Source organism: Micropterus salmoides, unplaced genomic scaffold, assembly GCF_014851395.1.
Source record: "Micropterus salmoides isolate LMB-PRFRI ecotype aquatic unplaced genomic scaffold, ASM1485139v1 Ms_hic_scaffold_9, whole genome shotgun sequence".
NCBI lineage: Eukaryota > Metazoa > Chordata > Actinopteri > Centrarchiformes > Centrarchidae > Micropterus > Micropterus salmoides.
The window spans coordinates 6,683,115-6,805,010 of NW_024044681.1; the positions used below are offsets into that span (position 1 = coordinate 6,683,115).

Here is a 121,896-nt window from a genome sequence, read left to right on the forward strand (position 1 = left end):
CAAACCTGTCCTCCTTAGCCCTCTGTTGCCACCACCGACGATAATCCGACGGGGCGCCGGCCTTCACTGTACACAGGATTTTGGACTCTCAACGTCGTGGCCGGGGCTTGGGCCTGGACCCAACTCTGTTGAGGGAGTTCCATCGGAGGTACCCAGGGAAGCCTAGTGAGTCGCCAGGTGGCGGCCGTCGGGGGAGGGGTACTGTCACGAGGCCCCAGCTGTGAGCCTGTTCTGGGAGCTGGGGGCATGCCTGCTGCGGGCTCTGCACTCACCTGAAACCCATCCGCAATCAGCACACCTGCTCTGTTTCCCACCATCAGCTACCGCCTAAATAGGAGGCTCAGACATCCAGTCCTCGCCGGATCGTTGAATCTCCACGCGTATGTCGTGTCTCTGCCTGAAAACCCTGACAGGTATCAGCCATCTAGAGAATGTCTATGTTGATTTTGGTAGCGTGACTGAGTGACTGAGTTCTGAATTGACCATAGGTCGCAGTGAGGCAAATGTTGTCAGTTATGTTTGGAATGAGCATCTGAACAGATGCGTCAAGTTTGGTCACAATAGTTTAAGCCAATTTTGATTTACAAGCATTTCTGTAAAATTGTACATAAAGATACAAAAGTAGTGGTGGTGATGACGCAGTGGATGAGCCACATGCCTTTTGTGTGAGAGACCCGGGTTTGCATCCACTGTAAGACACCAATGTGTCCCTGAGCAAGAGACTTAACCTCTCGTTGCTCCAGAGGCGCGACCTCTGACAAATATAGCAATTGTAAGTCGGTTTGTATGAGAGCGTCAGCTAAATCTAAATATAAGTAAAAATTTCTGAAAAAAAACAAAAAAAAACAGATTGACGTATCAAAATTCTTTTGATAACTTTTGATCAACGACGTCTCTAGATGATGCTGACGAAGTTTCAGGTCAATTGGCAAAACCGATTTTGCAAAAATAGGTAGTAGAGAAAAGTGATAAAAATGTCCCGTCTTGGGTAAGACAACGGAGCCTCCTTGTTGTTATATTATAACCTATATACAGACTGTTGATGCAGTTTGTAAAACTTTGAGCTAGTTAGCGCATGTTAGCCACTGCTAAAATGTGCGTAGCTTAACTTTGTACAGTGTTCGGCTAGCACTAGTCGGGGATTTCTTTGTGCGGTTGTAGTCAGTGAGGGTAGATAAGAATTAAATGCTTGGAGATAAAAACACACGGCAAGATGTGGAAGTACGACAAGGACCCCCTGGACTGCAGGGAGCAACGCAGGGAAAGGCCATTTGCAAGCAACTTGATGAGGGAACTGCCGCCACCCTTCGTGGGAGAGGAGAAACAAAGCTTTCCCTGCTGGGCCAGGCAATATAAGGTCACTGTAAAGGTGCTGGTCGGTGGCGTTGGAGGCAACTGTGATTATGAATTGGCAAGGATTTTGCTGACACGACTGACCAAGGCTGCTTTTCTGTGGTGGGATAACCTGCCAGCGGCTGTTCAAGCTGACTATTCTGCAGTGAAGGAGAGATTGCAGGATGCATTTGGACAAAGACACTTTCTGGACTGTTTCTGGGCTAACCTCTCTGCTCGTCCCCGTGCTCCAGGTGAGCGTTGAAGGATATGCAGCAGAAATAAGCAAGCTAGTTCAAGAAGCATTACCTGGCTATGGTTATATAGCTCAGAAAGAGGAAAAATGTCGTAGGTTTTATGGCTGAACTTGATCCGACTTTGAGAGCTAAATGTCACTAACAGGAAGAGGCCCTGGTCATTGCTGGCCATTGTGAAGTGGCCAGAGAGACTTTAAAGATGTCAACACACAATTACAACAGCCTCCTGCTAGGGGTGGTGCAACTGCCATGATTAATTCCATATTGGATGGAGTTGGTTTGTACAGAGCTATGGACAGACTTCATGAAGAAATTAGTAGATGAGGATGGAAATGAGACATCTGGCAGAAGAAAATAACCGTCTGAAATCCAGTGACTGGAGAGACAGACTGAGAACCTCTTCACTAGGATGGGGATGTAAGTGTCTGTGTGCTTGTGGGGAACAGGGCTGCCAATTACATCGGCCAAGAGATGATCGGAGAGGGCATTCACCTGACCACGGGTGGCGTGAACGGAGAGCTTAGTGGAGGTGGGATGGCCAGGTGCCCTACAATAACCGAGCTGGCTTTCCAAATAGGCAGAGCCCCCAATCTGTTGGGGTCCTTTTAATGAGGAACCACAGAGGAGACGTGGAGTGCGTCCCAGCCAACCAGTCGGGAAAAGAGATATAGCTGTGGCCCAAACACCAGCTACTGTATCTACAGGCCCAACGGTGAGTGAATGTTTATCCCCTCTACAAATAATGAACAGATTCAGGGCACGGCAGAGCAGCAGCACACCTCCTACGTGAGGGGAAGCATTGAAGGCATTGAAATCAACATATTGGTGGTCCACCAATTGCAGGATCAACCGAGTCATTCATCAGTGCAGAGTTCCGCATGGCTGTTCCAGCACTGCGTAAGCAACCCCTGAATGCTGACTTTATTGCTGCTTGTGCTGTAAATGGCCAGATGCTCGACAAATTGGGCACCATAACTGCTGCTCTGCATCTGGGATGTGAATCTTGGCGGCATGTGTTCTATGTGCTTAGGGGGTCCACACAAGCAGGACTATTAGGCCTGGACTTTCTCGCCTCAAACCACGCCCTTTTTTTTTGCTCGAGGCAGACTGCTATTGAAAGACACTGTTATTCCTCTTCTGAGTGGCAAAGATTTCATCCTTGAGTGTTGTAATGTATCTATTGCAACTCATACGACATTGCCTCCCCTCAGCGAGAAGCTGGTATCCATGAGTGTATCCCCGCCTGTGGGCCTGTGGACCAGCTCCCTGACTTTGAGGGCTACTTGGGCCCAAAATGGCGGAACCTCTTCCTGACTGGAGTTGGACATCAGCTGCACTACAGATGTGTCTCTCTGCAGATGTTCATGTAGAGTGTGAGCATGTATATGTGGAGGTTGGTATAGGAGAGGAGAGAGGAAACGGAACAGGAGGAACATAAATCAGGGGCTGTGCTGAGCTGAGTTGCTTTTGAGGTGTATGGGGGCCTGGGGTTCAGGCGGTTTCTTTGGGTCTCTGGGGCTGGTTGTGTCTCACCACATACACCCTTAGGACTAATAGGAAGGAATAATAATAATAATAATAATAATTGTAGGCAAACTGCAGGGGGTCCAGGACTGGGTCTGTGATGGATTTTAGGTGGGACAACACAAGGCGTTCAAAAGACTTCATAACCACAGAGGTCAGGGCGACGGGTCTGTAGTCGTTTAGTCCCATGATCCTTGGTTTTTTGGAGACAGGGATGATGGTGGAGGCTTTGAAGCAGGCTGGCACATGGCATGTCTCCAGTGAGGTGTTAAAAATGTCTGTGAACACCGGAGACAGCTGATCAGTACAGTGCTTCAGGGTGGATAGGGAGACAGAGTCCGGCCCAGCTGCTTTGCAAAGTTTCTGAGATGGAGGAGTGTGGCCGATCAGTGGTGTGACAGGGGATGGTGTCAGGTCTGTCCCATTGTCTTTCAAAGTAAAACTGGTTCAACTCGTTGGCAAGGCATGAGTCGTTCATGGAGCGGGGGGATTTAGGAGTGAATGAAGCAAACTCACGGGGGGAGTAAAATGGTTTACAGTTTATGATAAAAATATTCCTGGTTATGAGAACAGTGCTGCTGAATCACTGTCACGTCAGTGCACCGGCTACTGTTAAAAAAACCCACACCTCCACCTTTTATTTTGCCGGAGAGCTCTGTGTCGCGTGTGGAGGCTGCCTGTGTAATCCAGACTCTCATCTCATCCAGGCAGATGAGTGTAGGAGGATTATAACCAGCAGTTTGTATGTCTAACTAAATACTAATCCATTTTGTGCAATTCAATCAACCCACTTTGACAGGCCGCTCACTGGTAAATGATGACACAATGTGCAGTAAAAATTCATATGACATAGCTTAGCAAATTGAATAGACATAAAATGGAAAGAAAACATGTGGTGTATTTGAGTGTTATGACCTGGCTCAAAAGGCCACAACAAAAGGGAGACACACCATGGTGAACAGTTAGCGTATGTTTATTTAATGAAAATAAGCCAAATCAATAGTTACTTCAAATTAACATAATTAATGTTTGAGGTATGTAGTCTGTGGTTTCAGTAGTGGCTGTGCAGGATGATGGTTGCATGGGTATATGTGTGAAGGTGTTGTAGCATGCAAACAAAACAAATACCACAACGCAACAATCCAACCAAAGAAAACCAAACTAAATGGAAGACCAGGGAGCTGGCCGCAGGGAGGTCTGATCTGGTCTTGATAGCAGCTCCCTTGCCGAATGAGAAAACAGTCCCAAATACTCTACAGGGCAATTAGCCCAGGTGCCCAGAGCCACTGCAATCAGCCCCTCCTCCTCCTCCTCCGAGAGAGAGAGAGCGAGAGACCACACTCATGACCCCACAGGGCGTCACATGAGGAACATAAACAAATCAATAAGTTATGCACATGATATTGTTATATTTTTATTTATATCAGTGAATTTTAAGAAATACTGAAACTACAGATGAGAATTGTTATTACAACATTTGTCATATTCTGGAAAATTAGCTTTATAATTTGTTTCTTGTTCTGTCATGAATGCTAATTTATGAAGGCCAGTCAGATGACAGCATGAGTTTAACAAACATACAGACAGGTTAATTCATTTCATGTATCTTAGGGTGGGGATTCAGCCTCAGCTGGGACGAGAGTCTCCGTCGACAACATAGATGGGACACAAGGACGGGTCTGATGGTCTGGTCTCTGAGGCCATAGATGAGGGCACTCAGACACCTGGGGAGGAGGACAATACTAATGTATAGGCAAATCTGTATACGCACAAATATTACTCCTGTTAAAAACTTTGAGAGAACTACAATAAATGAGTTTTGCACAGTTGAGGAGAGACAGAGGCCCAGTTGCACCAGATGCAGCAGCAGTGTGTTACGAGCCTTACGGGCTGAAGCTTTGTCTGTGGAGGCCGACCTGGCTGCTGTCATCACACCAATATAGGAGGAAATGATTGCCACACAAGCTGATACAAACAGAAAACAAGTGTAGGCTTTGTCATAATCAGCAGATATTCTCCCAAGAAACATGACAAGTGTATTACAAAGGTCTTTCATTTGCAGGCTCTCTGGAAATGGAAAATCTAACAGTAAAACAACTCGAATGAAAATATTTAGTGAACAAAAGGTCCAAACCACAACGACGGCCACCCATGTGTTTCTGACAGTGATGACGGCAGCGTGCCTCAGTGGGTAGCACACAGCAACATATCTCTCCACAGACATCACTACCAGTGTGAGAGGAGAGATTTCATTTGTTAGATTGGCAAACATCACAAGAAGACCACAGACAGGATAAGTCAGGATTATTCTACAAATAGACAGTATGTACAGTAATTGGCTCATTGCCATCTGCACAGTGTCTGCAAAAAGGAGGTTATACAGAAGAATGTAACGAGAGGTCTCACAAAACACTGGTTTACTTCTCAAGGTGAATAACATGATGACATTAATGAACAAGAATATACAGCATGGTACTGTAGTCAGAGTGGAAAGCATCACTCTTTCCAGTAACCCCAATGCAACAGTTATGTTGGCCTGAGATGCATCGGACATCTCAGAAAAGCATTTACAACAATTAATATCTTGCTGTTAGTAACAATGAAAAAAGATTATAAAGTCTTTAAATAATAAATGCCTGTTGAGTCACATCCGAAACCCCAAATCATCAAAATCCATTTACCCTCTGCAGATAATTGGTAAGTTAGAGTCTGTGCTAATTCCTATGTAGGCAGAAATGTTCTGCAGGCTTCGCCTGCCTTCAGATATTATATATAATCTTTTTCTTTCACTGTTCACATGACACCATCACATGTCAGCATGGTAAGCAGCTAAGTAATAGGTGATGTAATCTCTCTGCTATTATTTCCCAAACACTCCATGTGATCATGTCTTACACAGTTTAAAGTAAGTAAAGTTTATTTTTACAGTGCCTCTCAAAACCAGAATTAAAAGGTGCTTCACAAATTTATTATTTTTCCAAACTTAGAAGATATGAGTAAAGCATAGAATTAGCACTATCCAACCTGATGAAATTATGAGGAATGTGGTTTAATCTTTATTTATTTATAGTTTTGTTTTGATTGTATTACACATGACCATTAAAATGGCCTGGCTGTGTTCAGACACCTTTGTGTCTGCTTCAACTGACTCTGACAAAGAAAGTGCTTGTTTCGTCCTTGCTGTATTTTTTTTTACTTCTTTAAGCCTCGAATATACTCGGGAGCGGACACGGACAGCTCTGGACCCCACAGATGCGGACTACTTCTGTTTATACTACTTTCTGCAGTCAGCTTGGCGGACATGTTCCACACATGCTCAGTAGATCGGTTGGTGCCCTGGTAGCGCTAGTGGCACCAGGTCCGTGCGGTCACAAAAAACGTGAGGTACACGGACGTCCGCACAGACCCTACGCGTACCCCTCTGATGACAATTCTTTCGTCAAGCAGACCCTAGTGGAACCTCATGTACTCGTGGACACGGAAAGTATAATCCTTGCTTTAGTCCACAGTATTTGATACCAACGGAAGCAGAAGTCGTGAAAGAAAAATCATGGGGCAAGACGAGCAGCAGTTCAGAACAGGCTGAGAGCCCTGGCCCACCATCAAACCCTGCCAAGTATCCTACCAGCAAACATCCAGTCTTTGGACCTTCCCACTTTGGTCATCATCTCCACTGTGCACATAAATCCAATACCAATGAAGCATCATTGGTGCTACATGACATGCAATGTCAGCACCACAGCAAGCAAAGACGCTGCCCTCGCCGTAACAGGAAAAACTTCAAAAACTTCTGCCAAACGTCCATCAACACATAACATCCTACAAGAGTGGGTTGAAGTACTAGTTGCGTGGAGTGGAGAAATAAAAGGCCAGCTGTATCACATCTCTCTCATCCTACCCAATCTCACATTCACAGAGATTGTTCAACCTCATTGAAATGGCTCTTTGAGCCAGACACATAGGGAGATGGATAGGAAAGGCACAATGGAGAATTGAAGCCCAATGGAGGAGGAAAGCACAATATCGCCCCATTGCAGAGCAGCAGAAAGGAGCATAAAGCTGGGCTCTGCCCTGATCATGGCCTTATCCATTAGGATAAGTTACCTCAAGGAGTTCTCCTCCTGTTTCACCGGCTTTGTGGTTAAACTCCTTGGCTTCTTCCCTATGCAGCATCTCTTGCCGATGAATCTGTTGAATCCCCATAAAGGATAGTGGGCCCTGGCCCTGGCACCAGCCAACCATCTGCATTCCTGGGCCACCAACCCTTTCATACTAACCAACGCTGGAGGCTTCCAAGAAACAACACTCAGACCACACACGACGGGAACAGATGTACACTGCACCATCATGCGCACAGACAGGATCTGGACACATCCCTACCAAGTCTATTTGGTCAGAGTGTCCGGAGAGTCACCACACTTCTCAAGCCTCATCATGTGCCTCAGTGAGCTCAGTGAGAAATCAGGAGCTTCCCAGGTAGCTCTGAGTGTTTACCCAACAGCCATGTTTCAACAGCAGCGTAAGCATCTGTAACTGGTGGAAGTCCATAAAATCACGGAGGAGCTACAGGCTGATGGGACAATTCAGTAGTCGCTGGACATTGGTAGGGATATGACCTTACGGTGTGTCTCATCTCCACATTCAGCCACATGGACAAGTGCCTCCAAATCCCAAGCAAGCCGTAAACTCATGGTTTGACAGTATGGGTTCCGTGTGACATCATTTTTAGTGGGAAGTGGATGGAGGAATGACCATGATGGAATTGCTGATCACCCCCTCCCGCAGAATCCCTAAATCAAAATTGCCTTACTTTGAGTCAGGGAAGGAAAGCAACTTCATCTTATTGAAGATGTCTTTGGAAAGCCTCTTGGGCAGGCAGATCCACCTCTCCAAGCTCTACAAATAACAGGTGCTCTTAGATCATCTAAAACTCCACAGCGCTCATAAGCTGGCCATGGCCTACACAGCTGTGCTTCTCGCCTTGCCAGCTAAAATACAGAGAGCTGTTGAAAGGAAACCCCTATCTCCATTATCTGACTGGTGAACTTGACACAGCTCCTCCGCAGACTGCTGCTACTGTTATACCCCCCTATTTTGAAGGCCAGATGGATGCCCCCACCTCTATGTATCTCATTAGCGAGCATCTTTCAATCAACTCAAGCTCTGATGAATGAAAGGCTCCAGGAAAATACTACAGTAATGTACAGTATTGTAATACAATTCTACTGCAGTACTGTGATAAAAGAGAGCACTTGAAAGCACAGAATTCAAGACGCTGTCAACCATGGCAGGGGTCTGATTCCTGCACACTAAGGAAGCCATGCAACACTTGCAAAGAGCTCCACCTCAATTCAATTCAAATTTATATATATTTTATTTTATATAGCGCCAAATCACAACAACAGTTATCTCAGAGCGCTTTTCATAAAAGAGCAGGTCTACACCATACTCTATGATGCTATTTACAGAAGCCCAACAGTTCCCACCAAGAGCAGCACTAAGTGACAGAGGCAAGGAAAAACTTCCTTTAAGAGGCAGAAACCTCGAGCAGAACCATGACTCAGGGTGGGCGGACATCTGCCTCGACCGGTTGGGGGTGAAGGAGAGAGAGAGAGAAGGGAGGCAGCCTACACAATATCCACACAGAGGTACAGACAGTAAAGGTGATGCTATTGAATGAATTAAAAATGGTACAGATATTTATAGTAGTGTTAATGATAAGAATCGTAATGTTAATGATTATAATAAAAATAATAACAATAGGACTAGCAACAATAGTTGTAGCAGAGCCAGAAACACCTGCAGGAAGTGATAGGAGGAGAGAGAAGAGGGACGAGAAAGCACAAGACTACTGGAAAGGGGAGAAGTTGTGTTAGTAACATGCAATAATGGGTTGAGGTTGCATACAGAGGGAGAGGAGGTAGAGGAGAGAGGAGCTCAGTGCATCATGGGAAATCCCCCGGCAGTCTAGGCCTATAGCAGCATAACTAAGGGATGGTTCAGGACTCACCTGAACCAGCCCTAACTATAAGCTTTATCAAAGAGGAAAGTCTTAAGCCTAACCTTAATCCCTTAATGCCTGAATTTTTTTACGATAAAAAAAAAAAAAAAATCATTCATCATTTGCTTTCAAGCTGATGTTAAATTAACTGAAGATTGTTAATTTGTCTTTAGAACATAGAAAAGATATAAATTCAGGGATGTGTAGTTATGATGATCAGAAACCAGGGCTTGCAAAAGGTTCCTAGGTTCGTATCAAATATGCACCAACAGACATTGGGGGAATCCATGTGTCAGCTTCTTCCCCCTGCCGCCGAAGCCTCCGCGAGTCCCACTTCTCTTCCTGCCACAACCACCGCCTCCCACCAAACTGACCGGGAGCCCTGGGTCCCCGCACCTGAAAGGTACAATGGGAATATGGGCCAGTTGGGCCATCACCTAGCCACCTGCTCCAGAAGGCCGTCAAACAGTCAGGCTCGCTAGAGCTTGGGAGCGCCCGAGTGAGCCGAACAACCGCTCCATCTTCTCGCCGTCGCACTTACCTCCAAGCCACCATCTCTCACGAAGGTCAGTCCAATGTCTTGCTAGCCTTTAGATAAGAGCTTCTTGGATAACAATATAGCCAAACAGTTGTGTCTGACCGCCATTCCCCTCCAAGAACCTCTTGTGGTGAATGCCCTAGACGGCAGACTTTTGGCCCGGGTAACCTCCAGAACTCCTCCCCTGCAGCTCCGACTCTCTGGTAATCATCATGAGCAGATTAGTCTGTTCATCATTGACTCTCCTCACACTCCACTAATTCTCGGGCACCCCTGGTTAGTCTAACACAACCCCAGTATGGATTGGTCCTCAGCCAAAGTCACTAGTTTGAGCCCCACCTGTCACTCGGAGTGTCTTCGATCAGCCTCACCTCAGTCTGTCCCGGTACCCAGCTCCTCAGCTGTTACACCTGACTTGGCTTACGTTCCCCCGGTTTACCACGAACTCTGTGAAGTGTTCAGTAAACCACGAGCCCTGACCTTGCCCCCCCAACCGCCCCTATGACTGCGCCATAGACCTGTTGCCAGGCGCCCCCTTGCCTGGCAGTAAGCTTTACAATATATCCAGACCTGAGTGTGAAGCCATGGAAAAGTACATCAAAGACTTTTTGGATGCCGGAATCATTAGACCTTCCTCCTCCCCCCTAGGGGCAGGCTTTTTCTTCGTAGAAAAGAAGGATAAGAGCCTGCGCCCGTGCATTGATTACCTTGGTCTCAACAATATCACCATTAAGAATAAGTACCCGTTACCCCTCATGTCTGAAGCCTTTGATTCCCTGCAGGGGGCGACCATCTTCACCATCCTTCACCTTCATAATGCCTTCGTAATGGAAAACGGCGTTTAACACCTCCTTGGGCCATTTCGAATACTTAGTTATGCCCTTCGATCTGACTAACGCCCCGCCTGTGTTTCAGTGCCTCATTAATGACATTTTAAGGGATATTGGGACTAATAAGGGACTCTTTGTTTTTGTCTACCATGATGACATCTTGATTTTTTCAAAGGATGACACTGAACATGTCCAGCATGTCCGCCAGGTCCTGAAGAGGTTACTGGAGAACCGTCTGTTCGCAAAGCCAAGTGTGAGTTTCACGTTTCCACGGTCACCTTCATGGGCTACGTTGTCTCCAAGGGGTGGGTCATGATGGACTCGTCCAAGGTAAAAGCGGTACAAGAGTGGCCAAGCCCTACAACCAGAAAACAACTCCAAAGGTTCCTTGGGTTTGCTAACTTTTACTGGAGGTTTATCCGGAACTACAGTCATGTAGCTGCTCCTCTTACCTCTCTCACTTCTCCCAACAGACTCTTCTCCTGGACCTTGGAGGCTGAGAATGCCTTCCGGGAGCTCAAGTCTCGTTTCTCCTCAGCCCCCATCCTCATTCAGCCTGACCTATCTCGGCAGTTCGTCGTGGAAGTGGACGCATCAGAAATTGGGATGGGAGCGGTTCTCTCCCAGCGTTCTGCCGAGGATGGCAAACTTCACCCCTGCACCTTCCTTTCCCGCCGCTTCTCCACCCCGGAGCGCAACTACGATGTTGGCAACAGGAAATGCTGGCAGTGATGCCCTGGAGGAGTGGCGCCACTGGCTGGAGAGGGCCGAGCATCTGTTCGTCGTCTGGACCGATCGCAAGAATCTGGAGTACATCAGATCTGCCAGACGACTGAACTCTCGTCAGGCCAGGTGGGCTCTGTTTTTTGGGCAATTTAACTTCTCCCTGACTTAAAGACCCGGCTCTCGAATCATCAAACCCGACGCCCTATCGAGAGCCTTCAACGAGGAGGAAAACGTGACCCCGGTTCCAGACCATCCTGCCCGACTCTTGCATCATCGGAGCAGTCACTTGGGACTTCGAAAACAAGGTGAGAGAGGCTCTCCGTAATGACCCTAGATTTTATCCCGGTAATACTCCACCCGGCACCTTATTTGTTCCACCTTCTTTCAGATCAGCAGTTTTAACATGGGCGCATTCCTCCAAACTAACCTGCCAATACGGAGTTTCTCGCACCCTAGCCTTTCTACGCAGGCGTTTCTGGTGGCCCACTATGGAGACAGACATAATCGTTTGTTTCTGCATCTTCCATCTGCGCCCAGAATAAGGGGTCGAACTTTCATTGTTATAAACTTTCATTGTTATGCAGATGCTACTCAGTTATATCTATCGATCAAACCAGATGAAACTCATCAGTTAGCTAAACTTCAAATGTGCCTTCAGGATGTTAAAACCTGGATGACCTGTAATTTTAAACTCAGATAAAACTGAAGTTATTGCTCTGGGGCCTAAGCACCTCCGTGACGCATTATCTAAAGATATAGTTTACCTGGATGGCATCGCCCTGGTCTCCAGCACCACTGTGAGGAATCTTGGAGTTATCTTTGATCAGGACATGTCATTTAAGTCTCACATTAAGCAAATTTCAAGGACCGCCTTTTTTCACCTGCGTAATAAAATCCGAAAATCAGGAACATCCTGTCTAAAAATGATGCAGAAAAACTAGTCCATGCATTTGTTACTTCTAGGCTGGATTAATGCAATTCCTTATTATCAGACTGCTTGAAAAAGTCCATTAAGACTCTTCAGCTGATCCAGAATGCTGCAGCACGTGTTCTGACAGGAACCAGGTAAAGAGATCATATTTCTCCTGTCTTAGCTTCTCTGGATTGGCTTCCGGTAAAATCCAGAATAGAATTTCGTCTTACCTACAAAGCTCTTAATGGTCAGGCATCATCTTATCTTAAAGAGCTCATAGTACCTTACTACCCCACCAGAGCACTGCGCTCCCAGAATGCAGGGTTACTTGTGGTTCCTAGAGTCTCCAAAAGTAGACTGGGAGCCAGAGCGTTCAGCTATCAAGCTCCTCTCCTGTGGAACCAGGTTCCAGTTTGGGTTCAGGAGGCAGACACCATCTCCACATTTAAGAGTAGGCTTAAGACTTTCCTCTTTGATAAAGCTTATAGTTAGTTAGGGCTGGCTCAGGTAGTCCTGAACCATCCCTTAGTTATGCTGCTATAGGCCTAGACTACCGGGGGATTTCCCATGATGCACTGAGCTCCTCTCTCCTCTACCTCCTCTCCCTCTGTATGCAACCTCATCCCATTATTGCATGTTACTAACACAACTTCTCCCCTTTCTGGTAGTCTTGTGCTTTCTCGTCCCTCTCCTCTCTCCTCCTATCACTTCCTGCAGGTGTTTCTGGCTCTGTAGCTGTGGAGTCTGGATCTGTGGCTGCAGGTCACCTGCTGCCCCCGTGTTCCTGCTCGACACCCTCTGCAATAACACCTATTGTTACTAGTCCTATTGTTGTTATAATCATTAACATTACGATTGTTATCATTAACACTACTGTACATATCTATACCATTTTTCATTTAGTCTATAGCAACATCACCTTTACTGTCTGTACCTCTGTGTGTGTGTATATTGTGTAGGCTGCCTCCCTCCCCTCTCTCTCCTTCCATCCCTCTCTTGTTCTCTCTGTTCCTCTCCTGTGCTCTCTCTCTCTCTCCCTCCTTCACCCCCAACCGGTCGAGGCAGATGGCCGCCCACCCTGAGCCATGGTTCTGCTCGAGGTTTCTGCCTCTTAAAAGGAAGTTTTTCCTTGCCTCGGTCGCCTAGTGCTTGCTCTTGGTGGGAATTGTTGGGCTTCTGTAAATAGCATCATAGAGTACGGTCTAGACCTGGTCTTTTATGAAAAGCACTGAGAGATAACTGTTGTTGTGATTTGGCGCTATATAAATAAAATAAAATTGAATTGAACCAACCCAGCACCGGACTGCTCCTCCCCTTCCCAGTTCCTCGACGCCCCTGGTCTCACATCGCTCTGGATTTCGTCACTGGCCTACCTCCTTCTGATGGTAACACTGTCATTCTCACCGTGGATAATCGATTCACTAAATTTACTCGTTTTCTGCCCCTTACCTGGTCTTCCCTCTGCTAAAGTAACTGCCATGGTCCTGGCAAAAGAGATTTTCTGTGTCCATGGTTTACCGTGTGACATTGTCTCTGATCGTGGCCCTCAGTTCACCTCAGCTCTTTGGAAGTTCTTCTGCCTCGCCATCGGTGCCACGGTGAGCCGAGCGTGCCAACCAGGAGTTGGAAAAGACCCTTCACTGCCTGGTCTCCTCCAACCCCTCCTCCTGGGCCTCCCAACTCCACTGGGTTGAAATATGCCCACAACACCCTGCCCACCTCGGCCACAGGTCTGTCCCCCTTTCAGTGCCTATATGGTTTTCAACCTCCTCTGTTTCCCTCTCAGGAAAGGGAACGTCATGGTACCAACAGTCGGCGCACTCCGGCCCCGAAATACTCCGTGGGCGACACGGTATGGCTCTCCACTAAAAATCTGCCCCTTAAGACCGATTCTTGGAAACTGTCACCCCGGTTCCTCGGCCCCTTCCCTGTGGAGGGGATCATTAACCCAGCCTTAAGCTTCCCCACTCTCTCAGGGTCCATCCTTCATTCCATGTCTCCTGCATCAAACCTGTCCTCCTTAGCCCTCTGTTGCCACCGCCGACGATAATCCGACGGTGCGCCGGCCTTCACTGTACACAGTGGACTCTCGACGTCGTGGCCGGGGCTTCCAGTACCTTGTGGATTTGGAGGGGTACGGACCGGAGAAGAGGTGCTTTCTGGACCCTACTCTGTTGAGGGAGTTCCATCGGAGGTACCCAGGGAAGCCTAGTGAGTCGCCAGGTGGCGGCCATCCGCAATCAGCACACCTGCTCTGTTTCCCACCATCAGCTACCACCTAAATAGGAGGCTCAGACATCCAGTCCTCGCCGGATCGTTGAATCTCCACGCGTATGTCGTGTCTCTGCCTGAAAACAGGTATCAGCCATCTAGAGAATGTCTATGTTGATTTTGGTAGCGTGACTGAGTGACTGAGTTCTGAATTGACCATAGGTCGCTGTGAGGCAAATGTTGTCAGTTATGTTTGGAATGAGCATCTGAACAGATGCGTCAAGTTTGGTCACAATAGTTTAAGCCAATTTTGATTTACAAGCATTTCTGTAAAATTGTACGTAAAGATACAAAAGTAGTGGTGGTGATGACGCAGTGGATGAGCCACATGCCTTTTGTGTGAGAGACCCGGATTTGCATCCACTGTGAGACACCAATGTGTCCCTGAGCAAGACACTTAACCCCTCGTTGCTCCAGAGGCGCGACCTCTGACAAATATAGCAATTGTAAGTCGGTTTGTATGAGAGCGTCAGCTAAATCTAAATGTAAATAAAGTTTTCTGAAAAAAAAACAAAAAAAAACAGATTGACATATCAAAATTCTTTTGATAACTTTTGATCAACGACGTCTCTAGATGATGCTGACGTAGTTTCAGGTCAATTGGCAAAACCGATTTTGCAAAAATAGGTAGTAGAGAAAAGTGATAAAAATGTCCCGTCTTGGGTAAGAGCAAGCTAGGTCAAGAAGCATTACCTGGCTGTAGTTATATAGCTCAGAAAGAGGAAAAATGTCGTAGGTTTTATGGCTGGACTTGATCCGACTTTGAGAGCTAAACGTCACTAACAGGAAGAGGCCCTGGTCATTGGTGGCCATTGTGAAGTGGCCAGAGAGACTTTAAAGATGGACTATGTCAACACACAATTACAACAGCCTCCTGCTAGGGGTGGTGCAACTGCCATGATTAATTCCATATTGGATGGAGGTGGTTTGTACAGAGCTATGGACAGACTTCATGAAGAAATTAGGAGATGAGGATGGAAATGAGACATCTGGCAGAAGAAAATAACCAGCTGAAATCCAGTGACTGAAGAGACAGATTGAGAACCTCTTCACTAGGATGGGGATGTAAGTGTCTGTGTGCTTGTGGGGAACAGGGCTGCCAATTACATCGGCCAAGAGATGATCGGAGAGGGCATTCACCTGACCACGGGTGGCGTGAACGGAGAGCTTAGTGGAGGTGGGATGGCCAGGTGCCCTACAATAACCGAGCTGGCTTTCCAAATAGGCAGAGCCCCCAATCTGTTGGGAGTCCTTTTAATGAGGAACCACAGAGGAAACATGGAGTGCGTCCCAGCCAACCAGTTGGGAAAAGAGATATAGCTGATGTTGTGGCCCAAACACCAGCTACTTTATCTACAGGCCCAACGGTGAGTGAATGTTTATCCCCTCTACAAATAATGAACAGATTCAGGGCACGGCAGAGCAGCAGCACACCTCCTACGTGAGGGGAAGCATTGAAGGCATTGAAATCAACATATTGGTGGTCCACCAATTGCAGGATCAACCGAGTCATTCATCAGTGCAGAGTTCCGCACGGCTGTTCCAGCACTGCGTAAGCAACCCCTGAATGCTGACTTTATTGCTGCTTGAGCTGTAAATGGCCAGATGCTCGACAAATTGGGCACCATAACTGCTACTCTGCATCTGGGATGTGAATCTTGGCGGCATGTGTTCTATGTGCTTAGGGGGTCCACACAAGCAGGACTATTAGGCCTGGACTTTCTCACCTCAAACCACGCCCTTCTTTTTTGCTCGAGGCAGACTGCTATTGAAAGACACTGTTATTCCTCTTCTGAGTGGCAAAGATTTCATCCTTGAGTGTTGTAATGTATCTATTGCAACTGATACGACATTGCCTCCCCTCAGCGAGAAGCTGGTATCCATGAGTGTATCCCCGCCTGTGGGCCTGTGGACCAGCTCCCTGTCTTTGAGGGCTACTTGGGCCCAAAATGGCGGAACCTCTTCCTGACTGGAGTTAGACTACAGCTGTGGCTACAAATGTGTCTCTCTGCAGATGTTCATGTAGAGTGTGAGCATGTATATGTGGAGGTTGGTATAGGAGAGGAGAGAGGAAACGGAACAGGAGGAACATAAATCAGGGGCTGTGCTGAGCTGAGTTGCTTTTGAGGTGTATGGGGGCCTGGGGTTCAGGCGGTTTCTTTGGGTCTCTGGGGCTGGTTGTGTCTCACCACATACACCCTTAGGACTAATAGGAAGGAATAATAATAATAATAATAATTATTGTAGGCAAACTGCAGGGGGTCCAGGACTGGGTCTGTGATGGATTTTAGGTGGGACAACACAAGGCGTTCAAAAGACTTCATAACTACAGAGGTCAGGGCGACGGGTCTGTAGTCGTTTAGTCCCATGATCCTTGGTTTTTTGGAGACAGGGATGATGGTGGAGGCTTTGAAGCAGGCTGGCACATGGCATGTCTCCAGTGAGGTGTTAAAAATGTCTGTGAACACCGGAGACAGCTGATCAGTACAGTGCTTCAGGGTGGATAGGGAGACAGAGTCCGGCCCAGATGCTTTGCAAAGTTTCTGAGATGGAGGAGTGTGGCCGATCAGTGGTGTGACAGGGGATGGTGTCAGGTCTGTCCCATTGTCTTTCAAAGTAAAACTGGTTCAACTCGTTGGCAAGGCGTGAGTCGTTCATGGAGCGGGGGGATTTAGGAGTGAATGAAGCAAACTCACGGGGGGAGTAAAATGGTTTACAGTTTATGATAAAAATATTCCTGGTTATGAGAACAGTGCTGCTGAATCACTGTCACGTCAGTGCACCGGCTACTGTTAAAAAAACCCACACCTCCACCTTTTATTTTGCCGGAGAGCTCTGTGTCGCGTGTGGAGGCTGCCTGTGTAATCCAGACTCTCATCTCATCCAGGCAGATGAGTGTAGGAGGATTATAACCAGCAGTTTGTATGTCTAACTAAATACTAATCCATTTTGTGCAATTCAATCAACCCACTTTGACAGGCCGCTCACTGGTAAATGATGACACAATGTGCAGTAAAAATTCATATGACATAGCTTAGCAAATTGAATAGACATAAAATGGAAAGAAAACATGTGGTGTATTTGAGTGTTATGACCTGGCTCAAAAGGCCACAACAAAAGGGAGACACACCATGGTAAACAGTTAGCGTATGTTTATTTAATGAAAATAAGCCAAATCAATAGTTACTTCAAATTAACATAATTAATGTTTGAGGTATGTAGTCTGTGGTTTCAGTAGTGGCTGTGCAGGATGATGGTTGCATGGGTATATGTGTGAAGGTGTTGTAGCATGCAAACAAAACAAATACCACAACGCAACAATCCAACCAAAGAAAACCAAACTAAATGGAAGACCAGGGAGCTGGCCGCAGGGAGGTCTGATCTGGTCTTGATAGCAGCTCCCTTGCCGAATGAGAAAACAGTCCCAAATACTCTACAGGGCAATTAGCCCAGGTGCCCAGAGCCACTGCAATCAGCCCCTCCTCCTCCTCCTCCGAGAGAGAGAGAGCGAGAGACCACACTCATGACCCCACAGGGCGTCACATGAGGAACATAAACAAATCAATAAGTTATGCACATGATATTGTTATATTTTTATTTATATCAGTGAATTTTAAGAAATACTGAAACTACAGATGAGAATTGTTATTACAACATTTGTCATATTCTGGAAAATTAGCTTTATAATTTGTTTCTTGTTCTGTCATGAATGCTAATTTATGAAGGCCAGTCAGATGACAGCATGAGTTTAACAAACATACAGACAGGTTAATTCATTTCATGTATCTTAGGGCGGGGATTCAGCCTGAGCTGGGACGAGAGTCTCCGTCGACAACAAAGATGGTACACAAGGACGGGTCTGATGGTCTGGTCTCTGAGGCCATAGATGAGGGCACTCAGACACCTGGGGAGGAGGACAATACTAATGTATAGGCAAATCCGTATACGCACAAATATTACTCCTGTTAAAAACTTTGAGAGAACTACAATAAATGAGTTTTGCACAGTTGAGGAGAGACAGAGGCCCAGTTGCACCAGATGCAGCAGCAGTGTGTTACGAGCCTTACGGACTGAAGCTTTGTCTGTGGAGGCCGACCTGGCTGCTATCATCACACCAATATAGGAGGAAATAATTGCCACACCGGCTGATACAAACAGAAAACAAGTGTAGGCTTTGTCATAATCAGCAGATATTCTCCCAAGAAACATGACAAGTGTATTACAAAGGTCTTTCATTTGCAGGCTCTCTGGAAATGGAAAATCTAACAATAAAACAACTCGAATGAAAATATTTAGTGAACAAAAGGTCCAAACCACAACGACGGCCACCCATGTGTTTCTGACAGTGATGACGGCAGCGTGCCTCAGTGGGTAGCACACAGCAACATATCTCTCCACAGACATCACCACCAGTGTCAGAGGAGAGATTTCATTTGTTAGATTGGCAAACATCACAAGAAGACCACAGACAGGATAAGTCAGGATTATTCTACAAATAGACAGTATGTACAGTAATTGGCTCATTGCCATCTGCACAGTGTCTGCAAAAAGGAGGTTATACAGAAGAATGTAACGAGAGGTCTCACAAAACACTGGTTTACTTCTCAAGGTGAATAACATGATGACATTAATGAACAAGAATATACAGCATGGTACTGTAGTCAGAGTGGAAAGCATCACTCTTTCCATTAACCCCAATCCAACAGTTATGTTGGCCTGAGATTGAGCTGCGTTAGACATCTCAGAGAAGCCTTTAAGACATGAGAAATATTAACCTGTTGATGTCACAATTAATATCTTCCTGTTAGTAACAATGAAAAAATGTCTTTAAATAATAAAAGCCTGTTGAGTCACATCCGAAACCCCAAATGATCCAAATCCATTTACCCTCTGCAGTTAGAGTCTGTGTTAATTCCTATGTAGGCAGAAATGTTCTGCAGGCTTTGCCTGCCTTCAGATATTATATATAATCTTTTTGTTCACATGACATCATCCTATGTCAGCATGGTTAGCAGCTCAGTAATAGGTGATGTAATCTCTCTGCTATTATTAACACTCCATGTGATCATGTCTTACACAGTTTAAAGTACGTAAGTAAACTTTATTTCTATAGTGCCTCTAAAAATCAGAGTTACAAGGTGCTTCACAAGTTTTTATTTTTCCCAACATAGTAGTATCTCCTCGGCCGGGTTCAATAAACCATGCTATGTCAAGTCTTCATCAGTCTCCGAAAGTTCTTCATCACACCTGAACCTGGCTCACAATATGTCTTCAGCACTGTCTACTTCCAAACATGCAGTGGCTCCCCTCCGTGGCTCCCCTCTGAGAGGAGACTGGCAATGAACCCCAAGCTTGTTGGAATCCACACTCAGAAATTTGCAAGCCTGTGGACTCACCAAATTTAGCAGCAACATAAAAACCAACACACAGGAGTCATGGTATCTGCCAAGCCACACCATCCAACAGTATAGTGTAAAATTTCAACCGGTCTTTAACTAACTCTTTAACTAGGGATGCACCCATCAGATACATACACCCAGCAAAAACTTCAATTTATTGTACATTGTGACTGATTTTAAGACTGTGAAAGTGACTCTGGAGTTGGATTGAACGGGGGATATTATTTTTCAGGGTAGCGACATGACCACATGGGTGTCTTGTCATTCACTGATTCCAAATGGCGGATGGGCCTGCGATGATCAAGAGAGGGGTTGGAACCCAAAATGGCGGAGAACCTCTTCCTGATTGGAGTTAGACATCAGCTGCACTACAGATGTGTCTCTCTGCTCATGTAGAGTGTGAGCATGCATATGTGGAGGTTAGTATAGGAGAGGAGAAAGGAAAGGGAAATGGGGGAACTTAAAGCAGGGGCTGTGCTGAGCTGAACTGCCTTTGAGGTGTATGGGGACCTGGGGTTTGGGGCTTTGGGTACCTGGGGCTGGTTGTGTCTCACCACATACACCCTTAGGACTCTAGGGGGCCAGTATGCTGCTGGGCGTTTGGTGGGCAAGGGTGTTTTATTGTGGCCTGGCCCTCCTTCCTCCCAGCCCCACTTACTGCCCCTCGATTTTAATCACGCATTAGACATTGTGAGGTGCCCTGTAATGCACCAATGCCTGCCAGTTGTGGGTTGCTCGTGTCATGACTTCCCCCAACTTAAACTACACATTATCAAGGCTACTGGTGTGTCAACGCAAGAAACAGAGTTTTGGACCCAGATGCAAACACCAAAGGCTCCAATGTAGTTTGTGAGAATTATTGTAACTCCAACAGGGTATTATACACGGAGGCAACCAGGAATAATGAATAATGATGACACCATGATGACTGAACACAACTGAAGGAAATATATACTGGGAAACATGAAACAAAGCTAGACTAGAACAGGATGGAGGGAGGACAAGAGGAGGGCCAGCAGGCCGAGCAGGTCAGGAAGTCAGCTGGGGGGCAGAGAGTAAGTGCAGAAACCCTCCAGAGGCCGGGTAGGAAACTGGAGATGAGGACTGATAACCTCAGGAGGTCGGTGCAAGTTGAACCCTTCTTCATGTTAAGCAGAAATGACGGTGGAACCCATCTGTAGGCCCGGCAACAAAGATGAGACCGAGGAGGTTGATCAGGAGGCCAGCAGCAGTGCTTGAAGTGGGCCGGAACACCCTGGTACGCTGTACCGGCACCTTGACATTTTACTCTTTGGCGTACCAGGACATTTTCTCTCAAGCTGCCGGTACTCTCCTCTGCCCTCTCCATATCAGGTTCTCTGGGCGCTACGTGACGCTCACCTGTTCCCGTTCTCGCCTGCCTGCTAAACTCTGTCGGCGGAGAGAGACGAGGGAGAAGAGAAGCTCGGGGCCTTTCAAGCAGCCATGTGCTGAATGTAGCTTGTCAATATCACTTATCGTGAACCCACCAATCACAGCCTGGATGGGGCGGGACATTTAAAAGTGTTGACAGATAGGTGTCATTTACTCTGGGGACAGGTCAGAATCTGAATGTCTCCATCAGTTTTTGAATGCTTTTGTTAAAAATATTATGAAAAACTGCAACTAAAAATGTTAAATAACAAATGAAACAATGCACAAAAGGAAAACATGCAATGCAATTGAAATGTGGAAGAAACAAATTTGCATTGTCCAAAAGCTGATTACTAAATTATCTGAATTATATTCCATTGTATTTTGAATTGTCACCTGTCACTTTTTAACCTTTTAATTTACTTTCCCTTCATATAAATAAAGACATTTCCTCCATAACTTGGGCTTAGTTTCATCTGCAGGACTGGAGACCAGCAGTGAAGCAGCAAAACAGGGAACCAGAGACAGGGCTGCTGGTCTGAGGACCAGCAATGGGACATGATTATTCTACAAATAGACAGTATGTACAGTACTTGGCTCATTACCATCTGCACAGTGTCTGCAAAAAGGAGATTATACAGAAGAATGTAATGAGAGGTCTCATAAAACACTGGTTTACTCCTCAAGGTGAATAACATGATGACATTAATCAACAAGAATATACAGCATGGTACTGTAGTCAGAGTGGAAAGCATCACTCTTTCCAGTAACCCCAATCCAACAGTTATGTTGGACGTCGGTCATCTCAGAGAAGCATTTACAACATGAGAAATATTAACCTGTTGATGTCACAAGGACTGTCTGATCTGTTCTAAGAACAATGAAAAGAATGAATAAAGTCTTTAAATGCCTGTTGAGTCGCATCCAAAACCACAAATCAGATAATTAGCAAGTTAGATTCTGTGTTTATTCCCATGTAAGTGTTCTGCATTCTGATATTATATATATATATATACACACTGTTTAAGAAAAAGCGTATATAGATACAGTATATACAGTTTTCATGTGACAGCATCACATGTCATCATGGTTAGCAGCTCAGTAATAGGTGATATAATCGCTATCCTATTATTTCCTTTATGGTTTATTTTAGTAGGGAACGATACAGCTTGCATAGAGGACAGACAGCAATCCAATGTGTGAAATAAAACATTAAAACAGTGAGGCAAAAAGAAAAGTATACAATAGTTTACAGTAAAGTTTGTTGCTGAACCAACCAGGGCTTGACATCTCTCTTAAAGGTGGTGAAGTTTGCTGCAGTTTTTAGGTGGTTTTCACAGGTTTGGCCAGACACATGGACGACTGTATCGTCAGCGTACATCTGAAGACCTATATCAGGACATGTTCCTGGCAAGTCATTGATATACAAACTAAAAAGGATGGAGCCCAAAACAGTTCCTTGGGGGATTCCTTTTCTGATTATACAAAAAGCAGACGTGATTTAACATTGAGAGTTGTGGTTGACAGTTTCAAATTCCCTTTTCATATCCAGAAACACTGTGCCTAACACATTTCCTTTGTTAAGTGACTGTTTTATATTTTCTAACAATAAACAGATTGCTGATTCTGTGGAATGGTTATGCCTGAATCCAAACTGAAGGAGGTCCAGAGAATTGTTTCTCTCTAAGAAACCAGAACCAGAATGCTACTATATTTTTTTAGGAATACAGTATCTAAGTTACAGATATAATTAGAAAAAATAGTGCCTATATCATTAGCGTTCAAGACAACTGATTGGTAAACTTCCCTGATCTCAAATGACTTTTTCTTTATTAGGAGCCACAACATTAATTTTAGTGTTGATATGGGGAAAGTCTATGGCACGTACTTTAACAGATTGAACAAAGAAATCATTACATTTGTTAGCAACTTGTACATGATTAGAGAGGTCTTCCCCGAATTTAAGTTCGTATTTGAGGGTGACACTGACTTTCGGTTCAGCTCTCCTCTATCCGTAGCTCTATCTATCATTTCTAAAACACTTCATCAGTCATACTGGTTAAACTGCTGTCATGCGACCATGTTCCACAAAAAGCCAAGATTTAAAATGGTTAGCCAAGTTGATTTGCTGGAACCTTGCAGAAGAAATCCTGAGTGCCAGAGATCCAAGCATGATAGGAACAAGGAACAGCAGGTAAAAGAAGCGCAGGCAATGACTATTTTGTGCGGGCTGTCTGTCTTGGCTTCTTTCATTGTTCCGTGGTCCATTTCTGATGCTCACGTACCCATTGTAGGCGCTTTCAGCAGAGCACAGGGGTCAGCACGGGCACCCTGACAGCCCCATATGCAACAAACTGCAATGCACCGTGTGTTCTGACACCTTTCTATTAGAACCAGCAGTAACTTTTGATGTGACCTACAGTAACTCGTGTGTTGGATAGAACCAGACGGGCCAGCCTTCTCTACCTATGTGCATCAATGAGAACTGGCACCCCTGAACCCTGTCGCCGGTTCACTGATTTTCCTTCCTTGGACCAGCTGTGATAGGCACTGACCCCTGCAGGTTGGGAACCTACCTCAAGAGCTGCAGTTTTGGAGATGCCCTGACCCAGTCGTCTAGCCATCAAAATCTAGCCCTCCTCAAAGTCACTCAAATCCTTAACCAAGTTCATTTTTCTGTGATGGATGAACTATGATGATAATGGTAACAAGATAATCCGTGTTCTCATAAAATGGACGAGCTGGCGGCACTGACCTGACACCAGAGGGAATAGTCATGGCTGATGGAGCTCAATCAAGACACAAACATTACATTGGACGGTTTCCAGACGGCGTATATTTCCCCCACTGCTACGGTTGACTCAGCTTGTGATGTCCTCCACTCTGTTACAAACAGGCTGCAGAAACAACACCTCCAGGAGGAGGTTATGAGGACACAGGGTATAGGATGTGTCCATCACAGTTGTTTGCAGTTGGGTTCTTTGGATGCAGAGGGCTCTACCGAGGATTCTTTTTGACTCTGTGGTGGCATCAGCCATTTTCTATGGAGTGGTCTGCTGGGGCAGCGGCTAAATTATCCTACATGATGGAGGAACACATCCCACCCACATGCAGGATGCTCTGAAGATACTGAGCAGCTCCTTCAGTGACAGGCTGCTGCACCTGTGTTGCATCAAGGGGAGGTACTGCAGGTCTTTCCTTCCTGCTGTCAGACTTTACAATCAGCATTGCTCCCAGTAGACTGCATGGACAAAACACACCGGACTGATAAACCGTGTAATAATGTGACCCTGCAATACTGGTGATACAACTCTTAACTATTTATTATTTTTTCATATTATACAGTATCTCACAAAAGTGAGTCCACCCCTCTGTTGTGGTGGCAGACCGGCTGACGGTGAGTGTCCTGGTTTTCTCCTTTTTATCAGTTTTTCTGCTTTTTTCCTTGGTTTTCTGTTCCCTGCCTGCCTCCCTGTGTTTTCTCCCCTGTGTGCTCTCTCTCTCCCTCTGCTCCTGAGCCCAGCCAACTACCTGCACCTCGTCAGCCACCTCGTCAGCCTGCCACACCTGCCAGTAATCACCTCATGACTGTCTGTATTTCAACCCCGGTTCTCCACACCATCCTCGCCTTGTTTTTTCGCATTTTCCCTGTGCCGTGTCGCTGTCGTCCCTAACCCTGTCTCTCTGTCTGTTTCCCTCCCAGGTACACTCAACCTCATCCTCTGTTCAGTCGGCTGGGCTCTTCCACCGGCCCTCTCCTCCTCGGACTTCCCTCACGCCGTCCTCCCTGTTCCCCCACCTCTCCTTGCTTCCTCGGCTCCAGTGTTCCCCGGCTCCCTGGCCCCCCGTCTCCTTGGTTCCCCGTGCCTGTGCTTTCCCGACATCCACCTCTTCCTCCACTCCAGTCCCTTTCTCCCTCAATAAACCTCCTTCCCTCCAAACATTGCATTTGGGTCCTCTCTGTCCCCACACCTTGCAATCCCATAACAGAATGATCAAGCCAACCATGGACCCAGCAACCGCCCTTCAGGAGGCAGCTAGTCAGCTGTGCAAGGAGCTGTTGGAGTTGGAGGAAAAGTGGAGGGGTTTGACTCACACGGGCTACAAGCTGGCGCTTTTGACCTTTGGCCAGGTAAAGGTTTCTCAGACACCGTCCCAGAGTGGCTGGCCAGATTTTTCCATCTCCCCGCTAGCCCTCAGTGGTCTCCTACCCAACCCGCTAGTTGCAGGCTGGGAAGCATTTCCCTGTGTAGCCAGACCCCAGCCGCCAGCCCCCAGCCTGCCCCCATGCCTGCCAGCGCCTCTGGCCCCCAGCCTGTCCCTCGGCCTGCTAGCGCCTCTGGCCCCCAGCCTGTCCTTGATCCCCAGCCAGTCAGCCCCCAGCCTGGCCCTGATCCCCAGCCAGTTAGCCCCCAGCCTGGCCCTGATTCCCAACCTGCTAGCACCGCCAGCCTCCAGCCTGTCCCCCCCGATCCCTTGCCCCTTAGGGCCACTAGCCCCCATGCCCTGTTGGCGGATCGACCGGCTTCAGCACCGCTGGTGCCCGCAAGGCCCTCAGCCCAGCAGCCTCATCCCTGAATCCCCCCACTGCTGTCGCACTGACAGCCCCTAGCCCGGCTCCCCGGCCTCTGGAGAGGTCGCCACGCCTGGCTCCCCGGCCTCTGGAGAGGTCGTCTCGCCCCCTAGCCCGTCCCTCGGGCCGCCCGCCCGAACTCTCTGGCTTGTCTCGCCTTGCTCACCGGCCTCTGGAGAGGTCGTCTCGTCCCTTAGCCCAGCCCTCGGGCCGCCCACCGGACCCTCCTGGCTTCCCTGGTCCGCCCTCGGGCCGCCCGCCGGACCTCCCTGGCTTCCCTGGTCCGCCCTCGGGCCGCCCCTCTGGACTCCCTGATTTCCCTGGTCCGCCCTCGGGCCGCCCGCCGGACCTCCCTGGCTCCCCCGGTTCGCCCTTAGGCGGCACAGCTCAGTCCTTGGCCTGCCCGCCGGAACCCCAGTGTTCCCCGGCTCCCTGGCCCCCCGTCTCCTTGGTTCCCCGTGCCTGTGCTTTCCCGACATCCACCTCTTCCTCCACTCCAGTCCCTTTCTCCCTCAATAAACCTCCTTCCCTCCAAACATTGCATTTGGGTCCTCTCTGTCCCCACACCTTGCAATCCCATAACACCCTCACATTTATGTAAAGTTTTGATTCTATCTTTTCATGTGATAACACTGAAGAAATTACACTTTGCTACAATGAGTCTACAGCTTGTATAACAGTGTAAATCTGCTGTCCCGTCAAAATAACACATCACACAGCCGTTAATGTCTAAACCGCTGGTAACAAAAGTGAGGACACCCCTAAGTGGAAATTTCCAAATTAGGCCCAATTCGCCATTTTCCCTCCCCGGTGTCATGTGACTCATTAGTGTTAGGTGTCTCAGGTGTGAATGGGGAGCAGGTGTGTTAAATTTGGTGTTATCGCTCTTACACTCCCTCATACTGGTCACTGGATGTTCAACATGGCACCTCATGGCAAAGAACTCTGAGGATCTGAAAAAAAAGAATGGTTGCTCTACATAAACATGGCCGAGGCCATAAGACCCTGAAAGTGAGCTGCAGCACGTTGGCCAAGACCATACAGCGGTTCAATAGGACAGGTTCCACATGTTGTCACTAGAAAACAGCAGTGTGTTAAAAGCAAGAGAGTCAATTGACACTTTTCACACACCCTCACACCATACATCAATTTTCTCATGCATTGGAAAAAATAATTTAGCCTATAAGTGATGTCGTCGACTCGGCGTGATTACACTGCACCCAGCTGATGTGACACTGGAGGACGCTGTGACACGAATCAAGCGAACCCGCTCTCGTGCAGTTAGTGGCAGACAGTTTGTGATTGGGTAAAGTAGCTGGTATTGTTTTGCAAGATAGAAATATATAATCTGAAGCACAGCCTTGTTCTGTTGGGAAAGTGAGCTGCACAGAGCTGCTGAAGTTACCATGTGAGGATTTGTGGTACAACGTTTTCAGAGATGCTCACAAGTCTCTGAGCTAGAGTCCAAGTTAAGTCTCAAGTCTCTGAGCTAGAGTCCAAGTCAAGTCTCAAGTCTTTGAGCTAGAGTCCAAGTCAAGTCTCAAGTCTCTGAGCTAGAGTCCAAGTCAAGTCTCAAGTCTTTGAGCTAGAGTCCAAGTCAAGTCTCAAGTCTCTGAGCTAGAGTCCAAGTCAAGTCTCAAGTCTTTGAGCTAGAGTCCAAGTCAAGTCTCAAGTCTCTGAGCTAGAGTCCAAGTCAAGTCTCAAGTCTCTGAGCTAGAGTCCAAGTCAAGTCTCAAGTCTTTGAGCTAGAGTCCAAGTTAAGTCTCAAGTCTCTTGTGGTGATAATGAATGTTGTATCAGCTGCTGTGTTCAATCCAATTCTGTAACGGTAAGTGTTTTCACTTATAGAGCCAACCATGTAATGTGCAAAGCAAATTAATGACTTAACTACCATAAGTCAACACCAACCGCAGACTCTCAAACCCAGTGTGACGTTATAACTAAATAAAACTGTAGTCCCAAACGGGTTCTGTGTCTGTCTGTCTGGGTTTCTGTCATATCAGCAGAGCAAGTAATGAACAGCAGATTATAGGGCGTAGAGATTTTGAAAAATATTATGAATTGTGATTAAATGATGACGCTATTCTCAAGCCTTTCTGGAGATGTCAGATTACACAGATATGTGGGATAGATATGCAGAAAGTTTTGAACATTCAGCCGAGGAATTTCTAACTGAATTAAAATCAAGGGCGTCACTCTGTGTTGAAAAGTGGTGGAGACTTAGGGGCTCAGATTAGGAGTGTGAAGAGACACTTAGCTCGCGAGACATCACAATATGCAATATTAGGTTCACGAGAGAAGACGAATAGATCCTTAAACAGTGTTTTAAAGATATCATTAATGCCGAGATATAGGTGGGGGGTTTGGGGGGGGACCTCATTTTCATTTATTATTTAGATACAAGTTATATTTCAGAATGTTTTTGTTACAAAGTGTGCTTTAAAAAAGCATCCCCAGTGTAAACGACACCTATGATTCAAATTAATTCATTTATACTAGAGGTGAAAAGGTGACACATTTAAAGAGGAACTTCCCTAAACAAACACACAAATGGGAGGGAAGACTAATTCATGAAAGAAAAAGAAATACCAAATGCTTGAAAGCCATACATGGACTGAATTATATTCTGGTATATTTTATATTTTAAATTGTCACCTGCTGCCTGAGTTTTGTGTTTCCTTTGACATAGCCTAGATAAAAACATTTCCACCATAAATTGATGCAGAGAATGCAGAATTGGTGCAGAAATCTTCACAAGAATGCAGGAAATATAGTCTTTAATTCTCAAAACTTTCTGTTGGAAGACCCCTATGCGCCACACTCACTATTATTATTTATGGTTATTTATTTTGTTTTATTAGTATACCACAAACCTAGATTTAATTTTAACTAAATTAATGTGTATATTGTATATGCTGATTTATGAAGGCCAGTCAGATGACAGCATGAGTTTAACAAACAGGTTAATTCATTCCATATATGGAGGCTTCAGCATCGGATGGGACGAGAGTTTCCGTCGACAACATAGATGGGACACAAGGATGGGTCTGATGGTCTGGTCTCTGAGGCCATAGATGAGGGCACTCAGACATCTGGGGAGGAGGAAAACACACACATACAGAACAATTATTAAACTCCCAAACACTACCCCTGTGAAAAGTTTTGAGAGTAAAAAAATTATTGAGTTGTGCACAGTTGAGGAGAGACTGAGGCCCAGCTGCACCAGATGCAGCAGTAGTGTGTTACGAGCCTTACGGACTGAAGCTTTGTCTGTGGAGGCCGACCTGGCTGCTATCATCACACCAATATAGGAGGAAATGATTGCCACACCGGCTGATACAAACAGAAAACAAGTGTAGGCTTTGTCATAATCAGCAGATCTTTTCCCAAGAAACATGACAAGTGTATTACAAATGTCTTTCATCTGCAGGCTCTCTGGAAATGGAAAATCTAACAGTAAAACAACTCGAGTGAGAATATTTAGTGAACAAAAGGTCCAAACCACAGTGATGGCCACCCCTGTGTTTCTGACAGTGATGATGGCAGCGTGCCTCAGTGGGTAGCACACAGCAACATATCTCTCCACAGACATCACCACCAGTGTGAGAGGAGAGATTTCATTTGTTAGATTGGCAAACATCACAAGAAGACCACAGACAGGATAAGTCAGGATTATTCTACACACAGACAGTATGTACAGTAATTGGCTCATTGCCATCTGCACAGTGTCTGCAAAAAGGAGGTTATACAGAAGAATGTAACGAGAGGTCTCACAAAACACTGGTTTACTCCTCAAGATCAATAACATGATGACATTAATGAACAAGAATATACAGCATGACATTGTAGTCAGAGTGAAAGGCATCATTCTTTCCATTAACCCCAATCCAACAGTTATGTTGGATTGAGATTGAGTTGCATCAGACATCTCAGAGGAGAATGTACAACATGAGAAATATTAACTTATCAATGGAAAAGAAAGCACAATAAATCTCTTCCTGTTGTACTGTGAAACGAATAGAATTAAAACTCCTTTTAAGCACAAGTCCCTGTTGAGCCACATCCAAAATCATCCACATACACTGTCCCTGTGCAAATAATTAGCAAGTTACATTCTGTGCTTATTCCCATCTAAGTGTTCTGCAGGCTTTGCCTGCACTCTGATATTATATGTATATATATACGCTTTTTCTTAATAAATTTTCACGTGACACCATCACATGTCATCATGGTTAGCAGCTCAGTAATAGGTGATGTAATCTCTATCCTATTATTTCTTTATGGTTTATTTTAGTAGGGACCGATACAGCTTGCATAGACAGCAATCCAATGTGTGAAATAAAACATTAAAACACTGAGGCAAAAAGAAAAGTATACAAAAGTTTACAGTACAGTGCAAGATACTGCAGAAGACCAGACGTAAGTACAAGTTTGTTGCTTAATCAACCAGGGCTTGACATCTCTCTTAAAGTGGTAAAGACTGCAGCAATTTTTACAGGTTTGGCCAGACACATGGACGAATGTATCGTCAGCATACATCTTAAGACCTATATCAGGACATGTTCCTGGCAAGTCATTGATGTACAAACTAAAAAGGATGGAGCCCAAAATAGTTCCTTTGGGGATTCCTTGATTTATTAACTACAACAAACTGTTCCCGACCCTTTAAATATGAGTCAAACCATTACAATGACCGTTTTAACAAATTTAGATGTTATGGTATACAGTTTCACCCTGCGTCTAAGGTTCAAGTCAAGTGAGGGATGCTGTAACCAGCACACATGGTGTGGATCCACCATGACGGTCAGCAAGTCTGCTGTAAGAGGAGGGCTGCGAGCAGGATGAGACGGGGTACCACTTGAGGGGCATGTTAGGGTTTCATGGTCACTACCCCTTCACAGGGGTAGTGTTTGGGAGTTTAACAATTGTTCTGTATGTGTGTGTTTTCGTCCTCCCCAGATGTCTGAGTGCCCTCATCTATGGCCTCAGAGACCAGACCATCAGACCCATCCTTGTGTCCCATCTATGTTGTCGACGGAGACCCATCCGATGCTGAAGCCTCCACATGTGGAATGAATTAACCTTTTGTTAAACTCATGCAGTCAACCACCGGATCCTGCTATCCGCTCTCTCAGCAATGGGCATCTAGAGTAAAGCACTCCTGTGTTTCGAATCCTACCTCTCGGGGCGTTCCTACAACATTTTGTGACAAAGACAATTATCCTCCCACTGCCTCTCCACAGGGATGCCCCAAGGCTCAGTGCTAGGGCCCCTTCTCAGTCTACACCACCTCACTTGGGGCCAATCATTCGCTCGCACGGCTTCTCTTACCACTGCCATGCAGATGATACGCAACCCTACCTATCCTTCCTGCCAGACGATCCCACCATCTCGACGCGGATCACGGACTGTCTCTCGGACTCTCGGGGCGGCTGTGGCTCAGGAGGTAGAGCGGGTTAGCCGTTAATCGGAAGGTCGGCGGTTCAATCCTGGCTTCCCCTGGTTGCAAGTCGAAGTGTCCTTGGGCAAGATACTGAACCCCGAATTGCCCCTGGCGGCTATTCCGCCAGTGTATGAGTGAGTGTGAATGTTAGTTTCCGTTTGAGCACTTACGCTCAGTGTATGAATGTGTGTGACTGGTGAATGCAGATGTAGTGTAAAAGCGCTTTGAGTGGTCGAAAAGACTAGAAAGGCGCTATACAAGTACGGAGCATTTACATACCTGCATGGATGAAGGCTTGCCACCTTCAACTAAACCTCTCTAAGATTGAACTCTTGGTCATTCCAGCCAAGCAATCTACCCACCATAACATCAAACTACAAAATGACTCCTCAACCATCACTCCAACCAGGGTGGTGAGAAATTTGGATGTCATGATTGATGACCAGCTGTCCTTTTCAGACCATGTTGCTACTGTCTCTCGGTCATGCCGCTTTGCTCTATACAACATAAGGAAAATCAGGCCCTACCTCACTCAGTACGCCACCCAGCTTCTGGTACAGGCCCTGGTTATCTCTCGCATCTACTATTGCAATGCCCTCCTAGCAGGTGTTCCAGCTTGTGCGGTGAAACCTTTACAAATGGTTCAGACTGCAGCAGCGCATCTGGTTTTTGATCAGCCCAAAAGGATTCATGTCACTCCATTACTCAGTGACCTCCGCTGGCTCCCCGTGGCCTCCAGAATCAGATTCAAGTCACTAATGCTTGCATACAGAGTGACTACTGGGTCTGCACCCATCTACCTAAACTCTATAATACAAACTTACGTACCTTCTCGGCCGCTACGCTCCTCCAACGCCGCCTGGCTCTGCCATCCCTTCACAAAAGCAATCCCAGTCCAGGCTGTTCTCATCTGTGACACCACAATGGTGGAATGATGCTCTGTTGATGCTTGCATGTTGTTCCTCAAATGTAAGTCACTATGGATAAAAGCATCTGCCAAATGAGTAAATGTAAATCTAGAATAATTGCCATGTAATCATTACGTCGTTAGTGCATGGAGAAAGTGTAGGCAAACTCTTCAGGAGAAAGCTCTCGACAGGGTGGATGTTGTCCTTTTATGGTAGAGGTGCCCTTCGAGGAATCTTTTAGTAGGCGGTTAGTGAGGAAAAGGCATGATAAGAACAAGATTAGCTGAGGGTGGAGTAACGGGTTAAGAGGGAAGACCGAAATTAGAAATGGAAATAACTTGGTGCTGCTAGGGCTGTAGATGAAAGCTGGATGCCACTGCTGGAGGTTCTAGCTTTAATTTGCTGGAGTGGTAAGGATGAGACGCAGGAGATCTTGACATCCTGGGGCCAGAATCCCAGACTAAAATGACCTGCAGAGATTGATGGATGTGGGCTGCAAGTGGTTTTGGCAACCCGGTGCCTAATAAACCAACTAAAGCCTACCCGAAACAGTTTCCAACAAGGAATTTTTGATGTTTCTATGTAACGAACTGACTGACACGGTAAGGTTAGTGATGACTGGGACTGAGCAGCGGAGGACTCTGGCATCCTGGTGCTAACGCAACTGTACTATTGTGGCACGCGGACCAGGAAGGGGTGAATTGAATGAAAGCCAAACTACGGCACTTAGGGAATTGCACCCCAGGAAATACTATTTAAACCGTGATTATTTGGAGAATAAAGAGAAAAAGGCACACAGGAATTTTACTGATGAGGCAGAGACGTGATTCAAAATATTCCAAAATATATTTATTTTTAATAAACAAAAATACACAGTCTGGGACTGGAACTGCTGAAAGGGAAAGAAATGTGCAACAGCAATAAGCACTGATAAAATGCTAGATAAAACAACTTTTCTATTATAATTAGTTACAATGACTTAAATATAAATTCAAATAAAGAAAGTATATATATATATATATATATATATATATATATATATATATATAAATCCAGCGCCCCAAGATAACTAGCTCAAAACTACTGTTAGCTCCATGATATCTCAAAATGAATGTTAGCTGGAATGAATGTTAGCTCGAAACGAATGTTGGCTCAAAACTAGTTTTGCTCGAAAAGACTTAGCTGGGAAAGAACTGTTAGTTTTGACAACTTATAGAAACGACTGTTTGCTTGAAAACAAGTATAGCTCAAACTGAATTAGCTAGAAGACGATTGCTTGGAATGACTAAGCTAGGAAATGACTGTTGGCTCTAGATGGTTGTTAGCTCAAAGTTAGCTAGCAAGGGATGTTAGCTCAAAACGGCTATAGCACGAAATGACTTAGCAAGATGACTGCTGTTTGCTTTAACTTATATAGCTAGATGACGACAGTGGCTAGGTAATGACTCTTTACTTGAAACGAGAAAAGGACTTTTTGCTTAAAACAACTACAAAACAACAACTGTTGGCTCGAAACGGCTGTTGGCTCAAAACGACTGAGTTCGTAATAATTGTGTGTTTGAAACAACTGTACTTAAGCGTTTAGGTTGTATGTTGCTAGCATCAGTTATGTCAGAACTGGAGTTGATTATTATTGAAAGATAAGCAAAGAACAGCATGAAGTGCCTGTCCTTTGGAAAGGTTTCTGATGACTTTTCAGGTGGTTATGTGTAATGGACCATCTTGCATGCTTGTGTTAGTGGTTACTGGGAGTGGGCAGTGGGTGTAAGTGCAGAATGATGGACACACCGACACACAAGTATAAATGCATGGCTACGTGCGTAGCCTACGACGCACGTAGACCCTACCCAGGAGTATAAATGGGCCATAAGCCCCTACTGAAATCGGCTGCTGAGGTTGCTTGAGGTGGGGGGTATGACTGGGGGCACTAGCATCTCGGTGCTGGGGGGCCTTATGGAACTGGCTGCTGTAGTTCCTGGAAGAGTCCAGCGGTGGCGCTGGCGTCCTGGTGCTGAAGGCCCCTCATGAAGCTGCTGCTGTGGTTGGTAGATGTAGATGGCTGGGGTGCCTGAAGCTGCTGGAACTGGATGGTGGGGATGCTGACGACTCAATGTGGTTGTCCTGTATGATGTATGCTGGTGGTACGGTCCACCCCAATGAGAGGGGGAGGCCTTGAATTTCTGGTGTTGGTTGAAGTTGTTACGGTTGCTGGACAGAGAGGACCCAAAAGCAACGCTCAGGTGAAAGAGGATTTATTGAGGGAAAAAGGGGCTGAGGAAGTGGAGGTGAGGGAGAGGTGGATGCCGGGGGAATGCGGGCACAGGGGACCGAGGAGCAAGTAGGGCAGAGGGGGCTGAGGCAGAGGAGCCGAGGAGCACCGGGGGCCGAGATGTGGCAAAAGGCTTGAGGCAAGCAGTGGCACCAGGTCAGGAGCAACGATGATCAAGCCACGATTGTGTGGAGAACCGGGGTTGAAATACTGGCAGGGATGGAGTTGATTGCTGGCGGGTGTGGCAGAGGAGGAGGCTGATGAGGTGCAGGTGCGGATCGTCAGCTGGGCTCAGGAGCAGAGAGAGAGAGAGGGAGAACACAATCAAGGAGAGCAGAGGGGACACAGGCAGGCAGGCGAAAACACAAGGGAAAAACAGAATCACAAGAAAAAAGGAAAAATAAACAGGACACTCACCGCCAGCCGGGCTGCCACCACAACAGACGTTCTGTTTTGCTTTGGTACTGACTTTTCTGCTATCTTGAGCTGGAGGAAATATGTGAACAGTCCCTTTTAACAGTAGCGTTGACCCGGAAGGGAGCTGGTGTTGACAAAACAGAAGGCATGGCACGCTGACATTATAGCTTGAAAAGTTTGCTGTATTGTCTGTTCTCTAAATCAGAATTATTTCACCTTTAACTGTTTTCTGAAGAGTGGCTATGGTTACAATCAGATTGTTCATGCTGATTGTTTATGACTCGGGGCCTCGCGGGCATGGGGTTTGTTGTGAGGCGGAGGATTCGTCTGGTGCATTGTTCCCGATAGCTTATGTAACCCCTTGTTGACACCAGTAGAGCTGATCAAACAAGACCTAAGGTGGTCCTTACTATCACACTGGGCTACTATATCAAAAGTGTGTTAAACAGGATCCTGGGTTCTGCTGGCTAAATATTCCCTGTAAGTACAGACAACAAATAAACTGTGTATGTAAGAACAATAATAGTGCGGTGCCTCCACTGTGGAACTACTAAGCTCACCTTAAGAACTGTACTGAAGTTCCCCAGAATAATGGTAAGTATTTATAAGTAAGTCAAATATGAACAACAACAACATATAGTATGAAAAAAGGGAAAAAACATTTATTTTTACTTTCCTGGTACTTTCAAAACCAAGGGTTTTCTTTAAAACACCACATTTTTGTATCAAACCCAAATCACTAAAGTTTAAACCTTACAATGAACACAGCCAAAAGATGCTTTATCAAACCACTCTGGTACTCTTCAAAATAACACTTCACTGTTTTGTTTCTCTTAGGATGGAATAAAAAAAATATTAAACTGTGTGTGTGAACTGAATGAAAATAAATGTAACCTGTAGAGGTATCAATACCAAAAGATACCCCTTCAGTACAATAAAGTCCCAAGTACAGAAATCTGTACTACCACAGTTCCAACTTAAAGAAATGTTCAAATTATTACCAAGCGCTTGGATTTGTAAACATTAGGGGCCATACGGTGGCGCACATATGAAAGAGAAATCCTTTAACTCCCTGGTAGTACAGTTCAATGTTCAGAAAAGTCTCCCCTTACTCACGCACCTCCGTCACTCCGACAGTTCCAAAGAATCCACAGGTAGACGATGCAGCAGAATGGCGAGGTGCAGTAGGTAGATGTCCGGGCCGCAATGCAATTCCCGTGGGCGGGGTACCTCCTCACAGCGATGCTACTCAGCAGGCTAGCTCCCAAGTGATCTCTAATTGGCTTAGTTTACATCAGTCAAAACAAACTAAAATCACATTGGCTACGTTATCATGACACTGGAATTCACAAAGAGCAAAGCATCATGGAAGGTGTAGTTTTTCCCATTAAGATCCCACATACGAAGAAACAGTCTTTTCATTTAGCCATATTTAGTAGGCCCCTACATTTAGAAAAGTGGACCGTGGAAGAGATGACATTAAAGCTGGACTCACTTTGGCTTTAGGATTGTGGAAATCGGGGTCTCAAGCGTGGAGACGGAGAAGGGTTCCGCTTCTGTGCTGGGTCTGCTGACGTGGGTGTAGAAGATGTACACTTTCTCAAAAGAGGTAAGTGGATGGAAGTACCTTGTAATAATTTACAAGATTCACATATTTGACACACTGTTCCTTGGTCTCGGTTCAGGTGAGGAATGCGAGAGGGAAGAAGAGGACATGTGTTGTGTGGGTACTTATGTAAATGCCAGGAGTGACATCATTGATGTGTGGTCCCACTCCTGAAACTCTGCTGGTAGCACCACTAGAGAGTATACAGCTTCTGTAAATTTGCTGTCCCCTAAAAAACCCACCCTTTAATCCTCACTCGTCATTTTAGGAAGTGAAATGTCCTTTATGATGGCGCGCTGAGGTCGATTTCCAGGTCACAAGAAGGAGGACGGAGGATCTTGTGCATATACAAGATGGTGGTCAGATTGCTGTGGTTCATTAGTCACAGGGTTGGCAGTTCAATCCCCAGCTCCTTTCTAGATGTTAAAGTATACTGGGGCAAGGCCTCTGGTCTTTTCTATTGGCTGCATTCTAGTGTAGGCCAGCCATGTGATTGTATAGTGGTAACAGTATGTATGATTTTCTACAGAGCACCTGTTCTTTTACATTCACAAATAAAAATCCAAAAAAATTCTTAAGAAACATCCATCGACAATAAATGAAACCATTTTGTGTCATATATAGTGCAACATTATCAATAGCACCACTATAAGTTTGGCTATCACCTATCTGTGAGCCTAATTAGTAGATCATGTCACTGAACTGATCATCATCAGACCCAGTGGACTGTGAATGAGCTCCCATCACACCTCTACACCTCCCAAAAGAGAAGTAGAACTTGCCAAGTGTTACGTCCCAAGGTCTAGGGGTGTCCTGGAGGTAACATAAATGTGTGGCCTCCCACTCTTCCCATTCCCAAACAAGGCCAGTACACAACAAATACAATTTAGCAGTTTTTATTATACCTTGGAGATGAGCAGTGCCCAAAACAACAACCAAAACACTAAGAAAAAACCTAAATCTTTCCTAAACCCAAAACCAAAAGGTAAAGAAAAGACAAAGCTCTAAAACTAGGCTTCTAAGTCCAAAAACAGGAGAAAACGGTGCAAACAAAAGAAAGGGCTTCTCACTCCTACTCACTGCTAGTAGCTGACACAATATAGCTACAACAAAAGGAAATTGCTTCCTAGAAACAAAAATGGCAAAGCCAACAAAACCAGGTTGTCATAAGACAATCAGAAGGACTACTTTACTACTTACAATCTAAGTTGAATATAGTCACAACCGTTCACTATGTACAATAAACACAGACATAGCACACAGTCCTCAGGCAGGTTGGGAATGGCAGAGAGAGGGGCAGAGTTCCTGTCCGTAGGGCTTAAGATGGCTGCTGTCATCCAGATGCCCAATCAGGAGGCTCCAATCAGCTCAACCAGACCAATCCAGTGTGTCCACCTGTTCTCCAGTACCTGCATACACTCACACACACACTCTAATGGAGGATAACAGCTGACAGTGCCAGGAGAGATAAACAACAAAATATGACCCCAGGGTCATAACACCTCCCCACCCAAGATCAAACATTTTCCTCTTAAGAAAAAGGTTTGATTCAATGAGACCTAGAGAGAGCATCAGCCATAACATTTTCTAAACCCTTTTTGTAACGAACCTCAATATTAAAGTCCTGCAGTAATAGGGACCAGCGCATGAGACGCTGGTTGCTATTTTGCATTCGAGTCAAGAACACCAGGGGGTTGTGGTCAGAGAAGACGATGGCTGGCACATGGCTAGACCCAAGGTACACTTCAAAGTGTTGTAATGCTAACAGCAATGATAAGGCCTCCTTCTCAATGGTGCTGTAATGCAGCTGGTGTCTTTTGAACTTTTTGGAAAAGTAGCAAATGGGGTGATCAATGCCTCGCACATCCTCCTGCAGGAGCACTGCACCCGCACCAAGCGCACTGGCATCTACTTCCAGCTTAAATGGACGAGTGAAGTTTGGGGCGGCGAGCACAGGCTCACTGCAGAGGAGAACTTTGGCAGCCTCGAAAGCCATCTGACATTCTTCTGACCACTGGAAAAGAGTTTTGGGACTTGCCAAACTGGTTAAAGGAGCTACCACATCAGCAAAGTTTTTGCAGAACGCACGGTAGTACCCAGCCATCCCCAGAAAACGACGGAGCTCACGACGTGTCTGAGGAGCTGGGAAATCTAAGATTGCCTGTACTTTGGCAGTAACTGGGCAGACACGACCTTGACCTACTTGTTTACCTAAGTAGGTAACAACAGCCTTCCCGAACTCACATTTAGCCAGATTGAGTGTAAGGGAAGCAGCACACAAGCGTTCAAAAATCACTCTGAGGGTCCTCATGTGATCAGACCAAGTTGACGAATAGGCCACGATGTCATCCAAATAAACTTCACAATTTGCAACCCCACATAGGACTGTATTCATCAACCGCTGGAAAGTTGCAGGGGCATTTCTCAGACCGAATGGCATGACTGTATACTGGAGGAAATGATCCGGAGTGACGAAGGCACTTATGTCAGAGGCGCGTTGAGTAAGTGGGACCTGCCAGTATCCTTTTAGTAGGTCCAATTTGGTGACATATTTTGCTGACCCTACTCGATCCACACAGTCATCCATGCGTGGAAGTGGAAAAGAATCTGGTTTGGTAACAGCATTGACTTTTCGATAATCATTGCAAAAACGTGTGGTCTGGTCAGGTTTGGGGACCAGCAGTGAAGGGGAACTCCAGGAACTACTACTGGGACAGCAAAACCGTGGTCAAGGAGGTACTTTACCTCCTGCTGCATTAATGCACGTTTTGTTGGATTGACACGATATGCATGCTGTTTTATGGGTTGATGATCGCCTACATCAACATCATGACTTAGCACATTGGTCTGCATGGGAATGTCCCCGAAAAGAGTTGGATGAGCCTTAATGAGCTCACTAACATGAGTCCTAGCAGAATCAGACAGATGCACCAAATGTGTGTCTAAGTCTGTCAATATTTCAGAGTTTCTAAGGCGCACACTGGAAACAGAACTACGCCGGTCATCCAGCCCATCATCACTGGGACTGTATGTAACGACTGACACTAAGGCCATAGGTGCAACCACGAGGGGTGAACTAACAGAATTATTACGGTCAACATAGGTTTTAAGCATGTTGACATGACACACACGAGTTTTCCTTCTACGATCAGGGGTCCGGATTACATAATCCGTGTCACTAAGTTTACGATCGACCACATAAGGACCAGAAAACTTTGCTTGCAAACCAGAACCAACGACAGGTAACAGAACTAGTACGCGCTCACCGGACTGAAAGGTACGCACCACAGACTTTTTGTCATAAGTAACTTTCATTTTTGTCTGGGCACTTGAGAGTGTGTCACGGGCAACATCACACGCATGATGTAGCCTCTCCCTGAACGAACTAACGTAGTCCAGAATATTGTCACTAGGGCTAGTGGTACCTGAGAGCCACTTCTCTCTCAGTAGGCGTAATGGGCCTCGCACAGTGTGACCGAAAACTAGATCAGCCGGGCTAAAACCTAAGGATTCCTGTGACGTTTCTCTCACAGCAAACAACAACAGCGGCAACCCCTCATCCCACTCACTGTTTGACTCAGTGCAAAACTTGCGCAGCATGCCTTTTAGAGTTTGGTGAAATCTCTCTAATGCGCCCTGGCTTTCTGGATGGTAAGCGCTGGAGGTATTGTGTGCCACATGTAACTCTGCCATAACCTGGGCGAAGATTTTGGACATAAAGTTTGATCCCTGGTCACTTTGGATGCGTTTAGGAAGACCAAAAGTGGAGAAAAACTTAACAAGTGCTTTCACAATGACACGGGCCTTCAATGAGCGCAACGGAATGGCTTCAGGGTAACGAGTGGCAGAACACATAATGGTGAGGACATACTGGTTACCGGACTTTGTTTTAGGTAAAGGACCAACACAGTCAACAATAACGTGCTCAAAAGGTTCTCCGACGACAGGAATGGGCCTTAATGGAGCAGGAGGAATCACCTGATTCGGTTTACCTGAGACCTGACAGGTGTGGCACGATCGACAGAATTTTACCACATCTGATTTAAGTCCAGGCCAGAAGAAATAACGAAGCACACGATTGTACGTTTTCCTTATGCCTAAGTGGCCGGACATGCAATGGTCATGGGCCAAACTTAAGACCTGAGATCGGAATGCCTGTGGCACTACAATTTGGGACACTGACTCGTGCGTACTACCAGAGCTTGGAGACCAGTGCCGCAGAAGAACACCATCCTCAACCAGGTAGGACACAGACTTTTCACATGATTGGCTTTCTGCAAGAGAAAAGCAAGAGGTTAAGCTAGAGTCAGCTTTCTGTGCTCTGATCAGCTGCTCTTTATCTACAGCAAGGGTTAGGTTTTGATAATCAGGCTGAAGCTCCACACAGATAGGTGCATTTTCTCTACAATCGTGATGGGAGCTTGTTGGATCAGAGCCGCTCATGAAAGAGTCGCTAAGATCCACCAAGTCGCCAAGCTTTTGTGCTTGAGCACGGGTTACAACACAAACAGGAAACAACGGGGTCAAGTCAGGCACCCCAGTGTCGGGAACGCATTCATCCGCAATCGGATGTTCGATCACCTCGGGAGATGGGAAAACTTTACCGCCAGCCAAATCGTTACCGAGGATTAAGTCTATACCGGCTATTGGCAACTGAGGGCGCATAGCAATTCTAAATTTCCCGGACACAAATCTGGAGAACAACTGAATGAAGTGCAACGGCGCCCGCACTGCACACATTTTGACTCCCCATGCCAACACGTCTGCACCACAATAGGTCTCAGCTGAGAGAGGTAAAACACCATCACGGATCAGTGATTGCTTGGCTCCAGTATCCCGCAGGATAGTGATAGGGATTTGTTTTTCCTCACCCACCAGAGAAACAAAACCCTGTGACACAAATGGCCTAAAAGCCTCGTCAATGTGGTCTTTTTGAGCATTAACCAGATTCAACTTTTTGTGGGGTGAAGTGTGGATGAGCCCTATTGGTGAGGGTGTTTTGGCATTCATACTGTGCTCCTTCCTTTTAAGAGAAGGGCAGGCAGCGATGAGGTGTCCTTGCTCATGACAGTAAAAACACTCCCGACTTTCTGTGGTGGCAGTGGGGTTACGACGATAACTCATAGGAGAGTTACCCTTACGGTCAACTGAGGTCGGCTCCCGACGAACAAATTTATGAGTTAGGGTAAACTCATCCGCCAGTACAGCGGCAGCAGCAAGGGAAGTGACTTTTTGTTCATTTAAATACATGACAATTTTCTCTGGGAGCCGATTCTTAAATTCCTCCAACACCACAAGTTCCCGCAGATCCAATAACGTTGCTATCTTACTGGCCTGACACCATTTATCAAAAAGAGTACCTTTCTCTCTTGCAAACTCTACATACGTCTGGGTGGCAGTTTTTTCACAAGCTCTAAATTTTTGCCTATATGCTTCTGGCACTAACTCATAGGCACGAAGGACAGTGGTTTTAACAACATCATAATTCAAACTGTCTTCAATGGACAGAGAGGTACAGACTTCCTGAGCTTTGCCTATTAACTTACATTGGAGTAACAGAGGCCACACACTCTTTGGCCAATCCAGTGTAGCAGCAATACGTTCAAAAGCATTGAAAAAGCAGTCTACCTCAGACTCTCTAAATGGTGGAACTAATGCAATGTGCCTACTCACGTCAAAGCTGTCTTGGGGTCTTGGAGTGGGTGATGGTGAGGTAGGAGAACTGGCAGATGTAGCGGCTCCCCGCTCTATCTCCAGAACTCTTATCTTTAAATGCATGGCTTGCACCTCCAACTCCCGATTTCTCACCTCTGCCTCTTTTATCTGCAGCGTTAGCCTCAGCTCTTCTGCAGTCGGGCTCGTCTGAGCTGCAAGGCCTTGAGGTGGTATTATTTGGAGTGGGGTAACAATACCAGCACGATCACCCGGATCCCCCTCTGTAGGATTTAACTCCCCAAACAAACCCCTTTCAGTCAGCTTTAAGCATAGGAGCTCCTTTAACTCCTGCTTCTTAAGACTGAGTGGAAACTGCACATCAAAAAAGTTCCCCACTAAAATCAGGTCAGTCTTCTTACATTTATCCAACTTATCAATCGACGGACTAGTAGCAAAATCCTCTAATTTAAACTCCATTTTGCCACCACTACAAAAGAAAACTGCCAACCACACGGATAGAGACACAAGAAACAACTTACCTAACCTACCTAATTCGATGACAAAGAACACGAGCAATCCCGGACGAGCCCCCAATTTATGTTACGTCCCAAGGTCTAGGGGTGTCCTGGAGGTAACATAAATGTGTGGCCTCCCACTCTTCCCATTCCCAAACAAGGCCAGTACACAACAAATACAATTTAGCAGTTTTTATTATACCTCGGAGATGAGCAGTGCCCAAAACAACAACCAAAACACTAAGAAAAAACCTAAATCTTTCCTAAACCCAAAACCAAAAGGTAAAGAAAAGACAAAGCTCTAAAACTAGGCTTCTAAGTCCAAAAACAGGAGAAAACGGTGCAAACAAAAGAAAGGGCTTCTCACTCCTACTCACTGCTAGTAGCTGACACAATATAGCTACAACAAAAGGAAATTGCTTCCTAGAAACAAAAATGGCAAAGCCAACAAAACCAGGTTGTCATAAGACAATCAGAAGGACTACTTTACTACTTACAATCTAAGTTGAATATAGTCACAACCGTTCACTATGTACAATAAACACAGACATAGCACACAGTCCTCAGGCAGGTTGGGAATGGCAGAGAGAGGGGCAGAGTTCCTGTCCGTAGGGCTTAAGATGGCTGCTGTCATCCAGATGCCCAATCAGGAGGCTCCAATCAGCTCAACCAGACCAATCCAGTGTGTCCACCTGTTCTCCAGTACCTGCATACACTCACACACACACTCTAATGGAGGATAACAGCTGACAGTGCCAGGAGAGATAAACAACAAAATATGACCCCAGGGTCATAACACAAGCATTACTCCATAAGAAAAACACTGAAAAACAGAATAAATAGTAAAAAAAATAAAACTTCATACATACTTTGAGTTTTGTTAAGTTAAGAATCCTTCTTTGTATGTCTTCATGCATTTATGAGTTTCACCCGTGTCGTGTCTGACCCTCTCTCTGTGCATATACTGTACAGTCCATGTGCTTCCCTTGTCTTTTGTTTAAACATTTTTTATCTTTGTATTTTGTCAAGAGTCCCAGCCTCATCTCCAGTGTTTTCCTGTGTTTTGCCTGATTTTTAGACTTTTGTGGATTTTGCAGAAGTGAAGCAGAAAACTATCGCTTTGCTGATTAAAATGTCCAATGTCATAGGCAGCAAGTCTCATCAGCTGTCGCTAGTTAAAGTTTATTTCGTCTGTTGTCAGGTTTTTGTGCTCTCTACATGTCACCTCTCTTTAGCCACATCTCCACTTTCTCAGGTTCCTTGGCAAAGGGCAGTTGCAGTCTGTTCCCAAGGAGCAGAGCTCAAAGACAATCAGCTAACTCATAGTCCTGCTGAATGTTGAGGGGAAGAATTTCTTCTCAGTCATGGCGAGAAGGATGCCCACCGACACGATGAGGAATAGCTACATCGATTCCAGCTACCTGAATGCCGGGGTCCCAGGCTTCCGGAGCTGTGTTAAATATGCCACTGTGATTTGTGAACAGTCAGACCACTAAGAAGGAGAAGAAGGATGTGCACGTTGTATGGCTGGACCTAGCCAATGCATAGGGGTCAGTGCCACATCAGCTCATTGCCTGTGACTTTTTCTACTGACAGCATCAAGTCCATTGTGATGAGCTACTTCCAGGAGCTGCACATGCCCTCCCCCACGCCAGGTCACCACCAGACGGCAGCAGCTGGAAGTAGGAATTGCAATGGGATGTTCCATCTCCCCCACCCTCTTCATAGCAGCATTCAAAGTCAGCTTGATCGGAGCGAGGCAGGTGATGGGTGGAGTCTGGCTGCCTGGAAGGTGGAGGCTCCCCGAACTGAGGAGTTACTTGGATGACATCACACGCTTGCTTCAAACTGCACCGTGCACATTCAGACCCCTAAAGAGACGGGGCAGCCTTCATACAGGGCGAGCAGGCATCGGATGTGGTTCAGAGCCTTATTATCTTCGAAGGTATGAGGATGGAGCAGGAGGAGTGCAGGCTGAAGGCGATGGCACAGGGGGAGCAGGGTTGCTGGACAACGTGGAAGAAGGGTGATTTGCCAGGATAGCTGTGTCCTCCTGCTTCTAGTCCTTATGCTAAGCTAGGTTAACCAGGCCGGACTCCAGCTCCATACTAACCCACTACAGTGAACACACATTTGATTGATACCAATCCTCTCACCTCACTCTTAGAAAGAAAGAAAATAAGCCTATTTCCTAAAATGTCGAACTTTAGAGTAACTTAAAAGGTTACGTGTGGAGTACTATGGAGTAATACTTCTACTAGTGGGTCCCTGTTTTGTTTGTTCTCACACAGGTGATGCATTACAAATTACAGAAGAAAACTCCACATAGCCCCTTTAATACCCCCTTTTAACACAGCATAGCCCTACACACAATGAAAAATTATATTCAAATCTACCCAGACAACCCAGAGGGGAGTACGAGGCAATTAAACTTTAAGTTTGGAGTTTTACTTGGTTTCAAAGAGCCATACTGTATGATGCATATATTTTATACTTACAATTTGGACACTCAAATAAAATGGCAGATAACAGATGTAAATATAGTGCAATAGGTAGTGATACAGCCTTTGTTTCCATGAAAATAAGAATAATTTAATAGCATGTGACAATAATGATGAATTTCACTATTCATTGAACTATTTATGTTTTACTCTTGAATTAAATGATAATTTAGTTCATACATTCTTATTGATTTAATCAATTTTGAAACTTTAAGTTCCACACTTCTTTCTTTCCTTCGTTCTAAATAAGGGGGCTATCTGCATAATCTTTACCCCCATGTTCTGTGTTTTTAAGCACTGCGGGTGTTTGGGGAGGTCAGGACACTGTGAGGTTAGATAAAGGCTGATTTTGGATGCACTGAATGGTGTAAAATGCTGGTGTAGCAGTGATGAGGGCTGCCTGTGTTGGCCAGCGTCTTATCACCAGGGCAGATGAGCGTGACAGAGGATTAAGCTGCATTTTTCATGTCAAACCAGTTAATAACCCATCTTTATAAGTTATTACACATGCTTTGTTTTATTATTCTACAACAAGCCCTGCAATGTATTATCACAATGAACACATGTGCTGGGGCGCGTGAGGGCCTAGCTGTTAAGATGCCGTGTTTGCATCCGTCAGGGATTCTATGTCTCATTCTTGTGTCATCTCTATGAAGTCCATACTTATCCAACAAAGGAATAAAGCTCCCCCCTCCCCAAGCATTTGACACACAATAACACGTTAGAAGTTACAACTATGCTGAAAACACATTAGGATAAAGTGAGATAAAAACAACTTAAGACATCCGTTTAAAATCACCTGCTCTTGGACGTGAGAATTATGATATGATTATGAATTTCAAGCATTAGTGACATTTACAAAATTATAAACTGTGTTTTCAATTTCTTTCTTGTGCAGTCTCTACAGTCAGATATGGTGATTTATGAAGGCCTCCCTTAAAACTTGACTTCTCAGCCTGAGCTGGAACGTTTCAGTCGAAAGCATAGATGGTACATGAGAACGGGTCTGATGGTCTGGTCTCTGAGGCCATAGATGAGAGAACTCAGACATCTGGGGAATATAAAAACACACAGATAAAAAACATTCTGGATGCGCACAATTACTATCCTTGTTACAATTCTTGAAAGAGCAATGAGCAGAGGACTGTATATAGTCGAGGAGAGACTGAGGCCCAGCTGCACCAGATGCAGCAGCAGTGTGTTACGAGCTTTACGGACTGAAGCTTTGTCTGTGGAGGCCGACCTGGCTGCTATCATCACACCAATATAGGAGGAAGTTATTACCAAACCCGCTGATACAAACAGAAAACAAGTGTAGGCTTTGCCATAATCAGCAGATACTTGGCCAAGAAGCATGGCCATGTTAGAGCAAAAATCTTTCATCTGCAGGCTCTCCAGGTCTTTAAAAGGAAATTCTAAAAGCAAAAGAACTCGGGTGAGAACATTTAGTGAACTGAAGACCCAAATCACAATGATGGCCCCCCCTGTGTTTCTGACGGTGATGATGTTAGCGTGCCTCAGTGGGTAACACACAGCTACAAATCTCTCCAGAGACATCACCACCAGTGTGAGAGGAGAGATTTCATTTGTGAGATAACCAAGCATGTCAAGAACACCACACACAGGATACGTCAGCGTTATTCTACAAGCAGCGATTACATACAGTAACTGGCTCACTGCCATCTGAACAGTGTCTGCAAGAAGGAGGTTAAACAGCAGAATGTAACGAGAGGTCTCACAAAACACTGGTTTACTCCTCAATGTGAACAACATGGTCCCATTAATGAAGAGAAACACACAACATGGCACTGTATTCAGAGTGGAAAATAACAGTCTTTCCAGTAACCCCTGATACTGTGTTTCAGTTGTGACATTGGACAGAGATTGATTTACATACGACATTTTAGAGAAGCAATTAAGACATTAACCTGTTGTAGCACAGAGAATTTCTTCCAGTTTGCATTCCTATAAGAAATAAAGATCAGCAGAGATGATTGTTCACATGCAAAATCTAAAATCATGCAAATATATTTTCCCTTTGCAGACAGCAGGTTAGAGTCTGTGCTTGTTTCCAAGTGAGCAGACCTGGTCTGCAGGGTTTGCCTACCCACACCTGAATTTAAGCTCAGTCCTCACACCCATTTCCCCACATTACGCAATTACACGTCTGCGTGATTAACAGTTAAGATATAGATCTTCTCTATTCCATCATTTCCCCAAACCCTGGTCATGTGATGTCTTCCAAAGTGAACATAAAAAATAGAAGTGCTTTCTCAAACTTGGTGGAATTATTATTCATTCATTATTTATTGTTTTGCCTGTATTGCGCATGGCTGGCTTAATACAAGCTTAAGACCTTATAGAAAGATTTCCACAACCAATTACATGGACATCCAGTCCGTCCTGAAGGCCTATGTACAGCATTAAAACTACAGGAGCTGTCCAAATTGAGTGTGTTCTAAAAAGGTGTCAAACAGCAGTTGCACACAGCTCAGTGAGCCCATCTCATGGGTGGGCTGCAATCACAGAATTATTCTTTGCATCAGCTGCATGATTTTGAAAAGGTGACAATAATTGTGCCCAGTCCATTTTTGGAATTCTGTGTGGAATGTCTCAGATTTGTGTTGTTCCAATGCAAAGAAATGGGAATACCAAAGCATTTGTGATTGCAGTGAATTATGTGACTGACATGCAGGCGTGCCCATATTTTGTATGTGTTGAAAGAAGAGCTGATGTTTTGTGGTCTTCTAGAGAGCTCCATAATGCCTATGTCCTTTGTGATGGAAAGGCATGAGGGGTTTGCTGAAGAGCAAGTTTATACTGGTCTGCATTGAACATGTACAATGTTCAGTGTGCAGTACATTTCTTGTACCGATGACTTGTCTGTTTTTAATGCTGTTGCAGATAGTGAGCTCCCAAGTGGGAATTTAGTATTGTTCTTCTCTTGTTTGTTTGGAGTGGTTGTTATTTTTTGTTTTGTTTCTCACTTTTTGTATGGTGTTATTTATTTTGTAAGTGTAAGGTTTTGATTTAATACAAGAGATCTTTTATTAATGTAACCTGTGCATCACTTTAGGCCTCTGCCCCAGGGACTAAAGATGAAGATTAATTTTCAGTTATATCTGGTACAATACATATATTAGAGACAATAAAGAACAATAAAAAGTCAGTGCTCAGCTACAGTTGCTAACATTAGAAGTATTGCTGTAGAACTGGATCTGTAACAATCTGTTGCCCTTCCTCTTTCATGAATCAGATGTAGTTGACTTGTGTGTTTTCTCACCATTTTTATGAACAGTGAAGGGAAAATATTTGAAAACATTCGTGGCTGAGACAGATTCTAATGTGCTATAATAGATCTTCATACTTTCTGACTGCATGGTACATAGCATCTTGCATTGTGTGAGAGAATCATTAATGATTGATTCAGTAAAAAAGACGGAGGATGGAGGGATAGAGGGGAGAGATGGGGTTGAGGGGATTGGATGAAGGGGTCGAGAACGGAGGGATGATGGGGTTGTTTAGGGTTTGGTGGCTAGAGTGGCTAGGAACCCGGGGGTCGAGACTCAGGGGTTCATGTTGATAAGTGGCTTGTTGATCAACCCCCAAAATGAGTAACTACACTGAAGGGAGCTGGGTTCTTTGAACGGCGCTGAGGTTGTTGCGGATGTAGCTAAGGTAGGCATGGGAAGACCGACGGCTGACGATTTGATTGTGTGGTCTAGGAGCCCGATGCTGGAGTAATTGGAGTATAGTTTCGGAGAGATCCCGTATTTAGAAAGGATATGGCAGAGATGGTGATGGAACCAGAAGCATGTGGCAACTCTGCCTGATTCGTGTGGTGGTGTAGTCTGTGGTTCACGTAGGTCTGGATGGGTTCAAAGGGGCTCAGGTAAGAGTTTAAGCGGAAGAGGAAAATGGGGTGTGAGAAACCGAGCTGGTCCGTTTTACTTAGTTTGAGATTAAATCTGAGAGTGGACAGAAATGTCAGAGAGGCTTGCCAGCCAAGTAGGATCGTAGGTGCATGAGGCGGTGGTGTTATTTAGTGAACAAAAGGTCCAAACCACAGTGATGGCCACCCCTGTGTTTCTGACAGTGATGATGGCAGCGTGCCTCAGTGGGTAGCACACAGCAACATATCTCTCCACAGACATCACTACCAGTGTGAGAGGAGAGATTTCATTTGTTAGATTGGCAAACATCACAAGAAGACCACAGACAGGATAAGTCAGGATTATTCTACACACAGACAGTATGTACAGTAATTGGCTCATTGCCATCTGCACAGTGTCTGCAAAAAGGAGATTATACAGAAGAATGTAATGAGAAGTCTCACAAAACACTGGTTTACTCCTCAAGGTAAATAACATGATGACATTAATGAACAAGAATATACAGCATGGTACTGTAGTCAGAGTGGAAAGCATCACTCTTTCCAGTAACCCCAATCCAACAGTTATGTTGGACGTCGGTCATCTCAGAGAAGCATTTACAACATGAGAAATATTAACCTGTTGATGTCACAAGGACTTGATCTGTTCTAAGAACAATGAAAAGAATGAATAAAGTCTTTAAATGCCTGTTGAGTCACATTCAAAACCACAAATCAGATAATTAGCAAGTTAGATTCTGTGCTTATTCCCATGTAAGTGTTCTGCATTCTGATATTATATATATATATATATATATATATATATATATATATATATATATATATACACACACACACACACACACACACAATGTTTAAGAAAAAGCGTATATAGATATATATATATATATACAGTTTTCATGTGACAGCATCACATGTCATCATGGTTAGCAGCTCAGTAATAGGTGATATAATCGCTATCCTATTATTTCTTTATGGTTTATTTTAGTAGGGAACGATACAGCTTGCATAGAGGACAGACAGCAATCCAATGTGTGAAATAAAACATTAAAACAGTGAGGCAAAAAGAAAAGTATACAATAGTTTACAGTAAAGTTTGTTGCTGAACCAACCAGGGCTTGACATCTCTCTTAAAGGTGGTGAAGTTTGCTGCAGTTTTTAGGTGGTTTTCACAGGTTTGGCCAGACACATGGACGACTGTATCGTCAGCGTACATCTGAAGACCTATATCAGGACATGTTCCTGGCAAGTCATTGATATACAAACTAAAAAGGATGGAGCCCAAAACAGTTCCTTGGGGGATTCCTGTTCTGATTATACAAAAAGCAGACGTGATTTAACATTGAGAGTTGTGGTTGACAGTTTCAAATTCCCTTTTCAAATCCAGAAACACTGTGCCTAACACATTTCCTTTGTTAAGTGACTGTTTTATATTTTCTAACAATAAACAGATTGCTGATTCTGTGGAATGGTTATGCCTGAATCCAAACTGAAGGAGGTCCAGAGAATTGTTTCTCTCTAAGAAACCAGAACCAGAATGCTACTATATTTTTTTAGGAATACAGTATCTAAGTTACAGATATAATTAGAAAAAATAGTGCCTAAATCATTAGCTTTCAAGACAACGGATTGGTAAACTTCCCTGATCTCAAATGACTTGACATCATCTTCATTAGGAGCCACAACATTAATTTTAGTGTTGATATGGGGAAAGTCTATGGCACGTACTTTAACAGATTGAATAAAGAAATCATTACATTTGTTAACAACTTGTACATGATTAGAGAGGTCTTCCCCGAATTTAAGTTCGTATTTGAGGGTGACACTGACTTTCGGTTCAGCTCTCCTCTATCCACAGCTCTATCTATCATTTCTAAAACACTTCATCAGTCATACTGGTTAAACTGCTGTCATGCGACCATGTTCCACAAAAAGCCAAGATTTAAAATGGTTAGCCAAGTCCTGATCACGTTTTGGAGCGAGACCAATACCATTAGGTTTTACAGTTGGATCCCAAACTACAGATGTAAGGACCGCGGTGCTCCAGCAGGCTGCCATGGTGTCCACCTTTACTCCAAACACTGGTCCACAGCAAGGTCTGCAGTCCACACTGCAATCACACACCAGCCTGCCTTCCACCACCCCTTCCACACCGAGATGCGGCGTAGAAGTGAACAGTATATAATGAGATGGCCATGTCCAAAGAAATTTAGATGGAGTTTGTCTGTTTGTTGATTTGCTGGAACCTTGCAGAAGAAATCCTGAGTGCCAGAGATCCAAGCATGATAGGAACAAGGACCAGCAGGTAAAAGAAGCGCAGGCACTGACTGTTTTGTGCGTGCTGGCTGTCTTGGCTTCTTTCATTGTTCCGTGGTCCATTTCTGATGCTCACGTACCCATTGTAGGCACTTTCAGCAGAGCACAGGGGTCAGCACGGGCACCCTGACAGCCCCATATGCAACAAACTGCAATGCACCGTGTGTTCTGACACCTTTCTATTAGAACCAGCAGTAACTTTTGATGTGACCTACAGTAACTCGTGTATTGGATAGAACCAGACGGGCCAGCCTTCTCTACCTATGTGCATCAATGAGAACTGGCACCCCTGAACCCTGTCGCCGGTTCACTGATTTTCCTTCCTTGGACCAGCTGTGATAGGCACTGACCCCTGCAGGTTGGGAACCTACCTCAAGAGCTGCAGTTTTGGCACTGACCTGACACCAGAGGGAATAGTCATGGCTGATGGAGCTCAATCAAGACACAAACATTACAGTGGACGGTTTCCAGACGGCGTATATTTCCCCCACTGCTACGGTTGACTCAGCTTGTGATGTCCTCCACTCTGTTACAAACAGGCTGCAGAAACAACACCTCCAGGCCCTCTTATCTCTGGTGACATCAACCATGTCTCTCTATCCTCACTCTGTCCACATTCACCCAGTATGTCACATGACACACCAGAGACAATAAAACATTGAATTTATTCTTTGCCAACATCAAGGAGGCATAAGACTCATCTCCTCTCCCTCCTCTGGGAAGGTTGGACCACAACATGGTCCATATCCTGCCTGTGTACCTTTGTCAGCCAACTGTCCCACGTACGATGAAGAGATGGTCTGAAGAGGCCTGTGAAGCCTTAACCTCTGGGAAACAGACACCTATGTCCAGGAAAAAATTACTAAAAATGAATGAATCAGGAATAACTCCTCAACAATTAGGCCTTGCTGCATAATTCTGGTCTCTTTTGATAGGTCAGAAGCTAAGGAATATGAGTTAATTGAAATGAACCTTCTACTAAGGAGCAAATGGAGATGCAATAAAGGAAAATATATTTTCATCCTCGCCTGGTATAAAATCTATATTTTAATAGCAATATCACCATTAGAACAATCAGCCAACTCATTGTAATGCAACTGAAGATCTTCCAATACGCCTAAAATACAACTGTAACTGTAAATTTGTTGAAAAGAAACTAATATACAATAGTTATTACACAATTTTTCTAAGATATAATAGATGAATGTCCATGTTTTGGCCAGATTTACTGTTTATATCTTTTCTTTCTTCAAAACACTATTTTTGTCCATACAACCATGTTAATAACGCATTAACGTCCCCAGCCCTAATATTTATATGGCCAGTAGATGACGATAGAGGCCGCACTCTTTCTGTCCTTCATTTTGACAAGAGAAACAAAACGTAACAGCTCAGGGATAATTTCACACACAGAAAACAGCTGTTTTTCAACTGAAAACAGCAAAAGTAAGTGAGCGGTTGTAACTGTATATGTATATAGGTGCGTTAGTTGTTATTATTATCCTGCTAATAACTCTGAGCTTAGTGATTTAGTGATATGAGTTACACAGCTGATCAGAGCTGGAGATGAGCTTTATTTAGAGTGGTCGGACTGCGGTGTAGGATGAGATGAGAGATATCTAGAAGGCAATAACTGCAGCCATGGACAGTTATTACTGAGCGATTTCTGAAGTTCATTTAGATGCTCGGTGTTTGATGTGTGTTAGAATGGATGGATAGAAATGGTTGGTTTGATGTTCTGGCTGAGCCTCCTAGCTTCACGGAGGTGTGTGGCATGCTTAGGGTGACAAGAAACTAGGATCGTCCACGAAAATTGATCGCCCGGTAATGGGCAGGTCTGTGCTAAACAAGAGACTGCTTTGACACAACTATATGGATTCTGTGACGCTCATGGGGAGAACACTGACAGTCTCACACATTGTAAAATGGACTACATCAATTTCTGTGTGGAAAATGCAATACCAACCAGGAATGTAAGGTGTTTTCCTAACAATAAGCCCTAGATTACTCAGGAAAAAAGGAGCAACTTTAGACTGTATAGAGGGAATTGAGAAGGAGGATCAGGAAAAAATGCTACAGGAGGAAGATAGAGGATAAGTGCAGCAAAACAATATCAGGAAAGTCAAAAAGCGGGTGAATTGTCTGAATCTTTGATTTGAGTGGTCATATACTCTCTGCCCTTGTGCAGTCCTCCCAGCTGCAATGGATCGTCATGGCCTTAGATCCAGGCCTCTCAAATCCGCAGTGCAGGATGGTTGAACAAATGAGCCTGAGGCTGGGGAGGGTGCCACAGCTTTGAAAAACACCTGTGTGGTACCTGTACCAAAGGCCTCGCATCCCAAGAACTTCAACAGCTACAGGCCAGTGGCGCTGACATCCCAGCTGATGAAGACCCAGGAAAGCCTGGTCCTGGTCCATCTTCACCCCCAGGTAAGCTTAAGTTTGCCTGTAAACCTGGCAATGGGGTGGACGATGCCATCTTGTCTCTAGTGCTTTTAAAACCATCCAGACAGTACTCCTGAGGGACACGTTGGAACAGACGAGGCTGGACCTCCACCTCACAGCATGGATACTGGACTGCCTCATCAACCAACCTAAGTTTATGAGGACACAGGGTATAGGATGTGTCCATCACAGTTGTTTGCAGTTGGGTTCTTTGGATGCAGAGGGCTCTACCGAGGATTCTTTTTGACTCTGTGGTGGCATCAGCCATTTTCTATGGAGTGGTCTGCTGGGGCAGCGGCTAAATTATCCTACATGATGGAGGAACACATCCCACCCACATGCAGGATGCTCTGAAGATCCTGAGCAGCTCCTTCAGTGACAGGCTGCTGCACCTGTGTTGCATCAAGGGGAGGTACTGCAGGTCTTTCCTTCCTGCTGTCAGACTTTACAATCAGCATTGCTCCCAGTAGACTGCATGGACAAAACACACCGGACTGATAACCCGTGTAATAATGTGACCCTGCAATACTGGTGATACAACTCTTAACTATTTATTATTTTTTCATATTATATATAGTATCTCACAAAAGTGAGTCCACCCCTCACATTTATGTAAAGTTTTGATTCTATCTTTTCATGTGACAACACTGAAGAAATTACACTTTGCTACAATGAGTGTGCAGCTTGTATAACAGTGTAAATCTGCTGTCCCGTCAAAATAACACATCACACAGCCATTAATGTCTAAACCGCTGGCAACAAAAGTGAGGACACACCTAAGTGGAAATGTCCAAATTAGGCCCAATTAGCCATTTTCCCTCCCCGCTGTCATGTGACTCATTAGTGTTACAAGTCTCAGGTGTGAATGGGGAGCAGGTGTGTTAAATTTGGTGTTATCGCTCTTACACTCCCTCATACTGGTCACTGGATGTCCAACATGGCACCTCATGGCAAAGAACTCTGAGGATCTGAAAAAAAGAATGGTTGCTCTACATAAAGATGGCCGAGGCTATAAGAAGACTGCCAAGACCCTGAAACTGAGCTGCAGCACGGTGGCCAAGACCATACAGCGGTTCAATAGGACAGGTTCCACATGTTGTCACTAGAAAACAGCAGTGTGTTAAAAGCAAGAGAGTCAATTGACACTTTTCACACACCCTCACACCATACATCAATTTTCTCATGCATTGGAAAAAATAATTTAGCCTATAAGTGATGTCGTCGACTCGGCGTGATTACACAGTTAGTGGCAGACAGTTTGTGATTGGGTAAAGTAGCTGGTATTGTTTTGCAAGATAGAAATGTATAATCTGAAGCACAGCCTTGTTCTGTTGGGAAAGTGAGCTGCACAGAGCTGCTGAAGTTACCATGTGAGGATTTGTGGTACAACGTTTTCAGAGATGCTCACAAGTCTCTGAGCTAGAGTCCAAGTTAAGTCTCAAGTCTCTGTGCTAGAGTCCAAGTCAAGTCTCAAGTCTCTGTGCTAGAGTCCAAGTCAAGTCTCAAGTCTTTGAGCTCGAGTCCAAGTCAAGTCTCAAGTCTCTGTGCTAGAGTCCAAGTCAAGTAACAAGTCTCTGTGCTAAAGTCCAAGTCAAGTCTCTGTGCTAAAGTCCAAGTCAAGTCTCAAGTCGTTGTATCAGAATGTTGTATCAGCTGCTGTGTTCAATCCAATTCTGTAACTGTAAGTGTTTTCACTTATAGAGCCAACCATGTAATGTGCAAAGCAAATTAATGACAGCTTCTTAACTACCATAAGTCAACACCAACCGCAGACTCTCAAACCCAGTGTGACGTTATAACTAAATAAAACTGTAACGTCACATGAACAAAATAAACCTGTTTGTAGCTGACGTTAATAATTAACGTGATTGCAGCCAGCGGGACGTAAATGATAACGTTAGTAAGTAAACAAACGCTCATTCATCTTTTCATAACGAACGACAGTCGGAGTTAACCTCCTGTAGGTCGTAGCTAGAGCAAGAAGCAAGCTAACGTTAGATGGCCAATGCTGAACTAAATGTGTTTACTAACTGAATTTGCGTTCAGCGCTTCTTTGTTTGGGTCTTGTTGAATGAAGATTTAAAGCCAAAGTTTATGATGAATGGCTCAGCAGCTGCCGCTGTTTGTTGTCCTCTCTCACGTGTGGCGGCGCACAGCTGATACGTGTTACGTGTTACTTAGGCAGGTTATAGGTATTGCAAGGGAGTCTCAAACTCGAGTCCACATCTCTGTCATCTGTAAAGTCCCAAACGGGTTCTGTGTCTGTCTGTCTGGGATTCTGTCATATCAGCAGAGCAAGTAATGAACAGCAGATTATAGGGCGTAGAGATTTTGAAAAATATTATGAATTGTGATTAAATGATGACGCTATTCTCAAGCCTTTCTGGAGATGTCAGATTACACAGATATGTGGGATAGATATGCAGAAAGTTTTGAACATTCAGCCGAGGAATTTCTAACTGAATTAAAATCAAGGGCGTCACTCTGTGTTGAAAAGTGGTGGAGACTTAGGGGCTCAGATTAGGAGTGTGAAGAGACACTTAGCTCGCGAGACATCACAATATGCAATATTAGGTTCACGAGAGAAGACGAATAGATCCTTAAACAGTGTTTTAAAGATATCATTAATGCCGAGATATAGGTGGGGGGTTTGGGGGGGGACCTCATTTTCATTTATTATTTAGATACAAGTTATATTTCAGAATGTTTTTGTTACAAATTGTGCTTTAAAAAAGCATCCCCAGTGTAAACGACACCTATGATTCAAATTCATTCATTTATACTAGAGGTGAAAAGGTGACACATTTAAAGAGGAACTTCCCTAAACAAACACACAAATGGGAGGGAAGACTAATTCATGAAAGAAAAAGAAATACCAAATGCTTGAAAGCCATACATGGACTGAATTATATTCTGGTATATTTTATATTTTAAATTGTCACCTGCTGCCTGAGTTTTGTGTTTCCTTTGACATAGCCTAGATAAAAACATTTCCACCATAAATTGATGCAGAGAATGCAGAATTGGTTCAGAAATCTTCACAAGAATGCAGGAAATATAGTCTTTAATTCTCAAAACTTTCTGTTGGAAGACCCCTATGCGCCACACTCACTAAGATTATTTATGGTTATTTATTTTGTTTTATTAGTATACCACAAACCCAGATTTAATTTTAACTAAATTAATGTGTATATTGTATATGCTGATTTATGAAGGCCAGTCAGATGACAGCATGAGTTTAACAAACAGGTTAATTCATTCCATATATGGAGGCTTCAGCATCGGATGGGACGAGAGTTTCCGTCGACAACATAGATGGGACACAAGGATGGGTCTGATGGTCTGGTCTCTGAGGCCATAGATGAGGGCACTCAGACATCTGGGGAGGAGGAAAACACACACATACAGAACAATTGTTAAACTCCCAAACACTACCCCTGTGAAAAGTTTTGAGAGTAAAAAAATTATTGAGTTGTGCACAGTTGAGGAGAGACAGAGGCCCAGTTGCACCAGATGCAGCAGCAGTGTGTTACGAGCCTTACGGACTGAAGCTTTGTCTGTGGAGGCCGACCTGGCTGCTATCATCACACCAATATAGGAGGAAATGATTGCCACACCAGCTGATACAAACAGAAAACAAGTGTAGGCTTTGTCATAATCAGCAGATCTTTTCCCAAGAAACATGACAAGTGTATTACAAATGTCTTTCATCTGCAGGCTCTCTGGAAATGGAAAATCTAACAGTAAAACAACTCGAGTGAGAATATTTAGTGAACAAAAGGTCCAAACCACAGTGATGGCCACCCCTGTGTTTCTGACAGTGATGATGGCAGCGTGCCTCAGTGGGTAGCACACAGCAACATATCTCTCCACAGACATCACCACCAGTGTGAGAGGAGAGATTTCATTCGTTAGATTGGCAAACATCACAAGAAGACCACAGACAGGATAAGTCAGGATTATTCTACACACAGACAGTATGTACAGTAATTGGCTCATTGCCATCTGCACAGTGTCTGCAAAAAGGAGGTTATACAGAAGAATGTAACGGGAGGTCTCACAAAACACTGGTTTACTCCTCAAGATCAATAACATGATGACATTAATGAACAAGAATATACAGCATGACATTGTAGTCAGAGTGAAAGGCATCATTCTTTCCATTAACCCCAATCCAACAGTTATGTTGGATTGAGATTGAGTTGCATCAGACATCTCAGAGGAGAATGTACAACATGAGAAATATTAACTTATCAATGGAAAAGAAAGCACAATAAATCTCTTCCTGTTGTACTGTGAAACGAATAGAATTAAAACTCCTTTTAAGCACAAGTCCCTGTTGAGCCACATCCAAAATCATCCACATACACTGTCCCTGTGCAAATAATTAGCAAGTTACATTCTGTGCTTATTCCCATCTAAGTGTTCTGCAGGCTTTGCCTGCACTCTGATATTATATGTATATATATACGCTTTCTTAATAAATTTTCACGTGACACCATCACATGTCATCATGGTTAGCAGCTCAGTAATAGGTGATGTAATCTCTATCCTATTATTTCTTTATGGTTTATTTTAGTAGGGACCGATACAGCTTGCATAGACAGCAATCCAATGTGTGAAATAAAACATTAAAACACTGAGGCAAAAAGAAAAGTATACAAAAGTTTACAGTACAGTGCAAGATACTGCAGAAGACCAGACGTAAGTACAAGTTTGTTGCTTAATCAACCAGGGCTTGACATCTCTCTTAAAGTGGTAAAGACTGCAGCAATTTTTACAGGTTTGGCCAGACACATGGACGAATGTATCGTCAGCATACATCTTAAGACCTATATCAGGACATGTTCCTGGCAAGTCATTGATGTACAAACTAAAAAGGATGGAGCCCAAAACAGTTCCTTTGGGGATTCCTTGATTTATTAACTACAACAAACTGTTCCCGACCCTTTAAATATGAGTCAAACCATTACAATGACCGTTTTAACAAATTTAGATGTTATGGTATACAGTTTCACCCTGCGTCTAAGGTTCAAGTCAAGTGAGGGATGCTGTAACCAGCACACATGGTGTGGATCCACCATGACGGTCAGCAAGTCTGCTGTAAGAGGAGGGCTGCGAGCAGGATAAGACGGGGTACCACTTGAGGGGCATGTTAGGGTTTCATGGTCACTACCCCTTCACAGGGGTAGTGTTTGGGAGTTTAACAATTGTTCTGTATGTGTGTGTTTTCGTCCTCCCCAGATGTCTGAGTGCCCTCATCTATGGCCTCAGAGACCAGACCATCAGACCCATCCTTGTGTCCCATCTATGTTGTCGACGGAGACCCATCCGATGCTGAAGCCTCCACATGTGGAATGAATTAACCTGTTTGTTAAACTCATGCAGTTAACCACAGGATCCTGCTATCTGCTTTCTCAGCAATGGGCATCTAGAGTAAAGCACTCCTGTGTTTTGAATCCTACCTCTCGGGGCGTTCCTACAACATTTTGTGACAAAGACAATTATCCTCCCACTGCCTCTCCACAGGGGTGCCCCAAGGCTCAGTGCTTGGGCCCCTTCTCAGTCTACACCACCTCATTAGGGCTAATCATTCGCTCGCACGGCTTCTCTTACCACTGCCATGCAGATGATACGCAACCCTACCTATCCTTCCTGCCAGACGATCCCACCATCTCGACCCGGATCACGGACTGTCTCTCGGACATACCTGCATGGATGAAGGCTTGCCACCTTCAACTAAACCTCTCTAAGATTGAACTCTTGGTCATTCCAGCCAAGCAATCTACCCACCATAACATCAAACTACAAAATGACTCCTCAACCATCACTCCAACCAGGGTGGTGAGAAATTTGGATGTCATGATTGATGACCAGCTGTCCTTTTCAGACCATGTTGCTACTGTCTCTCGGTCATGCCGCTTTGCTCTATACAACATAAGGAAAATCAGGCCCTACCTCACTCAGTACGCCACCCAGCTTCTGGTACAGGCCCTGGTTATCTCTCGCATCTACTATTGCAATGCCCTCCTAGCAGGTGTTCCAGCTTGTGCGGTGAAACCTTTACAAATGGTTCAGACTGCAGCAGCGCATCTGGTTTTTGATCAGCCCAAAAGGATTCATGTCACTCCATTACTCAGTGACCTCCGCTGGCTCCCCGTGGCCTCCAGAATCAGATTCAAGTCACTAATGCTTGCATACAGAGTGACTACTGGGTCTGCACCCATCTACCTAAACTCTATAATACAAACTTACGTACCTTCTCGGCCGCTACGCTCCTCCAACGCCGCCTGGCTCTGCCATCCCTTCACAAAAGCAATCCCAGTCCAGGCTGTTCTCATCTGTGACACCACAATGGTGGAATGATGCTCTGTTGATGCTTGCATGTTGTTCCTCAAATGTAAGTCACTATGGATAAAAGCATCTGCCAAATGAGTAAATGTAAATCTAGAATAATGGCCATGTAATCATTACGTCGTTAGTGCATGGAGAAAGTGTAGGCAAACTCTTCAGGAGAAAGCTCTCGACAGGGTGGATGTTGTCCTTTTATGGTAGAGGTGCCCTTCGAGGAATCTTTTAGTAGGCGGTTAGTGAGGAAAAGGCATGATAAGAACAAGATTAGCTGAGGGTGGAGTAACGGGTTAAGAGGGAAGACCGAAATTAGAAATGGAAATAACTTGGTGCTGCTAGGGCTGTAGATGAAAGCTGGATGCCACTGCTGGAGGTTCTAGCTTTAATTTGCTGGAGTGGTAAGGATGAGACGCAGGAGATCTTGACATCCTGGGGCCAGAATCCCAGACTAAAATGACCTGCAGAGATTGATGGATGTGGGCTGCAAGTGGTTTTGGCAACCCGGTGCCTAATAAACCAACTAAAGCCTACCCGAAACAGTTTCCAACAAGGAATTTTTGATGTTTCTATGTAACGAACTGACTGACACGGTAAGGTTAGTGATGACTGGGACTGAGCAGCGGAGGACTCTGGCATCCTGGTGCTAACGCAACTGTACTATTGTGGCACGCGGACCAGGAAGGGGTGAATTGAATGAAAGCCAAACTACGGCACTTAGGGAATTGCACCCCAGGAAATACTATTTAAACCTTGATTATTTGGAGAATAAAGAGAAAAAGGCACACAGGAATTTTACTGATGAGGCAGAGACGTGATTCAAAATATTCCAAAATATATTTATTTTTAATAAACAAAAATACACAGTCTGGGACTGGAACTGCTGAAAGGGAAAGAAATGTGCAACAGCAATAAGCACTGATAAAATGCTAGATAAAACAACTTTTCTATTATAATTAGTTACAATGACTTAAATATAAATTCAAATAAAGAAAGTATATATATATATATATATATATATATATATATATATAAATCCAGCGCCCCAAGATAACTAGCTCAAAACTACTGTTAGCTCCATGATATCTCAAAATGAATGTTAGCTGGAATGAATGTTAGCTCGAAACGAATGTTGGCTCAAAACTAGTTTTGCTCGAAAAGACTTAGCTGGGAAAGAACTGTTAGTTTTGACAACTTATAGAAACGACTGTTTGCTTGAAAACAAGTATAGCTCAAACTGAATTAGCTAGAAGACGATTGCTTGGAATGACTAAGCTAGGAAATGACTGTTGGCTCTAGATGGTTGTTAGCTCAAAGTTAGCTAGCAAGGGATGTTAGCTCAAAACGGCTATAGCACGAAATGACTTAGCAAGATGACTGCTGTTTGCTTTAACTTATATAGCTAGATGACGACAGTGGCTAGGTAATGACTCTTTACTTGAAACGAGAAAAGGACTTTTTGCTTAAAACAACTACAAAACAACAACTGTTGGCTCGAAACGGCTGTTGGCTCAAAACGACTGAGTTCGTAATAATTGTGTGTTTGAAACAACTGTACTTAAGCGTTTAGGTTGTATGTTGCTAGCATCAGTTATGTCAGAACTGGAGTTGATTATTATTGAAAGATAAGCAAAGAACAGCATGAAGTGCCTGTCCTTTGGAAAGGTTTCTGATGACTTTTCAGGTGGTTATGTGTAATGGACCATCTTGCATGCTTGTGTTAGTGGTTACTGGGAGTGGGCAGTGGGTGTAAGTGCAGAATGATGGACACACCGACACACAAGTATAAATGCATGGCTACGTGCGTAGCCTACGACGCACGTAGACCCTACCCAGGAGTATAAATGGGCCATAAGCCCCTACTGAAATCGGCTGCTGAGGTTGCTTGAGGTGGGGGGTATGACTGGGGGCACTAGCATCTCGGTGCTGGGGGGCCTTATGGAACTGGCTGCTGTAGTTCCTGGAAGAGTCCAGCGGTGGCGCTGGCGTCCTGGTGCTGAAGGCCCCTCATGAAGCTGCTGCTGTGGTTGGTAGATGTAGATGGCTGGGGTGCCTGAAGCTGCTGGAACTGGATGGTGGGGATGCTGACGACTCAATGTGGTTGTCCTGTATGATGTATGCTGGTGGTACGGTCCACCCCAATGAGAGGGGGAGGCCTTGAATTTCTGGTGTTGGTTGAAGTTGTTACGGTTGCTGGACAGAGAGGACCCAAAAGCAACGCTCAGGTGAAAGAGGATTTATTGAGGGAAAAAGGGGCTGAGGAAGTGGAGGTGAGGGAGAGGTGGATGCCGGGGGAATGCGGGCACAGGGGACCGAGGAGCAAGTAGGGCAGAGGGGGCTGAGGCAGAGGAGCCGAGGAGCACCGGGGGCCGAGATGTGGCAAAAGGCTTGAGGCAAGCAGTGGCACCAGGTCAGGAGCAACGATGATCAAGCCACGATTGTGTGGAGAACCGGGGTTGAAATACTGGCAGGGATGGAGTTGATTGCTGGCAGGTGTGGCAGGCAGAGGAGGAGGCTGATGAGGTGCAGATCATCAGCTGGGCTCAGGAGCAGAGAGAGAGAGAGGGAGAACACAATCAAGGAGAGCAGAGGGGACACAGGCAGGCAGGCGAAAACACAAGGGAAAAACAGAATCACAAGAAAAAAGGAAAAATAAACAGGACACTCACCGCCAGCCGGGCTGCCACCACAACAGACGTTCTGTTTTGCTTTGGTACTGACTTTTCTGCTATCTTGAGCTGGAGGAAATATGTGAACAGTCCCTTTTAACAGTAGCGTTGACCCGGAAGGGAGCTGGTGTTGACAAAACAGAAGGCATGGCACGCTGACATTATAGCTTGAAAAGTTTGCTGTATTGTCTGTTCTCTAAATCAGAATTATTTCACCTTTAACTGTTTTCTGAAGAGTGGCTATGGTTACAATCAGATTGTTCATGCTGATTGTTTATGACTCGGGGCCTCGCGGGCATGGGGTTTGTTGTGAGGCGGAGGATTCGTCTGGTGCATTGTTCCCGATAGCTTATGTAACCCCTTGTTGACACCAGTAGAGCTGATCAAACAAGACCTAAGGTGGTCCTTACTATCACACTGGGCTACTATATCAAAAGTGTGTTAAACAGGATCCTGGGTTCTGCTGGCTAAATATTCCCTGTTTACTAATATTTGTTACAGTGACTTCAGGTAGGAGAAGTAAGTACAGACAACAAATAAACTGTGTATGTAAGAACAATAATAGTGCGGTGCCTCCACTGTGGAACTACTAAGCTCACCTTAAGAACTGTACTGAAGTTCCCCAGAATAATGGTAAGTATTTATAAGTAAGTCAAATATGAACAACAACAACATATAGTATGAAAAAAGGGAAAAAACATTTATTTTTACTTTCCTGGTACTTTCAAAACCAAGGGTTTTCTTTAAAACACCACATTTTTGTATCAAACCCAAATCACTAAAGTTTAAACCTTACAATGAACACAGCCAAAAGATGCTTTATCAAACCACTCTGGTACTCTTCAAAATAACACTTCACTGTTTTGTTTCTCTTAGGATGGAATAAAAAAAATATTAAACTGTGTGCGTGAACTGAATGAAAATAAATGTAACCTGTAGAGGTATCAATACCAAAAGATACCCCTTCAGTACAATAAAGTCCCAAGTACAGAAATCTGTACTACCACAGTTCCAACTGAAAGAAATGTTCAAATTATTACCAAGCGCTTGGATTTGTAAACATTAGGGGCCATACGGTGGCGCACATATGAAAGAGAAATCCTTTAACTCCCTGGTAGTACAGTTCAATGTTCAGAAAAGTCTACCCTTACTCACGCACCTCCGTCACTCCGACAGTTCTAAAGAATCCACAGGTAGACGATGCAGCAGAATGGCGAGGTGCAGTAGGTAGATGTCCGGGCCGCAATGCAATTCCCGTGGGCGGGGTCCCTCCTCACAGCGATGCTACTCAGCAGGCTAGCTCCCAAGTGATCTCTAATTGGCTCAGTTTACATCAGTCAAAACAAACTAAAATCACATTGGCTACGTTATCATGACACTGGAATTCACAAAGAGCAAAGCATCATGGAAGGTGTAGTTTTTCCCATTAAGATCCCACATACGAAGAAACAGTCTTTTCATTTAGCCATATTTAGTAGGCCCCTACATTTAGAAAAGTGGACCGTGGAAGAGATGACATTAAAGCTGGACTCACTTTGGCTTTAGGATTGTGGAAAGCGGGGTCTCAAGCGTGGAGACGTAGAAGGGTTCCGCTTCTGTGCTGGGTCTGCTGACGTGGGTGTAGAAAATGACTGTCGTGAGTCCGTCCAAATAATTCATCGTCTGATGGGGATAGCGATGTACACTTTCTCAAAAGAGGTAAGTGGATGGAAGTACCTCGGTTCAGGTGAGGAATGCGAGAGGGAAGAAGAGGACATGTGTTGTGTGGGTACTTATGTAAATGCCAGGAGTGACATCATTGATGTGTGGTCCCACTCCTGAAACTCTGCTGGTAGCACCACTAGAGAGTATACAGCTTCTGTAAATTTGCTGTCCCCTAAAAAACCCACCCTTTAATCCTCACTCGTCATTTTAGGAAGTGAAATGTCCTTTATGATGGCGCGCTGAGGTCGATTTCCAGGTCACAAGAAGGAGGACGGAGGATCTTGTGCATATACAAGATGGTGGTCAGATTGCTGTGGTTCATTAGTCACAGGGTTGGCAGTTCAATCCCCAGCTCCTTTCTAGATGTTAAAGTATACTGGGGCAAGGCCTCTGGTCTTTTCTATTGGCTGCATTCTAGTGTAGGCCAGCCATGTGATTGTATAGTGGTAACAGTATGTATGATTTTCTACAGAGCACCTGTTCTTTTACATTCACAAATAAAAATCCAAAAGAATTCTTAAGAAACATTTTGTCCATCGACAATAAATGAAACCATTTTGTGTCATATATAGTGCAACATTATCAATAGCACCATAAGTTTGGCTATCACCTATCTGTGAGCCTAATTAGTAGATCATGTCACTGAACTGATCATCATCAGACCCAGTGGACTGTGAATGAGCTCCCATCGCACCTCTACACCTCCCAAAAGAGAAGTAGAACTTGCCAAGTATTACTCCATAAGAAAAACACTGAAAAACAGAATAAATAGTAAAAAACAGTTCAACCAGAGTGTCATGGTTTGGGGTTTGAGTTTTGTTAAGTTAAGAATCCTTCTTTGTGTGTCTTCATGCATTTATGAGTTTCACCCGTGTCGTGTCTGACCCTCTCTCTGTGCATATACTGTACAGTCCATGTGCTTCCCTTGTCTTTTGTTTAAACATTTTTTATCTTTGTATTTTGTCAAGAGTCCCAGCCTCATCTCCAGTGTTTTCCTGTGTTTTGCCTGATTTTTAGACTTTTGTGGATTTTGCAGAAGTGAAGCAGAAAACTATCGCTTTGCTGATTAAAATGTCCAATGTCATAGGCAGCAAGTCTCATCAGCTGTCGCTAGTTAAAGTTTATTTCGTCTGTTGTCAGGTTTTCGTGCTCTCTACATGTCACCTCTCTTTAGCCACATCTCCACTTTCTCAGGTTCCTTGGCAAAGGGCAGTGGCAGTCTGTTCCCAAGGAGCAGAGCTCAAAGACAATCAGCTAACTCATAGTCCTGCTGAATGTTGAGGGGAAGAATTTCTTCTCAGTCATGGCGAGAAGGATGCCCACCGACACGATGAGGAATAGCTACATCGATTCCAGCTACCTGAATGCCGGGGTCCCAGGCTTCCGGAGCTGTGTTAAATATACCACTGTGATTTGCGAACAGTCAGACCACTAAGAAGGAGAAGAAGGATGTGCACGTTGTATGGCTGGACCTAGCCAATGCATAGGGGTCAGTGCCACATCAGCTCATTGCCTGTGACTTTTTCTACAGACAGCATCAAGTCCATTGTGATGAGCTACTTCCAGGAGCTGCACATGCCCTCCCCCACGCCAGGTCACCAGCAGCTGGAAGTAGGAATTGCAATGGGATGTTCCATCTCCCCCACCCTCTTCATAGCAGCATTCAAAGTCAGCTTGACCGGAGCGAGGCAGGTGATGGGTGGAGTCTGGCTGCCTGTAAGGTGGAGGCTCCCCGAACTGAGGAGTTACTTGGATGACATCACACGCTTGCTTCAAACTGCACCGTGCACATTCAGACCCCTAAAGAGACGGGGCAGCCTTCATACAGGGCGAGCAGGCATCGGATGTGGTTCAGAGCCTTATTATCTTCGAAGGTATGAGGATGGAGCAGGAGGAGTGCAGGCTGAAGGCGATGGCACAGGGGGAGCAGGGTTGCTGGACAACGTGGAAGAAGGGTGATTTGCCAGGATAGCTGTGTCCTCCTGCTTCTAGTCCTTATGCTAAGCTAGGTTAACCAGGCCGGACTCCAGCTCCATACTAACCCACTACAGTGAACACACATTTGATTGATACCAATCCTCTCACCTCACTCTTAGAAAGAAAGAAAATAAGCCTATTTCCTAAAATGTCGAACTTTAGAGTAACTTAAAAGGTTACGTGTGGAGTACTATGGAGTAATACTTCTACTAGTGGGTCCCTGTTTTGTTTGTTCTCACACAGGTGATGCATTACAAATTACAGAAGAAAACTCCACATAGCCCCTTTAATACCCCCTTTTAACACAGCATAGCCCTACACACAATCAAAAATTATATTCAAATCTACCCAGACAACCCAGAGGGGAGTACGAGGCAATTAAACTTTAAGTTTGGAGTTTTACTTGGTTTCAAAGAGCCATACTGTATGATGCATATATTTTATACTTACAATTTGGACACTCAAATAAAATGGCAGATAACAGATGTAAATATAGTGCAATAGGTAGTGATACAGCCTTTGTTTCCATGAAAATAAGAATAATTTAATAGCATGTGACAATAATGATGAATTTCACTATTCATTGAACTATTTATGTTTTACTCTTGAATTAAATGATAATTTAGTTCATACATTCTTATTGATTTAATCAATTTTGAAACTTTAAGTTCCACACTTCTTTCTTTCCTTCGTTCTAAATAAGGGGGCTATCTGCATAATCTTTACCCCCATGTTCTGTGTTTTTAAGCACTGCGGGTGTTTGGGGAGGTCAGGACACTGTGAGGTTAGATAAAGGCTGATTTTGGATGCACTGAATGGTGTAAAATGCTGGTGTAGCAGTGATGAGGGCTGCCTGTGTTGGCCAGCGTCTTATCACCAGGGCAGATGAGCGTGACAGAGGATTAAGCTGCATTTTTCATGTCAAACCAGTTAATAACCCATCTTTATAAGTTATTACACATGCTTTGTTTTATTATTCTACAACAAGCCCTGCAATGTATTATCACAATGAACTGGGGCGCGTGAGGGCCTAGCTGTTAAGATGCCGTGTTTGCATCCGTCAGGGATTCTATGTCTTATTCTTGTGTCATCTCTATGAAGTCCATACTTATCCAACAAAGGAATAAAGCTCCCCCTCCCCAAGCATTTGACACACAATAACACGTTAGAAGTTACAACTATGCTGAAAACACATTAGGATAAAGTGAGATAAAAACAACTTAAGACATCCGTTTAAAATCACCTGCTCTTGGACGTGAGAATTATGATATGATTATGAATTTCAAGCATTAGTGACATTTACAAAATTATAAACTGTGTTTTCAATTTCTTTCTTGTGCAGTCTCTACAGTCAGATATGGTGATTTATGAAGGCCTCCCTTAAAACTTGACTTCTCAGCCTGAGCTGGAACGTTTCAGTCGAAAGCATAGATGGTACATGAGAACGGGTCTGATGGTCTGGTCTCTGAGGCCATAGATGAGAGAACTCAGACATCTGGGGAATATAAAAACACACAGATAAAAAACATTCTGGATGCGCACAATTGCTATCCTTGTTACAATTCTTGAAAGAGCAATGAGCAGAGGACTGGATATAGTCGAGGAGAGACTGAGGCCCAGCTGCACCAGATGCAGCAGCAGTGTGTTACGAGCTTTACGGACTGAAGCTTTGTCTGTGGAGGCCGACCTGGCTGCTATCATCACACCAATATAGGAGGAAGTTATTACCAAACCCGCTGATACAAACAGAAAACAAGTGTAGGCTTTGCCATAATCAGCAGATACTTGGCCAAGAAGCATGGCCATGTTAGAGCAAAAATCTTTCATCTGCAGGCTCTCCAGGTCTTTAAAAGGAAATTCTAAAAGCAAAAGAACTCGAGTGAGAACATTTAGTGAACTGAAGACCCAAACCCCAGTGACGGCCCCCCCTGTGTTTCTGACGGTGATGATGGCAGCGTGCCTCAGTGGGTAACACACAGCTACAAATCTCTCCAGAGACATCACCACCAGTGTGAGAGGAGAGATTTCATTTGTGAGATAACCAAGCATGTCAAGAACACCACACACAGGATATGTCAGCGTTATTCTACAAGCAGCGATTACATACAGTAACTGGCTCACTGCCATCTGAACAGTGTCTGCAAGAAGGAGGTTAAACAGCAGAATGTAACGAGAGGTCTCACAAAACACTGGTTTACTCCTCAATGTGAACAACATGGTCCCATTAATGAAGAGAAACACACAACATGGCACTGTATTCAGAGTGGAAAATAACAGTCTTTCCAGTAACCCCTGATACTGTGTTTCAGTTGTGACATTGGACAGAGATTGATTTACATACGACATTTTAGAGAAGCAATTAAGACATTAACCTGTTGTAGCACAGAGAATTTCTTCCAGTTTGCATTCCTATAAGAAATAAAGATCAGCAGAGATGATTGTTCACATGCAAAATCTAAAATCATGCAAATATATTTTCCCTTTGCAGACAGCAGGTTAGAGTCTGTGCTTGTTTCCAAGTGAGCAGACCTGGTCTGCAGGGTTTGCCTACCCACACCTGAATTTAAGCTCAGTCCTCACACCCATTTCCCCACATTACGCAATTACACGTCTGCGTGATTAACAGTTAAGATATAGATCTTCTCTATTCCATCATTTCCCCAAACCCTGGTCATGTGATGTCTTCCAAAGTGAACATAAAAAATAGAAGTGCTTTCTCAAACTTGGTGGAATTATTATTCATTCATTATTTATTGTTTTGCCTGTATTGCGCATGGCTGGCTTAATACAAGCTTAAGACCTTATAGAAAGATTTCCACAACCAATTACATGGACATCCAGTCCGTCCTGAAGGCCTATGTACAGCATTAAAACTACAGGAGCTGTCCAAATTGAGTGTGTTCTAAAAAGGTGTCAAACAGCAGTTGCACACAGCTCAGTGAGCCCATCTCATGGGTGGGCTGCAATCACAGAATTATTCTTTGCATCAGCTGCATGATTTTGAAAAGGTGACAATAATTGTGCCCAGTCCATTTTTGGAATTCTGTGTGGAATGTCTCAGATTTGTGTTGTTCCAATGCAAAGAAATGGGAATACCAAAGCATTTGTGATTGCAGTGAATTATGTGACTGACATGCAGGCGTGCCCATATTTTTGTATGTGTTGAAAGAAGAGCTGATGTTTTGTGGTCTTCTAGAGAGCTCCATAATGCCTATGTCCTTTGTGATGGAAAGGCATGAGGGGTTTGCTGAAGAGCAAGTTTATACTGGTCTGCATTGAACATGTACAATGTTCAGTGTGCAGTACATTTCTTGTACCGATGACTTGTCTGTTTTTAATGCTGTTGCAGATAGTGAGCTCCCAAGTGGGAATTTAGTATTGTTCTTCTCTTGTTTGTTTGGAGTGGTTGTTATTTTTTGTTTTGTTTCTCACTTTTTGTATGGTGTTATTTATTTTGTAAGTGTAAGGTTTTGATTTAATACAAGAGATCTTTTATTAATGTAACCTGTGCATCACTTTAGGCCTCTGCCCCAGGGACTAAAGATGAAGATTAATTTTCAGTTATATCTGGTACAATACATATTAGAGACAATAAAGAACAATAAAAAGTCAGTGCTCAGCTACAGTTGCTAACATTAGAAGTATTGCTGTAGAACTGGATCTGTAACAATCTGTTGCCCTTCCTCTTTCATGAATCAGATGTAGTTGACTTGTGTGTTTTCTCACCATTTTTATGAACAGTGAAGGGAAAATATTTGAAAACATTCGTGGCTGAGACAGATTCTAATGTGCTATAATAGATCTTCATATCTTCATACTTTCTGACTGCATGGTACATAGCATCTTGCATTGTGTGAGAGAATCATTAATGATTGATTCAGTAAAAAAAGACGGAGGATGGAGGGATAGAGGGGAGAGACGGGGTTGAGGGGATTGGATGAAGGGGTCGAGAACGGAGGGATGATGGAGTTGTTTAGGGTTTGGTGGTTAGAGTGGCTAGGAAGAGACTCAGGGGCTCACTCAAGTGGCTTGATGATCAACCCCCAAAATGAGTAATTACACTGAACGGAGCTGGGTTCTTTGAACGGCGCTGAGGTTGTTGCAGCTAAGGTAGGCATGGGAAGACCGACGGCTGACGATTTGATTGTGTGGTCTAGGAGCCCGATGCTGGAGTAATTGGAGTATAGATTCGGAGAGATCCTGTATTTAGAAAGGATTTGGTGGTGGTGTAGTCTGTGGTTCACGTAGGTCTGGATGGGTTCAAAGGGGCTCAGGTAAGAGTTTAAGCAGAAGAGGAAAATGGGGTGTGAGAAACCGAGCTGGTCCGTTTTACTTAGTTTGAGATTAAATCTGAGAGTGGACAGAAATGTCAGAGAGGCTTGCCAGCCAAGTAGGATCGTAGGTGCATGAGGCGGTGGTGAATTCTGAGCATCTTTAGAAACTGAATAATGCAAGGGGGAACATTGCTTCGAGGGTTGAATTGATAGAGGGAGATAAGTATCCGGCGCACTGAGGAGGCCTCAGCTCCATTTTGGATGAGCTGTATCACACAAGCTGAGTGAAGTGGCAGGAGGCAGAGGTGTGGACCCAAAATGCAGACACTTGCAAGGAGGATACAGTTCAAAGATGATCTATACAATGAGCAGCAGGTAAAAGTCCAAACCAAGGAAGAGTCCAAAAGTAACATAAATCCAGAACAGGGCAGAGTAATCCAAAACATAGGGAAACAATCCAGGAAACCACAGGAAACAGAGCACAGGGCAGAACATTCAACATTTGATGATGACAACACAAGGACAGAACACAACTGATAGCAATATGTAACGGTGGGAGACAGAACGGACCCAAACGCAACGCTGAGGGTGAAAGAGAGGTTTATTGAGGAAAAGCAGGCTCGAGGCGAGGGCAGGTGGAAGGAGGGGGAGAGGCAGACGAGGACTCGGGGAACCGAGAAGCTGGAGGAACGGAGGGCACAAGGCTGGAGGCTAGGGGGGAGGCTGGCAGACGGGTAGGTGAGGACACGGAGACGGGGGTCCAGGCGGGGTGCGAGTGGAGAAGCCGGGGGGTGTCGTGGAGGCGGCGAGAGGAGGAGGCAGGCGAGCGAGCCCGGCTGGCCGAGCTGGGAGGCAGAGGTGAGTGAACCTGGCGGGGAAAAACAGAGAGACAGGGTTAGTAGGCAAGAGGACAAGAGGCAAAAGGAGTATAAGAAATAAAGCCAGAACGAAGCGGCGACACCAGGTCAAGAGCTGCGACGATCAAGCGAGGGTGGAGTGGAAAGCCGGGGTAGATATACTGGCAGTGATGAGGCTGATGGCTGGCAGGTGCGGCGGCCGGGGATGGAGGTAAACGAGGTGCAGGTGTGGGTAGCCAGCCGGGCTCCGGAGCAGGGAGGGAGAGAGCACACACACAGAGAGAGAGAGGAGGCACAGGAGAAACCAGAATGTGAGGGAAAGGAGAAACAGGACACTCACCGACAGCCGGGCTGCCACCGCGACAGGGAACCTCCTCGCCCAGGGAGCAGAAGTAGCGGTCCCCTCGGTACGGGCCCACTTCCGCCGTTGCCGCCGCATCTGGAAGGAGACCACGGCCGCCTTACAGCGCACCGCGGCCCGCAATCGCCGGTTGGCAGACCGGCATCGCACTCCAGCCCCCGCCTACCGGCCTGGACAACAAGTGTGGCTCTCCTCCAGAGACCTCCCCCTGCAAACCTCTTCAAAGAAACTCGCCCCCCGGTTCATCGGCCCCTATCCCATCGAGGCCGTCATCAACCCCTCCGCGGTTCGCCTGATACTCCCCCCTCACATGAGAGTCCACCCGGTCTTCCACGTCTCACGGGTCAAGCCCGTCTCCACCAGCTCCCTCTCTGTGCCAGTGGCAGCGCCTCCCCCTCCCCGGATGGTCGACGGACACCCCGCTTACACTGTGCGCCGCCTCCTGGATGTGCGACGTAGAGGTCGAGGCTACCGGTACTTGGTGGACTGGGCCGGCTACGGCCCAGAGGAGCGCTCCTGGATCCCTGCCAGTCAAATCCTGGATCCTTCCCTCCTGTCCGACTTCTACCGGGCTCACCCAGACAAACCGGGGGGTCCACCTGGAGGCGTCCGTTGAGGGGGGGGCCCCTGTCGCGGTGGCAGCCCGGCTGTCGGTGAGTGTCCTGTTTCTCCTTTCCCTCACATTCTGGTTTCTCCTGTGCCTCCTCTCTCTCTCTGTGTGTGTGCTCTCTCCCTCCCTGCTCCGGAGCCCGGCTGGCTACCCACACCTGCACCTCGTTTACCTCCATCCCCGGCCGCCGCACCTGCCAGCCATCAGCCTCATCACTGCCAGTATATCTACCCCGGCTTTCCACTCCACCCTCGCTCGATCGTCGCAGCTCTTGACCTGGTGTCGCCGCTTCGTTCTGGCTTTATTTCTTATACTCCTTTTGCCTCTTGTCCTCTTGCCTACTAACCCTGTCTCTCTGTTTTTCCCCGCCAGGTCCACTCACCTCTGCCTCCCAGCTCGGCCAGCCGGGCTCGCTCGCCTGCCTCCTCCTCTCGCCGCCTCCATGACACCCCCCCGGCTTCTCCACTCGCACCCCGCCTGGACCCCCGTCTCCGTGTCCTCACCTACCCGTCTGCCAGCCTCCCCCCTAGCCTCCAGCCTTGTGCCCTCCGTTCCTCCAGCTTCTCGGTTCCCCGAGTCCTCGTCTGCCTCTCCCCCTCCTTCCACCTGCCCTCGCCTCGAGCCTGCTTTTCCTCAATAAACCTCTCTTTCACCCTCAGCGTTGCGTTTGGGTCCGTTCTGTCTCCTACACAATATATACAAGTGCACACCATACACACACATTCAGGGCAATTAATCACAGTTGAGACACATTAGGAATCAAGGTAGAAAGGAAACAAAGCTAGACAAAATCACCAAAATTACAAAATAAAACAGGAAGTAAAGCCACTGATAACACAAGGATATATGTAACTAAATACAACAGAAAACAAGGAAGCAATGCTCCACTAACAAAACCTAAACAAGAACACAAAGGCAATGGATAAAACAGAAAGGACATTTAATAAAATAACAGAAAAACACCACACTCAAATCCAAGGGCATAGGTGATTAAGCTGGTTAAGGATACAATGTTGAAAGAAATGGCAGGATGAATGAGGTGTGGATTGTTCTGAATGTACACCACCCTGAATCATATGGTCAGAGGGTCTTGAGAGCGAGACTACTGATGATCGATTGTTGTGATGCAGCGACCAGGTGAAGAAGCTGGGGTTTCAAGTGAAGATCGTGGCTAAAACCTGAGGAACCAATTTTGGATGGGGGTCGGAGTCTGGGGCCTAGGAATTGAATTTCTGGAAAGAGAAATGGGATAGGCTGGCAGCAGTGGTGTTTTGGGATCTTGGAACGTGAGCGGTGAGGATAATAAATTAGTGTTGGGCTGAGATTAGGTCAGTCTGAACTTCATGATGTTGAGTGATTGGGAGCGAGCTTTATTTATGATGTCAATGGCAGTGTGGTTGTCTGTGTGTTCCAGAATGTATTTTGCACCACTCATGCCTCAAAAGAAGGGTTCTTGCAGCCACTCAGAGGCGAACCATCTGCCTGCGTAGTCGCAGCCTAAACCGGTGGAGGGGGCTGCTTAGGTGTAGGTTGATATCTTTGGGTTGGGTTAAGTGGTCATCGTGAGAGAAATAAATGCCGTTTCAAGAAGAAAGAAAGTTGTGTCATGATCTCAGCTCATTTTACCAGCATTTTCGAGTACTACACGATTATTAAGGGACGGGACTGTGGCGGATGGTGACGGTAAGTTGGAAAGGAAGGATCGGCCATGTGGGATGATGCCTTTGTACCAAAGGTAGAAGAGGTAGTTTGGAATGTACAGAGAAATTGAAGTTGTGGCAATATTTGATCCACTTCCGTTTAAGCCTCCTTCTCAACCTCATATTTCTCCGTACATGCCGCCAGTGGCTTAATGAGGAGGGTTGCCATATGGGTTGCAAGCCAGGGAAGTTCTGAGTTAAGGGTGCCCCAGTAGGTACCCTTATTAAATTGTTGGAGGCGGCATCTGAAAACCTGGTGCCGCTGAACTGCAGAGCCAAATCCAAGATGACTGAGAGGTAGTCATCCAAGTCGGCGCCCTGCGGTTGGGGAAGACTGAACGGATGGTCTTGCATTAAAAGCAAAGACAAATTTTACAAACGTGAGCTCCCTAGAACATGAAGGTGAGGGATGTATAAGCTGGATTGTGCTGTGCGGTGTAAAGAGCTCCCTGGGACTGGTGTTGGTTTCAATGGATAGCTGGAAGAGAAGCAAGAGGTTGAGATACTTACCTGACAGAATTTGTTGCCTGGGGAAATTTTTGGTGGTTGTTGGAGTGACGATGGGTGGAGCGGGAAAGTGGGTATTGCTTGCAGGAATGGAAAATGCAGAGGGATGCAGGGGGAGGAGTGTGGGTGGGGGGTTGGGGAATGAGATGAACAGGGAAAGAACAGGAGGAAATGGAGTGGTTCCATGACATGGAATACCGTGGCTTGTTGAGGCTGTGGCAGAATGGATGGCAGCACTGGTGGTGGTTGCTGCGCGCGAGAGAGAAAGAGCTCCTATAATGGGGGAAGCTGAGGAGCTTTGTCAGCTGCAGCTGAAGAAAGGGAAGAAGAAAGGATGCTGGGATGGAGGGATGTATGTGCAGGGGTAGGGTAGGGAAAACAAATGGGTATTTGGGCATCTGAAAGAACGGAAGTCGGGCATCTGAAAGAGTGAACTTGAAAGTGGGTGGTGGCCTCAGTGTGTGTTCATTGGAGTCAGACCGGAGCTGCTGGATGGAGAATAGAGGATGATGCGGTGCTGAGGAACTTGGATAATGGAGCGCGGTCGGGGTGAATGAATGGCTGACCGCATGGGAGTGGATGTAACTATGGACAGAGGAGATTCAGAGACCAAGGACTAATCGCCGTACAGATCGCGGTCGGACGGGCTGAGAACCAACTTGTAATCCATGTTAAGTTAAGCAAGAAGTACTTATCAGCAACTTGAGAGAGAGAAAGGGTTGGACGAGCTTATATAGGGGTGTGCAGGTGATTGGATAAGGAAGGCACGGGTGGAGAAATTTAATGAAGCTCAAGTTGTTGAATTACTGAGAGAGAGAAGCGTGGTCCTGTTCCTGAACAGGACCACCTCATGCCATATTAAATTACCTCATGCCATATTAAATTACTAAAATTTCAATGACTTCAAATTGATCCCAATACATGTGAAATATACAGTACACTCACTGGCCACTTTATTAGGTACACCTGTTCAATTGTTAACACAAATAGCTGATCAGTCAATCACATGGCAGATACTCAATGCATTTAGGCATGTAGATGTGGTCAAGACAACTTGCTGAAGTTCAAACCGAGCATCAGAATGGGGAAGAAAGGGGATTTAAGTGACTTTGAAAGTGGCATGGTTGTTGGTGCCAGACGGGCTGGTCTGAGTATTTCAGAAACTGCTGATCTACAGGGATTTTTACACACAACAATCTCTAGGGTTTACAGAGAATGGTCCGAAAAAGAGAAAATATCCAGTTGTGTGGACAAAAATGCCCTGTTGATGTCCGATGTCAGAGGGGAATGGTCAGACTGGTTGAAGATGACAGAAAAGCAACAGTAACTCAAGTTTCTTTGAGAAAACCACTCATTCCAACTGCGACATTCAAAGGGGAGGGTCAGAATTTGGAGTAAACAAAATGAAAGCATGGATCCAACCTGCCTTGTTTCAACGGTTCGGGCTGCTGGTGTGGGGGATATTTTCTGGGCACACTTTGGACCCCTTTGTACCAACTGAGCATTGTTTGAACACAACAGCCTGCTGTATTGCTGCTGATCATGTCCATTCCTTTATGATGTACCATCTCCTGATGGCTACTTCCAGCAGGATAATGCACCATGTCAAAAAACTCAAATCATCTCTAACTGGATTGTTGAACATGACAGTAAGTTCACTGTACTCCAATGGCCTCCACAGTCACCAGATCTCAATCCAGTAGAGCACCTTTGGTGGAACGGGAGATTCTCATCATGGATGTGCAGCCGACAAATCTGCAGCAACTGCGTGATGCTATCATGTCAATATGGAACAAAGTCACTGAGGAATATTTCCAACACCTTGTTGAGGGTATGCCATGAAGAATTAAGGCAGTTCTGAAGACAAAAGGGGTTCCAACCCGGTACTAGCAAGGTGTACCTAATAAAGTGGCTGGTGAGTGTATATTCAGAGAGATGAATGCAGCCAAAGTAACTTTCATTGAATTTCAAGCAATAATTGCATTTGTTGTTTTTTAAAATCTCTCTACTGCCACAATTCTTAAATATTCTAGAAAAACTCTGCAATGACAGACTGGATACATTCATAGACAATACAAATTACTCACTGACAGGATTCAGAAATAATAGGTCATAACATCACTCGCTCTAACTGAACTCATTCACAGATTCCACAAACAAAAAGACTTGGGGTATTTGATGATTTGGGAAAAAAAGAAAGAATTTGAATCAATAAATCATGAAATATTGATCAATAAACTGGAATGGCTCAGAATAACTTAGATAGTGTTGAATTGGTTAAGCAGTTATTTAAAAGACAGGCAAGAATTCTGAAGTTGGGAGATTGAACATCTGAATGTTTAGACATTGCGTGTGGTGTCCTCCGGGGGCCAGTGTTGGGACCAAAATTATTTATCCTCTTTAAAAATGACATTTAAAGTATCTCTGAAATTTGTTATTTGTAATAATTTATATTTATAATTTGATATTTATTAATTGCAGAAGACACAAACATTTTTGGTTCTGATCAGAATTTACAGCAACTCCTGGACTTAATCACTTCAGAATTCAGAAAAATAAAACAGTGGTTTGACACAAACAAGTTATCATTAAATTTGAGCAAAACGAAATTCAGGATATTTGGCAATTGTAAATGAATGAATCAAGCTCAGTTACAGATAGAAGGTGTCAACATAGAAAGAGTGTATGAAAATAAATTCCTTGGAGTGATTATAGATTTGTTGGAAATCTCACATTAAACATATCCAAACAAAACTGTCTAGAAGTATTTCAGTTCTGGCTCAAGCAAAGAACATTCTGGATCACAAATCAATCCACATTTTGCATTGTTCACTGGTGTTACCGTATAATAAACTAAATGATGATTTAAAGCCCAAACATTCCATTTTAAAAAGATGTTTAAAGGAATTATATTCCAGATGCACATAGAAATACAGTGCTAATAATATTGTTGTGTTTGTGTGAATACATGTATGTGAATATAACTTTATTTGAACATGTATTCTCTTTGATTATAGATGTGTTATTTCTGTAGATTTATTATATTGTAGTTATTTTGTTAATTATGATATTTAGGCTATAAAGGGGTAGGAGTAAATCAATTTTACTTCTTCCTACTCCTTTTCTCACATGTAAATAGAAGTGCTTAAGTAATGGAAATTATGGAGTTTTCTTTTGTTGTTCATTTGTTTTTTGACCACTATTTTCTACATGTTCAAAATAAAAGATATCAATCAATCAATCAATGAATTAACCAATCAACCAATCAATTAAACAGTGTTGTTCTCAATATCATGAAACTACAGTCAATCTCTACAGTTGGCCTTGGCTGGGGCTACTGAGCATTTCAGTCGAAAGCATAGATTGTACATGAGGACGGGTCTGATGGTCTGGTCTCTGAGGCCATAGATGAGAGCACTCAGACATCTGGGGAGGAGGACCATACACAGATAAAAAAAAACCTGGATACGCATAATTTCTATCCTCGTTACAATTTGTGAGATAGCTAAGAGCAATGAGTTTTGCACTGTTGAGGAGAGACAGAGGCCCAGCTGCACCAGATGCAGCAGCAGTGTGTTACGAGCCTTACGGACTGAAGCTTTGTCTGTGGAGGCCGACCTGGCTGCTATCATCACACCAATATAGGAGGAAGTTATTACCAAACCCGCTGATACAAACAGAAAACAAGTGTAGGCTTTGTCATAAACAGCAGATACTGGGTAAAGAAACATGGCTGTGATAGAACACACATCTTTCATCTGCAGGTCTTGAAAGGGAGATATTATTAGCAAAATAACCCGAGTGAGGACATTTAGTGAACTGAAGACCCAAACCAAAAAGATGGCCCCCCCTGTGTTTCTGACGGTGATGATGGCAGCGTGCCTCAGTGGGTAACACACAGCTACAAATCTCTCCAGACACATCACCACCAGTGTGAGAGGAGAGATTTCATTTGTGAGATAACCAAGCATGTTGAGAAAGCCACACACAGGATACGTCAGTAATATTCTACAAGAAGCGATTACATACATTAACTGGCTCAGTGCCATCTGTACAGTGTCTGCAAAAAGGAGGTTAAACAGAAGAATGTAACGGGGAGTCGCACAAAACACTGGTTTACTCCTCAAGGTGAATAACAAGGTCCCATTAATGAAGAGAAACACACAACATGGCACTGTAGTCACAATGGAAGATGACACTCTTTCCAGTAACCCCAGATACTGAGACTGATTTGCATATGACATCTTAAAGCAACAGTAAAGACATGAAAATCCTCTTGTTGATGTAATCAGATAAAAGCACAGTAAATCCAGTCCAGTTTGTATTCCTAAAAACAGTGAACAGTGATCTTTAGAGCAGAACCCAGAATCATCCACATCATTTCTTTCTGTGAAAACAGTCAGCAGGTTAGATGCCGTGCTCGTTACCGTGTGGGCAGAGCTGTTCTGCAAGGTTTCCCAAACCTCACATGTTCTTTATGATCTCTGTCCTCACACCAAGTTCGTGTGACACCATCACGTGTCAGCAGATCATTAACAGAAGAGAACAGCCTCTAACCAACTTGAGGACCAATGAGGAAGCTGGTATTATTCATTTCTGTTTCCTCGCTCTTTCCATATTGTCAGCCTACTTCCTACAGATGTGCAGTACACATCTTGTACTGATGAATTGTCTGTTTTAAATGGTGTTGCAGATGGTGAGCTCCCTGGTGGAAATTTAGTATTGTTCTTCTGGTTGTTATTTTTTGTGGTGTTTTATTGTAGTTTAAGGTTTTGATTTACTACTATATATCACTAGTGGCTTTCATCCAGGGACTAAAGATGGAAATTAGCTTTCTGTTTCTGGTACATACTGTGTATTGTCCCTGCTAAACAAATAATAAAACAAATAAATCAAGATAAACTTATAAGGCAAGCCACAGCTGACTCTCAAGTGAAATGAGTTTCTTCAGTTCGCTGCCTGTTTCCTTCTCTGCAAGGTAACATTAAGTCTCTGAACTAGATTCCAAGTCAAGTCTCAAGTCACTGAGATAGAGTCCAAGTCAAGTCTCAAGTCTCTAAACTAGAGTCCAAGTTAAGTCTCAAGTCAGTGAGATAGAGTCCAAGCCAAGTCTCAAGTCTCTAAACTAGAGTCCAAGTCAAGTCTCAAGTCACTGAGATAGAGTCCAAGTCAAGTCTCAAGTCACTAAACTAGAGTCCAAGTTAAGTCTCAAGTCACTGAGATAGAGTCCAAGTCAAGTCTCAAGTCTCTAAACTAGAGTCCAAGTTAAGTCTCAAGTCAGTGAGATAGAGTCCAAGCCAAGTCTCAAGTCACTGAGATAGAGTCCAAGTCAAGTCTCAAGTCTCAAGTCTCTAAACTAAAGTCCAAGTTAAGTCTCAAGTCACTGAGATAGATTCCAAGTCAAGTCTCAAGTCAGTGAGATAGAGTCCAAGCCAAGTCTCAAGTCTCTAAACTAGAGTCCAAGTTAAGTCTCAAGTCACTGAGATAGAGTCCAAGCCAAGTCTCAAGTCACTGAGATAGAGTCCAAGTCAAGTCTCAAGTCTCTGAGATAGAGTCCAAGTTAAGTCTCAAGTCTCTAAACTAGAGTCCAAGTTAAGTCTCAAGTCTCTAAACTAGAGTCCAAGTTAAGTCTCAAGTCTTTGTGCTAGAGTCCAAGTCAAGTCTTAATTCTCTCGTGGTTATAATGAATTTTGAATCACCAGGCTGCTTATAAGGATGTAGAGTAGATGCAACCAGAAACTGACATTTGGCATAATGAAACTGTTTTTGCTTTTGGTAAAAATGTAAAATATATAACAGAAGTGAAAATACTGTATATTCTACTTTAAAATGCACAAGTTCAGTTTGAACAGTTTTACAAATTTTTTAACTTGAGTTGGACACACAAACAAAGTCCAAGTTAAGTCTCAAGTCACTGAGATAGAGTCCAAGTCAAGTCTCAAGTCTCTAAACTAGAGTCCAAGTTAAGTCTCAAGTCACTGAGATAGAGTCCAAGTCAAGTCTTAAGTCTCTCGTGGTTATAATGAATTTTGAATCACCAGGCTGCTTATAAGAATGTAGAGTAGATGCAACCAGAAACTGACATTTGGCATAATGAAACTATTTTTGCTTTTGGTAAAAATGTAAAATATATAACAGAAGTGAAAATACTGTATATTCTACTTTAAAATGCACAAGTTCAGTTTGAACAGTTTTACAAATTTTCTAACTTGAGTTGGACACACAAACAACCAGATAGTTTTATTGTATTCCTAGTTTGGAGCTCAGCTACCGAAATTACTGAAGGAGACCTACTCTTCGATTCACACCATCCACTGGAGCACAAGCTAGGGATCATGAGAACACTGCACCACAGAGCGGAAAACATACCAACAAGCGCCCAAGCCAGGGAGAAGGAACAGAACCACCTGAAGGGGGCACTTACAGGGGAGGAGGAAAAGAAGGTAAAACGCAACAACATTGTGATTCCATACGTGTCTGGAGTATCAGAGAAACTCAGGAGGATTTTCAACAAACACAACATCCCTGTGTTTTTTAAACTCAAGAACACACTAAGACAGATGCTGGTCCACCCCAAAGACCGCACACCCAAACACAAGAAAAGCAATCTAGTGTATGCAGTCCAATGCAGTGAGGAATGCACAGACCTGTATATTGGGGAGACTAAACAACCACGACACAAACGCATGGCTCAACACAGAAGGGCCAACTCCTCAGGTCAAGACTCTGCAGTCTACTTACATCTGAAGGACAGAGGACACTCGTTTGAGGACCACCAGGTGCACATTTTAGACAGAGAAGATGGATGGTTTGAAAGAGGTGTCAAGGAAGCATCTACACCAGGGTTGAGAAGCCGTCATTGAACAGGGGAGGGGGTCTACGCCACCACTTATCCCCCACTTACAATGCTGTCCTTTCATCACTTCCCAGGAAACTCAACAAACGTAACCTATTGGCCTCAGGTGAAGATACCAACGATGGTCGTTCAGTCTTGGCCACAGGTAGTCTTAACGACTGTAACGACTGTCGTCACAGCAACCAGGAACACTAACGAACCAGCGGTATCGATGACCCGGGCCAACGACCCCACTGAGGTTAAATAGCTGAGTTTCCCTGCCAGTCAGTCAGAACTGAAGAAGTCCTTTGGATAAGGGACGAAACGTCTTCCAGGATCTTCAACCAAGTCCAGTTGCCCTTGACTTTAACCTTCGTTGGATAACTATGACCTGGATGACTGAGAATCTTCATAGACATACTGAAGGAGATAAGACTAGGGGCCTGTACCACAAAGCAAGTTCAACATACCCAGGGTAAAATTTCATTATCTGGCTTCACTAACCCTAACAATTGCAAGCGGCCACACAAAAGCTGGTTATCAACTCGTAAGTAAACTCAGGGTTTCCCAATCCAGCCATGTCACATTAAAGAGGTGGTGTTTGCAGCAGATGACCAATCACAGACATGGACAAGTCTACTGACACCATGGCGATCTACCTGGGTAAAAAGTGAACCACCGTTTTGGTACTGAAAACCCAGGGTTTACCCCAAAGTTACCTCGATAAGCTTTTGAAAGTGTTACAGTTATTTCTACTTGAATTGGATGCACAAACATCTGACACCCAAGATGGTTGTATTTTATTACTAGTTTGGAGCTCAGCTAGCCAACATACTGAAGAAGGAGAGAGAACAGATTGTTCTGCAGACACACTCCAGCATCCTTACATGGCTCTGAGTCTTTCTTTTTCAAGACCTGTGTTGACAAATACAGTTGTAGACTTAACAACCCCACCTCTAATGTTCTTCCATGCAGCTCCTGAACCACAACACTGTGTTCTAGAAGTGAGCGCATTATGCAGTCACCATCATTCCTCCTGCAGCCACCAGCTCAATACAAAACAATGCAATATGTTGGATGCCACTGCCTAAGTGAACAGACCACAGCCTGATCAAGGTTCCATAAGACTTCCTTTTCAGGACAGACACCTGTCTGTTGAATCATCCTGGCCTAGAGGTCTTTATCAGGTGCACTGTTGTCTTCTCAATTGACATGAACCAATACATTTGTGTCTCACTGTTATCAGTAGTTATTTTCAAATAACAATAAAGTCTACAAACCAGGACAGAAGTATCGGTTTAGTTTTGCACAGCCACATTAAGACAATTACAAATGCAGTCCACTGTCACATTAAGAATACATCAAGAATTAAAGGACTTACTGTATATCTCAGCAGGATTTACAAAGATTTCCTTGTGGGTAACTACATCTTTTGCCAGTACACATTTCATGAATCATACGTAGTTGACTTGTTTTTCTCTCTCCGTTTTTAAGAAAACAGTTAAAGGAAAATATATGAAAACATTAGTTGTTGAGACAGATTGTAATGTGTTGAACTAGATCCAAAAAATCATTGTCTTCATACTTTCTGACTGTACTGTACAAAGCATTTCGTATTGTGTAATCTTGAACAACTGAAATTCACTGGAAATTAAATGCACCACCACACCAACCCAAAAATTAACTGAAGAATCCCTATCTGACACAGCCTCAGCTAAATTATGAAGTTTCACGTCAGAATCAAAATCAGCTTTATTGCCAGGTTTGTGTACACATACAAGGAATTTGACTCTGGATTGTACATCACTCATGTTGTGCTTATTCATACAATAATAAAATAATAAAATCAAACACAGGCTACAGTATAGAGAACACATATATACATCCTATATACAAAAACACTATAAACAGATTGAGACAATAATCAATAATGCAATAATCCCAGTGCAAAGAATGAAGGAGTAGATGTGGATGTGATACAGGTGCACATACACAGGCATACATGTACACAGTGTGATGGAGCATAGTGCTGGATGCTGGAAGTATTATGTGCAGGTGTTATGTACTTGAGGAAGGTGGATTTGGTATACAGTATATACAATATACAAAATGACAATATGAACAGCTCTGAAATAGAGAATGATGAATAAATAAATGAAAAGTGGTTTTCAGGTGGCTGATTAGAGGCAGAGTTACTGGGTTATTGCACAGGAGCTGTTCCTGACACTGTGAGTCAGAGTCCGGGGGAAGGGCAGTTTGGCACTGATAATGATGAAGTTAGTGTTAGGCTCCCACTTTAGGTCCTGGGATATAATGGATCTAGTGGATCTCCACGTAAGATTTACTTCAGAGTTATGTAATTGGAGTGAATTATTTTGCACAGGGGTTCATAGTATTGTGTCCACCCCTTGATCTCTCAATTCATTAGGAACCTAGACAGTAAATACTTATAGATAAAAATGTGTAATCTAGCAGTTTTCCACTCACTTTATTACTTTCTGTGAGATGTTCCCTGCCAATTCTAAGGCTGTAAAGTGATGTGTTTGTCCTGATAGCTTGAAAATTATAGAAATACATTCTAGGGATTGTGATATCTTTGACAATATGACTGCTTGTTTTTTCAATTGTATTTAATGTAAACTGAAATGTTAATGTGTTTGATGCAGCAAAACAGCTGTATTTAAAAAGATTTTATTATCTAATTATTACTGAACATTTCAGACAAAAGCATAGATTGTACATGAGGACGGGTCTGATGGTCTGGTCTCTGAGGCCATAGATGAGAGCACTCAGACATCTGGGGAGGAGGACCATACACAGATAAAAAAAAATCTGGATACGCGCAATCACTAACCTTGTTACAATTTGTGAGATAGCTAAGAGCAATGAGTTTAAAAGTGTTGAGGAGAGTATGAGGCCCAGCTGTACAAGATGCAGCAGCAGTGTATTACGAGCCACAGTGAACAGTGATCTTTAGAGCAGAACCCAGAATCATCCACATCATTTCTTTCTGTGAAAACAGTCAGCAGGTTAGATTCCCTGCTTGTTACCGTGTGGGCAGAGCTGTTCTGCAAGGTTTCCCAAACCTCACATGTTCTTTATGATCTCTGTCCTCACACCAAGTTCGTGTGACACCATCACGTGTCAGCAGATCATTAACAGAAGAGAACAGCCTCTAACCAACTTGAGGACCAATGAGGAAGCTGCTATTATTATTTATCCTTTTTCCTTAAAATGAAGCCAGAAAGTCCAAATTCTGTCCAAACTTTTGTGCCACAACAGACCTGCAACATTGCTCCTCTCTTCGCCCATAGTACTTAAACAATCACAAGAATGTTTTGATGCAGGCTATTGTAAACCTACTTTACCTAAATGTGAAGCTGTACTGTAGATAAACATAAATGCATGATCAGACAAGTTTCAGGGGATACTCAGATGTGGTCAGGGGCAAAAAATATGAATGTCTGTGATACACACAGTCATTTGATTTCATGTTTTAGTGCAACAATGCACATTTGTACAGTACAACATATTTTCATCACTCTCCCCATCTACGTCCTTTCAGCTCACGGCAGATCACAAGACCTTCCCAGGGCAGGTGGGATGTGTAATCCACTCAGCGACTTTCTGACCTGCATGCAAATCACATGCTGAACCACCTAAACTGGCTCTTTTCTACACAGAGTAGCAGTGGTTCTACTCACCCTGTACAGGAAACTCATGTCAGCTGCTTCATTTTACAATCTGTCGTTGAGTCACTACCACACAATAAAGACAGTAGGTGTCACGGTTGCCAAGTGCCAAGACAGACAGAGACAGGAAAACAGGGATTTGGGCCCAAACATGCTACGCAATATCCAATAATCCAAGTGTTCAAGTCCAGAACCTAAGTAAAATTAATCCAGTGAACAGTGAACAGGTAATGATTGCAAATCCATAAACATAATAAATCCAGGGAGCATATCTGTAAATCTGAAAACACAACTGAATCATCGAAAAAGACTGGGGACAGCATTAACTAACAAACAATGAACAAAGGGAACACCAAGACTTATATACAGAAACAAAGGGAGCAAAGGGATTGAACAAAAGTGGAACACACTGAAAAACGGGAATGAAAGGAAACACAGCAAGACACGAACAAAAGACACATGACAAAATAAAACAGGAAACACAGATGGAATGCATAACTAAACAAAACATACAAAACATAATCAAGGACAAAGAGGGACACTACAGAGTCAGGCAATTACCAAAAAAACGCAAGACACACATACCCAAAACTGACATCCCCTTCCCTGTTAAATTCTTTCACCACAAAGTTCTCAAACAAAATCAAATATTTGTCCAAAACAGTTCAGAACAAAAAGTTCAAGTCAAACCAGGGTGGAGAGGAGGTAGGTCTGGAGGATGGCAAGTGATACAGGTGCAAAAAAACCTGCCTGAAGGCTGGACTGGAGGGGAGCTGAAGACTTTAGGCAGATGGCTGAACTGAGGAGTCGAATAGGTCTGGAGGATGACCGGCCAGGTGGCTGACAGCCAGAGGGGAAACCCTCCGGAGGCTTGAGAATAGGACAGAAAACCTCTGTAGGCAGAGAGTTGCAGGTGGGACAGAAAGTTGCTGTGGCTTGACAGCAGGGACATGAGTTGGATGAACCACCGACTGAACATTAGGAAAACAAAACGGTCTTAAAGCAGTCAGTCCAGGGTCAGACAGGAATAACAAGCAGATGGGCAGAGAACAGAGCATGGGCACCAGACAGGGAGGCCTCACGCGGGTTGCCTGAGGCCTGAGCAGGGGGGCCAGACAGTTCAGGGAGATGACCCTTAGGTCAACCCAACAGGCTAAGGAGGGCAGAATAGAACTAAAGGTTGACCCGCAGGGAAGCATAACAGGTCAGGAGGTCGGCCTGGAGGTTGACCCAAGAGGCAGATTGGATCCAGGGGTCAGCCTGAGGGTTGGACACCCAGGTCAGGAGGGGGGCAGGGCAACCTGACTGCTGGGCTGGTAACTGGCAACGGGGAAGATGACTGGACAGCCAGGCTGGAAACCAGCAATGGGGCGGGCAACTGGACAGCTGGGCTGCCTACCGGCAACGAGGTAGGCAACTGCACAGCTGGGCTTTGTACTGGCAACTGGGAGACTGGGCTAGGAACCGGTAACAGAGAAGCTGGACTGGAAGCTGATAACTGGACCACTAGACGAGAAACCGGTGTTGGTGCATTGGGGGCTGGATGAGGGGTTAGTTGGACCACCGATGGACAACCAGGTGCAGGAGTCCGTTGGACCACCAACGGAGGACCAGAAGCAATCGTCAGGCATACCACTGACAGAGAACCAGAAGCAGGAGTTGGTCAGACAAGCAACGAACAACCAGAAGCAATCGTCAGTCGAACCACCGACGGGGAACCAGAAGCAGGAGTTGGTCAGACAACCAATGAACAACCAGAAGCAATCGTCAGTCAGACAGCCGACGGGGAACCAGAAGCAGGATTTGGTCAGACTCACCAACGGAGAAGCAGGTGTTGGTCGGACCACCGACAGAGAACCAGAAGCGGGACTAGGGTTGAACCAGTGAATGGGAACCAGGAGCGGGTGTTCGTTGGACCACCGAACGACAACCAGGAGCAAGTGTAGGCGGAGCAGGTGTCGGTCGGACCACCAACCGTGAACCAGGAGCCGGAGTCGGTCGGATCACCGACAGAGAAGTAGGTATTGGTCGGACCACCGAAGCAGAAGTCGGTTGGACTACCGACAGAGAAGCAGGTGTTGACTGTACCACCGATGGAAAACCAGGCAGGACAGGAGCAACCCCTATGATACCGAGCAACACGTATCTGAGGGGTTGGCCAACTGAGTTGCCGTTGAGCTGGGCAGTGGACTGGGCAGTGGAGACTGTGGGACGAGGGGTGGTCGAAGCTGAAATTTGGCGTCAGGAGCCATGATGTCCACGTCACCTCTAATGACATCCACTTTTCCCAGGGAAGATGGCCAAGCGGGTCCCCACAAAGGATTGCTGGTTGAAAACTTCTTACTCCAAGTCCATGCAAAGGTCATTCAATCCCTCCGACATTGTATCTTCTGGGTCCTTTAAGGTCGGTAAATTCTGTCAGGATTTGCGGTGTGTGTGAACAGGTTGAGGACCCAAATGCAGGACACAGGAACAGAACTAAAGCGAGCACACTTTCTGAGAAAGGCTGAAACAAATCCACACAAAAGAGTTTCTGGAGAGCAGATCAGCTAATTCTATGTGACCCTGGGGTACAGGCCAAAGAGTAGCAGTGAGAACGAGGACCTGGCCAGCGGAGGCTCTGGGGTGAAGAGAGGTTTAGGCTTCAAGTAGCATCAGGAGAGATAACCACCATATGTTTTTGCGGCCTCTTTGTGGCTTGCACATGTGGCCTAAAGGTGTAAATTAGCTCTCACCTCTATCTGGCACAATGCAATTTTTTTACATTGTTTCTGCTATTTAAAAAACTAAATTATTTATCAATTCAAAAACCCACTTTCGAGGCAAGCATGGCCGGCTCAAGCATAGACAGTATATAAGAAATTGACGTAGTCATCGTGACGTCACCCGTTGGTTTGTGGACTGCCGTTTTGAAGCCTCAATTTGGCCGATAGGCGCCATGTCTAATTTTTGCAACCAGGAAGTGCCTGGAAGTGACGATACGGCAGAGCTTACAGCCGTGTGCGGAGCTAGCTAGCTTGCTTAGCTAGGTGCAACTGTAACTCACGTTAACTGTCATTTTAACAGGGCTGATCATTTTGTCTAGCGAACAACAGTCTTAAAACTAAATGTACTCACCAGAGAAAGTGAACAGCCAACTCCTCATAAGCTTTTTCAATTGTGCTGGTTAAATTTACACAGTGCCGAGGGTACGAGTCAGCTCTAGCCTGATTGACAGGTCGCTATGGTAACGACTTATCAATCAGAGATAATCCCGCCCTGAAACATAATCTGCTTTGTGGTCTATTTTAAAATAAATGGGACCATGATTTACTAAATGAACATTATTTTGTTTTGAAGAAGACTTGAAACTAGCGACTGAGACCATAAACTCATCAGGAAAATGTTTACTGTGGTAATTATTCAGCTGAGAAGTAGGGTAATTTTAAAACAGGAGACACAGAACAACCAGTGACCACACTGTCTAACCAAGACCATGTCTGTATTTTATTTGTTCCCTTCACAACCAAGCCGCCATTTAACACAGAGTTGTTTACAAGATGTGGATAAAGATAGTAAAAGAGCCTTTTCTGCCTATTAATTCTGGTTATATCGTATATCAATCATATTTTCTACCATATATTTCCACAGCCATATATTGTTAAATGTCATAAATATGAAAGTAGTTTTTTCTTTTGGTAAAAATTTTAAATATAAAAAAGAAGTGGAAACATATTCCACCTCAAAATGCACAAGCTCAGTTTTGAAAGTTTTACTGTTATATTTACTTGAATTGGACGCACAAACATCTGACAATCAAGATGGTTCAATTTTATTAGTAGTTTGGTGCTCAGCTAGCCAACATACTGAAGAAGGAGAGAGAACAGATTGTTCTGCAGACACACTCCAGCATCCTTACATGGCTCTGAGTCACATTAAGACAATTACAAATGCAGTCCACTGTCACATTAAGAATACATCAAGAGTTAAAGACTTACTGTATATCTCAGCAGGATTTACAAAGATTTTATTGTTGGAAACAACATCTTTTGCCAGTACACATTTCATGAATCTTGACTTATTTTTTTTTCTCCATTTTTAAGAACACAGTTAAAGGAAAATATATGAAAACAGTAGTTGTTGAGACAGATTGTAATGTGTTGAACTAGACCCAAAAAATCACTGTCTTCATACTTTCTGACTGTACTGCACTGTACATCTTGCATTGTGTGAGAGAAACCCGTCTTTGACACAGCCTCAGCTAAATTATGAAGTTTCACATATGATTTACTTCAGAGTTATATAATTGGAACAATTTATTTGGCATAGGTGTTAATAGTATTGTGTCCACTGATTTATTTCTCAATCTATCAAGAATATAGACAATAAATGCTGGTAGATAAACATGTGTAGTTCAATTCTAAGGCTGGTAAGTGATGTGTTTGTCCTGACAGTTTGAGATTGTTTTGTCTTACAATATGACTGCTTGTTTTTCAATTGTATTGAACTATTCAAATTTTAATAAACTCAGATTGAATCCCACACAGGTATATGAATCTATAGATTCAGAGAGATGAATGCAGTCTCAGTGACTTTCAGTTCACTTCAAGCAATAATAGCATGTGTTGTTTTTACAAATACACAATGTTGTCCCCCAAAACCATGAAACTACAGTCAATCTCTACAGTTGGCCTTGGCTGGGGCTACTGAGCATTTCAGTCGAAAGCATAGATTGTACATGAGGACGGGTCTGATGGTCTGGTCTCTGAGGCCATAGATGAGAGCACTCAGACATCTGGGGAGGAGGACCATACACAGATAAAAAAAAACCTGGATACGCGCAATCACTAACCTCGTTACAATTTGTGAGATAGCTAAGAACAATGAGTTTAAAAGTGTTGAGGAGAGAATTAGGCCCAGCTGCACCAGATGCAGCAGCAGTGTGTTACAAGCTTTACGGGCTGAAGCTTTGTCTGTGGAGGCCGACCTGGCTGCTATCATCACACCAATATAGGAGGAAGTTATTACCAAACCTGCTGATACAAACAGAAAGAAAGTGTAGGCTTTGTCATAAACAGCAGATACTGGGTAAAGAAACATGGCTGTGATAGAACACACATCTTTCATCTGCAGGTCTTGAAAGGGAAATATTATTAGCAAAATAACCCGAGTGAGGACATTTAGTGAACTGAAGGTCCAAACCCCAGTGACAGCCCCCCCTGTGTTTCTGATGGTGATGATGGCAGCGTGCCTCAGTGGGTAACACACAGCTACAAATCTCTCCAAAGACATCACCACCAGTGTGAGAGGAGAAATATTACCTGTAAGAATGGAAAGCATGTTAAGAACACCACACACAGGATACGTCAGCAATATTCTACAAGAAGCGATTACATACATTAACTGGCTCAGTGCCATCTGTACAGTGTCTGCAAAAAGGAGGTTAAACAGAAGAATGTAACGGGGAGTCGCACAAAACACTGGTTTACTCCTCAAGGTGAATAACAAGGTCCCATTAATGAAGAGAAACACACAACATGGCACTGTAGTCACAATGGAAGATGACACTCTTTCCAGTAACCCCAGATACTGAGACTGATTTGCATATGACATCTTAAAGCAACAGTAAAGACATGAAAATCCTCTTGTTGATGTAATCAGATAAAAGCACAGTGAATCCAGTCCAGTTTGTATTCCTAAAAACAGTGAACAGTGATCTTTAGAGCAGAACCCAGAATCATCCACATCATTTCTTTCTGTGAAAACAGTCAGCAGGTTAGATTCCCTGCTTGTTACCGTGTGGGCAGAGCTGTTCTGCAAGGTTTCCCAAACCTCACATGTTCTTTATGATCTCTGTCCTCACACCAAGTTCGTGTGACACCATCACGTGTCAGCAGATCATTAACAGAAGAGAACAGCCTCTAACCAACTTGAGGACCAATGAGGAAGCTGCTATTATTATTTATCCTTTTTCCTTAAAATGAAGCCAGAAAGTCCAAATTCTGTCCAAACTTTTGTGCCACAACAGACCTGCAACATTGCTCCTCTCTTCGCCCATAGTACTTAAACAATCACAAGAATGTTTTGATGCAGGCTATTGTAAACCTACTTTACCTAAATGTGAAGCTGTACTGTAGATAAACATAAATGCATGATCAGACAAGTTTCAGGGGATACTGAGATATGGTCATTTGATTTCATGTTTTAGTGCAACAATGCACATTTGTACAGTACAACATATTTTCATCACTCTCCCCATCTACGTCCTTTCAGCTCTGCCAGATCACAAGACCTTCCCAGGACAGGTGGGATGTGTAATCCACTCAGCGACTTTCTGACCTTCATGCAAATCACATGCTGAACCACCTAAACTGGCTCATTTCTACACAGAGTAGCAGTGGTTCTACTCACCCATTTGCCATTTGTTTCTGGTGTCCTTCTGTTTACCTGTTCTTCTCATTTCCTTGTCCTTAGTGTTTATGTCTTGTCTGGTGTTCTAGCTTGTAGTCCTGTGTTGATTTGATATTGCTTTGGTTTGGTAGTCTAGTTGTTTATTGTCACCCAGTGTAACAGTGTGTTACCTTGTGTTGCTGTGTTGCCGTGTTGCCTTGTTGCCAGCCTACTCATCGTGTCTCCCTGTTTCCCTGCTTATTTTGGATTTTGGATTCTGGTTTTCTCGTTTGGATTACTTTGTTTTGGACTCTGTCATCAGCCACTCAGTTTGTAAGTGTGCTCGCCTTTGTTTGTTTATTAAAACCCCTTGAACTGTACCTCCTTTGCCTTGCGTCCTGCATTTGGGTCCTCCAACTTGCTCAACCCTGCCTTTACCACCAAACCATGAAAGAATGACCCGACCACACATGGACCCAGCAGACGCAAAAATGGAGAGGGAGAGGTTCATGGACGTTTTGGCCGAACTATCTGGCAGTTCGCGTCAAGCCGCAAATCCCGGCAAGCTGCCCTCGTTAAGGCTCACTGGGAGGTAGCCGCAAGGCCATGGCTGCGACGTCGACTGCCAAGGTGGGCCAAGTGTTTTGTGAACTCCAGCCCCAAGCCTGTTTCCTGGTCCGCTAGCACTGCTAGCCCCCAGCCTGTTTCCTGGCCTGCAAGTGCTGCTAGCCGCCTGCCCGACCCTTGGCCTACTCCTGCTCCCAGGTTCCACTCGGTGGTCCGACCGGCACCTGCTTCGCCGGTGGCCCAGCCGACTCCTGTTCCCTCCTCAGCTCCTCGTGTCCGGTCCATGGTCCCCAGCCCAGCTGTCCAGTCGGTGGTCAGACCGACTCCAGCTCCTCGTGTCCGGTCCATGGTCCCCAGCCCAGCTGTCCAGTCGGTGGTCAGACCGACTCCAGCTCCGCGTGTCCGGTCCATGGTCCTCAGCCCAGCAGCTCAGTCCGTGGTCCTCAGCCGTGCTCTGCCACCGGAGATCCCGGGCTCCCTACGCCGGTCCCCGGCCCGACCTTTGGAGAAGCCTCGCCTTCTTCGGCATCTGGTGGGTCCCTTCCATCATCTGCAACCCCTGCTGAGACCTTTGGAGAGATCTCGCCTTCGTCGCCGGTCTCTTGGAAGGGTTCGCCTTCATCGCCGGCCTCCTGCTCAGTCTCCGGAGCGATCTCTTCTTCGCTGCCGACCTCCAGGGAGGATTAGTTTCTGTCTCTGGCCCCCTGCCCGGCCTTCAGAGAGGTCTCGCCTTCACCGTCGGCCCCCGGCCTCCAGTGGGTTTCCAGCCTCTTTGTTGGCCTTCCTGCCGTCCCCCTGAACTGTCCGGCCTCCAGCGCCGTACTCCGGGACGGCCACCTGAATGTTGTTGCTTCCCTGTTCTGTCTGGCCTGTTGGGTCGTCCTCCGGGACGACCTCCTGAACTCTGTTCTCCCCCTGATTTGCCCGGCCTCATGGGTCACCCTCCGGGACGACCCCCTGAAGTTCAAGTTCAAGTTCATTTTATTTATATAGCACGTTTTATAGCAGCCACTGACTGACCAAAGTGCTTTACAGAATTAAAAGACAATAATACCATGCATAACAGCACAGCATAGAAAAGTACAGCAAAGTTAAGAACAGCTTTAAACAGGAGTAGCCAAAGCAGTGTCAGACTCGTCAACAATAACAATAAAAAACAGAAATGCCAGTATCAGACTTAGATAGAAAAAACAGCATCATACTCCAAGGAGAGAAAATTTACAAAAAATAAATAAAAAATAAAAATTATAATAATATATATAAACACCCTTATTTATAGGTCAAGGAAAACAAGTGCGTTTTTAAGAATTGGGGTGATATGGTCATGGTGATATGGAGTTTTCGAGGTTCCGCAGTAAAGTGAATTGCAGTAATCCACACGTGTGGTGATAAAAGCATGAACAGACATCTCAAGAGTTTTAGGATTAAGAAAAGGTTTGATTTTTGACAACAGACACAGTTGATAAAAACTAGAGATTTGTTTATCAAAATTTAAAGACTCATCCAGTAGAACGCCTAGGTTCCGTACACTTGAAGATCTAAAAGCTGATAGTCTGCCTAGGTCGAAGGTGGCAGCCTGGGGATTAACAGTGGACCCGAAAACAATGATCTCTGTTTTGTTTTCATTTAAAAATAAAACATTTTGGTCCAGCCAAAATTTTACTTCATCTAGACAACCTAGTAATGATGAAAGGGCAGAGGGATCATTTCTATTGAGTGGAACGTACATTTGAGTGTCGTCTGCATAACAGTGAAAAGATACCCCATGTCTTCTTAGAGTGGTGCCCAGTGGTAACATGTATAGGGAGAAAAGAGAAGGGGCTAAGATAGATCCTTGAGGAAGGCCACAGGTTAGATGCGCAACAGAAGAGGAGCAATTTCCTAACTCTGTTGCCCACCTGGTCCGTTGGGTTATCCTCCAGGACGACCCCCTGAACTTTTGTTCCCCTCTGGCCGCCTCGGTCAGCCTCCTGAACTGCCTTGCCCTGTGTGTTTGGCCTCCCCGCTGTACTCTGGTCCCCTTCTGTCTGCTCCTTGGACTGTGGGTTTTTTGTTTTTTCTGCCACCAAACCGTGACACTGAGACCATAAACTCATCAGGAAAATGTTTACTGTGGTAATTATTCAGCTGAGAAGTAGGGTAATTTTAAAACAGGAGACACAGAACAACCAGTGACCACACTGTCTAACCAAGACCATGTCCGTATTTTATTTGTTCCCTTCACAACCAAGCCGCCGTTTAACACAGAGTTGTTTACAAGATGTGGATAAAGATAGTAAAAGAGCCTCTTCTGCCTATTAATTCTGGTTATATCGTATATCATTCATATTTTCTGCCATATATTTCCACAGCCATATATTGTCAAATGTCATAAATATGAAAGTAGTTTTTTCTTTTGGTAAAAATTTAAAATATAAAAAAAGAAGTGGAAACATATTCCACCTCAAAATGCACAAGCTCAGTTTTGAAAGTTTTACTGTTATTTTTACTTGAATTGGACGCACAAACATCTGACACCCAAGATGATTCAATTTTATTACTAGTTTGGAGCTCAGCTAGCCAACATACTGAAGAAGGAGAGAGAACAGATTGTTCTGCAGACACACTCCAGCATCCTTACATGGCTCTGAATCACATTAAGACAATTACAAATGCAGTCCACTGTCACATTAAGAATACATCAAGAATTAAAGGACTTACTGTATATCTCAGCAGGATTTACAAAGATTTTATTGTTGGAAACAACATCTTTTGCCAGTACACATTTCATGAATCATACCTAGTTGACTTATTTTTTTCTCTCCATTTTTAAGAACACAGTTAAAGGATAATTGTAATGTGTTGAACTAGACCCAAAAAATCACTGTCTTCATACTTTCTGACTGTACTGCACTGTACATCTTGCATTGTGTGAGAGAAACCCGTCTTTGACACAGCCTCAGCTAAATTATGAAGTTTCACATATGATTTACTTCAGAGTTATATAATTGGAATAATTTATTTGGCATAGGTGTTAATAGTATTGTGTCCACTGATTTATTTCTCAATCTATCAAGAATATAGACAATAAATGCTGGTAGATAAACATGTGTAGTTCAATTCTAAGGCTGGTAAGTGATGTGTTTGTCCTGACAGTTTGAGATTGTTTTATCTTACAATATGACTGCTTGTTTTTCAATTGTATTGAACTATTCAAATTTTAATAAACTCAGATTGAATCCCACACAGGTATATGAATCTATAGATTCAGAGAGATGAATGCAGTCTCAGTGACTTTCAGTTCACTTCAAGCAATAATAGCATGTGTTGTTTTTACAAATACACAATGTTGTCCCCCAAAACCATGAAACTACAGTCAATCTCTACAGTTGGCCTTGGCTGGGGCTACTGAGCATTTCAGTCGAAAGCATAGATTGTACATGAGGACTGGTCTGATGGTCTGGTCTCTGAGGCCATAGATGAGAGCACTCAGACATCTGGGGAGGAGGACCATACACAGATAAAAAAAAACCTGGATACGCGCAATCACTAACTTCGTTACAATTTGTGAGATAGCTAAGAGCAATGAGTTTAAAAGTGTTGAGGAGAGAATGAGGCCCAGCTGCACCAGATGCAGCAGCAGTGTATTACGAGCCTTACGGACTGAAGCTTTGTCTGTGGAGGCCGACCTGGCTGCTATCATCACACCAATATAGGAGGAAGTGATTGCCACACCGGCTAATACAAACAGAAAACAAGTGTAGGCTTTGTCATAAACAGCAGATACTGGGTAAAGAAACATGGCTGTGATAGAACACACATCTTTCATCTGCAGGTCTTGAAAGGGAAATATTATTAGCAAAATAACCCGAGTGAGGACATTTAGTGAACTGAAGGTCCAAACCCCAGTGACAGCCCCCCCTGTGTTTCTGATGGTGATGATGTTAGCGTGCCTCAGTGGGTAACACACAGCTACAAATCTCTCCAGAGACATCACCACCAGTGTGAGAGGAGAAATATTACCTGTAAGAATGGAAAGCATGTTAAGAACACCACACACAGGATACGTAAGCAATATTCTACAAGCAGCGATTACATACATTAACTGGCTCAGTGCCATCTGTACAGTGTCTGCAAAAAGGAGGTTAAACAGAAGAATGTAACGGGGAGTCGCACAAAACACTGGTTTACTCCTCAAGGTGAATAACAAGGTCCCATTAATGAAGAGAAACACACAACATGGCACTGTAGTCACAATGGAAGATGACACTCTTTCCAGTAACCCCAGATACTGAGACTGATTTGCATATGACATCTTAAAGCAACAGTAAAGACATGAAAATCCTCTTGTTGATGTAATCAGATAAAAGCACAGTGAATCCAGTCCAGTTTGTATTCCTAAAAACAGTGAACAGTGATCTTTAGAGCAGAACCCAGAATCATCCACATCATTTCTTTCTGTGAAAACAGTCAGCAGGTTAGATTCCCTGCTTGTTACCGTGTGGGCAGAGCTGTTCTGCAAGGTTTCCCAAACCTCACATGTTCTTTATGATCTCTGTCCTCACACCAAGTTCGTGTGACACCATCACGTGTCAGCAGATCATTAACAGAAGAGAACAGCCTCTAACCAACTTGAGGACCAATGAGGAAGCTGCTATTATTATTTATCCTTTTTCCTTAAAATGAAGCCAGAAAGTCCAAATTCTGTCCAAACTTTTGTGCCACAACAGACCTGCAACATTGCTCCTCTCTTCGCCCATAACACTTAAACAATTACAAGAATGTTTTGATGCAGGCTATTGTAAACCTACTTTACCTAAATGTGAAGCTGTACTGTAGATAAACATAAATGCATGATCAGACAAGTTTCAGGGGATACTGAGATATGGTCATTTGATTTCATGTTTTAGTGCAACAATGCACATTTGTACAGTACAACATATTTTCATCACTCTCCCCATCTACGTCCTTTCAGCTCTGCCAGATCACAAGACCTTCCCAGGACAGGTGGGATGTGTAATCCACTCAGCGACTTTCTGACCTGCACCCCCCATCCCTGTTAAATTCTTTCACCACAAAGTTCTCAAACAAAATCAAATATTTGTCCAAAACAGTTCATAACAAAAAGTTCAAGTCAAACCAGGGTGGAGAGGTGGTAGGTCTGGAGGATGGCAAATGATACAGGTGTAGAAAGACCTGCCTGAAGGCTGGACTGGCAAAGGAGGGCAGAATAGAACAAGAGGTTTACCCGCAGGGAAGCATAACAGGTCAGGAGGTCGGCCTGGAGGTTGACCCAAGAGGCAGATTGGATCCAGGGGTCAGCCTGAGGGTTGGACAGCCAGGTCAGGAGGGGGGCAGGGCAACCTGACCTCAAGGCTGGTAACTGGCAACGGGGAAGATGACTGGAAACCAGCAACGGGGCGGGCAACTGGACAGCTGGGCTGCCTACCGGCAACGAGGTAGGCAACTGTACAGCCGGGCTTTGTACTGGCAACTGGGAGACTGGGCTAGGAACCGGTAACAGAGAAGCTGGACTGGAAGCAGGAGTTGGTCAGACAACCAATGAACAACCAGAAGCAATCGTCAGTCGAACCACCGACGGGGAACCAGGAGCAGGAGTTGGTCGGACCGCCGACGGAGAACCAGAGGCGGGAGTCGGGTTGAACCACTGAAAGGGAACCAGGAGCAGGTGTTCGTTGGACCACCGAACGACAACCAGGAGCAAGTGTAGGCAGAGCAGGTCGACCAGGACCCGGAGTCGGTCGGATCACCGGCAGAGAAGTAGGTATTGGTCGGACCACCGACGGAGAACCAGGCAGGACAGGAGCAACCCCTGTGAGACCGGGCAACATGTATCTGAGTTGTTGGCCAACTGAGTTGCTGTTGAGCTGGGCTGTGGGGCGAAGGGTGGTTGAGGCTGAGGCTGAAATTTGGCGTCAGGAGCCATGATGGCTACATCACCTCCAATGCGCCGTAAATTCTCTGTACTTGTATAGCCTTTCTAGTCTTTTTGACCACTCAAAGCGCTTTTACACTACATCTGCATTCACCAGTCATACACATTCATACACTGGCGGAATAGGACACTTCGACACGCAACCAGGGATTGAACCGCCGACCTTCCGATTAACGGCCAACCCGCTCTATCTCCTGTGCCACAGCCGCCCCTTGAACCACAGCTGCCCCTCTAATGAGGGTAAGATGGCCACAAAGGATTGCTGGTTGTTGGGGACGCAGACTGGTGAAGGCTCAGGCAGACAGGCAAGCAAGGCAGGCAAGTGAATTGCTTGCAGCCGAAATGCTAGCAGGCCAGGAAACAGGCATGTGGGCACTAGCTAACTGGCAGCAATCAGGCAGGTGGGTGCTAGTTAGCGGGTTGCTATTGGCTGGGAAAGAGATGAAAACCTTGCAGGCTAAAGAGTGGGCATGTGAAAAAAAACAGGCCAACCATCCAGGGACTGAGTCTCTCAGCCATGGCTTCCGGGAAACTTCAGTCCAACCCAAAGTCAGGTGTGCTCTATTGTAGCCATCATGACTGGGATCCTTCCGCAAAACTTCTTACTACAAGTCCATGCAAAGGCCATACAATCCCTCCGACATTGTATCTTCTGGGTCCTTTAAGGTCGGTAAATTCTGTCAGGATTTGCGGTGTGTGTGAACAGGTTGAGGACCCAAATGCAGGAGGAACAGAACTAAAGCGAGCACACTTACTGAGAGAGGCTGAAACAAATCCACACAAAAGAGTTTCTGGAGAGCAGATGAGCTAATTCTATGTGACCCTGGGGTACAGGCCAAAGAGCAGCAGTGAGAACGAGGAGCTGGCCAGCGGAGGCTCTGGGGTGAAGAGAGGTTTAGGCTTCAAGTAGCATCAGGAGAGATAACCACCATATGTTTTTGCGGCCTCTTTGTGGCTTGCACATGTGGCCTAAAGGTGTAAATTAGTTCTCACCTCTATCTGGTACATTTTTTTTTACATTGTTTCTTCTATTTAAAAAAACATTATTTATCAATTCAAAAACCCACTTTCGAGGCAAGCATGGCCGGCTCAAGACAGTATATAAGAAATTGACATGGTCATCTTGACGTCACCCATTGGTTTGTGGACTGCCGTTTTGAAGCCTCAATTTGGCCGAATGGCCCCCGCCATGTCTAATTTTTGCAACCTGGAAGTGACGATACGGCGGAGCTTACGGCCCACTTGCTTAGCTTGTCACAAACCCCCGGTCGTGACCCTGGCCTGCCTGTTGCCCTGAGGCTGCTGGTGGGCATGGTAATCTGAGCTCCAGGCTTTCCCACCTGAAGCACATCCGCAATCAGCACACCAGGGCCTCTGCCTGCAATCAACACGCCTTTAAGAGATCTGCCAACCTTCCAGTCCCCGCCGGATCGTTGTACTTAACCGTATGGACACTCCAGCCAGTTTGTCTGTCTTAGTTTCAGTATTTTGTCTGAACCTTCGTACCAGTGTTTAACTGCTCTCTCTTTGTCTCGACCTCAGGAAACCTGCACATGCACCATGCGGATTCCCTCCTGTGCCCCGGAATCATCTAAGCTCTGGGACCAGAATCGCAGACCCTCAGAACGACCACCTCACCCCAACCTCTCCCAGGACACCCCTTGTGCTCAATAAACCACTTCTGTGCATTTCTCTAGTCTGCGTTTGAGTTTCTGGCCCCCGGTCCTGACATAGCTAGGTGCAACTGTAACTCACGTTAACTCATTTAACAGGGCTGATCATTTTGTCTAGCGAACAACAGTCTTAAAACTAAATGTACTCACCAGAGAAAGTGAACAGCCAACTCCTCATAGGCTTTTTTCAGTTGTGCTGGTTAAATTTACACAGTGCCGAGGGTACGAGTCAGCTCTAGCCTGATTGACAGGTCGCTATGGTAACGACTTGTCAATCAGAAATAATCCCGCCCTGAAACATAATCTGCTTTGTGGTCTATTTTAAAATAAATGGGACCATAATTTACTAAATGAACATTATTTTGTATTGAAGACTTGAAACTAGCGACTGAGACCATAAACTCATCAGGAAAATGTTTACTGTGGTAATTATTCAGCTGAGAAGTAGGGTAATTTTAAAACAGGAGACACAGAACAACCAGTGACCACACTGTCTAACCAAGACCATGTCCGTATTTTATTTGTTCCCTTCACAACCAAGCCGCCGTTTAACACAGAGTTGTTTACAAGATGTGGATAAAGATAGTAAAAGAGCCTCTTCTGCCTATTAATTCTGGTTATATCGTATATCATTCATATTTTCTGCCATATATTTCCACAGCCATATATTGTCAAATGTCATAAATATGAAAGTAGTTTTTTCTTTTGGTAAAAATTTAAAATATAAAAAAGAAGTGGAAACATATTCCACCTCAAAATGCACAAATTGAAAGTTTTACTGTTATTTTTACTTGAATTGGACGCACAAACATCTGACACCCAAGATGATTCAATTTTATTACTAGTTTGGAGCTCAGCTAGCCAACATACTGAAGAAGGAGAGAGAACAGATTGTTCTGCAGACACACTCCAGCATCCTTACATGGCTCTGAGTCACATTAAGACAATTACAAATGCAGTCCACTGTCACATTAAGAATACATCAAGAATTAAAGACTTACTGTATATCTCAGCAGGATTTACAAAGATTTTATTGTTGGAAACAACATCTTTTGCCAGTACACATTTCATGAATCATACCTAGTTGACTTATTTTTTTCTCTCCATTTTTAAGAACACAGTTAAAGGAAAATATATGAAAACAGTAGTTGTTGAGACAGATTGTAATGTGCAACATTGTACATAGCATCTTGCATTGTGTGAGAGAATCTGAAAAACTGGCTGAAGAAACCCGTCTTTGACACATCCTCAGCTAAATTATGAAATTTCACATATAATTTACTTCACACAGGTGTTAATAGTATTGTGTCCACTGATTTATTTCTCAATCTATCAAGAATATAGATAATAAATGCTGGTAGATAAACATGTGTAGTTCAATTCTAAGGCTGGTAAGTGATGTGTTTGTCCTGACAGTTTGAGATTGTTTTATCTTACAATATGACTGCTTGTTTTTCAATTGTATTGAACTATTCAAATTTTAATAAACTCAGATTAAATCCCACACAGGTATATGAATCTATAGATTCAGAGAGATGAATGCAGTCTCAGTGACTTTCAGTTCACTTCAAGCAATAATAGCATGTGTTGTTTTTACAAATACACAATGTTGTCCCCCAAAACCATGAAACTACAGTCAATCTCTACAGTTGGCCTTGGCTGGGGCTACTGAGCATTTCAGTCGAAAGCATAGATTGTACATGAGGACGGGTCTGATGGTCTGGTCTCTGAGGCCATAGATGAGAGCACTCAGACATCTGGGGAGGAGGACCATACACAGATAAAAAAAAACCAGGATACGCGCAGTCACTAACTTCGATACAATTTGTGAGATAGCTAAGAGCAATGAGTTTAAAAGTGTTGAGGAGAGAATGAGGCCCAGCTGCACCAGATGCAGCAGCAGTGTATTACGAGCCTTACGGACTGAAGCTTTGTCTGTGGAGGCCGACCTGGCTGCTATCATCACACCAATATAGGAGGAAGTTATTACCAAACCCGCTGATACAAACAGAAAACAAGTGTAGGCTTTGTCATAAACAGCAGATACTGGGTAAAGAAACATGGCTGTGATAGAACACACATCTTTCATCTGCAGGTCTTCAAAGGGAAATATTATTAGCAAAATAACCCGAGTGAGGACATTTAGTGAACTGAAGGTCCAAACCCCAGTGACGGCCCCCCCTGTGTTTCTGATGGTGATGATGTTAGCGTGCCTCAGTGGGTAACACACAGCTACAAATCTCTCCAGAGACATCACCACCAGTGTGAGAGGAGAAATATTACCTGTAAGAATGGAAAGCATGTTAAGAACACCACACACAGGATACGTCAGCAATATTCTACAAGCAGCGATTACATACATTAACTGGCTCAGTGCCATCTGTACAGTGTCTGCAAAAAGGAGGTTAAACAGAAGAATGTAACGGGGAGTCGCACAAAACACTGGTTTACTCCTCAAGGTGAATAACAAGGTCCCATTAATGAAGAGAAACACACAACATGGCACTGTAGTCACAATGGAAGATGACACTCTTTCCAGTAACCCCAGATACTGAGACTGATTTGCATATGACATCTTAAAGCAACAGTAAAGACATGAAAATCCTCTTGTTGATGTAATCAGATAAAAGCACAGTGAATCCAGTCCAGTTTGTATTCCTAAAAACAGTGAACAGTGATCTTTAGAGCAGAACCCAGAATCATCCACATCATTTCTTTCTGTGAAAACAGTCAGCAGGTTAGATTCCCTGCTTGTTACCGTGTGGGCAGAGCTGTTCTGCAAGGTTTCCCAAACCTCACATGTTCTTTATGATCTCTGTCCTCACACCAAGTTCGTGTGACACCATCACGTGTCAGCAGATCATTAACAGAAGAGAACAGCCTCTAACCAACTTGAGGACCAATGAGGAAGCTGCTATTATTATTTATCCTTTTTCCTTAAAATGAAGCCAGAAAGTCCAAATTCTGTCCAAACTTTTGTGCCACAACAGACCTGCAACATTGCCCCTCTCTTCGCCCATAGTACTTAAACAATCACAAGAATGTTTTGATGCAGGCTATTGTAAACCTACTTTACCTAAATGTGAAGCTGTACTGTAGATAAACATAAATGCATGATCAGACAAGTTTCAGGGGATACTGAGATATGGTCATTTGATTTCATGTTTTAGTGCAACAATGCACATTTGTACAGTACAACATATTTTCATCACTCTCCCCATCTACGTCCTTTCAGCTCTGCCAGATCACAAGACCTTCCCAGGACAGGTGGGATGTGTAATCCACTCAGCGACTTTCTGACCTGCACCCCCCATCCCTGTTAAATTCTTTCACCACAAAGTTCTCAAACAAAATCAAATATTTGTCCAAAACAGTTCATAACAAAAAGTTCAAGTCAAACCAGGGTGGAGAGGTGGTAGGTCTGCAGGATGGCAAGTGATACAGGTGCAGACAAACCTGCCTGAAGGCTGGACTGGCAAAGGAGGGCAGAATAGAACAAGAGATTTACCCGCAGGGAAGCATAACAGGTCAGGAGGTCGGCCTGGAGGTTGACCCAAGAGGCAGATTGGATCCAGGGGTCAGCCTGAGGGTTGGACACCCAGGTCAGGAGGGGGGCAGGGCAACCTGACCGCTGGGCTGGTAACTGGCAATGGGGAAGATGACTGGACAGCCGGGCTGGAAACCAGCAACGGGGCGGGCAACTGGACAGCTGGGCTGCCTACTGGCAACGAGGTAGGCAACTGCACAGCTGGGCTTTGTACTGGCAACTGGGAGACTGGGCTAGGAACCGGTAACAGAGAAGCTGGACTGGAAGCCGATAACTGGACCACTAGACGAGAAACCGGTGTCAGTGCATTGGGGGCTAGATGGGGTGTTGGTTGGACCACCGACGGTGACCTTGAAGCTGGTGTCAGTCTGAACACAGACGGAGAACCAGGTGCAGGAGTCCGTTGGACCACCAACGGAGGACCAGAAGCAAGAGTTGGTCAGACAACCAATTAACAACCAGAAGCAATCGTCAGTCGAACCACCGACGGGGAACCAGGAGCAGGAGTTGGTCGGACTGCCGAACGACAACCAGGAGCAAGTGTAGGCAGAGCAGGTCGATCGGACCACCAACCGTGAACCAGGAGCTGGAGTCGGTCGGATCACCGGCAGAGAAGTAAGTATTGGTTGGACCACCAAAGGAGAACCAGGCAGGACAGGAGCAACCCCTGTGATACCTGGCAACACGTATCTGAGTGGTTGGCCAACTGAGTTGCCGTTGAGCTGGGCAGTGGAGACTGTGGGGCGAGGGGTGGTTGAGGCTGAAATTTGGCATCAGGAGCCATGATGGCCACGTCACCTCTAATGCTCCGTAAATTCTCTTTACTTGTACACTCACCTAAAGGATTATTAGGAACACCTGTTCAATTTCTCATTAATGCAATTATCTAATCAACCAATCACATGGCAGTTGCTTCAATACATTTAGGGGTGTGGTCCTGGTCAAGACAATCTCCTGAACTCCAAACTGAATGTCAGAATGGGAAAGAAAGGTGATTTAAGCAGTTTTGAGCGTGGCACGGTTGTTGGTGCCAGACGGGCCAGTCTGAGTATTTCACAATCTGCTCAGTTACTGGGATTTTCACGCACAACCATTTCTAGGGTTTACAAAGAATGGTGTGAAAAGGGAAAAACATCCAGTATGTGGCAGTCCTGTGGGTGAAAATGCCTCGTTGATGCTAGAGGTCAGAGGAGAATGGGCCGACTGATTCAAGCTGATAGAAGAGCAACTTTGACTCGTTACAACCGAGGTATGCAGCAAAGCATTTGTGAAGCCACAACACGCACAACCTTGAGGCGGATGGGCTACAACGGCAGAAGACCCCACCGGGTACCACTCATCTCCACTACAAATAGGAAAAAGAGGCTACAATTTGCAAGAGCTCACCAAAATTGGACAGTTGAAGACTGGAAAAATGTTGCCTGGTCTGATGAGTCTCGGTTTCTGTTGAGACATTCAGATGGTAGAGTCAGAATTTGGCGTAAACAGAATGAGAACATGGATCCATCATGCCTTGTTACCACTGTGCAGGCTGGTGGTGGTGGTGTAATGGTGTGGGGGATGTTTTCTTGGCACACTTTAGGCCCCTTAGTGCCAATTGGGCATCGTTTAAATGCCACGGCCTACCTGAGCATTGTTTCTGACCATGTCCATCCCTTTATGGCCACCATGTACCCATCCTCTGATGGCTACTTCCAGCAGGATAATGCACCATGTCACAAAGCTCCAATCATTTCAAATTGGTTTCTTGAACATGACAATGAGTTCACTGTACTAAAATGGCCCCCACAGTCACCAGATCTCAACCCAATAGAGCATCTTTGGGTTGCTTCGGGCCCTGGATGTGCATCCCACAAATCTCCATCAACTGCAAGATGCTATCCATCAATATGGGCCAACATTTCTAAAGAATGCTTTCAGCACCTTGTTGAATCAATGCCATGTAGAATTAAGGCAGTTGGGGGTCAAACACAGTATTAGTATGGTGTTCATAATAATCATCCTTTAGGTGAGTGTATAGCGCCTTTCTAGTCTTTTCGACCACTCAAAGCGCTTTTACACTACATCTGCATTCACCAGTCATACACATTCATACACTGAGCACTAAGTGCTCAAACGGAAACTAACATTAATATACACATAATAGCCAGCAGGGGCAAATTGGTTCAGTATCTCCAAGGACACTTCGACATGCAACCAGGGATTGAACCGCCGACCTTCCGATTAACGGCCAACCCGCTCTATCTCCTGAGCCACAGCCGCCCCTCTAATGAGATCCACTTTTCCCAGGGAAGATGGCCAAGCGGGTCCCCACAAAGAATTGCTGGTTGTTGGGGACGCAGACCGGTGAAGGCTCAGGCAGACAGGCAAGCAAGGCAGGCACGTGACTTGCTTGCAGCCGAAATGCTAGCAGGCCAGGAAACAGGCATGTGGGCACTAGCTAACAGCAATCAGGCAGGTGGGTGCTAGTTAGCGGGTTGCTAGTAGGCTGGGTGTTACGGCCCTTGAGCCCTGTGTGTCTGTGTACTGCTGCTCGTCTGTGCTCTGCAGGTCCTGCCCTTCCCCCCCTCTAATGTTGCAGCCAGGAGGCTAGGGTGCACACCTGTCCCCAGTTTACAATCAGCAGGAGCCAGTATAAGGAGCAGAGAGCAGGCAGACTGGGTGTGGAGATTAGCGAGGAGTCCGTCTGGTGTTGTGTCGCGAGAGGTAGTAGACTGGATGATTCACGGCTAGGAGGAGTTGTACGGTTTGGAGGGCGATTCAAATTACTTTGTGACTCATTAATCTTACAAGGGACAAGTATTTGATATCTCAATTGGCATCTCCTGTGAGAGTTTGTGTTGTGAGCTGAAGCAGCAGGCAGCTCCCCAACGAGGGATGAGCTATGCCGCCGAAGGGGAAAACTAGTGATGGTGCTGGGAGTAATGACAAAAAGTCCAGACAATCTGAAAAAAGAGATAGATCTGACAATGGAAGTGGAAGTGAGAGTGACGAGTCCCAAAGCACAAGGAAAATGCCAAGATCTGAAGAGGAGGGTGGATTTAGGATGATAGTTAAATTCAAAGATAAAAGTGACAAAGCCTTAAACCCACTCAGACTATCGGAGGAGCTAAAAAACAAAATGGGAAAAGTTCTAAATGTTAAAATGATGATGAATGGGAATATACTTGTTTTTTGCAGAAATGATAATCAGAGGTTGAATGCCCTTAAAGTTCGGCATTTGCTTAACAGGCCTGTTGAATGTTTTATTCCTGGTCAGGCTAAAAATGCTAAAGGAGTGATCTATGTAAGCCTTGAGATAGAAGAGAGTGACATCTTGAAGAATTTAAAGGGAGCTGAGGTTGAAGCTGTACGGAGATTCAAAGAAACCGGTACTGCTGTGCTATTAACATTCAAGCAAGATATTGTGCCAGCAAGGGTCAGCCTTGGATATATTAGCTTGCCAGTGAGACAGTATATTCGTCCCCCACTGCGTTGTTACAATTGTCAACGCTATGGCCATGTAGCAGCAGCATGCGGAGGGAAAAAAGATGTGGGAAGTGTGGAGGAAGCCATGACTTTATTCAATGTAAAGCTGATATAGTCAAGTGCTGTAACTGTGGCGGAAATCATGTATCTTGATTTAGGGGGTGTGAGCATCATGTTAGAGCTGTGGGAGTAGAGAAATTGAGAGTTGAAGGCAAAATATCATATGCAGATGCCCTGAAGAAAGTGAGGGGAACGGGGGAACCTTCCAGACAAGTGGTAGTTGAAGTACCTTCTGATTCCCAGCCTGATAGGGAGAAAGTGAGGCAGATTGTGGGAACCCAGTCATTCCTGGCATTCATGGTAGATGTTCTGTGGGCAGTTAGAGACCAAACCAGAAGATCTGACGTTATTAAAGTGGTGGTGGATGCTGCAGAGAGATTTCTGGAAGAGGCATATATGGGTCCTGAAGAGTTGCACAAGTATATGAGACAGAAACTGGAAGTTTATGAAAGAGGTAGGGGAAAACAAAAGATCACTGACAGTAATGAGGAATGTACTGGGGAAAGAAACATGGACATAAATGATGATAAAATTGCTGATGTTTTACATCTTACAATGGAATGCACGAAGTTTGATGGCTAATGGACAGGAACTTAAGAGATTTGTTGATGAATTTAAGGATCTACCAGAGGTGATATGTATTCAGGAAACTTGGCTTAAACCATGCTTAGATTTTGTGATTCCTGGATATGAAAGTAACAGATATGATAGAAAAGGAAAGTCTGGGGGAGGGTGTGCAACATTTATAAGATCAGATGTACAGTATCAAAATGTAGAGATAATGTCTAAACTAGAATGTGTTATAGTAAGAGTTTGGGGACAGCACAGGTGGATTAACATAATAAACATGTATAATCCTTGTTTGCAAATAAATCTAAGCGAGTTGGAGTGGGTTATGGAACAAATAGGGACACCGGTCATTTGGGTGGGGGATTTTAACTCTCACAACCCTCTTTGGGGTAGCAGAATAAAAGATAATAATGGGAGCACTATAGAGGAATTTATGGACAGGTGGAGATTAGTTTGTTTAAATGATGGCAGGCCAACTAGATTTGATATTAGAACAGGAAATGTTTCATATATAGATTTGGCATTAGCATCCAGTGAACTAGCTAGGGTTGGAGAGTGGGATTCTTTGGACAGATATACAATAGGGAGTGATCATTACCCAATATTATTGAGGTTTGGGAAAACTTTATTGAGTGAAGAACAGGGTAACCAAAACTTATTTAATTATAGTAAGGCAGATTGGGCATTTTTTCTGAAAAGTGTAACAAAACTATAGAGGAAGTAAATGAGGAAGGGACAATAGAGGAATGGAATAGCAGCTTATGTGAAATAATTATGAAAAGTGCAATTGAATCTATCCCGATAAAGAAGTGTTCTAAAAGGAAAATTAGTGTGCCATGGTGGAACAAGGACTGTGATAAAGCAGTAAGAGACTTGTGAGAATTGTGGGTATAGAGCATTGAGGAAACATCCAACAGAAGATAAAGCAGTAGAATATAAAAGACTGCGAGCCAAAGCACGCAGAGTGATTAAGACTGCAAAAAAAGAGTGCTGGAGAAAATACTGTGGAAAACTAGGGGCAGAGACTGCAGTAACAGAAATATGGCGGGCAGTACATCGTATGGCAGGAAGTAATAGGAAAAGGAAAATGCCAATGCCAGAGGAGGGAGGATTGTTTGCTACAAGTGATTTGGATAAAGCAAAGCTATGTGAAAATAACTTTAGAGCTGTTCACAGTGGAGATAACATTGGTGAAGCAGGTATAAGGAAAAGAAATGAGATATTAGAGCAAAATCGATACAAACTTGAGATAAATAATGATAATTCTGATGTGGGTAATTTATTTTTCTCATTAGAAGAATTGCACAGGGCAATTGGAAAAGGAAGGAAAACAGCCCCGGGAAAGGATGGTGTTAGCTATGAGATTGTTAAGAATCTTAGTGACATAGTTTTGGAGGAAATCTTGGCCTTAATGAATCACATATGGCAAGAGGGAAGTCTACCTAGCACATGGAAGCATGCACTGGTGGTTCCAATATTGAAACCAGGGAAAGACGCTTATAAGGCAGGATCATACAGGCCCATTGCACTGACATCAGTCCTATGTAAAATAATGGAAAGGATGGTTACAGACAGATTGGTTTATAAGTTAGAGAAGAAGGGATGGTTTACATCAGTACAAAGTGGATTCCGTAGAGGGAGAAGTACCATGGATGCCGTTACGTCCCTTGACAATGATATAAAGAAAGCAATGGTGAATAGAGAAGTATTAATGGCGGTGTTTATTGATATTGAAAAGGCGTATGACGTGCTATGGAAGGAGGGGCTTGTCATAAAACTATATGAGGCTGGAGTCAGAGGGAGGATGATTAACTGGATACAAGACTTCTTGAAGGACAGGAGAATTCAAGTTAGGGTTGCAAATGCTTTATCAGCTGGTACAGGTATCGATAACGGAACTCCTCAGGGTAGCGTGATAAGCCCAGTCCTTTTCAATATTATGATAAATGATATATTTGAAGAAATTGGGAATAGTTTTGGAAAATCTCTTTTTGCAGATGATGGGGCCATCTGGAAAAGGGGCAGGAATGTCAAACAAATAACTGAGCAAATGCAAGTAGCTCTGAACAAAGTAACTAGTTGGGGTGAAAAGTGGGGGTTGAGGATATCAGTGGAGAAATCAAAGTATATAATATTTGGTAATAAGAAAACTGAATGTGGTGGTTTATTTTTGTATGAACAAGCAATTGAGAGGGTTAAAGAGTTCAAATTTTTGGGCGTGCATTTGGATGAGAAGCTAACATGGAAAAAGCAGATAGATAATGTTGTAAATAAGTGTGAAAAGGTAATAAATGTAATGCGTTCCCTCTCAGGTAGCACATGGGGTGCAGGCAGAGATACTCAACTAATGATCTACAGGGCAATGATAAGATCTAGACTGGATTATGGATGTGTGTGTTATGGGACAGCCGCTGATACACATTTAAAGAGGCTGGAAGTAATACAAGCTAAGGCACTGAGACTATGTTGCGGGGCCCTCCGTACAACTCCAGTCCCAGCTTTGTTGGTAGAGATGGGGGAAATGCCATTGTCAATTAGACGGGAGAAATTGGCAATCCAGTATATTGTTAAATTATGGGCACATAAAGGAGAACACCTTACAAAAATAGTTCTAATTAATGCGTGGGAGTGGGGATCAGGGAAAAGGAGGAAGGAATGTTTTATGTTTAACATCAGAAAAAAAATTGAGGAACTGGGACTGAAGGAGGAAGGGGTGGCCCCGCAAGTGTACTGGTCAGTTGTACCACCGTGGTTGATGTCCATACCAGAAATAGATCTTAGTATAATGGATAACATCAAACATCATGAAGGCACAGAGTATACCAATATGGTAAAGCGAAGACTGGAAAATCAGTGGGGAACTTATCTTCAGATATATACAGATGGATCCCAAGATCCACAAACTGGGAAGTCAGGCTTTGCTTTTTATATCCCACAATATGAATATGTAAAGCTTAAACGACTGTCTGAGGGGGTATCGGTGTATACAACAGAACTTCTAGCTATTATATGGGCACTAAGGTGGATAGAGGAAGTGCAACCAAGGAGAGCAGTAATATGCTCAGATTCGGCTTCAGTGTTAAAAACTCTGGGAGGAAGTAATATGGGAGCTCGGCCAGATCTGTTTATGGAGCTGATGGTTCTGTTGTATAAAATCGAAAAGGCTGGAGGGTCAGTGGGATTTCTCTGGGTCCCTGCACATGTTGGGGTAGAAGGGAATGAGGTGGCAGACAAGGTAGCAAAAATGACTCTGAAAAGAGATATTGATTTAGCAGTTTGTATTGGGGTCACTGAATGTAGATCTGTCATTAAGGAAAACACTATAGTAGTATGGCAGAGGCAGTGGGAAAAGGAAACAAAGGGCCGGCATTATTATGCAATACAAAACAAAGTAAAGACAGAGCAGAGTTACTTGGGTAAATCCAGAAGACAAGCTGTAATTATGACAAGACTAAGGCTGGGACACTGTGGATTTGCATGGGATCTAGCGAAGATAGGCAAACATGAGGATGGGCTCTGTAGAACCTGCAATCAACAACAGACTGTTAATCATGTGTTTATGGAATGTCAACAGTATAAAAGGCAAAGAGAACAACTGTATTCTGAGGTATCAGGAGATGGATTACAAGCAGTGACATTGAGAGATATTTTGAATCCTCATGAGAACCAATCAAGGATAGTGGAAGCAGTCATGGATTTTATATCTGCAACAGGATTAGCCCTCTGAGAATGAAGGTGCTATAAAGCGATACCGAGACTGAAATGTGGGTGGCAGCAATATGCCGTAAGGCATCTAGTCTGCCGGAAAGCCAGTAGAAGAAGAAGAAGAAGAAGACTGGGTGTGGAGAATGTGGAGTGCAGACGGCATGGAGAGCTGGGTGAAACTGCAGTGCAGCAAGTGATAAGTCTGAACCTTGTGGTGGGGTTCACTCCTTCAGTGGAGGGAGGGTGAAATTCATTATTGTATCCTGTGTTGTTTTCTCGTTTGTGGCATTTGTGGGCACTTCCTTGTTTTTGGGAAGTTGTTTTTTGTAGACCCTCCCTGAGGGTACCGTAGCTTTTTTCCTCCTTATTGTAAATAAAACGCGTATGACCTGTAAAATCTGTCTCCTGGCTTCCTTCAACCTGGAATGATTCTATTATTGTCACTAACCTCCTCATCCATTCCACTGGAGGTTCGTAACACTGGGAAAGAGATGAAAACCTTGCAGGCTAAAGAGTGGGCATGTGAAAAAAAACAGGCCAACCATCCAGGGACTGAGTCTCTCAGCCATGGCTTCCGGGAAACTTCAGTCCAACCCAAAGTCAGGTGTGCTCTATTGTAGCCATCATGACTGGGATCCTTCCGCAAAACTTCTTACTACAAGTCCATGCAAAGGCCATACAATCCCTCCGACATTGTATCTTCTGGGTCCTTTAAGGTTGGTAAATTCTGTCAGGATTTGCGGTGTGTGAACAGATTGAGGACCCAAATACAGGACACAGGAACAGAACTAAAGTGAGCACACTTACTGAGAGAGGCTGAAACAAATCCACACAAAAGAGTTTCTGGAGAGCAGATGAGCTAATTCTATGTGACCCTGGGGTACAGGCCAAAGAGCAGCAGTGAGAACGAGGAGCTGGCCAGCGGAGGCTCTGGGGTGAAGAGAGGTTTAGGCTTCAAGTAGCATCAGGAGAGATAACCACCATATGTTTTTGCGGCCTCTTTGTGGCTTGCACATGTGGCCTAAAGGTGTAAATTAGTTCTCACCTCTATCTGGTACATTTTTAGGGCCCGAGCACGACCGTGCGAGGTCCCTATTGAATTTGCTCGGATTATTTTTTTTTATTTTTTTTTTATTTATTTTTATTTTTTTCTTTTTTCTGCAAAGTAGGCCCAAATGACATGGCCTAAACATACTCGAAAACTCACCAAAATTTGCAAACATGTCAGAACCGGTGAAAAATTTCGTATTCTACAAGTTTCGCACATGGGCGTTGCAAAATGACTCGCTAGCGCCACCTAGAAAATTGGAAAAAATTAGCCCCTCGTTCACGTTCAACCTACATCTACGAAATTTTCTGGGGACATGTATCATGTCAAGACGCACAAAAAAGCCTCAAGAACCCATAGCCTAAAGTCAACAGGAAGTCGGCCATTTTGAATTTTATGGCCATTTTTGGATGATTTACACACTTCGTACTTTAACGAACTCCTCCTAGGGATTTAGTCGGATCGACGTCAAATTTCTGCTGTGCCTTCTAAAGGCATTGACGATGAAAAGTTGTGCTATTTGCGAGTTTTCGTCAATGGGCGTGTCCGTGGCGTCGATGATTCGCTATGAAACAGGAAGTTGTTGTAACTTCAGTGTACATGCTCACATCTGGACCAAACTGTACATCTAGGATGAGAGTCCCGCCCTGAACACATGTACATGCCGACATTCACCCACAGTCATAGCGCCACCTGCTGGCAATAGAAAGTGACCTTTAACGAAGCAGCCCCCGCCGCACGTTTCACCTACGTGCACGAATTTTCTGTGGTACGTGTATCTTGTCCAGACGCACAAAAAAGTCTCTTGGAGCCATAGCCTAAACCCAACACGAAGTCGGCCATTTTGAATTTTACGTCAAATTTTGGATGATTTACACACTTCGTACTTTAACGAACTCCTCCTAGGGATTTAGTCCGACCGACCTCAAATTTCTGCTGTGCCTTCTAAAGGCATTGAAGATGAAAAGTTGTGCTATTTGCAAGTTTTCGTCAATGGGCGTGTCCGTGGCGTGGCGTCAAAGATCAACTCTTCGCCATGACACGGAAGTTGTCGTAACTTCAGTGTACATGCTCACATCTGGACCAAACTGTACATGTAGGATGAGAGTCCCGCCCTGAACACATGTACATGCTGATATTCACCCACAGTCATAGCGCCACCTGCTGGCAACAGGAAGTGACTTTTAACGAAGCAGCCCCCGCCGCACGTTTTACCTACGTGCACGAATTTTCTGTGGTACGTGTATCTTGTCCAGACGCACAAAAAAGCCTCTTGGAGCGATGCCCTAAAATCAACAGGAAGTCGGCCATTTTGAATTTTACGTCAAATTTTGGATGATTTACACACTTCGTACTTTAACGAACTCCTCCTAGGGATTTAGTCCGACCGACCTCAAATTTGTGCTGTGCCTTCTAAAGGCATTGAAGATGAAAAGTTGTGCTATTTGCAAGTTTTCGTCAATGGGCGTGTCCGTGGCGTGGCGTCAAAGATCAACTCTTCGCCATGACACGGAAGTTGTCGTAACTTCAGTGTACATGCTCACATCTGGACCAAACTGTACATGTAGGATGAGAGTCCCGCCCTGAACACATGTACATGCTGACATTCACAGACAGTCATAGCGCCACCTGCTGGCAACAGGAAGTGACTTTTAACGAAGCAGCCCCCGCCGCACGTTTTACCTACGTGCACGAATTTTCTGTGGTACGTGTATCTTGTCCAGACGCACAAAAAAGCCTCTTGGAGCGATGCCCTAAAATCAACAGGAAGTCGGCCATTTTGAATTTTACGTCAAATTTTGGATGATTTACACACTTCGTACTTTAACGAACTCCTCCTAGGGATTTAGTCCGACCGACTTCAAATTTGTGCTGTGCCTTCTAAAGGCATTGAAGATGAAAAGTTGTGCTATTTGCGAGTTTTCGTCAATGGGTGTGTCCGTGGCGTGGCGTCAGAGATCAAGTCTTCGCCATGACACAGGAAGTTGTTGTAACTTCAGTGTACATGCTCACATCTGAACCAAACTTTACGTGCTTGATAACTCTCCCACCCCGCTATGGAGGACCGATCCTGACACAGTCAGAAATAAATACAGAAATAAATAAATGCTCAATAAATAAATAAGCATCCAATTAAATACACAAAAAATTAAGTAAATAAATAAATGTAGGTAGTAATTAAATTATACAAGGAGACATAAATGTATATTTTAATTAGTGCCTTTACTTATTCACCTTTGTTATAATTACCTTATTTGTTTATTCAACTTTATTTATTACTAATTTTTTTAATGTATTTATTTATGTGTGTGTTTTAATATTTTTGTCTGTTTTATTCTTCCTTTGTATTTATTTACCTTATTTATTTTCACCCATGGTATTTATTTCTGCCTGTCTTTTTTAAATTTTTGTATGCATTTCTGCCTCATTATGCAAATGAGGAGGGGCTGTGTCTCAAGGGGTCATCTTCTCTGCTATTGGTGGACCAGTCAGACAGGAGAGCTCCTACTCTGCCTGCAGACATCAACGATCTTGCCCCTCACACAGTCAGATGGCTTCCTTCAGTGCGCTGAGGTGTTTAACAACTCTGAAGACAATACTACCAGCAATGTCTTCCTTCTCTTTTCACGTAGACGCTCCGACAGACAGTGCTTTCAGTTTGCTGCATGCATGGACACAGAACTGCGGTATAGGGAGAAGCACACGGTCAGCTGGCTGCAGCTAAATCTGGAGTGCACTCGTATTCAATTCTGTATGGTAAATTCAGTTTTAACGGAGCAGAGCGAGCTGACAGGCAGAGTTAGAGACTTTTTCTGTCTGTTTCTCTCTTTACAAAGACGCATGTTGCAGTCAGAGTCTTCTCTGAGATGCGAGCACGACATACAACACAATTTATCAAATTACACAACGGATATACAGTATGAAAATAAGATTGATTGGATTATACTCACAGGACGTATAAAACCTCTTACATGGGTCTATTAAAAGTAAAGTAACACAAAAATGTCAGGGAAATTACTTTACTTAGATTTAAGTACTGCAGTTGTACATTTGAAATACCTTCCTACCTTTCTGATAGGAAGCCTTCTTGAGGTGGTATAAAACATTTCTTCTTATATTCTGATTTGAGTTGTGGACAACTATGACCACATGAATTAAAAAAACATTTCACTGCCCAAGTCAGCTATAACACAAGTCTTGATCATCAGACTACATGCTGTACAGTATTTGTGGACAGATTTTGTCCCAGGATTTCTTATGCATTTCTTCTTCTTCGTTGCATGATTTAGAATAATAAGGTGAGAAATGGGTCTATTCTGAGTTCATCCTGCACTGCAGCAGCTAATAAAGTCCATTTAATCCCCAAAACGCTTTTCTTTTAGGCAGGCTAGAGCAGAAAACAACTCACCTTTCTCAAGTTGTACAGTAATGTCACATGTGTATGAAGGTGGATCAAACAAGCTAATCTTAAATGTCAAAGTAGAGAGGATCCTAGTAGGCCTATTTATTTTCATTCATTACACAATATGAATAAGCTATGCAGACAGTTGTAAAGAAAGAACATCTTTTTCTTCTGTTCTCTACTTGTTATAGTTACACAGTATTAGGGGTGTGGGCTGTATTAAAAGTATCCACTGTTCTCCCATGCTCTAACACACAGTAACGATGAAATGTGTGCTGTTCTCACATTCTTCCTCTGTATGTACACATAAACAACAAGGCAGGGAAATATAAAAGGAATTTATTTTATTGTTTGGGTACATTATTGTTCAGTGTACATGGTCACATCTGAAACAAACTTTACGTGCTTGATAACTCTCCCACCCCGCAGACATCTACACACCAATACCGATTTATATTCATAGCGGCAAGTGCTATGTAGCTCCACGTAGGGGACACAGGAAGTGACATATAGCACCTTCATGCGGCGTCGGAACCGCGTAGGAAATTCACAGCCGCACCGGCAGAGCTCCAGAATGTGCAACTCGGCCGGCTCACGTGCGGACGCGCTACTAGTGCGAGGGCCCGCCCAACGCTGCTTGCAGCTTTAATTTTACATTGTTTCTTCTATTTAAAAAAACTAATTATTTATCAATTCAAAAACCCACTTTCGAGGCAAGCATGGCCGGCTCAAGACAGTATATAAGAAATTGACATGGTCATCTTGACGTCACCCATTGGTTTGTGGACTGCCGTTTTGAAGCCTCAATTTGGCCGAATGGCCCCCGCCATGTCTAATTTTTGCAACCTGGAAGTGACGATACGGCGGAGCTTACGGCCCACTTGCTTAGCTTGTCACAAACCCCCGGTCGTGACCCTGGCCTGCCTGTTGCCCTGAGGCTGCTGGTGGGCATGGTAATCTGAGCTCCAGGCTTTCCCACCTGAAGCACATCCGCAATCAGTCTAGCGAACAACAGTCTTAAAACTAAATGTACTCACCAGAGAAAGTGAACAGCCAACTCCTCATAGGCTTTTTTCAGTTGTGCTGGTTAAATTTACACAGTGCCGAGGGTACGAGTCAGCTCTAGCCTGATTGACAGGTCGCTATGGTAACGACTTGTCAATCAGAAATAATCCCGCCCTGAAACATAATCTGCTTTGTGGTCTATTTTAAAATAAATGGGACCATAATTTACTAAATGAACATTATTTTGTATTGAAGACTTGAAACTAGCGACTGAGACCATAAACTCATCAGGAAAATGTTTACTGTGGTAATTATTCAGCTGAGAAGTAGGGTAATTTTAAAACAGGAGACACAGAACAACCAGTGACCACACTGTCTAACCAAGACCATGTCCGTATTTTATTTGTTCCCTTCACAACCAAGCCGCCGTTTAACACAGAGTTGTTTACAAGATGTGGATAAAGATAGTAAAAGAGCCTTTTCTGCCTATTAATTCTGGTTATATCGTATATCAATCATATTTTCTACCATATATTTCCACAGCCATATATTGTTAAATGTCATAAATATGAAAGTAGTTTTTCTTTTGGTAAAAATTTTAAATATAAAAAAGAAGTGGAAACATATTCCACCTCAAAATGCACAAGCTCAGTTTTGAAAGTTTTACTGTTATATTTACTTGAATTGGACGCACAAACATCTGACAATCAAGATGGTTCAATTTTATTAGTAGTTTGGTGCTCAGCTAGCCAACATACTGAAGAAGGAGAGAGAACAGATTGTTCTGCAGACACACTCCAGCATCCTTACATGGCTCTGAGTCACATTAAGACAATTACAAATGCAGTCCACTGTCACATTAAGAATACATCAAGAATTAAAGGACTTACTGTATATCTCAGCAGGATTTACAAAGATTTTATTGTTGGAAACAACATCTTTTGCCAGTACACATTTCATGAATCATACCTAGTTGACTTATTTTTTTCTCTCCATTTTTAAGAACACAGTTAAAGGATAATTGTAATGTGTTGAACTAGACCCAAAAAATCACTGTCTTCATACTTTCTGACTGTACTGCACTGTACATAGCATCTTGCATTGTGTGAGAGAATCTGACTGAAAAAAACTGGCTGAAGAAACCCGTCTTTGACACTAGCTAAATTATGAAATTTCACATATAATTTACTTCACACAGGTGTTAATAGTATTGTGTCCACTGATTTATTTCTCAATCTATCAAGAATATAGATAATAATGCTGGTAGATAAACATGTGTAGTTCAATTCTAAGGCTGGTAAGTGATGTGTTTGTCCTGACAGTTTGAGATTGTTTTATCTTACAATATGACTGCTTGTTTTTCAATTGTATTGAACTATTCAAATTTTAATAAACTCAGATTAAATCCCACACAGGTATATGAATCTATAGATTCAGAGAGATGAATGCAGTCTCAGTGACTTTCAGTTCACTTCAAGCAATAATAGCATGTGTTGTTTTTACAAATACACAATGTTGTCCCCCAAAACCATGAAACTACAGTCAATCTCTACAGTTGGCCTTGGCTGGGGCTACTGAGCATTTCAGTCGAAAGCATAGATTGTACATGAGGACGGGTCTGATGGTCTGGTCTCTGAGGCCATAGATGAGAGCACTCAGACATCTGGGGAGGAGGACCATACACAGATAAAAAAAAACCTGGATACGCGCAATCACTAACCTCGTTACAATTTGTGAGATAGCTAAGAGCAATGAGTTGTGCACTGTTGAGGAGAGAATGAGGCCCAGCTGTACCAGATGCAGCAGCAGTGTGTTACGAGCCTTACGGACTGAAGCTTTGTCTGTGGAGGCCGACCTGGCTGCTATCATCACACCAATATAGGAGGAAGTTATTACCAAACCCGCTGATACAAACAGAAAACAAGTGTAGGCTTTGTCATAAACAGCAGATACTGGGTAAAGAAACATGGCTGTGATAGAACACACATCTTTCATCTGCAGGTCTTGAAAGGGAGATATTATTAGCAAAATAACCCGAGTGAGGACATTTAGTGAACTGAAGGTCCAAACCCCAGTGACGGCCCCCCCTGTGTTTCTGATGGTGATGATGTTAGCGTGCCTCAGTGGGTAACACACAGCTACAAATCTCTCCAAAGACATCACCACCAGTGTGAGAGGAGAAATATTACCTGTAAGAATGGAAAGCATGTTAAGAACACCACACACAGGATACGTCAGCAATATTCTACAAGCAGCGATTACATATAGTAACTGGCTCACTGCCATCTGTACAGTGTCTGCAAAAAGGAGGTTAAACAGAAGAATGTAACGGGGAGTCGCACAAAACACTGGTTTACTCCTCAAGGTGAATAACAAGGTCCCATTGATGAAGAGAAACACACAACATGGCACTGTAGTCACAATGGAAGATGACACTCTTTCCAGTAACCCCAGATACTGAGTCTGATTTGCATATGACATCTTAAAGCAACAGTAAAGACATGAAAATCCTCTTGTTGATGTAATCAGATAAAAGCACAGTGAATCCAGTCCAGTTTGTATTCCTAAAAACAGTGAACAGTGATCTTTAGAGCAGAACCCAGAATCATCCACATCATTTCTTTCTGTGAAAACAGTCAGCAGGTTAGATTCCCTGCTTGTTACCGTGTGGGCAGAGCTGTTCTGCAAGGTTTCCCAAACCTCACATGTTCTTTATGATCTCTGTCCTCACACCAAGTTGATGTGACACGTGATGGTGTCACATGAACACCATCACAGTCTGGAGTCTTCCAGCTCTGCTCCCTTATCATAGGCTGTGTCTTTTGGGTCAGGAGTTCCTCAAAGTGTTCCATCAGGGTCAGAAGTTTTCCTCCCCTTCTTTAGTTGTCCAACAGTTGGCCAGAACCTCTTGGCCTCCCTAAAGTTTTCACACAGCCACATTTTTCTCTTAGGTGACGGTTGTAGGTGCTATCGAGACACAGTGCAGTTGGACAGCAAGTTTTTGTTTTAGCCTATCATGGCACTGCTCTGTTTAGCAAGGCCATGGAGGACCTATCTAATGTTAGCTAGCATAAGCTATGATGCTGTAATGGACTCCAATTTACAACAATTCAGATAGACTTTGTTACTATGTGAAGTATACCCAACTGTTAACCTGTGCACCATGTTGGCAAACAGAGAGAAAGAAAAGGACATGGAGATGAGATGTTTGTCTTTGTTTCAACCCAACTTTAACACAATAACGCAATAATATTTACAGTCGTGGTCAAAAGTTTACATACACTTGTAAAGAACGTGTATGTGATGACAGTTTGAGTTTCCAATCATTACAACAACTCTTATTTTTATATAATGCAATAATTGGAGCACATACCTCTTTGTCACACAAAAACTGAATTATGGTTCTTTTATGAATCTATAATGCGTGTTATGAAAATGTGACCAAATCCACTGGGTCAAAGATTTACATACAGCAACGTTAATATTTGGTTAAATGTCACTTTGCCATTATCACCTCAATTAGTCGCTTTTGGTAGCCATCCACAAGCTTCTGGTTGAAACATTGACCTCTCCTCTTGATAGATTGGGGTAAAGATGTGTGTTCTATCACAGCCATGTTTCTTTACCCACAACCCCGCCCTCTGCTTAGACTGACTCCTAAGCCCCCGACCCTGAGCCTTTCTCCGGAGAGTTTTCCCTGTGCCGTGGTTTCCTGCTTCAGTGTGCCATGCCACGTTCACCCAACGGCCGCGGACCTTCGCCTCCGACCCTACTAAGGTAAGCTATATTCTGGGCCTGTTAAGAGGGAGAGCACTAGCCTGGGCAGAAGCAGTAAGTGTCAATACCCCGATTACAACCCTGTCACAGCTCCAGTTTGAGGCAATGCTCTGAGAGGTTTTTGATCACCCCGATCACTGCGGTGACGCATCCCATTGCCTGTTGGAGCTCCGGCAGGGAGCCCGTACTGTGGCTGACTTCTCTGTGGAATTCAGAACCCTGGCCGCTGACGCAGGCTGGAATGATGCGGCGCTGCAGGGTGCATTCAGGAAGGGCAAATTAGCTTCACGGGATGAGCCTTCCCGTTTGAATTCTTTAATCTCTCTGTCTATCCGGCTCGACAACTGCCTGCGTTTTCTCATTCAGACGCACCCAGAGCAAGGGTGCCTCTGAAGGGTACCTTTTGCATCAAATAACGCTAATGAAGAGTCAGTATTTGATGCCCTGAGATGAGAACAGACAACAACACACAAATAATTATGAACAGGCACATTTGCGGTAACCTTCTTTGACAGACAGGACCCCTTTTGCGCATGTGAAGAACGGATTTTGCTGGCAGAACGGATCTGGCAACCATAGAAACCAAAACGTTTCAGTTTCACATTATTCTGGCGAGATCTGAATAATCTTCGCAACAACGAGCAAGCGATTGATTATGTACATTCATTGAGTGAATATTATGAAAATAAAATATATATTTCTCGCTAGAAATGTAATCAAAACTTATTTTTAAAACTAACAAAAGGAAAAGAATAGGGGGAAAAATGTAACAGTCATACAATTCAAGGGCCATTATTGTAACCCCTCTACGATTTGCACTTTGGACCAACGTAGTCAGGGTACATTTTTATATGAGAGTATATATATATATATAATCACTCAAAATTGAGTTAAAGAGGTCATGTCACAAAGCAAATTTGATTGACACAACTTTCTATATCACAAAAATTGATTGTTGAGTTCCTGTATATAAATTTTTGACTGAGTAGATTTGGTCATGTTCTCAGAAGTCCCATCATAGATTCATAAAAGAACCAAAATTCATGACAGTTTTTTTGTGACAAAGAAGTATGTGCTCCAATGATTTCTTATAGAAAAATAAGAGTTGTAGGAATTATTGGAAACTGCTGTGACAAACATATTCTTTACAAGTGTATGTAAACTTTTGACCACAGCTGTAGATCAATTTTTTGTGTTGTGTGTGAACAAGTTTTAGGGTCAGACATTGTTTTTTCTATTTACTTGTTAAACTTTGCCAACATTAGTCTCCAGAGGTACACGTCATCCTGTTTCCATGAAGAATCTTAATATACTCCCACGGGAATCATCAATCATGTCAATATTTACTGAAAACACTAATGAGTAAGGGTATGAATATTTAATGTGTCTAAATGAGTTATCAGGAGACTAGGTCAGATGGGAGGGATTTCACTTTGTGAGTGTTTTCAGCAGCGGAGAAACAACATTGGCAAAACATTAACACTCAATTAAGGAAACATCCCAAAATTAACA

At 44.2% G+C, this 121,896-nt stretch overlaps 11 protein-coding genes across 11 annotated transcripts; all 11 read right to left on the reverse strand.

Moving 5' to 3' along the window:
- Positions 1 to 4,701: 4,701 nt before the first annotated feature.
- LOC119895502 (odorant receptor 131-2-like) lies at positions 4,702 to 5,761 on the reverse strand. Its single transcript, XM_038708663.1, has one exon. It carries the CDS (start codon positions 5,665 to 5,667, stop codon positions 4,702 to 4,704), a length of 966 nt encoding a protein of 321 aa, XP_038564591.1. The 5' UTR covers positions 5,668 to 5,761.
- Positions 5,762 to 18,160: 12,399 nt separating this feature from the next.
- On the reverse strand, positions 18,161 to 22,271 carry LOC119895504 (odorant receptor 131-2-like). The gene is made up of 2 exons (XM_038708666.1): positions 22,262 to 22,271; positions 18,161 to 19,119 (listed from the first exon to the last, which is right to left on the reverse strand). The coding sequence occupies exons 1-2, from the start codon at positions 22,269 to 22,271 to the stop codon at positions 18,161 to 18,163; spliced, it is 969 nt and encodes a 322-aa protein (XP_038564594.1).
- A 6,453-nt stretch (positions 22,272 to 28,724) lies between these two features.
- LOC119895505 (odorant receptor 131-2-like) lies at positions 28,725 to 29,690 on the reverse strand. The gene has a single exon (XM_038708667.1). It carries the CDS (start codon positions 29,682 to 29,684, stop codon positions 28,725 to 28,727), a length of 960 nt encoding a protein of 319 aa, XP_038564595.1. The 5' UTR covers positions 29,685 to 29,690.
- Positions 29,691 to 46,021: 16,331 nt separating this feature from the next.
- On the reverse strand, positions 46,022 to 46,972 carry LOC119895637 (odorant receptor 131-2-like). Its single transcript, XM_038708889.1, has one exon. The coding sequence runs from the start codon at positions 46,970 to 46,972 to the stop codon at positions 46,022 to 46,024; it is 951 nt and encodes a 316-aa protein (XP_038564817.1).
- A 10,006-nt stretch (positions 46,973 to 56,978) lies between these two features.
- LOC119895506 (odorant receptor 131-2-like) lies at positions 56,979 to 57,944 on the reverse strand. The gene has a single exon (XM_038708669.1). It carries the CDS (start codon positions 57,936 to 57,938, stop codon positions 56,979 to 56,981), a length of 960 nt encoding a protein of 319 aa, XP_038564597.1. The 5' UTR covers positions 57,939 to 57,944.
- A 9,872-nt stretch (positions 57,945 to 67,816) lies between these two features.
- On the reverse strand, positions 67,817 to 68,767 carry LOC119895638 (odorant receptor 131-2-like). Its single transcript, XM_038708890.1, has one exon. It carries the CDS (start codon positions 68,765 to 68,767, stop codon positions 67,817 to 67,819), a length of 951 nt encoding a protein of 316 aa, XP_038564818.1.
- A 9,268-nt stretch (positions 68,768 to 78,035) lies between these two features.
- On the reverse strand, positions 78,036 to 82,214 carry LOC119895507 (odorant receptor 131-2-like). The gene is made up of 2 exons (XM_038708670.1): positions 82,188 to 82,214; positions 78,036 to 78,974 (listed from the first exon to the last, which is right to left on the reverse strand). Exons 1-2 carry the CDS (start codon positions 82,212 to 82,214, stop codon positions 78,036 to 78,038), a joined length of 966 nt encoding a protein of 321 aa, XP_038564598.1.
- A 7,350-nt stretch (positions 82,215 to 89,564) lies between these two features.
- On the reverse strand, positions 89,565 to 91,288 carry LOC119895643 (odorant receptor 131-2-like). The gene has a single exon (XM_038708894.1). It carries the CDS (start codon positions 90,847 to 90,849, stop codon positions 89,911 to 89,913), a length of 939 nt encoding a protein of 312 aa, XP_038564822.1. The 5' UTR covers positions 90,850 to 91,288; the 3' UTR covers positions 89,565 to 89,910.
- Positions 91,289 to 95,114: 3,826 nt separating this feature from the next.
- On the reverse strand, positions 95,115 to 96,922 carry LOC119895641 (odorant receptor 131-2-like). The gene has a single exon (XM_038708893.1). It carries the CDS (start codon positions 96,485 to 96,487, stop codon positions 95,549 to 95,551), a length of 939 nt encoding a protein of 312 aa, XP_038564821.1. The 5' UTR covers positions 96,488 to 96,922; the 3' UTR covers positions 95,115 to 95,548.
- Positions 96,923 to 101,307: 4,385 nt separating this feature from the next.
- On the reverse strand, positions 101,308 to 102,753 carry LOC119895644 (odorant receptor 131-2-like). Its single transcript, XM_038708895.1, has one exon. It carries the CDS (start codon positions 102,374 to 102,376, stop codon positions 101,438 to 101,440), a length of 939 nt encoding a protein of 312 aa, XP_038564823.1. The 5' UTR covers positions 102,377 to 102,753; the 3' UTR covers positions 101,308 to 101,437.
- Positions 102,754 to 118,019: 15,266 nt separating this feature from the next.
- On the reverse strand, positions 118,020 to 119,364 carry LOC119895645 (odorant receptor 131-2-like). Its single transcript, XM_038708896.1, has one exon. The coding sequence runs from the start codon at positions 119,086 to 119,088 to the stop codon at positions 118,150 to 118,152; it is 939 nt and encodes a 312-aa protein (XP_038564824.1). The 5' UTR covers positions 119,089 to 119,364; the 3' UTR covers positions 118,020 to 118,149.
- Between the last annotated feature and the right edge of the window lie 2,532 nt (positions 119,365 to 121,896).

What these genes read in the sequence shown, in the direction of transcription:
- LOC119895502 (XM_038708663.1), bottom strand. Translation starts at nt 5,667, where the DNA reads ATGTCCGATGCATCTCAGGCCAACATAACTGTTGCATTGGGGTTACTG.
- LOC119895637 (XM_038708889.1), bottom strand. Translation starts at nt 46,972, where the DNA reads ATGTCGTATGTAAATCAATCTCTGTCCAATGTCACAACTGAAACACAG.
- LOC119895638 (XM_038708890.1), bottom strand. Translation starts at nt 68,767, where the DNA reads ATGTCGTATGTAAATCAATCTCTGTCCAATGTCACAACTGAAACACAG.
- LOC119895507 (XM_038708670.1), bottom strand. Translation starts at nt 82,214, where the DNA reads ATGGTGTCAGTAGACTTGTCCATGTCT. An exon ending in CAGTAGACTTGTCCATGTCT is followed by an intron (nt 78,975 to 82,187) that starts GTGATTGGTCAT and finishes TGTTGCTTTAAG; the next exon opens with ATGTCATATGCAAATCAGTC.
- LOC119895645 (XM_038708896.1), bottom strand. Translation starts at nt 119,088, where the DNA reads ATGTCATATGCAAATCAGACTCAGTATCTGGGGTTACTGGAAAGAGTG.
- LOC119895644 (XM_038708895.1), bottom strand. Translation starts at nt 102,376, where the DNA reads ATGTCATATGCAAATCAGTCTCAGTATCTGGGGTTACTGGAAAGAGTG.
- LOC119895641 (XM_038708893.1), bottom strand. Translation starts at nt 96,487, where the DNA reads ATGTCATATGCAAATCAGTCTCAGTATCTGGGGTTACTGGAAAGAGTG.
- LOC119895506 (XM_038708669.1), bottom strand. Translation starts at nt 57,938, where the DNA reads ATGTCTGATGCAACTCAATCTCAATCCAACATAACTGTTGGATTGGGG.
- LOC119895505 (XM_038708667.1), bottom strand. Translation starts at nt 29,684, where the DNA reads ATGTCTGATGCAACTCAATCTCAATCCAACATAACTGTTGGATTGGGG.
- LOC119895643 (XM_038708894.1), bottom strand. Translation starts at nt 90,849, where the DNA reads ATGTCATATGCAAATCAGTCTCAGTATCTGGGGTTACTGGAAAGAGTG.